Genomic DNA, 127,538 nt, shown 5'->3' on the forward strand with positions numbered 1-127,538 from the left:
GGCCGACTAGGGCTGACTTGGGCTGGAAGAAGAAGGGAGGGAGAAAAAGAGAAACAAAGCAAGAAAGAAAAGTGACTTGCGCCGAGCTGAAAAACGGGTTGCCGATGAGAGAAAAAAAAGAAATAAATTGAGAGCTAACGACGATGCAGACTTGTCCTTGAGGGTTGGATGTGGACTTTGCACTTATGGAAGAAAATAAAAGGTAAACTTAAGTTGAAAGAGACAAGAACAATTTTTAAAACCAAATGAAAAAAACTCGGTGCACGATTTTTGGAAACCCGCGAATGAAGGAGCATGTTTTAAATATTTGGTCAAGTTTATGGCAATCGCAACTTTCGATGGTATGATATCATGGTTAATAAAAAGTTTTAACAGGTTTCCAAATACATGAAATATAATAGCACATTTTAAAACTAAGAAATTTAGTATGGCATATATCTAATTAACCTTTATTCAATGTTTTTAACAACACGTACAAAGACAATTATTAGGGCACATGTAAGGAAATTAGAGTTGACTCTTAGCATTCGTGTAAGGAAATTATGTTGCATGGGATAGATAAAAAGGAAAGAAGAGTAATAAAATTATTTTATTATACCAATAAAGAGACCATATATTACTCAACATTTATACATATCCTTATAAGATGAGTTCTTATTGCTGATGTGCATGAGACAAGAGCCTATATTAGACTCTATCTTTGAACATATCCTTAGATGAGACTCTCCATCACCACACAAGCAAACATGAAGATATAAAAGAAAGTGAAAGAAATGTATTTATGCATGGCAACAGCTCAAATTTGACTCTTAACATTTACTGAAAGAATTTTTGATGCATAGAGATGGAGAAAATTAAATAAGGGTAATAGTAAATTATTTTGCTATATAAGTAAAGACATTATACCTAACTTTGTTTGTATGTATAAGACTGGTTGTCGTCGTTGATATGAACTATATATGGCTCAACTTTGAACGTACCCTAAAGCATCGATTAAACTTGACTAGGATTGACAACAGGGGAGACATGGCTAGAATGGGCAAGAATGGCCTCAGCCACGAAATAAAAAACAAGATGAAATTCGTCCCTAACCCCGACGAATCCCTGGACCTGGATGGGGCCTCGACGCCTCCGAGCAACCATGCATAGAGAGAGAAAGATGGGGGACTCACCGCCACCTAGCCACCGCGCCACGTTGACGGGCCGTCGCGTGGCTGCTCCCGCCGTCGCACCGGGTCGCCGCTGCGACGGCCCGCCCTCCTCCCCCGTCACCACTGGTTATGTGAATCGTGTGAGGAAGAGTCCAATCCACCTCTTCTATTATTAAATAGAAAGCTGACATTGTCGGCGTAAGAACAAGACGGGTTCGCTGGCTTCTAATAGATGCTGGAGCTGAGAGAGCCCTCTATTTTGAGCGTAAGGAGCGAGCGATAGCAGCGAGCCGAACAAAGCCTAATCTACATCCTCAGATCCCTGTGGGTACAAGGTCTACCCCACCCCCAACAAAAACTAAGGGCTCTGGCCGTGAATCCCCACTGGACGAAAATGTCCCCTGTCCCCGAGAAGGTAGGACCAGGGTTCTGGCGGGCCCCGCCTCAAAGGGATTGCCAACCCTAGACTTGACTCTCAGGGTCACGACACCTCAGCCCCAACACCCCATTGTCCCCACTTGTCAGCGGCACAGTTAAACAAAAAAAAAAAATCGGAGAGCGCATGGCCATCTTCCATTTCCACGTGCTCATTCACGCCCGCATCCTAAACTGATCCTCCGACCCACCAAAAGCAGCGTCCATTTAATTTTCCCATCCCCTTTATTATTACTATTTCTCCCCCACCCCCCTTGATTTCCTCTCTTTATTTTTATTATTATTAAATAATAAAACGAGGCGACTAATTCTCGCCATAGAAATCACAAAATTCCGACCTGAAACGGCGACGCCGTCGCGCGGCGCTTCCCAATCGACGACTCCTCTGCCGATTTCCTGATTATTATTTTTTTTTCTTCGTCGTCGTCGTCGTCGTCGTCGTCGCCGCCTTCGCCGCCTTCGATTCGAACGAGCTCTAGGAGAGCAATGGAATCGTAGGGTGGGAGCAGGGATTGTGTTGGCGAGTGGAGTGGTAATTTGCTGCCCCCGCCCCACGGCGGGCGGTTGGTGGGGGTGGGGAGGATTTCTAATCCCATTTCGATGGCTCGATCGGCGGCTTAATTGCGAATTTCGTGAGTTGTTAAGCGATTTCCCCTTTTTTTGTTCCATCTTTTTGTGTATTTTTTGGTTTTGGATTCTAGGGTTCTCGATTCCTTCTCGTCTGCGCGAGGGAGAAAAGGTTGCGGCAATTGTAATCTCTTTTGCTGATGTTGGTGGTGGTGTCTCTCTTTTTGGCTTTGCCCACAGAAATCGCGGTGAATTTCTCGTGGACTCCGGAGGCGGCGCCGGCGGCGGAGGAGGAGGCGGGGTGAAGGGCGTGGACCGGCCACCGTAGCGCGGATGCAGTACCACTACCGCAGCAGGCTGCCCCCGCCGCCGCCGCCGCCGTTCGGGCGAGGCGGCGGTGGCGCAGGGTACCCGCGCGGGCACAGGCAGCTGTACGCGCCTCCGCCGCCGCCGCCGCCGCAGCGCAAGTACGAGGTGCTCATGGAAGCCGGCCGCCTCGCGGCCGAGTACCTGGTGGCCAAGGGCGTGCTTCCGCCGTCGTCCTTGCAGCGCGGCGCCGGCGGCGGGGCATGGGCAGCTCCTGCTCCTCTTGCTGCGGCGGCAGCGCCACCGCAGCAGCAGCAGCAGCGAGAGGACCCTGGGTTCTATGGCCGGAGGAGGTATGACGACGAATATAGCAATAACCCTGGCAGCCGGCCTAGGCGGAACAGCAGCAGTAGTAGCAGTAGCAGCAGCAGAGATGATTACAGTAGTGCTAGCTACAATGGCAGGGGGAAGAGGAAGTATGGGGATTACAGGAGGGGGTATTCGGATTGGGGGAGGGACAGGGAGAGGGAGAAGGGGAGGGGAAGACCGAGTTCGAATGGTTGGCGCTATGAGGAGAATGACGATGAGGATGGGGCTCCTGGTTTCCGGAGGGAGCGAAGGAGCATTTGGGGCAATGATGATGCAAGGGGCAGCGCTGCCGAGGTGTATAGGGATGCGACTTCATTGATGGGGAAGGAACTAGGGGATTTGGAAATGAATGGTACCGAGTCAAAAGCTGTGAACTCTAGTGGTAATGTTAAGGAAGCTGATGTTCCACAAATGGTGCAGAGTGAGAATGAGGAGGGTGAGATGGAGGAGGATGGCATGGTGTTGAGTTCACAACCAGAGGTGGTGGAGCTAGGGATGGGCACAAATGATGATGCTAATAACTCTTCTATTGGTGTGGATATGAAAACAGAATTACAACATTTTCCTGATGAGGTTCCAAATGAGAAAGGGGAAGATAATGATAAAGTTTTGGTTGAGTCTTCTTTGGACAGTATTGCTTTGCATGATGAGGCGACAAATACTGAAAATAACTTGCATGGTGATGAGAATTTGCTTAAATACTGTGACTATGCAAAAGCTCCAACGAAGCGTAGGTCGTCACGTGCACAAAGAAATGCAATAGCTATCCAAAGAGAACCAGTGGTATCTGAAACAACCGATCAGGTTTCTGTTGGAGAAGATTCCCAGATGGTACCTGACGAAGCTGCAAATTATAGCTCTATGACCAACCTAAAATCAGAAAACAGAGAGGATGAAATCTACCAAGAAAATGCTGACTTTAGTACTTCCTGCAATGAAACATTGGAGCCGATTATTCTTGAAGAAAACAAAGAATCGGCTGTGACTGGAAATACAATAGAAGAAAAGAATGATACACAGATCCATGTGGTCAAGGAGTCAAAGGAAGACATAAGTGCATCTGCATTGGTGCCTTCTCACAAGGATAGCTTGATGCAAGAAACTGGCTTATCTCCATTGACAGCTTCTCACAAGGATAGCTTGATTCAGGACAACTTGTCCCCATTGACAGATTCTCGAAATAATAGCTTGATCGAGGAAACCAAACCTACATTGACACATTCCCACGAGGATAGCTTGGTTGAAGAAACCAACCTCTCATCCTTGACAACTTCTCACAAGGACAGCTTGATGCTGGAAACTGACTTATCTCAGACAATATCTTCTCATGAGAATAACTTAAACTTGCAATTTAAGGAAGGTTGTGACATTGATATGATGCCACAAGATGTAGACTTGATTGAGTTGTCTGATCAACGGAGAGTTGATGGTGATGAACTATTTTCAAATGTTGGGGCAGGAACTGCCTCCAAAATGGATGATGAAAATCTAGAGCAATCAAGTCCATTTAAAATATGTGACCAGAACTTGATTGGTGGTACTGAGGTTTCTGTGATACACAATAATCCTTGTTTGGCCCAATGCTCAGCAGAAGGATCTTGCACGGAGTCACAGAAAAAACATCAGCAAGATTTTGTAACCACCTCAGGCGATATTGCCGGCAGTACAAATAAAATATGCCAACTTCCATTAGACAACAAGGGTGTCCAAGTAATTGATATAGAAGATGACACGCCGATTGAAGTTGGTGGCTATGATTCTTCAAAAGCAAAGTGAGTTGTTTCTATTCCAGTTATTTTTCTTGTCTTGCATTCTGTTTGAAATTTATTATAATCTTTCATTAGTGTCTTTTTTTTTTCGAATAAGGGTTGCAGGAGATCTGTCCTTTCTATGTTTGTGTCACTATATGTGTAGGAAGTACTTGTTAGTATCCTGTCATGATCAAAGAACTGTGTTAATTGTTCATGGGGCGGACCCAGGGGGGTCCCAGTTGGGCCCTGGCATACCCCAAAAAAAGTCAAAAACTTGTTAGGATCTGCCCTGCTTCAGGAGAGTTAAAACTTGTTAGGAGAAACAAGATGTTCATGGCTTCATGCAGTGGGCCAGTAGCCTGCAGGCAAAGCACAAGCGACTACTGGAGTAGTAGCTTGGAACAGTGGCCATGTCAGCCATCTTGGCTCTAGTCCACATACCAATTGTGGTTCCCAGTGCCCTTCTACTCTCCTCTCCATCTCTCGACTAGTGCAGGAGCAACGAAAAGCACTGGGCAGTGTGGAGTCACATAGAGTCCACTGGATTTTGAACCACAACTTTTCATTAGCATAGTTTGATTTTACAGAAATTGACATTGTTTCTAGCAGTATTTCAAAGTAGTCATTGCATGATTGGATTGCACATACAATTGATACAATGATATTTAAATTATTAAAAATCAAATGAAAGAGATTTCAGCAGAGGAAATTAACCCTTTTATATTGCTTATTTGTTTAAGCACAATTTTTAAAATCCTTGATTGCATTTTAATTTACTATTTGCATAATAATTATGTTGCATGTATAATTTGATATTAGGGTCACATTTATTTAATTTCTAGTCTATTGATCTCAGTTTAGATTTTAAACTATACTTCTATCCGGTAATAGATTTTCGTGAGTGCACGCCCATTGTGATTTTTCTGGGTCCGCCACTGTTCATAGGGGTCATCTTGTTGCATCAGGACATAAATCATATGCTTGTTAATAAATTACTACATAGTGTTTGTACTTAAAGATACCGTGTGCTTTTGATCAGGAGCGACATGATATGCTCTAGCATGGATAACATGATGGGCCCTGTTGTACACGGTGGTGATCTTCCTGGTATTCAAGATGGTTACAATCTTGCAATTTCTGATTACCTTGGTGCTGATATATCATGCTACCCATCAATGCCATCAGATCTTCATGCTGGTATAGGTGGTAATGAATCTGAGGTGAGACAGTGAGATCCTGATTAGTTACCACAATGAGGCCCTTAGTAGATCCAAGGAAACTTTGTTAGAATGTAGTATTGTACTGGATTTATTTGTGTAGATGATGTGTTGATGTTTCTATTTTCCTTCTTTCAGGGTATCACTGTCATGGATGATCCAATATACGGTTCTCTCTCTGATATTGGTAATTCCAACTAAACTTCATGTTTCCTTCTTTAGGTCTCCCTTATCTCTTTTGTTTGTCTTGTTCTGTATTGCAAATTTGCCAGTCTCAGATACATAGTAAGTAGTTACCATTTTCACTTGTTTATTTTTGGGGAATGGGACACTCTGTGTATGGCTCTGGTACTAGTCTATTCTAGTGTATGGCTCTGGTACTAGTCTATTCTAGTGTATGGCTCTGGTATAAAAAGATATACAAACATGTTCTACTTTGTCACACTCTGTGTGCAGAACCCCAGATAAGCCACCATATGTATTAGACAGTGTATTCCTATCCTGGATTAGAACCAGCGGTAGCCATAGCAAGTTGGACATCAACAGTGGTAGTGTCAACTTTTCATGAAGCAGGGGTAGCAAATAAGCAGGAAGGACAGCCACATAGGCTAGTTGATTGACTTAGGAAAGGGATATAAGATTTAAATATTGGTTGAATTCCCTCATGGATATACCCCTTGAGGATAGAATTTGTTCATTGTTTGCTGGCTGCTAGGTCCTTTAAACCCTACCAAACAGCCTCTTTATAGTTCCTCCTTCAATCCATGCTTAGTTACTCTCTGTTAGGACAAAAAGAAAAATGCACCCACATCCTTTGTGTTAAGGAAATGAAATAGAATGTTCTAGACTTTCTAGCCATTCCACGTGGAACAGACTATTAACGGGTATACTGGTATACTTGTAAGGTGCAGTTCCTGCGAATTGTAAGCTACTACCTCCATCCCAAAATATAAGCATTTCTAGATTATTTAGTACAGATTAAGGTTGAAAAGAAAGGACTATGATGTCATTTAATAAATGAGGGAGGAATGGGGTTGCAAGAGTAGGCGGGAATAAAATGGAAAGAATTTTGAATGGGAAGTGATTGATGGGACAAGTACTATGAATAATATCAAAATTGCTTACATTTTGGTACAAGATTGAAATATCAGAAATGCTTGCATTTTGGAAAGGAATGAGTAAGAGAAATGATTGTCTCTAAGGGGTCCGTTTAAAAGAGATTTTAGTTAATTTGGAGATTAGTCAGACTCAGCAGACATCTATACAATATGGAGGGACCATATTTCAGTTAGGAGTAACCTGAATTCAATCGGACTAATTAGCCATTTCTGAAAAAACACATGTATACATTGTAGGTTTTTGTAGTACTTCTATGGGTTGCCATATAGACCCTATTAAGGTAGCAAGTAGGTATACCCTGGTGCTATGTGCCTATGTGCATAGCTGTGAAATTCAAGGTTTATAAATCCATTTTAGCAGTCCAAAGAAAACATGCTTAATATGTAGCTATAAATCAGCTGGACTGGGACAATAACTAGAACCTTATTATTTGTTACTTTTTGTGGAACTGGATAGCATACAGGAACTTGTGCCATTACTGGGATTCGAACCAATGATTTACAGAATTCATATGATCGTATTCCTTTTGATAATAGGGTATGTTCACCTTCTATGAGTGGTCATTTGAATCCAGGGCCTCATGTTCATGCAGCCCAACAGTCCACCGCACAGAACTCTACTCTTGTCTACCTTCACAAACCATCTGATTTATTCCCTTTTTGTTTTTTATGCTTCTCGTTCTCTGTACTGAATTAGTGCATCAAACTATGCTTCGAACCAATGATTTACAGAATTCATATGATCGTATTCCTTTTGATAATAGGTATGTTCACCCTTCTATGAGTGGTCATTTGAATCCCGGGCCTCATGTTCATGCAGCCCAACAGTCCACCGCACAGAACTCTACTCTTGTCTACCTTCACAAACCATCTGATTTATTCCCTTTTTGTTTCTTTTATGCTTCTCGTTCTCTGTACAGAAAATTAGTGCATCAAACTCTGCTTCTAATTTAACGAATAGTTTTTTGGAACATGAACAAAAACATTTGTTGATTAGACAACAGCAGTCTGTATCCACCAATCATACTAGACTAACACCCCCATCTTTTCCCTTACGCATATGCTTGTAAGCCAAAATTTGAATTTAAACCTTAAATTTAGAGTTGATTTTGAGGTTTTTTTCACCGAAGCTTATTTTTTTAGACTTGACTTTTAGGTCACTAAGAATGTGTATATAGAAGTTTATTTATAAATGTTTGCAAATATGTTGTTTGGTCTTTTCCATGAAAAAAACCAAACGATGACCCCCTAAAGAACCAATAAGAAATTTATTGGGTTGTAAGAGAATATTGTGCGCCAGTGAAATGAACGGCAAACGTCTTCAACTCCTTAACAAATACTACTAGATTACTACTTAATGGCATGTTGTTAAGTGTTTTCTGGTGGCAAATACTTGCTGCTTTTTTCTAAGCTGCAACTGAAAGTCAGTTATGTCCACCTTTTCCTGATTTCCGCCCAGAGGCTAACCTCATATGCTATCATGGTTTCAGGTTTCATGGATGTCTGGGGGCAGCCAACTCAGGACTATGGGAAGTTCTTCTAGGCCGCTGCTGAAGAAGGCTGACATTGTCCTGGAACTTCACAAATAAACCTGAGTAGTCGTAGCGTAGGCGAGAATAAGTAGATTGTGCCTCGTCTAAAAGAAAAATGCCTGTATCGGTCTCAGTTTAGCGTTGGTGTCAGGTTGGGGGGTGAATGGAAATGGTTAATCATCAAAGGTGTAGTGTGTAAAGCCAAACAGCCGGACACAGGATTGATAGATTCGCTTGTTTTTTTTTCCCCTGGTTCTGTAGAATGTGTCCATTGGATCGGTGTATGCAAGTTGCTAGAGGTAAAGCTGCGTCTGGACATAACGAGCGTACATTTTGATCCGAGATACTAGGGTGTTTGAGATAGCTTAGTTTAAAGAATTATCTGATTTTTTTCAGCTACTTGACAATCTAAACGACTGAATTACCTGTTACATAGTAAAAGCTCTTTTTAATATAGCACAGTGGGAGCCTCTTCCGTAGTTTTCATGTCGAAAAATTACTTTATAAAGCTAAATGAAAATTTAATGTACAGAAAACATCACATCTAGAGATGGCAACGGGGACCTATGACCTAAAACTCGATGTATTCTTACTTAATTATATGATCTAATTTTTATACTGGTGGGTTTATTAATGGGGCACAATCCTGGCATGTTGGGCATGTTTGTTTTGGTCTGTTCTTTAGGTAGTTGTATCCACTAATCCATAGGTAAAAAGCCTCCCATGTGTAACCTATATTCTAGTTTTATTGCATGAAATTATCTATTTTTTTCATTTTTGAATAATGGTTGCATGATTGTTTAATTTCTTTTGAATATTAATGTTAAAATTATTGTTATCTGACATGATTTTGATATAACCATCTAATTATGGTGTAAAATTACGAGTACTCTAAGTTAATGATATAGATATGGGTATCTGTTAGGTATCCATCGTCCGCATGAGTATGGATATGTGAGAATCATATACCCACTAGGAGGTATGGGTATAGAGCAATAATTCTTAGCTATCATGGGTATATGAGTATAGGGTAACAAAACCTGATAGATATATATCTATTGCCATCATGGAAAATGAGCGGGACATAGATACTATGAAACACAAATTCATTTTTCAATGAATCAACCATCTGAAGAGGAAGCGAGGAACCACAGTTGCCTTGACAAATGCATGCCGCGGTAGATTAGTCTTATCTTTTGTTTTTGTATATAAGCAAAAATTTAAGTTTTCAACCTTAAATTTAAAGATAATTTTAAGGTATTTTCATCCTAGTTTATTTTGTCGTCTTTGTTTTTTCATTTGCAGATATGAGATTTTGGGTTTTTCAATAAAAAAAGCCAAATAAAAAAAGCCAAACGATGAGACCGTCAGAAAACGAACTGCAACTTTGTCATCTTTTGCTTTTTTTAGATCAACTGTAACATTGTTTGAAGGTTCTGCAAGTTCGTGATCAAACAGCCCACGGGATAAAAAAACCAACGTATACATCCGAAACAAAACAACGACATAGCAATCCTCTATTGGCCATATGCCAAGAGCACAATTAATAGATCTTCACTACAAAAATTCGTTATTTATTCACCAAATCATCTAGCACCAATGTTCCCAACTCCCAAGCAACAAACATAGACAGGGTCCAGGAGTGCATCAAAAGTTACAGGTTGGTTCTTCTATATATCAAGAATACGCAAAAGAAAAACGTAGTCCAAACAACAGAACGAGACCACAAAGATAGCAAAAGAATATCGACATGCAGTCATATCCATGACAAATTCTAGGCACGCCTAATAATTAGTCCGCTCGGGATTGACCAGCACGAGATGACAATATGATACCAACAATGAGACCATAGAGGGCTAGGGCTTCTGCAAAGATAAGTATGAGGATCATACCCACGAACAGTTTTGGCTGTTGCGCATTTGCCCTGAGAACAAAAGAAGACCTCATTAGAACATCACAAAGCAAAGCACAAAAAGCAAGATTACTGTGGTTCCATTCCAAACTGTAAAGTTCATGAAGCAGTGTTAAATATTCATGTGATTATATAATTCATGAAAGTTTACAAAGAAACATAACTGTTGAGAATCACTTATCTAAGGTTTTTGTTTCTTAAGAACCAAGTGACAAAGATAAAAATACTATAACCATGATACAATGTCATATGATCATCCGATTAATTGCGATTAATCGGAGTAATCGTTCCCCTGACCTCAGTTAGGCTAGTCAAAACAATAAGGTCGATCAGAAACCTGATCATCTGATTAGCTGACGATTAGGTCCGATCAATCGGGCAATCAGAAGGGAGTAGCGATCAACCAATAAAACCTGTGAATTTTGGGCTAGCCAGACTTTTAGTTGGGCTGGCCCATTCTAGGTAGGGTTTACTGTTTAGTCCCCTCACCCCCTTAGACATCAAAGCTCAAGGTAAGCACCATCAAATAATTCATCTATTATTGCATTTTATGCTGCACACTACATAGTATATAAGGTTCTTATGTTCCAGTAAATTTACGATAGTACTATACCAATCAGCCTCGATTAATCGGCTTGATCGATGACATGGCGATCAGGTCCGATCAGCCCATCAGAGAACATTGCCATGATAGGAACTTAATAATAGATCATGCAACATCTAGTTCCCCAATACACCAACTGAATTTAGATTTTGTCACAAGATTAACTGTAGGCATGAATTATACAGTAATGCATGTTGACCAAATGGCATGTAAAGTATGGCTGAAGTACAAGGACACAATTTTGCATTGATCAGCAAAAAGAAAGTATATCGGCATCCAATGTTCCTAGAAGGGTCAAAAGTGTTGGTTAAATAATAATAAGGTCAAGAAAAGTCAAACTTGACTATCCAAGATTTTTTTTAAAAAAACAAAATTTAACTTATTAAGAACCTAAATTATGCGAGACATTTGATAAATTCTTCTAGGCATTAATTAAACAAATGGTCAATTGCTTCGAGCAAAGTGAAACTCTGTTTATGTAAGAAATGCCTCTAGAATTTCTCCTTTACCAACCTTGGTACTTTTTTTCCACTGACAGAAGGCAATGTCACCATGCATGTATTTTATATTACTAATATTGGTCCTACAATTTATGTAAAATTCAGTTACAGTAACTAGTGTAAAGTTACTAGTGAAATTCAATTCGCCAGCTAGTTCTAGCCAAATTAACATATGCAAATATAAATTATATTAATAACAGATCTCAAGCAAATTCAGGATGCCATAATCCAATCACAAATCACATCAGAATAATCTGAGTCTGTTAACCGATGAGCAAGAGGAAATATTTTTTTCTCACAATCCAAACAAATTACCGCAATTTTACCTCATTACACAGTATTATTAACAAATCCACATCAAAATAATTAAATAACCAACAAAGAAAATCTAATTCGTTTCGGGCGTAGGGGAATATGGGGGATCGGGATAACCTGACGCCGGCGTCACCGACGATGCCGATGGCCATCCCGGCGGCGAGCCCCGCGAGGCCACAGGCGAGGCCGGAGGAGAGGTGCGCGTAGCCGTCGAAGAGGTAGTACGGCTTGGCCTTGGGGTTGATCCCGGTGCTGATGATGACGGCGATGATGAGGCCGTAGATCCCGAGCACCCCGGCCATGACGACGGGCACGATGGACTTCATGACCAGCTCGGGGCGCATGACGCCCATGGAGGCCACCCCGACGCCGCTCTTGGCCGTGCCGTAGGCGGCGCCCATGCAGGAGAAGACCAGCGCCGCGGCGGCGCCCAGGAATCCGAAGAAGGGCGCCGTCTCGTCGCCGCTGAAGGTCGTCGCGCCGGCCATGGCTCCTCTTGGATTTCTGGCGAAACCCTAGGGCGTTTGATCCAGGAGGGGCTTGGAGTTTGGTTGGGGTGGCGTTTCTGGGGAAAAAGAGGGGGGTGGGGTGGGGAAGGAACCACGACGAGATGATTCGATCGTTTGTCAACAGAATAATCAGTATGGTAAACATGTGTCTAACAACTTTTTTAGAGTAAAATATAATTTGGATTATATTTGTTATATAAGTTTTACTCCGGATCACACTTAAATTTACACTAACATAAATGATTTTTCAAATATATAGCGATGAGACAACGACCTCAAATATACAGGGATATTATGTAAACATGAATCCATTTGGTGTGTAAAGTAGACAGGTGTACCCATATCTTTCTATTTATGTTTTTGTTTATAAGACAAAATTTAGAGTATATTTTGATGTTTTCATCAAAGTTTATTTTTTTACTTTTACTTTTAAATAACTAAAAACATGTATATCAAAGTTTTATTCACAAACTATTTTTTGTTTGTAAATATTTTGTTATTTTCATGAAAAAGATAAATGATGGCATATAGTTACAGCGGACCTATTCAATTTGACGTTGATGGCAAATAATTAGTGGTTAAAATTTAACCATACTAATTAGAAAAAAAATTTCACACAACAAGAAACACAAGGCATAAAGGCAGATGCTCATAAAACGCCCAGAGACCCATTTAAACACACAAAGGTACATCGTATCTCTATGCATATGAGTATCTCTAATCGAGCATATCTTAAAATTATAGAAGTCATTATGGAGTATTTATAATATGGAACCAAGTTAATACCTACAATTCAACCACGACAGTGGTAAAGGACGGTTACAAGATAACTGATTGAAGATAAATAATTGGAACTTAGGTTACGTTCTTCTATTACGATTATTCCCATCTTTTTTATTGAATTGTGCGCACATATTTTCTGAACTGTTAAACGATGTATTTTATAAAATATTTTATAAAATAGATCTTTCAAGTTTATAATATTTAATTTTATCACTAATAACATTAAATAGCTATAAAAAGTAATCTTTCTTTCACAAAAGAACGTAGCGTTAGGGAACGCCATAGCACCTAGCGACTGTTATAGTTTTTGTTGAATTTACTATAACGCTTAAGCATACTATTCATACAAAACTTAACAATACGTAACTTTTTTATTTTAGTTGTTTTATATTTTCTATGCTATAAAATGTGTGATTAATTGATTATATAGTCTAAACTTCTAGATTTCAGATGAAACTTAATACTGATGTTAATACTGATGTTGATATATATTTTTTTACTCTAATATAAATTTATGTTTGTGTTTTAGGTTTTTACGGTTGAATATTAACCTTCGCTATATGTAACATATTAGGGACCCACTATCTAGAGTATTATTATCTTGTATGGACATAAGCTTTTGAACTTATTAGTTTTTCCCTTTTTCTGCCTACAAAACTGCAACTACAATAGCGACATTGAATGTCGAATAAGAATGAGGTCTGACTCAATGACTATTGAGGTTTCCACAGCGCAATGAATAATTTCATCTCTTATGCATAATGTTAGTCCTACAAGCCATATGACGTAAGCAAAAGTGAAAAAACAATAATAACAACTCTATATAGTTTTATTAAAAAAGAATGATCACTTTATATTTACTGATACAATGGCATTCAGTGTTTACAAAATCATAGGATGCACTGTTTATTTGAATTTGAAATGATTACCCTAGTTTTATCATTATTGCCCGATGACCGCAAGCCCTACAGCTCAGGAACGGTAACACGATTATGCAAGCTGTAATTGCAGCCACGTATAACGGTAACGTAAGTTCTAAATGTAGCCGCGTATATTTTCTTAGGACGGAGAGATAAAAATCAAGAAAACATCGAATACTTGCTTATATCTTCGGAACATACAACTTTTTAAAGGATTTTCCCCAAATATCTCTACGAAATTTCTCCAAATCAAATATGCCTCGGTGGCTTCAGCAGTCAAGACACTCGGGAGTCACCACGGCACGAGAGAGATCGAATCAAACTGAGCCACTCCGGCGATGGGCAACCCACCGCCGCTCCACGTCGCCGTCCTCCTCCTCCTCCTCGTCGTGCTGCCGGCGACGACCTTCGGGGCGGGCGGCGGAGGGGAGCCGCAGGAGGAGGAGTACCAGATCCCCAGGGACGGGACGGTGCTGGAGCTGGACGACGGCAGCTTCGAGGCGGCGGTGCGCGCCGTCGACCTCCTCTTCGTCGACTTCTACGCGCCCTGGTGCGGCCACTGCAAGCGCCTCGCCCCTCAGGTACCCGCGCCCATCGCACCCATCCCCTGTAGCAGAGCTTGCTGGCCGCCGCCGCCCGCCGGTGTTACTGCTATCCTAGCGGCTGTACATTGCCTTGCCCGTGAGGACCCGTTCGCCTTGTTAGAAACCCTAGCATTGGTGCTAGTCACGATCAGGAAGACAAATTGGCTCGGCAGCTCGGAAAATTGCAAGCTTACTTTTGAGGATTTTTTAAACAGAGAGTGATTCAAGTTGTGCCAGGGTGACACTGCCATTTGAATTCAGATGAATTTGGGCATCGTCGCAGCCGACTCAAATAGGAGACAAATGCTTCACTCAAGTTCTTGCGTGTCATTCCATTGAGGAAGGGTCTACTTGTACAGTTATGACCTTGCTACCTAGTGGACAAGGCGCAATTCTTATGCTTTGTTCATCTGCAGTGGATCTTTCACCTCTTTATGGAATGGTGGATGGTGAGCCGTTGCTTGTGTTGCTTCTGCAGTTAGATGAAGCTGCTCCGGTGCTTGCTGGACTTGGCACGCCCATCATAATCGCTAAGGTGAATGCTGACAAGTACAAAAAGCTTGGGTCGAAATACGGAGTAGAGTAAGCCACCACCTTAAATTGATATCTGTGGTTCATCATGCACTTGAAAACATTGAAATGCCTAATGTTTCTCCCTCTTTTTTTTAATGCAGTGGGTTCCCAACTCTGATGCTCTTTGACCATGGAACCCCAACCGAGTACACTGGTTCAAGGAAGGCTGATTTGCTCGTTGAGAACCTTAAGAAGATTGTTGCACCTGATGTTTCTGTTCTCGAATCAGACTCAGCGATCAAAAGCTTTGTTGAGGCTGCTGGCATGGGCTTTCCTTTGTTTCTTGGATTTGGGGTGGATGAATCATTGATTGTTGAATATGGAGCAAAATACAAGAACAGAGCCTGGTTTTCTGTGGCAAAGGGTTTCTCCGAGGATATGATGGTTTTTTATGATTTTGACAAGGTTCCAGCATTAGTGTCTGTTAACCCAAAGTATCATGAACAAAGCATTTTCTATGGCCCTTTTGATGACGGTATGGTGTCTATATTATTTTGAGAAAATTTAAAAAACACCATTGACAAACACCCAATTTTAAGAAATGCTATCAATTTCATCGTGTAGACGACTTTGTCTTGGAAATGTTATCGTCGTTAGGGTCTATCAGCAGTCCTTCGTTAAGTGATATAAGATGAACAGTGTATTTAATGACATGAGATGAATGGAACCCTAACAGTGATGATAGTTTTTAGACAAAGTCATTTATATGATGACATTTTGCAAAACTCGCATTAATCGATAGCATTTCTTAGATTTAGACGTTTGTCAATGGCATGTCTTATATTTTCTCTTCTACTCATTTTTCATTCATGTGCTCTGAGGAAAAAAATACTATAGTGCCTCAATAGCAATCTCATTCCTCGATCCTTTTTGTTTTCCACACTGCTAGTTATGTAAACATGGAATTCACATAGAGTACACCCAAAATTTTGTATGAACTGAAAGAATGTGGACACATGAGATACATATTTTTTCAAGCTTTGATGGTACATTGCAGTGCTTGTTGATGCAGGAGCCTTCTTGGAAGATTTTATACGGAATTCCCTTGTGCCTTTAACTGTGCCCATCAACAGAGAGACTGTCAAGATGTTGGATGATGATGGGAGGAAAATTGTTCTTACAATCTTAGAGGACGTTGAATCAGACGAAAATTCCCCGCGGCTGATAAAAGTTTTGAGATCTGCAGCCAGTGCAAACCGTGATCTAGTGTTTGGTTATGTTGGAGTCAACCAGTGGGAGGAATTCACTGAGACTTTTGATGTTTCAAAGAGCTTGGAGCTACCAAAGATGATAGTTTGGGACAAAAAGGAGGAGTACGAAACAGTAAGTAGATTATTTTTGTGTTCCTCTTTGAAAACAAAAGGCTTGGATTTCTCTTTTTCCTGTGAGATACAAAAGAATTTGCCTGTCTACATTTTATATGTTTAATTCATATCTCAAATTGCCATCATTTTCTGTTCAAAGTGATCTCTTCATATTTGTCGCTTAGCTTAAAATTTCCGTCTTGTTCAGTTTTTCTGCATGACTAATTGACATGCTTCCTGTTCAAGGTTGAAGGTTCAGAAAGGCTTGAAGAAGGTGACTATGGGTCGCAGATTAGCCGTTTCCTTGAGGGATACAGAGCAGGAAGAACAATAAAGAAGAAAGTGGGCGGTCGATCCCCAACCTTGCTTGGTGTGAATGCGATGTACATTCTCATCTTTCTGGTTGCTGTTCTTCTTGTTCTGATGTATTTCTCTGGGCAAGGTGAGGAAGATCAACGGCCAAGACAACGAGCCCATGAAGATTGAAGCTGTACACTAGCTACTCCTGAATGATTTAGGTCAAGGAATTCCTGATGCAGCAGACCCCTCAGACTTGAAGGGTATTTCTGATTTTCTTGTGACATGAGTTCCCAATCCCAGTATCTATCCTTAGTTCTGATTGTTGTCAAATGTCAGCTATCAACTCATACACCTTTTTTTTGGTCTTAACGTGAAGAGAATAGCCTACAGACATTGTTTTAACACCACTTCCAACCTAGAAACAATTTCATTGATTTTGCTTAAGGTCTCTAGGCTTGGTTTATCAGTTTCATTATTCTTCTAAATTGTACTGCATTGATCTGGACATGCACCTGTGCTATGTTCATGTGTACAACAAGAACAAATTATAAGGAAATCGACAGCTTTGTGTATGGAAAATCTCCATCATAGCTACACAAGAATACAATAAATTGATCCAACTTCCAAGGGCAGGCAGGTCCATCAAGTGAAACCCATTGTTTGCTAAACCAAATTGTACATCCAAATTTCAGCGAATGCTTGAGAAAATTCAAGCGAATTCCAGAGCGGATTTTTCGGCAGAGTTACATGCGGGTGCAGGAGGGGTCGAAGTCGTCGGGGGCGACCCTGGCGATCCAGTCGGTGAGGCTCCGCTTGACGTCGGCGTGGTTGACGAAGGCGAGCTCGTACATGCTGCACAGGTTCACCACCACCGTCTCGTTGAGCGCCGCCGTCGGGTGGCTCTCCAGCGCGCCCTCCAGCACCTTGATCGCGTCGCCGAGGTCGCGCGAGTACATCAGGCAGAGCGCCTTGTTGTTCACCGCCACCGCGTCGCCGGGGTCCGCCTCGATGCACCGCTCGTACTCCCGCACCGCCGCGGCGAAGTCCTTCCCCACGATGCACTCCAGCGCGCGGTTGCGGGCGAGGAGGCTGGCGTGGGCGGGGCCGTCGCCGGCCACGGACTCCACGTGGCGGAACACGGCCGCGGCGGCGGCGAGGTTGCCGATCTGGAGGTGGGCGTACCCGAGGCGGGAGAGGAGCGCCGGGTTGCCCGGCTCACGCTCGGCGACGCCCGCGAGGAGCGCGAGCGCGACGTCGAACTCGCGGTGGGCGAGGTGGTCGGCGGCGAGGAGGGACGCGACGATGGCGTCGCGGCGGCGCCACTCCGGGTGGTCCGCGTCGGGGCGGGCCCGGACGGAGGAGAGGAGCGTGTAGAGGCGGTCGAGGGCGAGCGGGCGGTCGGGGAGGAAGAGCGGGAGGAGCGCGTGGAGGAGGCGGAGGAGGAACGGCGGCGGCGAGCAGCCCGGGTCCGGGTGGAGCGAGGCGATGAGCGCGGCGGCGTCCGGGTAGCGGCGGAGCTTGGCGAGCGAGAGCGCGGAGAGCGCCGAGAGGAGGAGGCGGTGGTGCGGGTGGGACGCGTGGGAGGCCGGCGCGAGGTGGGAAAGCAGCGCCTTCCACTGCCCGCGCGTCGCCAGATCGTAGGGCACGGACAGGTCGGGGAATCCGGGCGCGGCGGCCGGCGGCGAGGCGGGGGTGGACGCGGCCTCCGCCATGGCTGGATCGGGATCTCGGAGGAGAAGAAGTGGGCTTGGATCATACGCAGGTCAAAAGTAGTATTGGGCTTTTGGGCTATCTCAGCTCTGCTCGCCACTCGTCACAATAGCAACTTTTTTTTTTCTCCCAAAACGTAAAAAAGGAATAGCAAGGTGATCCTGGCCGTCGGATTGAGATCCGACGATCAGGCACTCTGTTTCAACCTCTAGGCTAAGGAGAAGGCACGCCCGATGGAGTGGGGAATCACCGGCGGTAGCATTTTCACAATTCTATCAGTGATCTGAAATTCGTGTATAACACATTGAATTATAGCACGGTAGTGGGGGGCAGTGGGGGGCTTGGCGGGAAGAAACTTGTAGCTGAGGTAGGGCTTATTCGTTGGAGTGGATAGGAGTCGGAGAATGTCATAGCAATTCTAAAACCTAAGGCGAGTAAGTTTACAACGAAGGAAAGAGTGTGAAAATAGAGGGAGATGTCACGAGTAACTGAGTAAGGAAGGGATCATCAACTGAGATGATAGAGACACACGTTGATATATTAAGGAGATTAAATATTACTATGCCATCATTAAAGAATTGAACACACACGTTGTCTAGAAGGGTGATAGCCCGAGCCTCACCATCGGCTTTCTCCACCTCTCTTCATCGTTGCACCATACTGTGAGCAAGGACGACAGTAGTGAGGAGTTCCATAGGTGTGTTAGCAATGTCCGCCACGGGCCATAGTCATAGATCCCCTTTTGCCTCACCCTATTCTAGCCCTCATGTGGAGGACAAGACAGTGGCTTAAAGCTGGCGAGAGGGCAGACTTGGTATGTGCAAGGGAGCTGCGCCTGAAGGCCTAGACAGCGTCCCAACACCTTGCGCTTTTCATCTCATTGTCCGACGAATGCACCATGCCCTACGAGGGTTACTCTGTCATTGTCTTCCGCTCTCTTCCACCCTTGTGTCCTCGTCGTCGATTGCAGATGCCAGCACTGGAGTCTTCATTGTTTCCCCTTGGCTGATGAAGGCTTGACAAAGCTAGTTGTTCCCCTAACCTGCACAAGCAAGATCTAGTTCTTGGGTCTCATGGCTCTTGTCGATGCCCTCATTGTTGCCCAGTGCTAGTGACATCCGCATTGTGTTTTAGGAGACAGAGACCCTATGGTGATGGTGGTAGACATGATTTGGGTAGGGGCAGAAGACCAACATGGAGGATGCTTCTTTTTCTTGGCCACCACTATTGTTGATGAAGATGGTCATGGATAAATCATTGCCACTAAGATGGGACACTGGTGATGCATATGGGTGCCACATAATCTTATTGAAGACGATGTTATGAAATCTCTTTTATCTTCGGATAAAAATCTAATGATGGTGATATTTTAAGTATCATGATTTTATTGAAGACGTCATGTTGGAGGTACTTGCAACAATTTCTCCATGAATTGGATTCAATCGTAAAGTACTGACATGATTGGTCTATACCTAAAATATTCTTCGGTATTATCTTTTACTTTAGATTGACGCTAGTTACTAGCGATGATAGAAGCAAAATTTGAGCGACGCAAGATCAACCATTGATTTCAAAAATATGTTACAAGGACTCAATATATTTTTCTTGTTTTAATCAAGTTGTTAATTTATAATTTGTAATTATTTATCTTGTAATCTCTGTAACACGTGGTTGTAGTTTTTTGAAAAATAAAGTACGGAACAAATGAATTACGTTATCGTGCGGAAAGAAAACGAGGACACAGTACTACTAATTTGACGGTTAAAAAGAAAAGAAAAAAATAGTAGTATTAAAGATATTTTGGGAAGCACATTTTAAAAATACGGCATTTGTATGAACAAATTTTTATGTTAAACTGTAATCTTTTACAGACAAGGAACGTATTTTATACTCCAATAAGTAAATCTTATAACTATTCTAGTTATCTAAAAATGGTTAAGATTTAACACGGAATCAAAGAACCGACAAATTAGCAATCCTATTTATTTTGTTTTTTTTCTAGTTTCTCTCTTTTTATCTTTTTACAGATGGTATTTTTATGGAAGCACCTACTAGAGGATTAGATACCGCACCTATTCAGATTAATTGAGTGGCTAGTATTCATAAGTGACTCTCAGTAAGGATGGCGTAAGAACAGAAAATATAATAAGCGAAGAAAAGTTTCCCGACTTTCGAAGATAAAGCCGTAGACAAAAACTCCAAATGAATTATTATCACTTGCTTGCACAAACTAGCATGTTCCAACAATGTCTCAAGAACACAAGGTACTGAGATATCCAACCAGGGGACCAGGGAAAAGCTTTTGCCATGATCTTTCCTTGAACACAAGTACAACTTCAAATTTGTAAGAGAACGAAAAGGAGGAAACACACGAGGCACACGGTTTGTATGACTTGGCCTTCCTAGGCAACAAACATGTTAACGAACTCTTTGGATAGGAGGCGCTGCAGAAAATTGAGCTTTATTATTCGTTAGAGTAGCACTTCTCTCCATCAACAGATCAGGGAAACTGGAATCAGCTTTAAGATTTACCCAAAGCAGGAATCTTCTTACAAGCAGGGATCGAAACCAAAACGCCCATTTCCGCAATTGCTTCGTTTTAGTTAATAAGAAATGGGCTGACATATTGTACAACCGGAAAATGCAGATGAAACAAACTTTTCCATTTCGGAAAGTCAAATGGAGGGATGAGCAGAGAAGAGCTACCCAAAAGAATTCTTGTTCCCGAACTGACTTTGCTTCCCTAAAAATTTTCGTCGACATCTTAGTTTGTCCATGAGGCAGACCTCTTCAAAACAGGCTTCATTGCCTTGTCCTCTTCTAGCGATATCATTCCAAGATGAGAAGGGTCCTCCAGCAACATCTTGGCAACCAAATATCCTGCGATCGACCAAGTCTGGAATTTCCTTGCCTGCTTGCCAACATACCGCCCAAGCTTCCCATCATAGTACTCTGGCCAACCATCCTTCAACAGCCTTCTCTCAGCTAGGTCAATTGCCCGCCTTGCAATTTGTGGCCGCCCAGTCTTGATACAGGCTGCTGTGAGCAGCCATAGCAGCACTGCAGTAATAATAGAAAAAATGTGTTGAATTTATAGTATGTTGAAGTTATTTGATATCTCATGTTATCAGTTCCAAGTACAAATATCATAGAAAATCAGAGCAGAAAATGATGTGCTACTCGTATGTGTAGGTTTCATGGGCATAGTACTGTGAGCAAAAATATAAGGCATCAAATTTAACAAAACAGTGTTCTTCTCAGCACATAAAAGAATCCATTAGGCTGTAGCTCATCAAGAAGAAATATTGGACATAAATGTGTGATCCTTCACTAATCACGTTGATAGTGTATGATTATCAATTGGTTTAATTCGTGTTCAAATCATACAAGGATAGAAGGAAAGCACAATGCATTTTTGCACCTAAAAACTGTAATTAGTTCAAAGAGAGATCTAAATAATAGAAAGACCTTCTAACCTGGCCAAGATCCTCCATTGTGGTAACTCCACCTAGTATTCTTTGGATCACAACCTGTCACAATCCGCCATTCATGGTTCTCAATAGCAGGATAGCATATCTTCAGAGGCATTTCACCAATAAGCTCTTCCCAGCGCTCCTCAATGAGATCCATTATGGCCATGGATTGCTCAGGTGTAGCAAGGGATGATAGTATAGCAATCATGTTTCCAAGTGCAAACCACCGGAAGTCCATCCTTGCAGGACTAACATTACCGATGAAAAAACCACCCTGACAAGGCATAAAATCAAATAACCAGTCTGGAATAGAATCCGGAATGACATTGAATTTGTTGACAGCTGTGTGGGAATATTCCTCTGTCTTATAGCGATAAATATCATTTAGCTGCTGGAAATCAAGCCAAAAGTAACTTCGCATGTGATAACTTAGAGCATGAAGACGAGTTGCAATCTTCTCTACAAACTCATTCCCTTCATTATCTTGTTTAAGCAGTAGTAGAGCACACCTTAGTGCCATAAAGAAAAGGGCTTGAATCTCAATAGGGTACCCATAAACACCCTACAACAAAGATAAAAAAAAATAGGAGTGAGCAAGAAGAAGGTTGACAGAGACCAGTTTAATTTGAGTAAGCATTACAGCCCAGGAGCCCATCAGTAGCTCACTGAAGTCAGAAAAGAGAAAAGCATATAAAAAAGATTAACAAATGTTCACATGTAGATCTTTCAGCATTTTTCATAATTCCATTCTGCACTTCTGAGTAATCAAACTAAGATCAGGAACTTCATACAAAAAAAAGGGGACAGTGATCAGTATTCAAGTAGAGTGTTGCATGTCTTCATATTAGGCCATGGTGCCCACACAAATGGTACAATAGTATAGTCCTCGGTAGAGACAGGAGTGTTAATTTTTCATGTTAAGGCATTCAACTGCAGATGTAACAGCATGATCCAGGAGTTCAAGAAGATAGAATTCTACATGCATATATACTATAATCCACTCATCAACAAAATGTAGGTTCAGGTATAATATTGGCATTTGACACTTAAATCATTCCAACAGGAACGAAGTGATAGCCTTATCCCATATATAAAATAGTTATGCCACGCTGCCATATCTCACAATAAAGTATTAAGATGAAGAACCACTCAAACACAATAAAGTAATTGAGAACCCAACAAAAAATAAGTTATTGACAAATATTAGTATCATATAGGTTGTGGTCAGAGATCACAGAAAGCAAGCAAATCGTCGCGAAATACTGAAATCTCACATTATTCAAGCAATACCGATGCAACATCAAAACTCCCTCTGGCGTCATGACTTAGGGTACAGATGGTAAATTGGCTAAAATTTTATTATTAACGTCGCTGTCAAACCAGAAATTCCCCTTATAATAGAAACTGCAATAGGCTAATTATAGTTTATGGACCGGTGAGCTAAAACATGTTAAAAAAAGATTGAGCATCACAGTTGAGCTTACCATTCTGCGATCTATCATGCAGCAACCGTCAGCACACAACAATGTCGGGAAGGTGTCAAACCCCTCAGACAAGCACAGGCTCAGTATCAGCCTCATCCCCTTCTGACATTCCGGCGTCTCCGCGAGCGAGTAGTCCCCGGTGGACTTGGTGTAGGCCCGCAGGAGTATGATCCACCAGAACCCCGAGTCCACCGGAGCGACCCTGCCAATGGCGCTCTCCCCGAAATCGGCATGCAGGGTGTCAACGCCCTTCTTGGAGTCATGAAGCACTTTGAAGCTTGCCGGCATGGCGCCCTCCCCGAGCTTGAACCGGTCGACCTTCTTCTCCCAGCCCTGCAGCAGGAGCGTCTTGAGCAGGAAGTTCCTGACGATCTCCGGCTCGCCGTTCATCAGGAACGCCAGCGCGCTCGGCACGAAATCCCTCACGAACACCTGCCAGCAAGCAAGCGAGCAAGCTCCCCGGATGAGACAAAACCATGCGACCGATCCGCAGAGCCCTGGGGGGGAAGCGCCGGCGGCGGCAGCGAACCAACCTGGTCGTAGTTGAGGACTTCCTCGGAGGCGTGGTCGAAGGCAGCGATGGTGCCGAGGGGCTGGCCGCGGAAGAAGACGAGCGAGCGGCGGAGCGCCTCCCACGCGTCGCCGACGATGGGGTGCGGCTCGAACGAGTGGAGCGCGGAGGAGGCCGGCGTGCCGACGAGGGACCGCAGGCCGCCCCCCGGCGAGTACATGCCGTCGAACCCCGCGCCCCTGGCGTGGCCGCCGGAGTAGGAGACGTCGCTGAGCGAACGGTCGTCGAACGACCGCTGCCGCTCCACGTTGATCCGCGGCTTGTTGAGCAGCCGCGTGAGGTCGAAGTCGTCCGACTCCGACAGCGACGTGTGCGACGCCGACCTCCGCATCCCGCCCCCTGCTCCCATCCCCAACTCCATCACGCTCCTCCTCCTCCTCCTCGCCGCAGATCTCCCCCCGCTCCTCCGCCGCCCCTCCCCACCCCAGATCTACGCGAATCGCCGGAGCGCCAGGGGGAGAGAGATCTGGGCGCGGGGGGCGGTGGTCGCGGCCGCGAGCACGGAACCACGCGCCCGCGCGAATCTCGAGCTCGCTCGGAGGGCGGGGGCGCAGAAAAAAAAGAGCCCGGCGGCCACCGCCTCCCCTACTTATACCACTCCCTCGCCCACGGCCGCGACGGCTCGCCGGCGCCTCTCTCCGGGCGAGCGGCGGTACCCCGCAGCCTATGACGGGTGGGCCCGAGGGGGTGGGGGCCACACGTCGGTGAGAGCGGGGTGGGCAGGATCCGGGATCCCGTGGGGTGGGGGTGGGGAGAGGCGAAGCGGGCGGGAGGTGGTGTGCTGGGTTTTGCCCTCCCTTTATTTTATCAATATCTATCTATATATATGTGCGCACGTGGGGTTGGTGGGGGTGGGGCCCACAGGAGGACGAGGCGCTGACGTGGAGGCGGAACTCAACGGCGGTTGGTTGGGGTCACCGCCGGAAGCGATGGGGTCCGACGGCGACGGGCGGCGACCGGCGGCGAGCTGCCCGGCGATTTGGGGGTGGAGGCGGGGGGGGGCAGCGGCGGCAGCCGTAGACGGCTCATCCGCTTTGGTTGGGGTCACTCTTGGTAATTCCTAATACTGGCAGGAGGTATTGTTGCGTTGACGTAGAGATGGACGGATCGTAGCTTTTGTGATAGGGAAAGGAGCGATCAGTGCGTGGTTTTCTGGCAAGACTATCGGCTGACTTCTGTGCTAAAATGCCTCTTTGTTCGTTTTCTTGCTATTTATATCGTGCGCTGAAAAATATACGGTGATTGAGACTCGCTTTGGAAGTAGACGTTTTATGGTTTGCAGTGCTGAAAATGAATGATGATTTCGGTATAGCAAAACATTGGTATAGCAATATATCAAACTGATAAGTTGTGTTGCAGACAATTCTATAGTCAACGTTTAGGGATAAGGAACCGTGCTAGGAATATAACTATTTTAATTTTACTTTCGCTAAACCATTAGTATAAAAATGGTGATACATGAGATTTTTAGTTGACCATTATTATATATCGTAACCAAATTACTCTAACCAAGCTAAATAGAAATTGTATATATTAACCCAAGATGAACATATACTATAAAACAATATTGACATACAATAGAGTATTGTACATTATACAGTTAGCTAGTTGCTTAAGGATCTTCACGTCATAAGTTGATAAGATTATGAGATTTCGGAAAGATATCTTTTGTACTCTTCCCTTATAAGTAAAGATTATTATCTTTTCCTCAAATTGGTGCATGATTTCAGCGGTTCAAAGCTCTGTACTCGATAAAGTAATAAAGCATGCGTACAACGATGCCAAGTTGTTAATAATGCATCTTAAATAACATTTGAAAACGAATGAAAGAAAAACCCAACAAGAAACGAAGGGCCTATGCTACAGTGGTAATATGCCGTCATGCATGATGCAAAACAGCACGAGTTGGAGTAATTTAGTTTCTGATTTTTTTTACTCAAGATTTTTTATTATATGATACTCCTATAACCAATAACAATAAGACACAAGGAACACGAGAAAATGGAAAAAAAATAAGGCAGATATTTAATCATCGATCAGGAGGCAGCTGCAGGCTCGACAAAAAGGACGTGTAACATTCAGGCATGGTGTTCCACGACCGTTGCTTGTTTTGTTTTTTTTTTCAAATGCTGAAACGGAGACAGCTTTTTTTTTTTGGGTTTCGTTTTTGTCATATTACCTGTGCTTATTATTTTTTTTTCTCGAGAAATGTTGGGAGTCAAAAATAAAAGATAGGCACCCGGGCCCGGTCTGATCTTGTTGCCGTTAACAGCGCTTTCATGCTCCATGCCAATGTGTCCGCCGTAGTATCTTGGAAGTACTGTACTAAATGTCCTGGGTATCTGGCGCCGAGACGCCAAGGAAGGGCACAGAATTGTTGCAAAAATAAATCATAGCGCCTGCCGTTTGTTGGATGAATTATATTGGGTCCAGTAGTCAGGCCCCTTTTAGATCATCAACATGATAAAAGTTTTATCATTTTGAGGCACTTTTGATAAAATGGATCTAAACAGTAGAATAAGAAAATGATAACTTTATATTTAGCATTTGACAGTTTGGACTAATAAATTTCGCCCAAAAGTAAACAGGACATGAACCATCTCTCACTTAAAAAAAAGGTAACTTTTGCATGTCTCTAAACATCAACTTGCAAAAATACAATACAAAAATTTTTGCCACCAAAACTTCTGTCATTTACTCCCTTCATCCCAAATTGATCATCATATAAGGGTTGGGTGCAAAGACCAAGAATCTATTTAATCAGCATTGAAAAAGCTAGAATCACACATCCCAAGCTACATGCATACATGTAAAATTGGAATTTGCAAATCACACCAAAACTGATTGGATAGTTGCATGTAAGCATTTAATCTGCATGTGAACCAAATGGGCCTTCACACTACAATTAATACACAATATACTCTCTTATCTTATATTATGATCAATTTGAGATTTCTCTTTTTCTAAAATATGATGATTAATTTGGAATGGAGGGAGTATCATTTTTCATTCGAAATACCTCTAAACATGGCCCCAATCACCTTGGGCCTCCCGCCTCTCTCTATCACACCTGTTACACACGGACACACCTCAACGCCCCCATGTCCTGCAAGAATACTGTCATCTTCGCCACTTGGCAACATGACTGAATAGTTTTATAAATATGTTTCATATTGTAAGATATATTATAAAATATTTTGATTATATTTATATATGAATCGAGGAATGTATTAATATGAGTATGGAGAGGTCAAATTATCTTATTTTATAGAATAGCTGTAATACTTCATCAGTCTCAAAATACTAGTCATTACAGTTTGTTTAATAAAAAGTTTGGGTTTGAGAAAAGATAATTATAATACTAGTTATTAAATAATGAACGGTGTAAATGGGAGGGTGGAGGGTCAGTGGTAGGATCGACGAAGAGAAATTTAAATATAAAGTAGTTGACGCGAGTAATAGTATTTTATATCAACACAAGTTTTTTAGATAACTTTTCTAAATTGACGAGCTTTTTACTATAGGTATAGGTAGATATGCCGTCCGTACTTTTTGGAACGGGGCATCTTAGTTCCTACCAAAACTTACCAAATAGTGTTGCCCGTGGTATGTTGTACAGTCACCCAAGAGCCAAGATTCATTTAATTTTTATTTTATTTTTATTTATAAATATTTTTAATAATGTATCAGCCGGTAACTGGTACAATTTTGATATTAGCTATTACCATCTTATTATCAGCTGATATCAACTAAATATCAATTGGTACCGTGCGGGTATTGGTTGGCATCGGTGCGATATCAGATATGATACCGGTGAAATATCATCATAGAAATCATCCGGTTTCAAAACGGGATACCGTACAATAGCAACCCCAAACTTTTATATATGTGTTTTTATGGTCTCATCTTTTCGTTTTTTTTATGCTTATAAGTCAAAATTTGATTTTTTTAACTAGAGTTAGTTTGTGTTTTTTCATCGTCATTTATTTTCCAATCTATGCTTTATCACTAAGAAGTAAGAACACATATATAAAAGTTTATACATATTATTTTTTGTTTGCAAATATATCATTAGACATTTTCCCTAAAAACGCAAAACGGTGATCCTCTTATTGATCCACAAGCAAATGATAAAAATAAAATACAAAGACAAACAATATAATAAATTAAATTAAAAATTAAAAAAGTTAAATTTTGATTCATAAATATAAATAAATACGAAACAACAAAGCTGACTGCGTAAACTAGTACCAGTGGATTGCAGCAGGTTTGCATGCGATGAAAGCACACTGGACCTCACGCGGTGGCCAATAGCCCAAGATATTCGACGGACGTACTACAACGCTCGGGCTGCCTAGTTTACTCAGTCCTCAAAAAAAACCAATTCTCTTTTTTTTCCGTGTCCAACGTTTAATCATCCGTCTTATCTGAAAAAATTTTAAAAAATTAGTCACACGTAAAGTACTATTTATGATTTATTATTTAATAAAAACAAAAATATCAATCACAAAAAAATTTAAATAAGACGAAGAGTAAAAAATTATATGTAAAGAGTGAAAAAATAATTTATTTTGATACGGAGGGAGTAGCCATTTGACCATAAAAAAAGAAAAAGAAGAGGCTAATAATAAATCAGCCCTCACGAGGAGACAAAAAGAAAAAAAAGGCTGGACATTATCACCGCCGTAATCAAGGCGGGTGGAGGGAACCTTATGTTTTTTTTCTCTTTTGCACGAACGGACGGTGGAGAGGATCTCCACTCCTCCGGACCCCGTGAGTGGGGCCCGCCCGGCCGTACAGGGGGCCCACCGGCAGGCGAGGCCGAGCCGGAGGCGTCGGCTGGTGGGTGGGTGGTTGGGTCGTCCGGGCGGGCCGCGGGACGGTGACCACGCGGGACACGCGACGCCGAACCCGTGTCCACACGCGGAAGCCACAAGTAGTCCAGCTGCACGTGAAGCCCCGCCACCGCCGCTGCCCTCTCGCCAGCGGCCAGCACAACGGCGACGGCGTATGGCTTTGCCTGACACCGCGGGCCCCACCTCCACAAGATATTTGTACTACTGCATCCGCTCCGCAACGTACTCCGTAACGTAAAACTTTCACTTGTTTAGATTTATTCGTTAATAAATGTATATAATTTATATATTATATATATATATATATATTTATTAGCATTCATATAAATCTAACAAACACTAGAAATTCTTATATTATAAAACGGATGGAGTAACATTTAGAATATGTTATTATTATTTCACGTTATAAGATTTTATGGTCTTATCTAGATTCATACGTGGACTAGCAATGAATCTAAGGAAACTCAGAAAATCATATTAATATGAAACGGAGCGAGTAACCATTATAAAGTTATGAGATGAACTAAGATGGTGTCATCGCTGCTGTTGTATCGGAGTCTTCGTTTGTTTGGTCCGACAACAATCGATTTGGTGCTAAAGTAACCGTCACGCCTCTTTTCAAAAAAAAAACTGTCAAGCCGTATTTTCGTCCGCATGGCTTTTAAATTGCTGAGGATTATTTATGTATTAATATATATGTTTTGTATATGTATATAGATTTATTAGTGCACATATATAAATGTAGGCAAGAGCATAAAGTTTTATAACATAGAATGGAGAGATAAAAAGTAATAAAATTTAAATGTATTTTTATTGATGTGCAGCTCAAACACACAGGGCAAGCTTATTAATTAGCGTACATGCGTATGCAAAAGTTATCGTGTAAAAATCTTAGACAAAAGTTTTGATGCTATAGTTAAAACATTTATATAATTTAAACTAAAAGCTACTACATGATTTTGAGTACAAAGTTGCCCTAAAAGAAATTAAAAGGCAACCAAAAAGCATCGGCTACTCGTAATTAGCAACCCCTTTGAACACACTTAGGTCGTTGCGTATTTCTATCATCTTTTTGAACCTTTTGTTTTTAAATTTAATACCTAAACTCTTTTAAAATCTTATTTGCACACATAAATCTCTAGCCATTCCCCCCTAATTAGCGGAGCCAAATAATCGTGTCATGCCATGTGCGCCAGTTGATGGTACACTATTTTCCGTCACGAAATGACGCTCCCATGTCAATATGTTGGTGTGGGACAAGAACGCTATCACACCATAAATTAAAAAAAAATCGCCCGTAGATCATCTCATCCAATCACCACACAACTGTGGCCAGTGGATAAAGGAGGTTGGGGCTGACCTGTCAGAGGCCATGTGCTGCCGCTGGCCGGTGGGCCACCCCACTCCTCCCCTCTGCGAGGATCATCTGCTGACACGCCGTTGCTTTCCAATCCTCTCTGGAAGGCTCAACAATTCTGGTTTAATTAAGAGTGTAGATCAAGTCTTCTAAAAGCAAGTTTAAGTTTAATAGTATATCCAAATATTGATTTTAATTTATCTATAGTCAATCTAATAGCCAATTCATACAATAGTTAGTTACAAAACATTAATACACGGTCCCATATACACCGCGTTTTGAAGTCCGTATTGCAGCTAGCTACAAATTAGTAGCTCATTGTTTTTCTCTCTCTTCTCTTATCTATTTAGAATGGCTACAAATTAATAACACATTGCTCTTCTCTCTCCTCTCTTATTTATTTAGATATGTTTATAGCTGGCTTATATCTATCATTATACCTGCTCTAAGGAGGTGTTTAGTTAGGGAAATAAAAAAAATTTGGACGTCACGTCAGACGTTTGACCGGATGTCGGAAGGAGTTTTTGGACACGAATGAAAAAACAAATTTCACAGCTCGCCTAAAAACCACGCGACGAATCTTTTGAGTCTAATTAATCTGTCATTAGCGCATATGAGTTACTGTACAACTTATAGCTACTCATGGACTAACTAGTCTCAAAAGATTCGCCTCACGATTTCTCCCATAACTGTGCAATTAGTTTTTTATTTCATCTATGTTTAATGCTCTAGCTAGATGTCCAAAAATTTAACGTGATGTTTTGAGAAAAAAATTTGAGAACTTAACAGGCCCTTAAAAAAAAGAGGTAGCTCATTCCTTTTTTTAAAAAAAATAAAATGCTGCTGGTGCTGTTGGATAGGATGAACCACAGCTACACTCCATTGCAAATTTGCAAGGTGTAAACAAAACGAGAGAAATATATTGCACATCTTTCACACCAAACAAGCACGTGGGTAGTTAGCTCCAAGTCAAGGCCAGAACAGCAGATCTAAGAAGAGGAAGCTTGATGGTGAAATAAAGCTTATTTTTTTGTCTAGAAAAATAGCGCATGCTTAGAATGTGGAGTCACAAGGCTTGAAAGCATTACAAAACGTACTCAGTTTTATGTCGCCTAGAAGGTAAGTAAGAAAGCACAATTTTTTGGGTTGCACCATTTTTTGGGTTGCTTTGCCGTCTGAGAAAACCTCCTTCAGGCGCCGTTTAGTCTGAAATTTTTTTTGAAAAAAGTGCCACGTCAAATGTTTGACCGAATGTCGGAAGAGGTTTTTGGATATAAATGAAAAAACGAATTTCACGTCTAGCCCGGAAACCGTGTGACAAATTTTTTGAGCCTAATTAATCCATCATTAGCACATGTTGGTTACTATAGCACTTATGGCTAATCATGTACTAATTAGACTCAAAAGATTCGTCTCAAGGTTTCTTCCGTAACTGTGCAATTAGTTTTTTGGTTTATCTATGTTTAATGCTTTATTTATGTGTCCAAAGATTTAATGTGATGTTTTTAGAAAAAATTTTGAGAACAAGGCCTTAGCCTCGTTACTTCAGTACTCGGGCCTGTTTGGGATGTTTGGGAAGCTTTATATTCTGAGAAACAGCTGCTTGGTAGCTAGCTTCTGAAAATCTAGAAAAGCTCGTAAACCCAGGTTCTCCAGATTCTGGATTCTTAGTTCATTTTTCAGAATCTGTAACTATAGATTCTCAGAAGCTGTGGACCGTTTGAGACAGCTTCTGATAGAAACAGCTTCTACAGCTAGGAGAAACTCCCCAAATAGGCCCCTTGTCCTTCAAGGAGAAGCTGCGAAACGTGGGCAAGTGGACAAGGCAATTTCTGGTCCAGCAACCACTTGTATGGGCTTAATTTAAAGCCCAATACAAACAAAGACATAGGCAAAATTTCCGAAGTATTAACAGACAGCAATAATAAAATGAAACAATAACCTGCAATGACTTTTGGTGGAATTTGACATGAAGATTAATTGAATGAAACCCATTTCTGGATTATGGGTGTTCTACAGCTTGTACACAAATTTTCAATGTTTGCGGCTTAGCATTTGTCACAATTAAGGCACATAAAATGACGCCATAGCCTGCAAAGACTTGTGGTAGAGTTTGACTTGAAGATTAATTGGAACCCATTTCTGGATTATGGGTGTTCTACAGATTGTACAATTTTTTTCAATGTTTGCGGCTTAGCATGCCACAAAAATGGCACACAAAACATCAGCAAAAGAAGAAACCCAACCCATGGTGCTATGGTGAAGAGATCCTTCAGTCAGGAAAGCTTAGCTAGGTGCTACAGAGATGTTCAGGCAGATCGATTGCAGCAACAATCATCACCATAACAAAGGGTATAGAAATGACAGAAGCCTTCCACGCTGATTTGAATCCCATGAAAATACCTCCGACTATCTATCATGTGCACCATCAAGAGAACAATGGAAGTTAGCCAACCATGCCCACAAACATCAAGCTATCTAACACAGCTGCAATTAGGTCAAAACAAAACAGTCAATATCACTATATTAAAAGAGGATATAATACAAAACACGAACACTAATAACTCTTACTTGACAGGCCTATATAAATTACAGGTCATCTAACTCTTGTTGTGCTGCTTTTTCTTTCTTTTATGTTTTGGCTTGACAGCATCCTTTAGACTCTTTGGTGATACAGCTTGTGTCTCATCTGACCCTCCAGCGGTCAACCTTGATTCACTTTGCACCTCAGGATTACATTCAGTTAACATTGGTTCGACATCCTCCTGCTTGTTGTCCTTAACTGTGGGTGGTGGTTCTGCATATTGTAAGGTAAACTATCAGATGTCTGCATATTGTAAGGTAAATTATCAGGAGGATGGGCATGCTTTGTGATATTTAAGAATCATTCGTGTCCTAGGTAAGAGAACAGAAGTTTTCCCAACACCTATCACAGATAAAACGGCAATCTGTAGTTTATAGAGGACACGACTGGAAGAATATTGGTGGACTGGCAGGAGAAGACGGCCTATTGTTCCATGTGTAATGCCATATAAATTATGGTTCACTCAGCCAAACCTGATTTTTCTGTATTATGTTGTTTGAAGGCAGAAACACTATAGTGATTTGAATTTATACATATGTTTAAACACTCTGTATGCTCATGCACTGGTACAATCACAATCAAAAATAGAATAAAAGGTACAAACTTAACAGTACCAGGCAATTGTGAAATTCTGAGGGAGCTTAATGAAACTCCTTTAGAGTATGGATCCCTACATTGCAAGAAAATCAGGACAGGTTGGCAAAACATGTTTCAAGCAAAACTGCATTGCATAGATTTAGTAAACAAGTATAGTGCTCCAATAACTACCAATTTGATGGACCACCAATGAATTTGGATGTTTGTTTATGTTTAGAAGTTCTGTCCACAGTCAAGGATGAATTCCTTTTTATATTTTGATGGTCCTCATCACCTTTGCTTATCTGCTGAACTTCACTGGAGGCCTTTGTACTTTGAGTTTCCAATGCACCATCGGCGCTCCCCTTCATAGCCACAACAGGAACACTATCCTTTTTCAGCACTGATGCTGGCAAACGCTTTACTTTCTGCAGTGCCTTCGCAGAGGTGTACGACGTAACCTGAACAAAGAGATGCTTAGGATGAGATGCAAACTCAAATCATCGAAATATAAGGAAGTTGACAAGACACGTAGTTTTGCAGTTCACAGAACATCAAAGCAGGCATATAAACTATAACAAAATAGGTTTTCTAACTGACCTCATTCTTTATTTTGCTGGTTATATCAGCAGCCTTTACTGAAGCAATTCTTAAACATTGCATGATAACACTTGACATGACACCCTCTCCACCTGCTTTCTGGATGGCACATACATCACCATTTGAGTTAATCGTAGCAGTCATTCGTCCTCCCATAACAGCTTCTTCCTTATATGTCGGATCAATAACCTAAACACAAAACTCAGCCAATGAATTGTGGATGAAAATAGCACAACATAATGGATGGCAATAATTGAGCCTGACATTTTAGAAATATACCATGATGTTACCCTCACCAAAATATGCAAAGGTTACAGCAATGGGGAGATGGTGAATTGTTAAAGGGATTGGATCCCTGACCTGTAATTATTAAATAGATGAAATAAAGCATAAGATAATTTATTTGTCAGTGCAAATAAAGGTACTACCATATGACAGTTGAACAACAAGGTTGTGTCTCAATCACATGCTATATGAAGCTAGAGATGCCATATAAATTAGCTAATCCTCCTTTGCACGGACGAACCAACTAGCAAATGTCATTCCTTGTTGGCGAACTTTGAAATCTGAAAAATGCATTACCAATACAATACAAAATATTACAGCTTACCTCAGGGTCATGTACCGTAACCTGTTGACCATCATCCCCTCCGACCGTACATTCAGGCCTTCGGAACGTGGACAAAGCTGCCAGCGCGGCAATGTTAGCAGTGTCAATGAGATTCCTGAGTGATAAAACCATCGTATCAGGCACAATTAGACCTCGTAGGCGGAAATGTTCGCGCACCCAGTTACACCACTAGGAAATTTTATGCATCAGCTCATACCCCCCATTATCCAAGATGTGAAGGTCGACGCGCACGGACCAGACATGCCTCCCGGCAACAACGCACAGGGACTCCATGTCCACGGCTCGGCTCTCCCTGCGAAATCGCCGGAAATGCTCAATTAGACTCCGCGCTCACGGCCATTTCAACGAGATTACCAAAACAGCAGATCATCAGGAGACCCACCTTAGGCCGCGATCGATGACGCGACCCAGCTCGATCGCGGACTCCCCAGGCCGCCCAGGCTCGAAGGCGGGGTCGGCCATCGGGGAGAACTCGGTGAAGATCGCCAGCGTCCCCTCGTTGGGCCTGTCCTTGTACGGCTGCACCAGCTGCGCCGTGACGTACCCCATGACGCGCGTCTCCCCGAGCTGCACCTCCGCCGAGCCATCCTCCCTGCACGCACGCACAACGATCAACGCTCGAGAAGCTTTCGTCGGAACGAAAACCGCGCGCCCCAACCCCCATGGCCGTCGCACACGCACACAGCGATGGTGGCGGAGGAAGAAGAGAGAGGAGGCTGAGAGGGCAACCTACCTGCCGAAGAGGATCTTGAGGCGGCGGAAGTCGAAGGGGCGGCGGCCGTCGACGCGGAGGTCGGACTGGAGGGCGCGCTCGATGAAGTCGCGCTCGTTGACCGTCGGGCGCCACCGCTGGTGCTCCATCGCATCGCCTCGCTTGCTCGCTCGCTCGCCGGCGGCGGTGGTAGCAGCTAGGGTTTTAGCGGCTGCGGCGGGAGGAGAGAGAGAGCGGGTTAACGCCCAGCCCAACGAACGGCCGGTGGGTTTGACTGAATTGAGCTGTGCTGGGCTAGGCCGCGTCGCCAGCTGGGGCCGGCCCGCGTCCGGCAGGCCCCACAAGGCCCAAAGCAAAACACCCTCCTTTTGATCCGTGAGTCTAGAATTTTTTGAATTTTAAATTTTCAATTTACAAATTTAATTTAATTTAAATTTGTAAATTATTTAATAAATAAAATTTAAAAAATGCTGTGATTCTATGTTCCTTCGGTGACTGCTTTAATTATTTAAATTTTAATTGAGATTTGATTTTAGTTTTTTTATTGTTGTTTATTTTTAACATTTACTTTTAGATAGTTTAGGATAAATGTATATAAATTTTACACATAACTTTTTATCACTGATAAGTGTTAGCGCTTATAATCGGCATAAACAAAATGATCGACATGTTTTATCACTCACTATGTGCTACCTTTAGTCCTGAAACATGTCTAATTTCACAGCTAAAGATAGCTTCTCAAGTTGCGAAAACATGCCGTCTTGTACAAGTAGATGATCTAAAAAAATATCTTACTATTGTTTTTCTATTAGGGTATATATAAATATTAATAAGTATATAAATTTATTGAAGTTTTTTTAAAATTAATCTATGCATTTGTTTTCCACGCCTCTAAAAGTTTGATATCAATCTCGTCGTTCTATAGAAGTATTTGAAAACCGGAAATAGTATATTTTGAGATGGGAGGAGCACCCAGTATGTGTGTGAAATATTAGCTATTGTAAACTTCAAAAACTGATTAATGTGATTAGCACACACAAAAAAAGAAAATTCATTAACGCATGGTTAGTTAATTATTAGCTATTGTAAACTTAAAAAATTAATTAATCTAATTTTTAAAGTAACTTTTATATAATTTATTTTTAAAAAATGTATCGTTTAATAGTTTGAGAAACGCGCAAAAAAAAGAAAAAAAAGTTAAGGTCACTCGCGAAATAGATGATGCAAGGGGAGAAAAGAGGTTCCAGCAGATCATTCATCCCATCATCTAAAAATATAACATCATCCATATTAGAAAGAGAAAATTTAAATATGGATGTTATCTCCTCTCTTCATATCTCAGCATCCAATCAGCATCCAATCACAAGAGAAGATATCAATAACAACAACAACATGAGGAGGTGGTTATAAAATATTAACAAAAAATATATATAGATGATGTGATATGAATACTCTGTTAGAGTGATAACTAATATGAATAGAGAATTTATTTTTAAATGGTCATCCAAATGACAATATATATGATAAAATTTATATTAACTCTTGGGAATGCTATTAGGCTTTAGAAAAAGAAAGCATGTTTAAGTTGGACGTCGTTTTAACCTTGGGAAGGTTTCCAAGTCGCAAGCGAAAGCACATTGGGTCAACGGAAAAGGACGAAGCGATAGATATGCAGCCTTGGGTGCACCGGTCGAAGAAGTAGGCGGACGCCGACGAAGATACGAGCATCTCCACTGACCATTCACGACTCGCGGATGCAAATATGCAATGTAAACAAGATTCTGAAACAGCCGATCTAGCCCACTTGTTCAAAACCAGGTCACCATCATCGCCTTCGAGCGTATAATATACTCCATACTTGGGATAGTTTTTTGTTTGAAAATGATAATGCCCCACTTGGTTTCTTAGAATGAAAATATATAGTTGAGGCATCATCATTATTTTTAGATTATCTGATATATTATAGGAGTAAATTAAATATTTTAAGAAATAAAGTTAGTAAATGGATTTTAAAAAGTGGTCTAAATAGTGTAGTGAAGTAGAAAAGAGTTTTTAAAGGAAAAAAATTTTCAAATCAGAGTAAGTATCATTTCAATAACCAGGTGACTAAGACAAAAATAACAGGGCCTAGCCAGTATGGGTATAAGGATTTTTTTCATGCTTCTAAAAGTACAATTTCGCAAAAAACTTTCTACATCAGCATTGCTTAGATAACTTTTCGAAGCTAGTTTAGCTTTTATTATGGATCCAAAAGGTTTTCATATTGAAACATGCCCATAAGTGCAAAACTTATGGGGGATGATTGTTTAGTATCAAACGGTATATTTATAAATAAAACTTTTGTATACGTATTCTCAGTGATATAAAAGCCAAAGCTACAAAATAAACTATAATAAAAAATATCAAAATCTACTCTAAATTTAAAGCTAAAAATTTAAATTTTGGGTTATAAACATAAGCACATGTAAAAAGATGAGGACCGATTGACATCAAGATGTCAAACTGTTGCCTTACTAGCAACAACCAGAACTTAAAAGTTGAAATTTCAGTTGATTTTGATGTTTTCTTAACATAATTTATTTTTTCAGAACCGGTCTTTAAATTGCTAAAACACATACCTCCACCCCAAAATAAGTTTATTTTTCAGTTTTTAGATACAATATTTCGACTCTTCATCTTATTTGAATTTTTTTGCAATTAATATTTTTATTGTTAATAGATGATAAAACATGAATAGTATTTTATACATGACTAATTTTTAAAGATCTTTACAATTTTTTTAAATAAAACGAATGGTTAAACGTTGACCATAAAAATAAAAAAAATAAAGTTATTATGAAACGGAGGTAGTATATAATATTTGTACCTATAAATTATTTCTTGTTTCTTTTAGTTTTACACAGTTTATCAGCCCTGGAGCAAACGATGAGAAGCTCGGATACAGCCAACCATCTACAACTCTTTAGTTCACAAAAGGTTGGTCCCAAGGAAGGAATGCATTGAGTGGACACTAGAAACTGCCCCTTCATTCCTCCAAGAACATATGATTCGTGGGGGTGTTCAGCCAGGGGAGCATGGGCATCACTTGGGAAGAGATGTAGCTCCTAGGCCTGAAGTTTTCACCCATACCAAGGATCATTACAATGTTTTAGTTTATGGATGCTTAACTGAATTTCTAGCTGATAACACTATACAGCTCACAAACAAAACAAGTCAACAGCAACCCCTTCTGTCTCGATCAGCCACTGACAGAAACAAATTTAGTATCACAGAAATTCTTAAAAAAAACAGTATCAAACAACCTCACCCCATTAGAAAAGCACCACGGATCTCCAATAGGAGAGGAACAACATGCATGCCGAACTGCTACATCTTTTTAAACTTTTCTTGAACGAATCGCTGGAGTAAGTATCAGGCATAAAATAATTCCATCTATACCTCGGAGTTGATTTGGTGATTCCTACGGTTCCTTGAAGAGGTCATGGAAAGACAGTGAAGGGAGAAGATACTTACCGGCTGCTGCAGCTGTTCTTCCTCTGTGAGATTGTGAGATGCCGTCCTTTTCGCGAGCCGTTCAAGGCTGGAAATGCGGCAAGTCTAGGTCAACCAAAGTACCTTTCTGAATGTTGCTTTCTTCTCATTGTTTTCATTTCTGTATGCTGCGTCTCCGCATGCGCCCGCCCCTGAAAGGAGAATTTTAAAAAAAAAGATATTAAGAGAAAAATACCAAGTACTGTGCTTTCTTCTCTTTGTCTTGCACTGTTGCTCATGACCTGAGGTCAGATCATATGTAGTTCCAAGTCACACATAAGGCAAAGGACACTACTAACACTAGTAGAATAGTAGTATTTAAAGCATATTTACAACTTCGAACTGAACTTGGTGTGCCGTGTCAAGGCGACTACCCCAGAGGATTTGATTACTTCATGCCTTGACAATGGTGTGAAGTAGCATGACCTTGTGGTTATCAAAACAAACAAAACATCAGTTAAGTAGTAAGATCACAGTGCACGAAGCAAAAGGCACAAATAGTATACTTCTACAAGTACAGGCTAGTTAGTATCACCAATAGGAATATATACTTGCATCATGGCCTCTCCAGACTTCAAGGTCGTTTTGAGACAGCGTACTTGTTTGTGGCCAGGGATCAAGGCATATATACACCCCAGATCAGCGAGTCAGTAGAGAAATTCTTCCCCCTTCTTCTCCTGCCAGCTCTTCCAGTGCCACAACCATGGCGGGGGCGATTTCGATGGCATACCAGAACAGTTCGTCATCGCCGGACTGGCTGAACAAGGGCGACAACGCGTGGCAGATGACATCGGCGACCCTCGTCGGTCTGCAGAGCATGCCTGGGCTGGTGATCCTGTACGGAAGCATTGTCAAGAAGAAGTGGGCCATCAACTCGGCGTTCATGGCGCTCTATGCCTTCGCTGCCGTCTGGATCTGCTGGGTAGTCTGGGCATACAACATGTCCTTCGGCGACCGCCTCCTGCCCTTCTGGGGCAAGGCGCGGCCGGCACTCGGGCAGAACTTCCTTGTGGCGCGGTCTGAGCTCACCGCCACCGCCATGCACTACCGTGACGGGTCACTTGAGGCGGACATGCTCAAGCCGTTGTACCCAGCCGCCACCATGGTGTACTTCCAGTGCATGTTTGCCAGCATCACTGTCATCATCCTCGCCGGCTCACTGCTTGGGCGCATGAACATCAAGGCCTGGATGGCCTTTGTGCCGCTCTGGATCACCTTCTCTTACACGGTCTGCGCCTTCTCGCTCTGGGGTGGAGGCTTCCTCTTCCAGTGGGGTGTCATAGACTACTCCGGCGGCTATGTCATCCACCTCTCCTCTGGCATCGCTGGCCTCACTGCAGCCTACTGGGTATGGCAAATGTCTTTCTCTGGTTAAATTCACCGTTCCAGTTCTGCATCTATGATATCTGACATCTCATACCATTCAGGTTGGACCAAGATCAGCATCAGACAGGGAGCGATTCCCACCCAATAACATATTGCTAGTTCTAGCAGGGGCAGGGCTGCTGTGGCTTGGATGGACAGGCTTCAATGGAGGAGACCCATACTCAGCTAATATTGACTCATCCATGGCAGTTCTCAACACGCATATCTGCGCATCCACCAGCCTACTCGTGTGGACGATCCTGGATGTCTTCTTCTTCGGGAAGCCGTCGGTAATTGGCGCAGTGCAGGGCATGATCACTGGCCTGGTATGCATCACCCCTGGTGCAGGTGAGAAGCATCCCCTTCCTCCATTAGCAGGTGGACTAGCTCAGCCAAGGCTAACCACTTAAAATATTGCAATTTGCATCAGTACCTTGTCACTATAGGAATCAACTGAAAAGTCTCAAACTAAAGAAAAACAAGGAATAGTACCTTCAGCCAATAAGGTCTGCATCTGATGAAGTCAATACCAAGAATCCAATAGCAGCATCTTCTATAACCTGCACAGTATTGCTTGCATTGAAATGGAAAAGAAATGCTTCGTTTTTTTATTCCACTGCTAGTGTAAACTACAGCATGATTGGCCTTAAGAAACACAGCTGATTTATTAATGCATATTGTAGTCGTGTTTTCTCTGACGCGACACTCTTGCTACTAAGCTACCAGCAAAGGGCATCAATTGACCCAGGTTATTAAAAACATGTGACAGTCAGAATCCATCCATTTAGCACCACTGATTGATTATTTTATAAGAAACGGGTTCAGCTGCTATTCAGAAGCTACTAATTTGCTTTTATAAAAGCTAAACTAACTGGATATTTTTGTAAAAAAGCCTCTGTTTTGTCCCAATTTGGACTATTTTTCGTTCAGTTCTCCATTGGCTTGAAAAAAATTGTGTCGCTTTCAATCTTACACAAGGATAATTATGAACCATGACTGACTGAACACATGATCCTGACCTTGGGCTTCCCTACCAAATTGACTTAGGAAGCTAGCAACTTTAGCGATTGGTTACACATAATGCCCTCTAGTCATTATATTAAGTTAAACTCTTATGTGCAAGTGCATTTCTTTTTCTTCTATTCCCTGGACCAGGCACAGTTTTGAAATTTTATAGGGTTCAATATGAAACCTATCAATAGCTGTGCTAGTACTCGTGCACATAGAGAAAACCAAAACACTCCATGGTCATTTTTTTTATTTCTTCCTCTGAGTATCACAGCACTAAACAAAACAGGGGAAATAAAGAGATATAAGACCAAAAAAGAAAAAATCAATGTAGTCCAACATTTTTCATGCTAGGTGTGATCAACAAAACAATATAGCAACATGCATGTGGTTATTGTATCATTTTAATTGATCAACAACAACTAACCAGATGTGTCACTCAACAGGCCTGGTACAAGGTTGGGCAGCTATAGTGATGGGAATCCTTTCTGGTAGCATTCCATGGTACACCATGATGGTACTGCACAAGAAATGGTCATTCATGCAGAGGATTGATGACACACTTGGTGTCTTCCACACCCACGCAGTGGCTGGGTTCCTTGGTGGCGCCACTACTGGACTCTTTGCTGAGCCCATCCTTTGCAGTCTCTTCCTCTCCATCCCCAACTCTAAAGGTGCATTCTATGGTGGTGTCGGTGGATCACAGTTTGGGAAGCAGATTGCTGGTGCACTCTTTGTCACTGCATGGAATATTGTTATCACTTCCGTCATATGTGTTATCATCAGCCTAATCCTTCCCCTCCGTATAGCTGATCAACAGCTGCTTATTGGAGATGACGCTGTACATGGTGAGGAGGCATATGCTATCTGGGCAGAGGGAGAGCTCAATGATATAACCCACCACAACGAGAGCACACATAGTGGTGTCTCTGTAGGAGTGACACAGAATGTTTGAACAGTACCCACTTTATTGAGGAAAAAGAAATAGAACTGTTTTTTTTTCAGTTATCGATTGATGGAACAGAAACACCAGCAAATGAGAAGAGAAATATATATATATATGGAGGGGAAAACAGATAATTAGCTTATTCCTCCCTCATATTATAGCAGTTATTCATGCAATGCTCTATGCAAGCATTATACTTCTTTGCATTAATTTAAGATGGATTTCAACAAGAAGAACTTGCAATGACTGACTTCCAATAAAGCTAGTAGGCTATCAACCACAATGCATAATCACAAATACACAGGCAGGAAACTGCTAGACATCCCAAACATTCAGATAGAAAATATGAATCTGAATTTTACCTAATTCTATTATCAAAGTATTAGGTAAAATTCAGATTTCTAAGCTGATAACTTGGCATCTTAAATCACAGGCAGATGTGCTCAAGTGCCATCCAACTGAAAACCAGCTACTAAAGAACGTACTTCTGTAGGCAAAAAAAAAAAAAAAACTAGTTGCCATCATCTCTCATAAACAGCTCTGAATAAGCAGTGTTCAAAATTCGTACTTCAACATAAACTAAACCAGCCTAAACTCGCTTATGTTCATCCTAGGCTTGAGTTATTATGGGAAATGTCAGCGATGTGCAATCTGGCCAGTTTCAACCACCAATATACTCCCCAAAACAGTACTGAACTATTCAACCACATATCAATTTGACAAGCATGGATTCATGGGTATTCACAAAGATAACTAGATGAGAGAAGCTTATAGACTTACTCAAACTTGCATCCTGTTTCAAAAGTTCATATTTTCATTTCTTAGAGTACACTTTGAGTTTGGGTCAGTAGAAACTCAGGCATATCTTCTAAGGACCACGAAGTACGCACCTTTCTCATCCTCAGAAGTCTAAGAAGGTCAATCAAAGCTTCTTTCAAGTGGCATAAGAAAGTGCATATTGGGTAACATTTTCTAGATATTTCTCCAATTCCTTTTCTCCACTCTCAAGAGTTTCCCAAAGTGATTTCCTCAATTCTTCATGCCCTTGACTCTTCGTAACAAGGTCATAAGCATAGCGCATAACATGGTTGCAGTATGCAGCTTCATCATCCATACATTCCTGATAGGATGATTCGTATTGCTTTGGATTAAAAACCCACTTCTTAGCACCCTTGGTCCACCTCTTCAGTATATATGTTTCTGGAATACTGCACACATTCTTGATGCTAAGAGCTTTCAGAGCATGTGGACAAAGTAAACCCATTGTTTCAAACTTACTACAGCTGCAATTGAGTTGCATTGTCGACATATCAAAATGAACTATGCAGACTCTTGACCCTCGCCCTTGCATTGTCATCTCAAATTGATATCTGTTGTCATCTTCGCAATGAAGCTGCTTGAATTTTGTAGCGCCACACCCATCAAGAAAATATGTCTCAAACAACTTGTAGATTCTATGTGTATAAACTTTTGCTGCATGATTCAAAATATCACTGTGCTTTATAATACAAGCAGGCGGCTTTTGGCTGCATCGCATATCTTCATCAAACTCTTTTTCACGCCAATCTTCAGTCAACTTATCCACAGCAACAACAATTGCTGACATAGAGGTCAATTTGTCAGCAATGCAATGAAATATATTACTCAGACTGTCACATTGTGGCTCATATTCGACCCCACCATCAAAAGTGTGTTTGTTGAGAGCACCAGACCACTTCTGCTTAAGTTTATAAAGTTTTTTAAGCCATTTGTTATCCCCCAGCTTAAACTCGCTAAGCATCTCAGCCCATGCCTCCTCAAACTCAGCTTCTGATTCACATCCCTGCATGCATTTGGTAAACAACTTATTAAATGCTTTGGAACCATTAAGTGCACCAAGACGAGAAGCAGCATTCTTTTGTATGTGCCAGCGAGAAATGCGATGACATGTATTTGGAAATACTTCCTCAATTGCCTTTGACATAACTTGATCTTGATTGGTAAAAATTGAACGAGGATGCCGATTGCCCATTGCTTCCAAGAAAGACTTAAATAGCCATACAAAAGATGACATAGACTCATCAGCTAACAGAGCACAGCCATACATGGTGCTCTGCCAGTGGTGGTTCACACCAACAAAAGGAGCACAAATCAAATTATGTTTGTTTAAGCGATAAGTTGAATCAAACACAACTACGTCACCAAAACAGTCAAAGTCAATCCTGCTCCTGCCATCACGCCAAAAAAAATTAGTCATCCGACCACCTCGGTCTATTTGAACATCCCAATAGAACATACCATCTTCATTTGCCCTGCTCTTAAGGTGTCTTACAAGGCTCTGCAAATCTCCATTTCCTATGGCTGGTGACCTTGCCATACTACTATAACATGGAAGTGAATCTTGCTTCGACGTATCTGTGTTGTTGGTTACATCAGTGCTTCCTAAAGTGATTCGCGAAGGTGCACCAGGTGCTTGGTACCCACCATACAACATAGCTTCCACAGAACTTGACCTCCCCGCTATAAGTGATCTTGCAGACCTTAAAAGATGTCGCTCTTCAGGTCTTGCCAGGTTGTGGTTGTGATCAGAGACCAGCCGGATAACCTTCCACTCACCCTGGTCATTCACTCTGAAGCGGACCATGGCCTTGCAATTCGTCCTAGTATGCGGGTCGTTGAAGTTTGCATCAGTAAGCTTCTCCCCTTCCTTCATGCCTTCCTTGGAGCAGAAATAATCCTTGGTCCTGATCCTTTTCGTGCCAGTAAAGTAGGACTGCTTCCCCTTTCGGATACTGAACCCCATGCGGTGCCCATAGTCACAGTACAGCTTGTACGCTTCTTCCTCGCTGTACACTACCTTCCGGAGTAGTTCCTCGGTGCCTTCCTTGCTGCCCTGAACCGTTGCTGCCTCTTCAGTCTCGGCTTCGTCACCATAGCCTCTCCTCCCCATTTCATCACCAGAGTTAGAAACCACCCCCTGTCCTTCCATGACCCTGTCATTACCAACATCATCATGCTGCGACACAACTCCTTGGTCTACACCAACGCCCATCTCCACAACAGCGTTAGCACTATCGTCAACGCACATCGGATCTCCACCCCCGCCTCCACTGCCGCCTTCACCGTCATTGTTCACCATCGCTGCAAAACCCCAAACAATTGAACAAAAGCACATAAATTTGTTTAAAACCCAGTGCAAAAATAGGTGGAGAGGGAAATCATGTGTCAAATGTCAAAGCTGTATCATAAAGCAAGTGTAATAACCACCACACCTATCATTCATACACCAACCAAATCCCATAACCCACACATAGATAGTAGAAACAAAACAAGAAATGCAGTAAATTACGTGAGTACCAAATGCGGATAGTCAAATACAACCTTCGGTAGACGGACTAAATCATAAAATTTAGTGATACGATCTTAATTTTTTTAAAAAAATCCTCATGAACATTAAGACAACGCAAACCATACTATCAAGCTCAAACTACGACGCGATTTCACCCTACGGGCCTAGGGCATGTGGGTGTCAAACTGGGCCCCAATTTTTTTTCTTCTTGAGAAAACAAACCACTACATGATACGAGAAAAGCTTCCAGATCCAGAAGGGATGACAACGTTAAGGCAAGCGAAGCGAAGGGAGGAAAAAAAGTGTGGGATAGAGAGGGATGAGAGATGCGCGCACGGGTGCTCACCGGCGACCTAGGGTGCGGCGGCGGAAGCGACGGGACTCCTGCCGGCGCCGGTGACTCGCGGGGTGGAGGTCGGGAGCTGCTGCGCGGCGCGGCGGGGCGGCGGGCGAGCTCGCGAGGGGAGACGTGGGGAGGGGAGGGCGAGGGGGACGGAGAGGAGGAGGAGAGAGGCAAAGCGAGCAACAGCTAGTGGAAATCGATCGATTTTTCTTTGGGAGCCCGGGGAGGCGATCCCACCGTCCGATCAGACGTCTACGGCTCGGATTCGTTGCTCGGAGGGAGATGGTGCCACGTGGCATCTTCTGCCCTCTGGGCTCGAATTTTTTTATCTTTCAAACTTTTTTAATAAATGATTTTATTAATACATTTCAAATATAAATATTTTCACCATATAAAATTTTTGATCATGTCACCAATACTACATGGCAAAACAACGCTATCACGCATAGTATTTGGCGTGACAGTCTTGCCACGCAGTTACACTGCATGGCAAAACAACATTGACAATCTGCCATGCTAGTATGGTTGGCGTGTCGCGTCAACCAACTTGTGTGACAGTATTTTCTTGACACTCTACCAACATTAATATGGTCAAAAGATTCGTACCGGTAAAAATACTTTTATTTGGGGGTTTAGTAATAGAATTATTTATTAAAAATGTTTTTTTAAAAAACTCTTTGGGCTCCTCCTAACTTCATTCCTCCAAACTTGAGTGTTTGCCACTTTTAATATGGTATTTGATCGATATGTTTATAATGCGTGGACTTATGACCTATATGCTATATATATACATATGATGATAAATATGTAAATGCAATACTACGTAATAACAGTGGCAAAAAATTGAATATCCCATAGTAAATCATGATACCCATGAGTGTCACGCACAGTGAATATGCCTTCCGTAGCATTTGAGTGAGGCTAGAGAATACGCCTTTGTCTATGTGTTTTTCCTATCGTGGTAATACTTTTGTTTATAACGTCCGCTTACTAACATCAAGTGGTATCATAATAAACACTTGCAAGTATTACATATTCGCTTCGTTTTATATTATAAGACTTTCTAGTCTTATCTAGATTCATATGTGTATGCTAATGAATATAGATACATATACAAAATATATACATTGATAAATAGATGAATATAGACAAACTTAAAAAGTCTTATAATATGAAACGAACGTAATACATGCATGAGATTTGATTATCGAGTTTTCATCTTTTTAAGCTGTGTTAGTAGGATCATGAAGATGTGTTGGGTGTTGTGTGCGCAATTGTCTGTACGTGTGTGCATATATGTTTTTTTATGTAAAAAGATGTCTAAAATTAGTTACACAAAATGAGCTCGTGGTCGTTCACACTCGACAATATAATACCCCCATGTATTTGAATCAAAATATTTACCCAAATATTTATCAAATAAAATTGACCACCATGTATTTGAATCAACATCTTTTCGAGGATAGCTAAATACCCCTCCAATTTTTTTATCTGATACCAGTGAATTTTGGATCCACATTTTACTATTTGTAGTATTCAAAAAAATTACATAATTATAAATTATTTTATTGTGATTCGATCTATTACTCAGACACTTTAAGAGCACGACCTATAATTTTGCGTATTGGCAAAAAAAAATTAAATAAGGCAAACAGTTAGATCTAAAAATCAACGGAGTGAAATAAAAAAACTCAGAGAGTAAATCCCAACATATGTGAATTGGGATTCGGATTGCACAGCAGTAAAACGCAAAAAGATAAATGGCAGTGCACCGTAGCAGATGGGAATCATGGTATGTATGCTACTATATCAAAACACTATAGACAAAATTATAATAAAATTACTGTGTTTCACTTAGCAAATCGCTGTCGCGGATGAATTTATAGCCCTCCATCTCGAAGCAAATGGATAAGATTGTTCCAATGTCACCGTACTGTTCATCCGGGGCTATTAACATTGAATGGAAGGTGATCCGATTCCATATGAATTGGCCTAGTAGTGCATATAAACTTCTCAGAGAATTAGTGCATTCTACTTTCAGTACACTATAGTCTCCCTCACCCAATTTGAGCGCACCATCTTAAGTATAGCAAACCCCCAAAATTACATCAAGAAACAAAAAGATTTATTCCACAAATTATATACAATCCTGCTAGCTTAACCATCCAACCATTACAATATTTGGTAATAATAATTTACAATGCTAACATATCACCAGAAAGAAAAAAACCAAAAGAGAACAAGACAGAAGAAAAATGAGGAGCCACTGCAACAACAGAAAGTTAAAGACAGGCTAAATAACGAGGGTGCAACATCTCATCACCCCCCACAGCTACAAGGTAACAAAACAAACATGCACAAAAAACATCCTTTCTTGCCGGCAAATCCTGGACCCCAAACATCTGATGATTCTGATCAGATCTTCTGCAGGTCGCAGCTGGCATGGGCTTGCTTCACCTGCTTGGTGTACTCATCGTCGTCCTCGCTCTCGCATCCCTCGCCTTCCTCCTCCCCAGGCTCATCCTCCCTGTCTCCCTCGTCCTCGGGGTTCTTGCCGTCCTCCTGCTCTTCCTCCTCGGCCCAGCCGAAACCGGCCACCGGAGTCGACGACGACGGAGGAGCTGCCTTGGCCTCTTCTACGAACGTCATGATCTCCTCGACGGTCTGGTCCGAGAAGGTAGGGGCGCTGGTGTCCTTCTTGTAGTACTTTGCTTGCACTGCTTCTGTGAGCTCTCGCGGCAAGTTCTTCAGGAACCAGGGGTGGTTCCTGATCTCCCTTATCGTTATTCTCTGCATGGTATGGGGGAAATGGAAATTATTATGTTTAAATAAGACAGTGGAACAGGGATTGAGGTTTGGAGGGCTACCTACAGCACTCCTAGTGCAGACCCAAGGATAATTTCTATCTGTATTTATTACTATGCCATATAAGCAATTTGATAATGCGACATGTTATTTATTGAAGGGGGAGACATAAAAATAAAGAAACTAGTTCTGGATTAAGACATAGTGTCTTTACGTAAAATAAGACTGCCTGTGAAAGAGACACGTGAATCATGTGATAACAAGATATAAAAGTTACATTATGGAAAATAGTTTCTTGACACGATATACTAAAATATAGAAACCAAGACAGTTTCTAGCATTGTGAGTGCCCTTAGACCGCGTTCGGCTCCCCACTACTAACCTTAGATACTCTCGTTTTTCATGCACACGCTTCCTAAACTGTTAAATGGTGTATTTCGTAACAAAGATTCGATAGGCTGAGTTGGCGAATTATTAGAGGGTACCTTTGAGGGATTTGCAACAAAGATTCGAGAGAGGAGCTGTCTGCAATCTTGGGATATATGGACATACTCCGGTATTTTGTATTGAATCGACATGATTCTCTGCAAAATAAAAAAGTCGGCGCAGTAGATTGGTACATTAGTGAGGCGTGTGAAGCAGGGATTTAGAGCATCCTAACAGATCATCTAAATTTAGTCATCCATATCTTCATTTGGATGATCATCTAAAACAGTTTCATCCTCTATATCTCTTTGTACTCCAGCAGATCATCCATATATGACATCTTCTATATTTCTTTGGAAGATGAAGAGAAAACATCTAAATATAGAGTTTCTCTCTCCAAATATGGATGACATCTAAAAATAAAGGATAAGATGGATGTTCTGCTAGAGCTCAATCATTACCTTTTATTCTCTATTTTTAGGATAGATGATGAGATAGATGAACTGTTGGGGATGCTCTTAGAGAGGCTAAGTTGGCGAATTATTACCCCAATTGTCTTTCTGAAGTTCTTGGGATCGTCAGGGTCCTCAAAAGGGTAAGCACCAACGAGCATCACGTAAAGAGTCACACCACAAGACCACACATCTGCCATCTGCAAAAATGAAATCATCAATCACACAATGCAAATAATAGTGTTACAATTTCAAGGAAGCATGTGCCTCAAACATCATAGGAAATTTGACTTGTCACCGAAAAAAAATAATTCAGAAGGCTAGTCTAGCCCATGATCATATGGGAAATAGATATAGTTTCACACCTTATGTGAAACAAGCAATAGTCAATTAGAAAATTGGTCACATGTGAACTTAGAATGCACACCACTAATAATGTCTATTTGAGTATAATATCCACTACAAAAATGTAAGAACGTCAATAACAGGTTAGTTACAACTTGGTGGCTTGAGAACACCAGGTAGACTAACTTAAAAAAATAGCGTAATCACGAATGTCATTATTTTTTAAAATCAAAACAGATAAAATATATTCAAAAGAAACATAAAATAAAGAGAAGAACACTATTTAAGGATGGTGAAGACGTGGAGTTCTGAAAGCACCCCCAAGAACATAGAACTTATGGGTTATGGTGAAGAGCTATGGACATTGGAGAATCGTAGAAACAACCATATCCTTTTTTAGAAAATGGATTAAAAACCCGGCCTTTATATCCAACAGGATGTACACAAACAACAACCATATACTCCTAACTGATTTCAATGTCACTTTAAAAAAAAAACAATCTCATTACAGATAGCCTCTATCAGCAGAGGCAACCAATTAAGGTATGAAATAAAGTGCAATAGGAATTGGTCAACTAGCATAAATATAAACCAGACAAACAGTAGATGAAGAAATGAAAACAAAGAGGATGAAGAGAAAAACAGTCCCAAGGGACAATAGCTGACCAACCAGATGTTCAGTCTAACATGGCTACATGAAAAGATCAGGTCTGAGGGCCCCTATTGTACACATCAACATGATGGAAATACGGTCCAGAAAAGGACATAAAGCATGATGAAATGGGAACACAATTCGATTCATAGATCATCACGCGCAAGGATTTCAAATCTTTTCGTGCTTTCTTTCTGTGCACCTCTGAAGAGATAACTACATTATTTTTTGGAACTCCACAAATTCTTCTAGGCAATATGAATCCCGCTTATTTGCTGGTCAAGGATTCACCACATAGCAAAGTGCACAACAATTCTGTATTAATATCACTGTCAAGTAGATCATTAAGAATGATAACAAGATCTCGACCAACAGAATCATGTGCTTTAATACATCAAATCTAACTTTCTTTTTGGATCATTACATCAATAACACCATGCAAGACAAGATTTCACCATGTAACCAGATCAAGGGAACAATTAAAGCAGGCAAACCCTATGGGGGTAAAGATCACAATCAAGCATGCTGTGATTACTAAAGAGAAAATGTCCCAGCGACACTGAGTGAATGTTGGGAACAATTTGGTAGGATCTCTCTCCCACCTCTACTTTGACAAAATTGTCAACCCAAATAATTGGAGCACTTGGAAGTTGGAACTTGGAAATTGGAATCACATACAGAGGTAAGGACAAGAAACATACTGGCGTATGGGGTCAGGCCCATTCCCTGTCTAATTGACCTCAGAACAAAATTCCAAGAATCTAAAACCATTGATTAGAGAGGTGCCCCATGAGACCATGGGCCTGGTCTAGAAGGCATATATGTCTGCCACTTTTGGGTTCACATACTAACTCCAGTGGTGCTTTCATGCACCCGGCCCTGGCATTCACATGAAAGTTCAGACTACGTTTGGGTTGGGGCCATAGAGATTGCAGCAAGCTAGCACAGGCATAGGTGACCCACACAAGGATTAAGCACACAGCCCCCACTGCCTAGGACCAAGCTGAAGTGACATATGCAAGCTTGGATGCACAAGATGACTGAGACTGACCTTGCCGTCATACTCCCGGCGAGAGAGCACCTCAGGGGCGATGTACGCCGGAGTCCCAACCGTCGACTTCGGCTTTGAGTGCAGCAATGATGACTGACGAGGAAACATCGCAAAAGAAACTGTATCAGTAAGTTGCAACCGACGATCGACCTAAATTAAGGAGCAATAAATATGCGATTTTTACTAGCTTAAATGCTCTTTTGCCATCAGTCCTATGTACGTGAAAGAATTAAGCGTTGTTGATAACATAATCCGATAAAGCTGTGAAAAAAAGGGCAAGTTTGATTCTCAATAGCGGCACGAGTTTAATAAGCACAATGAGGATAGCGACCCAAGTTTCGTGTCAAAATTTTTGTCCTCCCAGCATGCAAAGTTCAACAAGGAAGGCTTCTTTCCGTGTACCTTTCCACCGAAAACATGGTATGAAAGAACAACAACAAAAAAAATCTAATTTTTTTGGTTTTGGTTACCTTGGAGTAGCCAAAGTCGCAGATCTTGAGGCGCGGCGCCGGGTTGCCATCCAGCAGCGTGTTCTCCAGCTTCAAATCCCGGTGGCAAATTTGCTGCGAGATCAAAAAAACAAACACGTCATCATCACAGAATTTTTTTTTTGTAAAATTGCAACTGTTTATACTAGAGATTTTTTAAAAAATTAACGAAATTATTGATGCTCTCACCATGAAGTGGCAGTAGCTCACGCCGCAAATTAGTTGCTGGAAGAAATACCTCGCCTAGAACAGTACCAATCCACGTCCCAAATAAAAAAAACAATAATAATAAAGAAATTAGCAGCAAAAACCTCACGAAAATTTTTTTGGGGGAAAAGAAAGAGAAATACTCGGAACCGTCGTCTAATCCGAGGAGCGCGATAATCACCTCGTCCTCGCTGAATCTCCCGGCGCTGCAGATCCGGTCGAACAGCTCCCCGCCGGCGGCGTACTCCATCACGATCGCGAGGTGGGTAGGCGTGAGCAAGACCTATATCAATAATCGAACTGAAATTCAAAAAAATTCCCGCAGCAAGAGCCGCGAATTCGCCCCCCAAATCGACGAGAAGAAGAAGGATCACACGCCCCCAGGAAATGGCCGACGGATTCCGCCTCACCTCCTTGAACCGGATGATGTTGGGGTGGCGCAGCGAGCGGTGGTTTATGATCTCCCTCGCCACATTCTCGTCAATCTGCAGAGCACCCAACCAGCCAGACATGAAAAATCTCTTAGCAAAGGGAGCGAAACGGCGACGGCCAGGCACACACGCGCGCGCGCGCGCGAGAATCGGGGGGGCCCCGCCTCACCTTGAGCCCACGCGGGATGTACTTCATGGCGACGAGCTCCTTGGTCTCCTTGTCCCGCATCAGCCGCGCCACCCCGAAGTTGCCGGAGCCGATGTCCTTGAGCAGCTCGTACTTCTCCATGGCCCGATCGGCGGAGGAGGAGGAGGAGGAGATTGCTCTGGTGGGTTCTTGGAGGAGGTGGAGAGGAGAAGGGGGAGGGGAGGATAGCGCGAGCGAGGAGAGGAGAGGAGGGAGGGAATGGAAAGAGGATTCGAAGCTTAACAAGGAGGCTTCTTATTTATATATTTATTTATTTATTTATATTATTAGTAGTGTATTTAGCAGCTGTTTCTCTCTCTCCCTCCTGCTCTTGTGTGATTTCTTTCTCTTTCTCTTTGGGTGTGAGCGTGTGACTAGATTTTTGGGTGCGATTAATATTTTTATAAATAAAATTTCTGCGTATTATTATTGTATTATTAAATTAGTTTTTTAATTTAAATATTTATTTCATCATTTATACTGTTAAATAACTATAAAAATAATAAAAAATGACAATGTTCATCTTTCATCTTAAAAAAAGAACAAAGCCTGAGAATAAATTCTTATTTGATATAGATTTTGCATTGTTTAACTTCCTTACTAAGTATTGTCTTAGTCCTATACTATAAGAAATTTTAGCCCTGCATTAATAGTTACAATAAGAACGAGGCGGCACTAAACAATATATTTTGTTAAAAAGAATCATATAAAAGGCTCTCGTATGATCATCATAGAGCAAAATTTTAGCTGTATAGCAGTTAATTTGATCATTTATAACATAAAAATCAGATAATATCTAAAAATCTTACCAGGAAAGACAACACCTAGGCAGTGATTGGGATTTAGCTTATGGGGTTTTCTGTACTTGTTTAATCCAAGCCCTTGTGTTTAGATGTACAATTAACGAATTCCGTAGAAGTATGGGAATGGTATACTCCCTCGCGTGTAAGATGGTTGGAACCATCTTTGTCTCGATATAGATGTCGGCAATAATGATAACAGAGGGAAAAAAAAATCTCCTCTAGCACAATTTTTTTAAAAATAAACTAGCATGGGTTTGATTTGTTTGATGAATTGTGCTCAAGACATGAGCAAGCTTACAAATAACTAATTTGAATACCTCGTAACGATATTACCGCATCAACACTAAGTCACTAACTACACGTAAAAGTTACAATCATCTTTATTAATTCTGATGGGCTGTCGATAATAATACGATAACTTCTAAAATTCTAAGATGAAAACGCCATACCACTAAAAGACAGCAGTAAAAAAAATTCTCTACCTTTTCTAGTAGATAATACATAATACATAATTGAAATAAAACGGTTGATACAAAACGGGATAGCCGTTACGATTGGAAAAAACACACCGTACTGTTTTTCCCTACATATATTAGACTATTACACCTTCGATTAATCAACATGTTATAGCAATCTCTGCTCACATCTTTCTCATTACTCTACATGACTAAAAATCCCAGTCCATCCTTTTAAAAATACATTAATTTCTAGCATTCATATTTTGTTCCAAATACTTATGCCACATCATTTTGGAACAGAGCTATTCCACAGCATCTTCTATACTCCTATAAAAGTGATTTGCTTTGATAAAAAAAAGTATCTCGAGGTATACCTCGAGGTACTAAATTATTTTTGATCGTTGGATCTAACAGTGCATACAATGGTAAAAAATGATTTGGTACCTTGATGTACTGGTACCTCGAGATTTAGACCGGAGCAAAGCTTCTTATAAAAAAGAGTAGTGGTGGTGAAATCTGCCACTACCACCTACTCTCACTATAGTTTTATAATTTAATCCTCAAATTTTTTATATTAAAAACCTAATAAATATAGATTAATATGTACATATAAATTCAAATTAAGGTGACTATTTTATATAAGAAAAATTTGATAACACATTATAAAATCCGTAGCAAAGCATGGATACTTCACCAATCTCCAAAAAATTTACAGTATCACGCCATTTTTCATGCCCTCAAGCTGTTTTTCTGCAAAAATATATTTTTATCTCTTGTCCTTTCACTTCTCTTAGCCTTAGGAGAAAAATATGGATGCATTTGTATGCCTGATTATTCTAAGATTTTTTCTCAGATATTGTGCATACACATCCCAAATTACTAAATTATGTATTTTTTTATAAAAAAAATTACATAAAGGTTTATCATTTTACCTTTTTAAGTGATTTTTTAATTTTGTAGTAGTTAATTTCATCATTTATATTATTAAATAGTTAAAAAATAAAAAAACATTTTTCATCAACAAAATTAAGAAAGCAGCCTTTAGTGTTTGTCCGTACCCTAGTTACCAATTTAACATGAATATGGAAATTTCAAAGTTCCTATAAAGCAGGCCCAATAAATGGTGTGCACTAATGGGTTGATTGTTTGGCTTCTTTATAGGAAAAAAAACCAAAATGATATATTTACAAATAAAAAATAATTTATCAATAAAAATTTTATTTACATGTTTCTAGTGATCTAAGAGTCAAGACTTAAAAATAAATATGATGAAAACCCCAAAATATACTCTAAATTAAAAGTTGAAAATTTAAATTTTGACTTATAAGCATAATCAAAAGCAAAAAGATAATCAAAAGCAAAAAGATAGGGTGCAACTTTCTCATGACAGTGCTTTTGGTGAGTTCAATGGTACAAGACTCTGTCCACGGATGAATAGTTTTGTTTCACAGAATTGGAAGATAAAACTTTGAGAGAAGTGTATGTGTTAAAGCTCTCACAAGTCACAAGTAGTTAACAGTAAAGATGATTAAAGTTAGAGGTACCAAACTGTGTGGATCAGTTTCGAACACCCCGTTCGATCAAGAGGACCATGCCAATTTAAAAAATAACAATTACGAGCTATCAAATGTGTGACTTATAAATAATACTCCTTCCGTAATAATATATAATAACTTTCAGCATTCAAAAAATTCTCCATAAATTAGTGAGTTTTGCACTTACTTATTCATCTGAACATATCCCAACCATTATTTATTTTGTTTAACTTTCACCCTTAATGCTCATGTAAAACTCTAGAAGTGCTTATATTTTGGATCAGATCATCAGATAGAGCAGTTAATATTTTGTAGATCGTGTTGATTTTTTAAACACCATATTTATGTTGTCAACGAGATCAGGTCTTCTAAAAAGTTACATAAGCGATAAAAAAAGATTTCACTCCTAGACAACAGATAAGATATGACGGTTTCCAAATCGATCTAGAGTCTAATAAGATATGATTTTCCTGGCCAAATTGCACAAACCATAGAATCTTACTGAGATATATAGCTGATCAACGTGGTGTAAAAGGCACACCTAGTTTTGTACCATCTAATTACTTTGGAAATTATTATGGTATTATTACTATTGCATACTACATCCGTTTTATAATATAAGATATTTGATTTTTTAGTTACAAGGTTTAACCATTCGTCTTATTCAAAAAATTCAGTACAAATATAAAAAATAATAAATCATGCTTAAAGTTCTTTTGATAACAAAATAAGTTACAAGTAAAATAAATAATATTTCTATAATTTTTAAATAAGACGAATAGTCAAACGTTATAACTAAAAAATCAAACATCTTACGTTATAAAATAAAAAAGTCAAATGTCGCATTATAGAGACAGCATTAATAAGGCGAGTCTTAATTAAGATGCCACGTTGCATGGGGGCGCGCCATGTGGGATCGAGGGGGCGACTGGGTCATGAGCGTGTGATTATTATCATGTACGATGTGTACATGTGTCAGCCACACGTCACTTGTTTGACTTGTTTGAGGCCGGTGTTTATGGTCTCTCCCCTGTCGAGAAGAAACACACGGTAAACCGTTGTTCCGGATCCGTGGTAAGGTTTCGCTGAACTTTGTTGGGCTGTCAGTCACACCCTATAAGGTTAGATAAATTTGATGTAAAAAGTAAGGGGATTGTTCGGTGTTCCACGTAAAAAATCAAACGACATATCTACGAACAAAAAATAATTTATAAATAAAAGTTATATATATATTCTTGGTGATCAAAATGCTAAGGCTAGAAATAAATTTCGGTGAAAACAAACCTAAAATTAACTCCAGCTTTAAGAATAAAAATTTAAATTCTGGTAATTTAAAGAGCACTTGTAGCTTTAAAATTTTCTATATCACTAAGAGTTAACTTAGAGTCAATTTGTATAATAGTTATACACAAACATATATTACATCATTAATATATGATTCATCTCTCATAAATATATATATTCTTGGAGCATGTGCTATAACTGGTCGTAAATCTTTAGTCTTTTTTTCTCTCTCCTCTACGTAAACCTAAATATTATATGACAATTTTTAAAGCCCTATCACTTATTGTACTCGCTCTAAACATAAGTATATATGAAAATATTAATAGACGTGGGAAGTTTCAGTTCTAATTAATGTACTCACGTGCCAATAACATCAACAATGTGACAAGATTTTTCATCTGCTTGCTAAGTTGAGCAAGAATTTGATCAACTAACCTTAGATAATTGGTGTAACTTATGGTACGTTTGGTTAGCGGTCAAGGTGAGGATGAGATATGACCAACCATATTTTTAGAAATACGGTAATCCAGTTTTATGTTTGATTCGATAGATGGGATGATCCAATTTGTTTGGTTGGATGGATGGGTATGGATGACATGAGCATATTGAATTACTAATAAATAATAATATAAATTAATCATCATAGATCTTATTGTAATTAGTATAAATAAACAACAAAATATAGTTATGGCCACTAGTTAACACTAATTTAAACTAGGTAACTACTAAATAATAACAAAATAGTCTAATTATCACTAAATAATCGCTAATGTTCAATGCTAGTAAAGGTCGATGAGCTCATCTAGCCAAATTGGCCGGATACACTCACCTAGCAACTTCATGGAATATTTTCTTCCTAGGTCGTCTTATCCAGCTCCATCCACGAACCAAACGTATAAAAAAAACTAAATGGTCATCTCTCATCCAAGGACGTACAGTCAACCAAACACACCCTTATATTGCAGTTTTTGTCGACTATGTTACGTAGTCGATTACAAATTACTATCTCCATCCCAAAATACATGTTTCTCTAGAGTTCAAAATTCATCCCAAAGTACTTCTTATCCAAAATACTTGTCACATTAATCACCTATCATTCAAATTTCTTCTCATTATACCCCTAACGACTCACTCGCTCATAACCATACAATACTTAATAATGGATATTATAGTCTATTCTTCCAAAATATTAATATGTGCTAAATATTCTAAAAAGTTAAGAGTTATAATATGTGTAAAATAGAATTAGAGTTGGGCTCTATGGACAATCTCCTAATTCCTAAATAGTGTGGCACAACGGTTATAACCAGTGGCGAACCTACGTGCAGCTTCCCGGGGTCTGAGGACTCCGCGTAAATTATCCAATTCTTACTAATTTATATCATATTAATTAGTGTACAAGTATAAAAATTAGATAATTATTACGTATTGGACCTTCAATAATTTCTGTTCTGGGTTCGTCGCTGGTTATAACCGTATGGCAATTGTACCTTAGGTGTACATTAGTGGTGTACCCTGTCAAAGTTGTGAGTACTAGGATAAACTGTAATACGATGGATCAAGTAGGAGCACTTGTAATCAGTACTTCGAGGAGGTAGTCTTTGGCTGAATCTCATTAAGAACTATCACGTCTTTATGTCATCATCAATTTGGCTCTTTGGTCTTTTACCATCATCACCAACTTATCAAATTTAACCTAAAAGTTTTTTTTTTAAACGGAAGGAATGCTCATAAAATTTCGTACTTTTTTGGGGGGCTGGATTGACCTAAAGCTGAAAGATGTGCCAAGTGCCTTTTAGCTGAGAGGACAAGAGTTACAGTAAATTAACACTTAAGTAGTCATGCAGGAGTCGTACTCCTCTGTCCCAAAATAAATCAATTTTTTATTTTTTTTACCAAATAATGTTTGACTATTCGTCTTATTAAAAAAATTTACAATTTACAATTTTGCTTTTATTAGATGATAAATGATGAATAGTACTTTACGTGTGATTAATTTTTTTTTAATTTTTTAAATAAGACGAATGGTCAAACGTTGAACATGAAAACCAAAAGGTTACCTTATTTTGGGACTAGGTTTTATGATCACATTCGATGTATGATGACAATTATTTTACATTTCAGAGGGAGATAAACCATTATTCCATGGACACCTTATAAAATTCTCACAAAATCTTTTCCAGCACTCGTTAATGGTACCCTCTAACCATGTTAGTATATGCCCTACGGAAAGCGAATAATTTTTCTGCAAAGAATTTTGGCCAAAAAGAATCGTACAAATCAATGCGTAGGATTCTTTTTAATTGAGCCAACTGTTGCCAATTGCAAAAAGTGCTGTGCAAAAGCTTCATACGACGAACACCCAAAAGTGTAGTCATAGTGGAACAATTTTATTTGACGACCAAAAGAGTCAAACCTGCTGTGCTGCTTTACTGCTCGATTTGAGATCCTCTCTGCAGTCAAATACACCGTACAGTTGTCACTGACATACTAGCCTCGCAAATCTCTAAGCCTAGATGTCATAGTTCAGTTAACTGCAATCCTGATCCTACTAAATTCTCGATGGTCTTCGTTAAGCTGATATTGGAAAAACTTTTATGGTCATTTTATTCCTAAAATTTAGTTTGTCTCATTTCTGTCATTATAGTAATAAAGTCACCGCTAAATATAAATCCATGAACATGGAAAATTCCTCAACGTTTTCGACCATTTGCATATAAAAAGTAAAATTGGTACCACCTGCTTGTTTGCGGTTTATACAATCCAAAACAAATTTAAAGAATGACAAAATAATACTTCTCAAAATAGATTTCTAGCAAGAGTTCAAGATCAGCTTCGAATAACCAGCGTGTTTGGTCCACCGCCAACGGCAAATAAGGATCAAAGCGAGCGACCTGACAAGACACGAGTGACCACAATGTCAACTGCCGCGATACACGTGGTCACCGATGATCATCCAGGCTGCACCAAACAAAGAGGTCTCTTCCATCCACCGATCTGACTTGATTGTGCGGTAGAAGTTGACACATCAACCAAACCACGCAGTTATCATCAATCGCAGTACGTATCACAGTCCAAACCTCGTCGCATGCATGCAGCAGCATGGAAAAAATCTCGAGGCAGAAGCAATGCATTCCAGATTATTCATCCCATGCTTGTGTAAGCCATCAAGCCGATAGAGACATCTTGCATCATGGTTGTTGCCATCTTCAGAGTTTGAAAGGTGGCACAATCAGTGTCAGATGTTCCAAACAGGGGAAATATTTTTTCCCAGTTTCTGAGGGTATAGTTTCTGAAGATTTGGCCAATCAACCAAATTACTCTCAAACACAGGCAGACGCAGGAGGCTGTACAGGAAGGTGGCATGATGTAATCTCAGGCCGCCAGCATAACAAATAGCATCAGTCTAAACTGTCCACGACATCACAGAGATGGCAAAGCGATTTATCCAACCTAACCTAATGTTTCACTGGAGCTTTGGTTCAGAAAGGAATTGAACAATAATGGAAGTGATGCAAAGAATAGAAGATTTCTACGCAGCCCTATTTACATTTCAAAGTAGGCGGGCAAGAGTCCTAGCGTGCTAATAGCAACACACTTACCATGTTAGGCTGGCTTCCGGCTGGCTGGTAGATTCACCTTGCTAGCCCCGTTCACCGCTGTGTTGGCACGGTTGCTGGCTGGTGTTACGGTGCCAGGCGCCACATTCTTGGCCATTAATAAGTTGCCTTTTGAGCTCGTGCTTTGCTGCTTCTGGACAGTATTTTGGGAGCCAGGGGTAGCAGGAGCAGGTGCCTTCCCTCCTGATCTATTCAGCACACCAACATTGCCTGCGCCAACACCACCGCTAGACACCCCACCCTGTGGACTTGGAGTTCTTGTCTTCTTTGCAGCTGCTGGAGCTCCAGCAAATATAGGGTTGCTTTTGCCAGCTGCAGGCAGCACCTTCAGCTGTTTTTTCTGACTGCCAGCAACACCTTGAGCTTCTGGAGCAATTTTGACAGTCTTACCCTTATCCACTTTGTCCTTATTTAAGCATCCCTGGGCCACAAAACGATCAAATTCTATCATGTCTGCGTCCTTAGGGTCTATGGCCTCCTCAATCTTTGGATCTTCAACATCTTCCTGCTTCACATCTTCAGGGAACAAGTCCTCCATTGTGACGACAAAATAATTAGAGTTGTCATCTATTTCCATTTTGTCAGAAGATACAGACACAGGTGTGGTGTTCAATGTTTTCTTAGCTTCCAACAAATGCACTCCAGCGGATTGTCCCAGAGGATTAACCCCAGCAACTTCTGAAACACTGCGAACTTGCTCGGTTGCATGTGCAGTCAAAACTGGAGATGGGCCACCAGTACTTTGTAGTTCTAGGTGTTGATCACTGCCAAGCTGTGTCCCAGGTTCACCAGCCGCAGTAGGTGTTTTAGATCCCGTAGAATATTTTGAAGATCCTGTTCCTCGAGACCTTATGTGCACAGCTTTTGTGGACTGTGCAGCTTTTAGAAAATTGGTGGCAACACTTGGTGTGGCGATTCGCCCACCAGCAGCAAGAGCAACCTCTTGCAATGACAAAGGGCCGTTCATAGGACTTGATTGGGCAATTTGCTTCTTAGAATTATTTCGTGACTTGTTCGAAGCATTTGACACTTTTGGAGGTGGAGGTGCAGATTGTACAGGTGCTTGTTGCAACTGAGATGGTGGCAACTGCACTGGTTGAACTGGCACAGGCACCGGAACAACAGGCACTGGCACTGGCACCGGAACAGGCACCGACGATGGTAAAGGGGCTGTAACAGGTTTCACCTCAGGAGCTGCGGTAGTAACCATTGGAGTGTTAGGTTGCAGACCTCCTGCATGCACTGTGCATAAAAGCACAAAACAAAAGTCAGTAAACACCATCCTAAAGACCACATGAACAAAATTCAAGTTGTGATACCTGGTTTTGGTGTATTTGATCTTCCCATAGGCATTATAACGGCCATAGTAAATGCCTTTTGTGCTGCCTTCAGTTCCTCCGAGCTAGTTGTAATGGCTATTTTAGGGTTAGCAGGCTTGGTTGATCCCTGACGCCTGCAAGTCAATGCCCATCTCTGAAAAGAATGATATACATTATCTTACTAGACTACACGAGAAAAATGGGAAAAAATCAGTCACGGTTATCACCATGATAACACCTGCCAGATGCATGAAAGAGAGCAAAAGATAGAACAATGAATGCAATTGACAAGGTAATCTTACCTGTTGAAGTTGAAAGTGTGTTCTTGTACTATCAAATTTGTATTCATTCAGAATATCCAGCCATTTTCCTTCACCATACTTATGTACACCTGCTGCTAGTTCCGCATCCTCCTCTTTGGACCATGGTTTAGGCTTCTTTTTCTTTTTGGCGTGTCCATTCGGATCCAGCAGATCAGGAGATGACCCTGCATTGGAGGGCTGCTTTGAGCTGGAAACTGGACCTGTATCATTTGTTAGACGATGACTGGTCACAAGCTGTTTATCAGATGGAACACGCACTATCTTTTCATTTGGAGTGTTCAGTGCAGCAGCTTCTGAGTTGACACGTTGACCAGATGCTTGTTCACGCAAAGATCCAGAGATTATAGCCTGAAATTGCATGACAGGATCAGGTTCCATTGTACATAATACAGGACTCAAAATAAAGTAACACGCAAAATTCCTGAAAAAACTAGAAGATATGTGGTTTCGAGCATCACATTTCCACACAAAACAATCTTTTTCATAAACTAAAATTGACTACCCTTTTGTCTTTCTACACACTATTTAATTTTCCATGCATAACTACATGATAATTCAAGACTGAAAATTGCCAAAGGCAAGCACTCTAAGTGCACCAGTAAACACTTTTAACTTGTAGAGGGTAGGTGGTTTCGAGCATCACATTTCCACACAAAACAATCTTTTCATCAACTAAAATTGACTACCCTTTTGACTTTCCACACACTATTTAATTTCCCATGCATAACTACATGATAATTCAAGACTGAAAAACTGCCAAAGGCAAGCACTCTAAGTGCACCAGTAAACACTTTTAACTTGTAAATTATTAGATGGTAGGCAAGGGCACACACTGCAAAATAAACTTTTTTCCCATGCACTTTTGCATCCGTAAAGCAAAAGACTTTTTATTGGCCTTTTTGTAGTGAAAAACACATAGAGCTCTATCTTCCAGTTGAGATAAAGCACCAATCAAGCTAGAACATTGCCAGTATTGAGCATCAATTATTTTGACAGTTATACATATTATATCTGTCTGAAACTTCATATACACACCAGCATAACTACTCAGTTATTCAACAATATCATATATTAGCATCAAACTGTGCCTGAGGAAGCAAAGATATTAGAAATAGTATATATCTTCGATTAGATACTGAACAAGTCATAAAATAGGAGATAATGAACATAATAGAATAATGTGTGCAGCAACTACCTCGTATGAACCCAAAAAGGCAAACACAAGAACTAAGTAGAACAGGATGTGGTTTTGCAGGTCTCCCAGTTAAATTGGCAGGTCACTACATGATCACCAAAAAAAAATGCGGGGCGGGGGAAATTAACCAGTTCTAGCATCTTAGACTCAAAAGGAGCATCGACTACATGAAAGTATACCCTTCGATTGTACAAGGTACGGTCTTTCCAACAAAAGAAAAGTGATACCTTGGCGAACGCTGTAGCCTCAGCTAATGCCTCATTACCCGGAGCAGGAACAAACTCAATCTCACACTCTAGATCACTCTCATCGTCCTGCAATTTGAAAACGATTTGAAAACGAAACCCCCTTCAGGGTAACAATTCCAAACCAAAAAAGGGGGGGAGAAGATAAAAATCTGGGTGTTTGTGAGCGCGAACCAGGGGCTGGGCGCCGGGGACGAGGGTGTCGACGAGGCCGTGGCCGTAGGCGAAGTGCCGCCACAGCATCTGGTACTCGCGCGGGGAGGTGATCCCCGTGCTCGTCTTCCGCACCAGCGCCCTCCAGTCGATCGCCTTCCCCGCCTGCACGTGCTTCCCAACCTCCTGCAGCATCGTCAGGATCGTCGCCGGCTGGTACCTGGGGGGAGGGGAGAAGGCTTCAGGCAGCGTCGCCGCAAAAACCCTAGAGGGCGACCCGTCGCGAGGGGAACCGAAATAGAGAAGGGGGAGGGGGAGGGGGGGACCTGTGGATGAGGAGGTAGGTGTCGTCCTCGGAGAAACTGCGGGTCCGCTTCCCCGCCCCGCCGGCGGCGCTCGCCGGCGCTTGGCCGGGGAACTCCTTTTTCATCTCGTTTTCTGTTATTTTTTTCCCCTTCTTTTCGATTAGTTTTGTTGAGAGCGACGAGACGACGGGGTATAGTGCATCGTCACGGACTAACGGGCGAGGAAGCGGCGCTGATGGGCTTTCCATTCCACAGGGGTAATCCAGCCCAAAATCTCTAGGCCCAGATAACTTATGGTATCTTACTGTAAGCCACACCCCAGTTTTGTTCTGAAGACCTTTTTAGTAGGAAAAATACATTCTGTATCACCCCGACTTTAGACTCATTCTATGGATTGTCGCTAACTTTTGTTTAGTTTTACAACATACCATCGACTTTTGCTTAATTTCTACGAATTTATCATCGCCGTCCAGTTATCCTTCGTTAGCATTATTTTTTTTTATAATGACCGAAATACCCTTGGATCGAAAGCTTCCAAAATTTAGAGAAAAATCCGAAATATCAAATTGTAACTTTTTGACCAAAGTTTACATGTTTTACGATATAATGTTTACATTATTAAATTTCAGAATATTTGAAAATTTTTATACTAGAGGTATTTTGGTCATTTTAACATAAAAATAAACACTAGTAACGAAGCTTAACTCGACGGTGATGGTAATCTATATAGGTTAAGCAAAAGACGATGGTATATTATTGTTGATAAAACATGAAACAGGAAAAAAGTCAGTGGTAGATTCCCTCTTTCTGGTAAAACAAGACGGAAACAAAAATCAGCATTTGCATTCCTCATGGAAAGTCAATACGGGGTAATGACGAATTGACGATTAACGAAAAAGCTTGGACGCATTAAAGAAAGTAACGATGGTGGCCACCTATCTTATTTTCTTTATCAATTACCCTATATTCCTGAGTGTTTTAAAAATAATCTTTCTATACGGTTGATGTGTACTTTGCTAGTATATTATAAAAATCTAAAAAACGATTTTTGCACTATAAATGGTTCCATAGTGTAGTGGTTAGCACTCCAGACTTTGAATCTGGCGACCTGGGTTCGAATCCCGGTGGGACCTTTTTTTCCCTCTCTTTTTTGGGTTACATGCCTAACTGGTTTGTGATTACAAGTTCAGCAACTCCGGATTATTCTTTGCAAACTCCAAATTACACATTTGCAGACTACCAGTACTGCAAGTCTGCAATTGCCACTCTATGCAATGTCTAAGTTGTTATTACCACTGGTAAATGCTGTCACTGACTGACTGGCTGCTTCTTCTGTCAACAGAGGAACATCTCCAAAATAATCTCTCCTGGATCATCATTCTTCTTGCCATGTCTCATTTATTGCTCAAGACAGTTATCAGTTAACAGTCACTAAGCCATGTAATTATGAGCATGACAGGGATGCATCCACCCACATTGCAGTTTCCCCATTTTCCATTCAGGTGCGTTGACATGGACGTTCTGCTATGTTACTATTTCGCTAACATAGTAGCTACCATGATGATGTGGCTGCTCCTTTTTTTAAAAAAAAATTCTTAAGATAATGCTCAAGAAGCTTTAATTTTAGACATATTAGTTCAAGTAGAGTCTCCTCCGGTATCATTCTGTCTGAGTTCTTCACTTCTTTTTTTTAGGGAATACCCAAAAGGCTTGCGTATCATTGCATTGGTAGAAAAAAGTATGTGTTCTTCACTTTACTGACTGAACTTCTTAACCACATTGTACCTTAACTGGATTCTGTTACCAATCTCATGGCACTTAGCCACTTAACGTACTTCAGACATTAGTATTCTGAAGATATCACTAAGGCATTATATAATGTATTGTTTGCCCATGCTTGTTACTTGTCATGCTCTACATTGACTAGATATCAAACTGTGTTTAGTTTGGGATAGCTTCATCTGTAAGCAGTGGACCAACTCACTGTATCTAGTGTAATCATGTCTCCCAGAAAAAAAAAATGAATTCATGGCTACGAATCTGAAGAATTTGTTCTTTCTAGAAGGAAGGGAGTATGTTTCAATATACTTGGAAAGTATGTATCATTTCATCCAAGATAACTATTGAGGTTAAGCTGCATTAAGTTGGGCAACACATCGCTGATCACAGCGTAATCAATAGTGTCCTAGCTTCTAGTAGTAAAAAAAAGCAAGATTTTTTTCCCATTCGTTTCAGATTTTATGGCATGGTAAATGACATGTTTTCAGATTTTATGGCATGATAAATGACGTCTTCCCCTATGTTGTTAGATTATTTTTCACAATTTATTCCCTATGTTGTTAGATTATTTTTCACAATTTATTATGGGCATTTGCAAAATCATTTCGTAGATATTCATTCACTTTATTACTTCTCTCTTTCTTCCTTGGTAGACTATCCACATCCGCTTTTCTTTTTGCTGAATGTCTTCTCCAGATTCACAAACATGTACAAATGCATTCGAGCATTTGATCGAATCGAACACTGATCTCTGAAGGAGTAGCGTGTGATCAACACATGATTATATTTTCTCTAACACCTCCTGTAGCAGCTGTTCAGTCATCTGCTCCGTTATTATTATTACTAACCAAACCTGTAACACATGATTATATTGTTTGTTCCAACGTGCTTGCGTGATGAATGATAACACTATAACTCATGTGCCTTAAACTGCATCTAGTCCTGGCAAAACGTCCAAAGATAACACGAATGAATCGCTTAGAGTTGGCACCTGAAGACAATCTGATTCGTCCTATGTAAATGTGCAGTATCTCACTACCTCTTGTCATGTACCCATTGTATTTTGCATATCATCGCCTGATGTTGTCCTGCTAGCTACCTGACCTAACAACTAGTAAACAACAACGCCACAAGGAATCAATGGATTGACGCTTCTGAATTTTTCTGCTCATGCGCAATGGCCCAGTGCACTCACCTGATGACCTGCTCAAGTGCTCATTATTCCAAGGCCAGTGCAACTAGAGTACAGATGATTCGTGTCAATCTTCAGACAGCAAGTATGTTGCCTAATTGTTTAGGGTTTCTCTACCGTCCTTAAAAAGTATCTTGAGGTATTAAAAGTTTTAATATAAAATTTTGGTAACTTAAGTTACATTGTATCTGAAGTTACTAAATTTTTCACACTGAAAAATGATGGTAAAAAAGCTCTATTGTTTATACTGCATTCCTGTTTATTACATAATCGCTTAAAGACCAAAACATGTTCAGGGCATTTTTTCAGAAGATAGTATAGATATTGTCAATGAATGCTTAACATGTTCAGGGCATTACTAAGATTTCATTATGAAAGGCAGCTTTCGGAGTGCACACGCTTTATGGAGCAATATGTACACCGGTGCCCCCACAATTAGCCGGACCACTGCTTTTTTTTGCTTTGCTTAATGATACTGCATTTGGCCTGCTAATCTGACGGCGACCTGTTTTTCAGGTTCTCACAGCTGCAAGCTAGATAATAAAACTGGAAGATTTCCTTTGAATAAAATGAAACTGGAGAATCAGTAACATTTATTTATTTACCGGAGTAATTCATGATGAATTTCTGCCCCCATGTTTGCCGTTTGCGTCATATGAAAAATGTGTTTCTTTAGATAAAGAAGTGAAAATTGGTTAAACTGCAATATTCACAGGCCACCTAATTTCAACAAGATTAGGTCCACCTGATGCGTACTTTATCGTATTATTATTGTGCCTGAACATAATACGCTGTAAAGAACCGTCAGCTCATAGTTCAGGCTTCAGAGCATGGATTTCTTTTCTGAACAATTTTGTCTGATACAAGTACACTTTGTCAAGAACACTGTATTTTTACGATCCGTGATGTCAGCTAAAATCTTTATGACCCAACACTCGAAGTAAAACTTTGGATTCCAGAGAAGAAAGGAAAACAAACTGAAGAGTAGTTCATAACCAAATAACCTATGTAGGTCAGCATGTGCCACATGGCCCTTGGACAATGGCGCGATGAATTAGGGTGAAAGTGAAAGAAGAATTATTGATTTTCCACGAACTTACCGGTTTGCAAGACCATGCCAGATGCTACAAAACACAGATTATCCTGCATTCAATATTCAGAAAACTCCTCTCAGCTAGGTTAAGCATTCTGTCATCTTCCTGCTGTCTGCTTGCAAGCTGAAAACGCTGTCCTGGCTAGCTGGTACTAAATAACAATTAACACTATGAATACTGCATGACAAATCATGAGCTAAATTAACCCAGGAGAATTTTTTATGGCATATATTACCATCTATCTACGTCGCCTGAAGCCCTGAACAGAACAAATCATACTCTGCCCTAGCTATCAGTAGCCTGATAAACGATAATTAACGCCATGAAAAGGCAGCATTGTATGACAAATGAATGATGAACTAATTACTAACCATGAGAGAATTAATTAAGCTATCTATCTATCTATCTATTTACTGCCTCCGTTTCCTAATGTAAAATGTTTGACTTTTTAGGTTATAATGTTTAACCATTTGTATTATTCAAAAAAATAATATAAATATAAAATATAACAAGTCGTGCGTAAAGTTCTTTTGATAATAAAGTAAATTACAAGTAAAATAAATGATATTTTCATAACTTTTTAAATAAGACAAATGATTAAATGTTACGAGTAAAAAAATCAAACGAAACGGAGGAGTATCTATCCACATCGTCTGTTGCGCATGCAGACGCGAGCAGAGGTTGCGTACACTGGGATGCTCATGCAGATGCAGGTTGAAGAGGATGATAGCCCAAGGACAATCAATTCAGGCGCCTTGCTACTAGCTTTTGTGTCTCTGACAGATAGCAGCTCGGCTCGCTTCGCTTTTTTCTGGGTGTTTTGCTCTCCGATGCTTTTGCTTTGCTTCTCTCCTCGCCAAGTCAGTGGTGAACCTGATGGCGAAATGGGTCTCGTGTTTTCGCATTCGATGCGTTCGTCCATAGCAGTAGCTTCTTGTCTGAAGAAATCGGGAAAGAAACAGTGAGATCTTTCGGCGTATTATCTCCGTTCCATAATAACTTTATTTTTCGATTTCTATGACCAAAGTTTGATTATTCGTCTTTTTTAAAAAATTATAAAAAACTTAAAAAATTAGTCACGTATAAAATATTATTCATGTCTTATCTTCTACTAAATAAAATTATTAATCGCAAAAAAATTTTAAATAAGACGAAGAGTCAAAATATTATATCTAAAAACTGAAAAATAAAATTATTATGGGACGGAGGTAGTAAAGAAAAATCTATCATTCTTTTCTTACTTTTTTCTTTTACCGTTAACTCTTCGGTTTCTTTTTAGCGTAGTTTGTAATTTACCACCTGAGTAAGTCTGTAGAGAACCAAGATTGCATTTTTTTTTTCTGGGAAATGGATGAATCATGGGATGCATATGCTGATATGCAGAACCCAGTTGCATTATTCCAAATGGGAAGTTTCAGTCCAAAGCTACTGAAGATAACTGAAGTCTCAAGACAGAGAAAAGCACACCATGCAGTGTAAAAAAGGCAGCACCACTCATTGGATCATTCTGCCAAGATCAGTGGAGCATCACATCCAACTATACATGATGCAACCATATATGCAAGTGATCTACTACACTTGACAAATAATTTGTTAATTAAGTAGAGCAGGGAGGTAACAGTCCCTTGCATCTTCTGCAACCAATTCTTTAATCAACCCCAAGAAAAAAACAGGATGATCAACAGCCGCATTATCTCAGTAGAGATTTGCTCCGGTCTAATAAAAAATACCTCGAGGCACCGGTAACTCACGGTATCAAATTATTTATTATCGTTAGATCTAACCATGTCCATACTGCTCAGCTAGATCCAATGGTGGGAAATGATTTAGTACCGTGAGGTAATACCGTAGTGAGAAACGATTTAGTACCATGAGATACCGGTACCGGTACCACGAGGTATTTTTTGTTGGATCGGAGCAAATCTTATATAACAAAGATGGGACTAAACGGCTGCAACCGTCGCAATCTCGTGTACACGTGTGCCCAAAGATAATCCGAGAGAGAGCTTACTGTCTGTCCATGCAAAAGGCTCGAGGAAAATGCAGATGCAGGACGTATCACCAGCCAATTAACCACCCTCCAGTTGCAGCGTTGAAAGATAATTTAAGGTTCAAATTGTAGATGTACTGATGCTGCTGCTGCTAACGTACCTTGTGTTACCAGCCTCGCTTTGTGCTTTGTTCGTTCAGAGAACCTGTGTCAGTTTGACGCTTTTTTCTACTTTTGTGCGAGCGTGAAAAAAATAAGTGCAGCAAAATAGCAAATGGTAGGGCTAAAGTGTATTAATCCGGCGCTCCGGATTTCAAAATGTGGTATGAGTGCACAAGTGGACTACTAATCCTGTCGTAAAATGCACTTCTAAACCACTTGACACAAGAATTTTTGAACCACTTATCTTAAACTCTCCATTAGGACTTGGCTCTAAATTAGTGGCATGAAACAATATGTTTCATCAAATCGCTAATATAGAGCCAATACAGAATCCAGATATGATTCGTTGGAGTCACACCCTTATGGTAGATTCTCTGTGAAATCTCATTATTTTGGCTCGTGTCCATAGTGGTGCCCCAGAGCATCTCTATCTTTATTTTAATGATCATCTAAACTAGTTTCATCCTTCATATCTCTATGTAGGCCTGGACACAAAAAGACCGAGGCCGAGAGGCCGAACCGAAAAGACCGAGACCGAGACCGAGAAATTCGGTCCCGGTCTCAGGTGGAGGAGGTGAAAGACCGGTAAATTCGGTCCGATCTTCGGGTATAGGGCTCGGGTACCCCAAATACCCGAAAAGACCGAATTTATCTTGTTTTAGTGTACTGTCTCCTTGTCCTTGGTTAAACTATGGTTGAATTTGTGATTGTACTTTGGTATCTGTGACTTGAGACTCTATTATGTACTTCTATGAATTAGTTAACTATGAATTGTGTTGTGGAATATGGAACTATGCAATAAAATTTCCTATGATTTTTGAACTTCACTGAAATTTCGAGCACTTCGGTCAGGATCGAGACCGAGACCGAACAAGACCGAGACCGAATTCCTCAGTCTTGTGTTTTTTTTAAGACCGACCGGGCCCGAGTTCTGAAAGACCGAATTTTCTCTGGAGACCGAAGACCGAGACTGAGACCGAACCGAAGACCGAATGCCCAGGCCTATCTCTATGTACTCCACTAGATCATCCATATATGACATCCTCTATATCTTTTTAGAGGATGGAGAGAGATCATCTAAATATGAAGGTTCTCTCCTAATATGGATGATAACTAAAAATAGATGGTAGGATAGCCGTTCTGTTGGAGCTCAATTTGTAGTCTTCATCCTCTATTTTTAGGATAGAGGATGTGATAGATGAGCTGTTAGAGATGCTCTTGCTAAGCCAATAAATTTGGAAACTTAGCCCTTCTAAAAGTCGGAGCTGACGTTTTGGGTTTTTCATTAAAAAAATGTCAAACGGTATATTTGCAAACAAAAAATAATTTATGAATAAAGTTGTTACATGTATTCTTAGTGATGTAAAAACCAATGCTAGAAAATAAACTTTAATGAAAAAATGTAAAATCAACTCTAAATTTAAATTTTGGCTTATAAGTATAAGCGAAAAGATGGGTGTGAGATTTTTCTATGGTACTTAGACCGCGTTCGACTGTGGGTGGGTGAAGATTAATTATTCGGCATGAAAAACGTAGTAACAGATTAGTACATGATTAATTAATTATTAATTATAAAAATAATAAAATAGATTAATATGATTTTTAAAACAACTTTCCTATATAATTTTTTTGCAAAAAATACTCCGTTTAACGGTTCGTGAAATGTGCACGCCGAAAATGAGGGAATCTAGGGTTAATAAGAGCAAGTACAATAGCAGACTATAAGCCAGCTATAAACATATTTTAAAGAGATAAAAGAGGAGAGAGAGCAGAAGTGCGTTATAGATTTGTAGCCAGTTGCAGCACGGCTTTAAGACACGGTGTGCGTATGACATGTGGGACCAGATATTAATGTTTTGTAAGTAACTATTGTATAAATTGACTATAAATAATTTAGAGCCAATAGTTAGCTATACTATTGAACTTGCTCTAAGTTGTGAGCCGAACAAAGCCTTAGGGCGCGGCGTAGTTATAACATAGAATAATCTTGTCAAGAGTATTTGGCAAGATATAAGACATGTTTTTCTGTAAAAAAAAGGGACAATTAAAAATCTTTTCTTTCATTGTTGTGTTTCTAATTTTGTGCGATCTATCATCCAAATTGCTCTATATATACCTATGTCCGTTCTCACAGTATCTCACACATGTTTGGGTTTGCCTTTTACAAGTTCCTAAATATATGAGATCCTCTGCCTCTTGCTAGGAGTCGTTGCTACGTGTTGGTCGTTATGGGCACATAGAGAGAATGTGAGGTTTTGATGACAAAAAGATTCACTCTCTTTTATAGGTGATCTTGCCGGTTACTCATTGGTTATGTTCCTGAGCCATACTCTAAGAAGCTAGGACTATGATTTTCTTTTGCAGTTCTGCCAGCAATTGGAGCGTATGGTTTGGAAGTTTTTTACCCAGAGCATGGATGAAGACCCAATCTACAAATTGATAGTCCTTAACATTTTCATGTATTATCTTTATTTTAGAGAGAACTTATATATGTGTGTGAGTTTTAGCGGTGTGCGAGAGACCGGAAGTGTTCTCGATACCAGAGTATCTTCTCGATGTAATTGACTGAGATTTATAAAGCTCTTATTATCTTAAACTCTTTTGAAACATGAGGCATGGGATTTTCTATCTCTTCTTTTTTTTAAAAAAAATATTGAAAGCACCTAAAGTGTGATGGTAGAGTGATGTATGATTATTCCACAAAGTTTGAATTTTGGTAGATACAAATATTAAGATGTGTTTTAACAAAGGATGCGCTTAAAATGAATATGAAGGCTGAATATTTGCCAGCTGCTAAGTGATTACTACGATCAATTTCAAATAAATTAGAACATGTTACTCCCTCCGTCCCTAAATATTTGACGGCGTTAACTTTTTTATATACGTCTGACTATTCATCTTATTCAAAAAATTTACATAATTATTAATTATTTTATATCATTTTATTTATTGTTAGATATACTTTTATGCATATATATATAGCTTTACATATTTTACAATTTTTTTTAACAAGACGGATAATCAAACGTGTATAAAAAAAATCTAGAGCGTCAAACATTTAGAGATGGAGGGAGTATATAAGATGTTTTGGTTTATCTTAAATTGATCTATAAACTAATATATATGTTATTATTCATTATTGCTCATTAATACTGAACTAAAATGACTACAAGTACTTTCTTCAGTTTCATAACTCTTAAAGTTTAGAATATATAGTTTCAAATTACAAGATAAGTTATAAAGTGTACTTTAATAAAATTATACATTTATTTATTTATTATACATATTTTAATAAAAAAACAAATCATAATTATATTTAGAAGTCTGTGTTACTATCTAAAACGATAAGGAGAGAGTGAAAAAACCGACATGCAAGGAATGTGATGTCTGTTTGGGCAGCGCTGCTTTGTTGCTGCGGACTGAATCACGCCGCCGACTGCGGTTTCTAAACACGTTTCACTTCCCCGTGTGGCACCGTCTCAACCCTCAGCGCGCGCACCATAAAAACCCGACGGCCCCAGCCCAGCTCTCCCATCGATCAGCCCCCCACCCACCATCCCCGATGCCCTCCTCCCCCTCGCCGCCGCCTCCGGCGACCTCCGCCGTCGCATCCACTCCACGCCGCCGCCGGGGGCGCCGCCTCGTCCCCTCGTCCGCAGGCGGGGGCTCCTCCTTCTCCGCCTCCTCCTCCTCCTCCTCCTCGTCCGCCTCCTTCTCCTTCTTCCCGCCGACGTCGCCGTCGCCGTTCCACCGGTTCCTCCCCTCCCCGCTGCGGGCCTCCTCCGTGCCCTTCTCCTGGGAGCACCGCCCGGGCATCCCCAAGACGCCCGCCAGGGCGCCCCGCTCCTCCAACTCCAAGCTCCACAAGTCCGCCGCGGCGCCGCCGCTCCCGCTCCCGCCGTCGCTCCTCTCCACCAGGGCGCCCGACCCCTACGCCTCCGCCGTCGTCCCCGCCGACTATGCCGCCGCAATGCCGCCGGGCAGCGGAGGCGGCAAGCTCGGCCTGACGGCGGCGCCGAGGAAGGCCCGCCGCCTCGCCCGGCGGCGCCCGCGCCTGGCCGTCGACGCCCTCGCCGAGTGGCTCTCCGTCCTCAGCCTCTACCGCTCCTGCAAGCGCGCCGCCGCCTGCTTCGCCGCCAAGCCGCCGGCGCCGTGAGAGATAAGCGTGCCATCTCTCAAATGGGATCATCTGCAATACTGTCTACTTGAGTAGTAGTACTTAGTAGAGTATATGATTATGAATTTGGAATTTGTGTTTGGTGTAATTATTAATCGTGTGATTAATTAACTAAGATGGCACTAGTATCATACATGCAACAAGAACATGAGTTTCTGATTTGATTAATTGATTAATTGGTGTGCTTAATTGGTTCAACCTCCAATAAATCGGCACTACCATTAATTAGTTATAATCAAATTGCTGCTGTTGATGCTGATGACGTTGGTATGTGCAATAATTGTTGTTGGGCTTAGGTTTAAACTTGTGGTTGGGTTTCTCTGGGTGGCCATCGCTGATCAAATTTACCCATAAAACTTTAACACTTTTTTAACCTAAAGTTTCTCTATGTGGCCATTGCTTATCAAATATGAGAGCATGAAATTTTAATTATTTCATCGTACGTATCGGATATGGCCGGCGCGAAATGAGCGTGTTTGCAGTGCTTTATACACGTGGCGACATATTACATCCGTCCCGAAATATGATTATTTTTAGTTTTTTATATAATATTTTGACTCTTCGTCTTATTTAAAATGTTTTGTGATTAATATTTTTATCTTACTAGATGATAAAATATAAATAGTATTTTATGCATGACTAATTTTTTAAGTTTTCGTATAAATTTTTTAAATAAGACGAATGGTCAAACGTTGGACAAGAAAAAAACGAAAAATTGAGGTATTATGGGACGGGGGTAGTATTAGACTAGTCTCAATAAAAGTTTCATGGACAATAAATAATATACCATGTAGACATTTTTAATAATGTGACAAAGTATTAATGAAGAGAGATGAAATGAGTTTTATGGGGATGAAACCTTCTATGCACGGTTACCTAAACAGTTTGTATCTTGCATGTAACCTAGGAAACAACAATAGATAAAACTATGCATTGAGAGAGTTGTGTTTTATCCTAGTTTTAAACCGTTTAAATAACATGTCGCTCTAGGTAATTGTATTCATGAAACTTACATTGAGAATGAACTTAGTAAAACACAGCTCAGTGTACCCCTGCACCACCTAAGTTTGAGCGATTCGTGATTATGCGCCACTTTCTTCACTACAAAATTAAGCTGTGCCATGTTTGTTGGTTATACTCCATCCGGTTAAAAATTTCTATTGTTTATATAAAATTAGTTAAAATTTTAAAATCCCAACAACCAATTTTTATTAGAATGAATTTCTAAATTCAAATAAGTTTATTATATTGTGATAATACCTTTCGAGAAAAATCTCGCTCTCTCTACATATAATTTGTTTTGCATTTAAATTAAGCTTTTAAGAAATAATTGGTGGCCAAAATTTTAAAAATTGAACTAAATTTTATTCTATTCTAAAGGATAAATATCTTTGATCGAATGGAGTAACAAAAATTATATGGATGAACTAATGATTGGTACATTGGGGATTTGGGGTCTAAAAGACAATACTATAAAAACTGTTCCATATATTGCACATGTGTCCTTGTCATCGAGATTATGTGAGATTATCACTAGCACTACACTGTCAACTCATACGGATTCTTCTTGTCATTTCTTCTGATATATAATGACCTACTTGTTATAGTAATATTGGGGAATCTTTTTTTTCTCGGAGCTGTCATAAATCAGTAACCAAAAATCGATGTAACTGCACACCAACTGGTTGATTATATTACGACATGCATGCTGACCATAGTTGTAGGTTTCAGTGTCAAAATACTTACCATAAAAGAATGTTTTAGTTTAAATTTGAGCTAGATTGAGTATTGTCTACCAAGCAGAACATTTTAGTGTTCATTCAGCTTTTTCAAAAAAGAAAAACAAACATGTTCACTAGCTAGTGATAAACAATTATTCAGCATGTCTTTGTTAAGGAAATTAAAAAAATGTTAATCATTGGTCATCTCCAGCTCAGTTTCCTCCTGCGTCCTGACCAGGACCTAAGCTAGTTAACCCCCCATGCTATTAAAGTCTACAATAATATATAGCCCATGGATTCCTCATGCATGTCAAGGGCATCCTAATTGCCCATAATTAATTATGGATTATCTAGCAATAATCAAACCACTGCATCTGCAGCATCTTCATCCTCTAGAAGAGTACTCCAAAGGAAGAATGAAAAAGAAGATTCTTTAATCCCTGAGCGAGTGCACATGTGTGTGTTGTGTATGGCATCACAAAAACCATGAAGAAGGATGGTGTCCTTGCCGAAAAGCATGGAGCCTTCCCCCCTCTCTCTAGCAGGGGCGGGTCTAGCGGGAGGCTACGAGCTCTAGCCCTCTACACGTTGGATCGTTCATAAAAAATAGTGAAGAGAGGAGGGAGGAGAAGAGAATGAGGAAGAAGAAGATGTGTGGCTAAAGATAGGGACGGATCTCACCCAAAAATCGAGTGAGGGCACTTTATTAGAACCGTTAGTGTGGTTAAAACTTTTTTACTTAATTACTAATTAGTAATACACTAGGGCCCCACTTCACATACTGTAGATCCACCCCTGACTAAAGAAAGCCGCCCCTGACTAAAGAAAGATGAAGTTAACCAGTCCTCTAGCCTTTAGATCTGGGATCCGTCGTTGCTCTCTAGGATGGCTGATTGGCGATGGTGCTTGTATGGGTGTACATGTACATGACATGCGGCGCAAGGCAAGGCGACATGTCTGATGATGTATAAGAGCTTTGCTTGCGTCGCGTTGTATTGTTGCATTCGTTTCAAGCTGAAAAGCAAGCGGCCGGCGGGAGAAGAAGAATACAGGGGAGTTCTTGGCCGCTACTCCTACTCATCTAATAGCTAGCTAGGCGTCCCTACAGCCGGTTTTGCCGTGCTCCTCGATGGCACATGTAACCTAGCTGCATCGCAATTGCCCAGTTACGACTACTGCATTTTTTTTAAAAAAAACAATGTTTTAGAATAATTATTACATCTGTTTCATGTTTCATGTTATATGATGTTATGTTGTATATTTATATGAATACTGTGAATTTAAATACATATATAAAACATATTCATTAATACATGGATTAATCAAGGTATGATTAAAACTTTTATAATATGTAACTAAGGGAGTAACATTAATACATGGATTAATCAAAGTATGATTAAAACTTTTATAATATGTAACTAAGTGAGTAACATTTTTGCCACTCCATGATAAGTGGCAAAAAAGTGCATATGTGCAATTAATGACATTCCTAAAATATGACAAGGGGTCATTTGGATAATCTGATTTTATACGTACATGCTCTTTCGCCCATTCGCCCATACATTGTCATGTTAACCCAAGTTCATCTATCTCTTTTAATTTAGAGACTCTCTCTTGAGTTTAGAGCCTAATTGGCCTTATTGTTCGATCCTCTTCTATTGTTTATATATGCACGTACTAGCTAATACTGTGATCCATTTATAAGCCTAGTCCGCTTAGACTCCAAACCATTCCGACATCCTCATCTACGCCAAAATCCAAATTCGCTATAAAAAATGTATGATATGGTAAAAACATTGTCCGTAGAAATCTGCCCAGTTTTTGTCCCAAATCCCTGGCCTCCCATCGATCGATCGATCTCCTATCCTCGTACAAGTAACACAGTGGCGGATCTAGGATCCGAAGATTGGAGAAGCTGTTTACTTTCTTCCACCTTCAGCTCTCCTCTTCTTCCCCCTCCCCTCCCCTCTATTTTTCACAGGGAATCCAGCGCAAAGGGTGTTAGAGCCCCGCTAACCCCCCTTAAATCCGCCCCTGGTCACACACACATGTACACACCCTTCGCTTTGCCTGAAAATTACATTATTTAATTATTTCTAGAAGTAATTAAAAAATAAATTGGTTTTAAAACTTATTTAAAGAAATACACCATTTTAATACACACCCCTGATAGCGCGAAGGTCATCCATCTATATGCCAAGGCTTGACGTGAACCTCGTTGAACGTGGTAGTTGACCCATCTAGATCCAAGTGGCAGGGACCTCCGTGTCAATCCCCTAGTGCCGAGATAAAAACCTCCACTCCATCGAGCGTGACGTGGAGTAAATGGTTCAATTTTTTTGAAAAAGTTATTTAAACTGGTTCATTTTCATAATTTATTATCAAAAATGGTCGAATAGCGAAAAGTGGTGACGATGAATCATTGCGCACCAAATGCTCCATGCCTCCAGGCTCAGTCATCTCGTCAGAGATCCAGGCTTGCTGACCATGATGGATGCGGCAGCTTTCCCTTCTTCCTGCAGGTAGCTTGCGGCTGTTGCTGGAGAGTGGACTCCAGCCCAGAACTCCAGATCGAAGAGACCAAGGATGCCGACGCAATTTGCACATGTTTGCTTCTGAATTCCAAATCTTCTCCCTGTTGCTTTCCTGATTCTTCATCCTCCCTCACCCATGCAGTAGGAGGGACCAAATATGCAATGGATACATTTGGTCCATATGTACATGAGCATGAGCCCACACATGCATGGTGATGCTAGCAGATCTTGGAATGGCCCCCTCCAACAATCTCATGAACTTGAGTGCATTCATGCAGGATGCTGCAAGCCTCCAATGCCACATTGTATAACAGTACAGTGCAGTATACATGGAGTTAATGTGCAGTGCCTGCAGCCTGCACATTGCACGCAACAGAAAAAGAAACCGGTGTTCCATTGGAAATTTTCACAAGCAGTTTCAGGTCAGCGGGTGGCCTAGGCATGTTTGGGGCAGCTTCTGGCAACTGCAGGTTTAGAGAAGTTGACTTCTCATCGACTGTTTATTAGAATCTTAAGTTCTCTAAACATGCCCTTGATCTGGTGGTGACTATCTATATGCATGCGGAGTCTCTTGAAATGATAGTCTTCAGGCATTGCACGAGCTGTGATATACTCTTATATTACGGCGTTAACTTTTAGGTCCACGTCTGACCATTCGTTTTATTAAAAAAATTATATAATTATTAATTATTTTGTTATAATATGATTTATTATTATAGAAACTTTAAGTATGTATTATAATTTTATATATTTGGATATAAATTTTGAATAAGACGAATGATCAAACGTAATACTAAAAGTCAACAGTGTCATTCATAAAAATATGTCATTCATAGGAAGTATATATGCATATGATGTGATGTCTGATGGTATCTGACACTGCAATTCTTGGGCTACGTACCTATCTATCCATCTTTCTTTCTCCTACAATATACAATGGCGATCAAATTAACAAGTATAATGCAATCACACCGATCCTGGTTTCGCATCTGGCCTGATCATCTCCATTTCTTGATTTATTTTCTATCTTGATTTCATCTCTTTCACAGTTCACCGGCGTCTCTGCGTTGAGCAGTGGACGGTTTGAGCAAAATTGGCGAGGAAGACAAGACGGGTGTGACGTCACGGTCACTGCCGTTTCTGGCCATCCAGCGCCTTGATGCCGTCGATGTCGAAGTCGACGGCGGGCGACACCAAGGCCGAGGAGGGCCTCCTGGTCAGCGGGAAGAGCTTGCCTCCTCCGCCGCCGCCGCCGGCGGCGGTGGCCCGCGCTGGGGCGTCGCTGCTGCTCTTGCTCAGCCTGTCGTTCTTGCTCAGCTGCGCCGCCGACGAGCCGTCCCTGCCGCCGCCGCCGCCGCGATTCGACGACAGCTCCTGGCTCCTGCTGTGACCGGGGGCGCGCCGGCGCCGGCTGGCGTACACGTCCTGAAGCATCGCGCGGTCCTCCCTGGTGAGGCTGAGGTCGCTCGGCCTCGCCGGCGGCGGCGGTGAGGACGGCGTCATCAGCTGCTGCGGCGGCGTGAGGGGAGGGGAGCGCACCGGCGACCTGCTCGGCGACCTCGACCTGGCCCCGGTGCTTGGCCGGCTGTAGCTGATGAGGTGGTGGAGCCACACGACGAGGTCCAGGATGCATGCCTCCGTCTTCTCCTTGTCTGCATGGTAGAAGGTCTCGATCTTGAGCACGTCAGGCTGCCCAGGCGCCCTTCGCATCACATCACTCCTGTGTAAATTGGTTTGAAATAAACATCATGAGAATTCTTGCATTCAGTAAGCTGGATGCCTGTGTGCTCGCGCAGAGTTGCGCAGCTAGATAATAGCTGATTTTTTTTAATTTTTAAAATCTTTTTAATAAATAATTTTATTACTGAACCTTATTGATAAATATTTTCACCATTTTAACCTTTTGGCCACGCCATCCCACCTGGTGTGGCAACTCGGTACCACGCGGAGCGTGGCAGGCCTGTCGCACCCATGACAGCTTTTTTTTGCCACGCTAGGGGCGGCGTGACCGGTAAAAATATTTACTTTCAAGGTTTATTAATAAAATATTTATTAAAAATATTTAAAAAAATAAAAAAATCATAATAATTTCAGAATGCATCATGGGAAAAGGGACAGTAATACAGTGATGCAACTCTTGTGCTTCTCACTGAAAATGTTCTTAATCGCTTTCATAACTCGCCATGATCACAAGCGCAAATGTTTCTTGTTTTCTCCGATTAGCATGGCAATTTTTAGTCCTGTTTTCGCATATTTTAATAATAGAATAAATGAGCAGATTGGTGGATGCAGGGATGAGCATCTAACCCTGTGTTCGCCCACTCGCCAACCCATCCGAATCCATGGTGTGCTCTGATGTAGCATCCAAGCAAACATGAACAGAAGGTGTCAGTACCTGGATTAGAACCAAAAGTCTGGCTAGATCTATGCAGAATTGCAATGCTATTATACAGTCAATACCGAATTACCTGGCTGTATTGCTAGCAATCGGGATAATCCATTGCAATGTTTTCTCCATCGAAGATCTGATTTCAATGATTGGAACCTACCATAGCAAGAAAACATTAAGGAAGTGAGCCTGCAGGATATATGGTAGGGCTTGTAGCTAACGTAATTTATCAAGCAGTTGTTTTAAGCATCAAAATACCTCTTGGGATTCTGGGGAATTTAGTAGCTTTGTTCGAAGAGCAGACTTAATAGTTGGAGGCAGTCCTTGATAGAGTGCATCTCTTGTGCTTTGAGGTGGAACAGTGCTTCGGGAAACCTTCGGTTGACCAAAATCAAATCAGTAAACAGTTTCAGTGAATGTTCACGTACTTGATTATATTTCATATGAAGTATCGTTTTTATTCTGTTCATTATTATCATCATAAGGTCTTTATTCAACTCTATAATATATTTTCAGCACAAATTTGTGAGTTGTCACTCTGACATTTATAGAAGTTGACTGGCTGAACAGAAAAAACAGCTGTTCTGAAAGAAACATTTGCAGTTTAACTGTTTAAGAATGCACAACAACAACCTAACCGGGTTTTCAAATCTATCATGCTCATGCCGTTGTCCTATATGGCTATAACTTGGAGGGAATAAAGACCATACTTTCTGAGCATATAATACTATATTATGGAAAAAAATCACCAGCTATTAAATCCTGTGGAAAACATTCATAGGATACCCAATAATAGAACTTAGGATCGTCTAAAATTTATGTATTGACATGATGAGAAAAATATATGTAAATAACCTGAAGAAACTTACAATATTGTCGATCTGTGAAATGATATTAGCATAGTGCAGCGAGAGACCAGCTGATCCTAATGTCTGACGGCTCTCCGAAGATTCATTCGATTGTGCAGCTATATCTACAGGAGAAAAAAAAAGAGACCAAAGATAAGGGCAAGTCCAAAGTAATCAGTTGGCAAGCACAGTGAATTATCGAGTTGATGATCGATAAGACAGTGCAGCTAGGCATACCGTAAGACCCAAAAGACTCTTGAATCTCAACATGTAAGAAGTGGACAATATCTACAAGCTTCTCCATGACCTATAGATAGAAGGAAGATAACATGGTTCAGGACAGGGTTATCCCTCTGTCATTGTATAAATACTTCAAGTCATGGAAATTACAGTACAAATACTTACATCATCAAGCATCTTATTCCAAAGAGACTTTTTCTTCAAGTTTTGTACATGTTTCCTTTGGCTCTTCAATTCTTGCTTAATAATCTGAACAGTATCCCCTGCTCATTCATTGTACTCAATTATTCTCTAAGGAAACGATTACTGGCTTACTCAACGACAAGAATATAAGCTTTAGATCATAATAGGCGTACCTCTTTCAAATCCAACTGATTTTTTCTCTTCCTCCAATTTTCGGCGATAATCTTGCTCAAATCTATCTAATGCATGCAACTCATGGTATAGATCCTATAAGCAACACAAGAGTGAACAAAAAATGTATTAGGAAAAACTAGTGTGGAGCAAAGAGATATGGGGTAAAGATGCATAGCAAACATATTAATAATTGATGCAAACATGATCTTAAGAGAACAATAAAATATAAATATCAGTGGAATCAGTTCGCATTTCAGTATAACCACTAAAGAGTTACTGCCTCCGAAATCAAAGTGTGACAGTTTTTTTTCTTTTCAAAGTCAAGTGATAGCAACATTGACCACTAAATTGTACTATTATATATATCCAGAAAAATATGTGTTATACCATGAATCTTTCCTTGTGAGAAACATACTATTATCATTTTCATTCATATCAGACATTCTAGATAATGTTTTGTCAAAATTATCCTGGATGTCTGCACACTTTCTATGGTGGCATTCTTTTGCGACTAGGGGTAGAGGGCGGGGGCGTATTTGGGAGTAAAATGTACTCACAGCCGTGAGTCGAACCAGATTCATCAATTGTTGCATCTCTGCTTCTGCTATTTCTTTTAGATCTGGTTGAGGTGTAATTTCCGATTCTAGCCTGGAAGCAAACAAGCACAAGATCAAAGCTGAGCTCACCGTACTCTGGCATCAGTCATTAGGACATGTAGACAGTGCCAAGTTATGAACTTACTTGGAAAAATAGCGATCGAGGTTGTGCCACTGAGGATTCTTGCAACGATTGCCAAATCTGATCACCTCTCGTGAAAATAGCGTTAGCTCTTGCCTGCAAAACCAACCAGAATGTAAACACTTCATTCTCTTTCAGAGCATGGAGTTAGAGCAGCAACACCACTACATCTGCTAAACTATAACATGTAAACACTGATGATCGCAAACCTCTTGTCGGCCGCGGCGATTCTCATCAACTCGTTCATATCGCTAGAAACCAAACGCTTTACACCTTCTGATCGGAGGACAGTCCCCTTCAGGAACCTCATGCTTTCTTTGGACAGAGACTGCATGAGGCTCATGCCCTTCACAATTGTGTTTGCAACCTCAAACGCAACAATTTCTAGACTCCCCTTTGCCTTCGCGCCCGATACGAACCCACCTCCAGGGCTAAAACTTGTCATGCTGCTGCTCAGTGTGTCCAAAACCTCCACTGCCTTCCCAATTCCAGAGGTGCTGGCTCTACCAAACACTGAGCCTATGTCTGAAGCCTGCAAAGAGAGCACAAGTACACAGTGGAAGTTGGTCAGAAAATAGCTTATTCAGAACTGCAGAACTCATGCCTGAATATGCACAATCTGATATACTACAAAGGAAAGGGCGACCTGATCATTGTTTAGCTACAAATTGCAGTGTAAGAAATGTGCAAATTACGTAAACAAAATAAGACAAAGTCTACATCTTGCAGCCTCAATCTTGAAGCAAAATGCTCGTGCTACTCCATCACCTAACCCAACTGGCAATGCTACTGATGCTTGAAGAAACGGAAGGGAAAAAGAACGAGAGACTTGCCTTGCCGGAGGTGCTCGTCCTGGACTTGCCGGACTTGAGCTTCTCCGACGACGAGCGCGCCAGCTGCGGCTCCTTGGAGACCGACCGGCGAGCCTTGGCGGCGCCGGTGGACAGCCTGGGGCTCTTCACGGGAGAGAGGCGGTGTGGCTGATCGCCACCGCCCTCGGGCTCCGCCGCCTCCTCGACCGGCGCCGTCCTGTTCTTGCCCTGCACCTTGCCGGCGACGGGGAAGGCCTTCAGCTCCTGCTCCATCACCAACCCCATGGCCCGGAACGAGAGCTCCGCCGGCGACCTGTCCCCCGGGATCCCCGCCGAGCACACGCCGCCCATCTCGGCCCAATGCCAATGCGCCGCCCGAGCGAAGAACGTCACAACCGCCTCGGCCACACCAACCAAACACCTGCAAAGACGACGCGAAATTGATCGGCAATCCCCCCGCAACTCCACCACCGGAGACCGGACCCCGTCGCCGGCGACGGCAACAAGCAAAACCGAGTAAATAGACCGCCCCCGCTAAAGATCGAGCCGAACCAGAGTGCAAAGTCTCCGCGTTGACGACGACGACCCCCGAGAACGAACCACCGCGAAGCCGACCACCACCACCAACAAGAACCCCAACCCAACCAAGGGAAAAAAAACAAACAGAGGCGAGCGAGCAGAGCACCAAAACGAGGGAAGACGAAGCCGCAGTCAGGCGCGGATCGCGTGCGCGAGGAAGGAGACAAACAACTCCCACACCCCCCCCCCCTCCCCCTGCCTAGTCAACAAAGCCGGGCGGGGCGTCCCCCCGAGAGAGCACCGCAGGCTCTCCCCCTACCGCCACCGCCGAAACAGCTAGAGTGAGAGAGCGACGGCGAGGCGCGGTGGCCGTCGGGATCGGAGGAGGAGGAAGCGCTCGCGATTGTGGAATGGGGGTGGGGGTGGGGGTGGGCGGGGCGACTTTTTGTAACAAAAAAAAAAGAAAAAAAAAGAGTGGGGGGAAGGGGAGGGCGCAAAGTCCACGGTCGGGGAGGGGAGGGATTATTTTTTTTTATTTTAATGTAGGGGGCTGTCAGCCCACCGCAGCGTATGGAGCCAATGACTTTTGGTTGGGTTTGACTTTGGGGCGCTTTGTCGACTACTACTACACCACCACTTCAGTTCAGGGCCCTCTCTCTCTCTCTGCTCATTTGATTTTTTTTAAAAGGTAAAATTGTGGTCACAGTCAAAGTGCGTTTGGATTTCTTTTTTGGTTGAATCTGGAGTTCTTTTAGGGTGCATTTGGCATCGATTATTTTTTCTGACATACGTTTCTCGATATTAATAAAGTATAACATCCATGTGTTTAATCAGACGATGTTGTTGACTTTTTAATCATTTGTATGATAAAAAAACTTGTGTAATTAACAATAATTTATTATAATTGTAATTATTACCAATGTATTTCAATTATAAATTAAACTTTTAATCTATTCGTATAATTTTTTTAATAAGACAAATGGTCAAATTTTAATAAAAAGTCAACGCCGTCGTCTACTCCCTCCGTCCTAGATTATAAGGGATTTTGACTTTCTGATTGTAATGTTTGACCACTCGTCTTATTAAAAAAATTGAAAATGTTATTTATTTTGTTTATTATTTTGTTTATTATTAAAATTAGTTTAAGTATTACTTATAAATTTTTATATTTTCACTAAATTTTTGAATAAGTCGAATGATTAAAAATTATAAGGGAACAGTCAAAATCCTATATATTATGGGACAGAGACAGTATTAAAATAGGGACTGAGTGTTTTTTTAAAAAAATATCATAATTATTTTTAAATCATATTAATCTACTTTCAAGTTTTTTTACTTAATATTTAATTAATTATGTACTAATTAGTTGTCTCATTTTCCGTGCAGAGGAGTCAAGATAGGAACACTAGGAAACTAGCAATTTGGGGCTGTTTGGATCTATAAACTTTTTTAAGTACTTGTCACATCAGATGTTTGAAGGTTAATTAAGAGTATTAAATATAGACTAATAACAAAACTAATTGCATAAATAAAGGCTATTTCATTAGGCAATTTTTTAAGCCTAATTAATCCATGATTAGCAAATGTTTAATGTAGCATCACATTTACTATTCATGGACTAATTAGGCTGAATAGATTCATCTCGCGAAATAGTTCAGAGTATGGGGTGAGTTTTATTAATAGTTTATATTTAATATTTATAATTAGTATCCAAACATTGGACATTCGATATGACAAGGACTAAAAAAAGTCCCTGGAAATCAACAGGGTAGCCTTATAGTTGTTTCAATTCTCTAGGTTTTGCCTTTCTTGTCACAAGATAGTTCGTGTGTAAGAAATGGTTTTGAATGTGATGGTGTAAATTGCAACGCATGTTGCAAAAAAGGAAAAAAAAATACAAGTGTCGGTGGAGCGGTGCAAGATGACATGAAGTGAAGATACAACATGTGATATTATAAACAAGTGTAAGGTTTTTTTTGTTCAAACGTCTTCAATTTTGTCTGTGGCTAGCATCTGCATAAGGTTATATCGACTATATCTTATTTTTCATTACCACTCTTTCGTTAGACCATAGTTGAACTATTTATCTCTTCCTTCTAATATTTATCTTAATTTTAGAGGTTGGCATACCATAGCATACTTATGTTAGATGTAGATATATTGAATTTCTATTTTTTTTCATTTGTCACTTCTCTGTCACACCACAAAATGGTTTCGAATGTGATTGTGTGAAACAAACTATTACATTCATATCTTTTACCATGTACATTGCAGAAAGGAGAAAAAAACAAGCGTGGGTGGATGTCACGCCCAGAAATTTACACCAATTTCTAAATAATAGCATGTATTAAATCTCGGTCCAGGAATCAGCCCGAGTACACACTATAACAAATCAATACACACTTCCACGACTTAAAAACAAATAAAAACAATTATCTATCGAAATGCAGCGGAAAGGAAAACAAACTAAACCATCTAATCTTCAGTTTCAGCTGGCGATGACGGCTCCACACCACAGGCATTCTCGACGGCGGACTGAACCTCACTTCAACCTTGGGAACTACCTTCTTCCGACTTCTAACTCAGGCTCTGGCACTTGCTCTGGTGGGGGAAAAATTAAGCAAAGCTGAGTACAAACCACCGTATTCAACAAGTAACATCCAGGAGAGGAAGAATAATGAATGCAATAGGGTATCAAGGATTCGCTAAGGTTAAATTGAACAAAGCAGTAGTAATTTAGCAAAACAGTAAATAAAATAGACTGAAATAAAAGTAAAATAACAGTTAAAATGACCATCCATTGTTCAACTTTACACCACGTTGCAACAGGCCCAAACCACTGTCCAGCGTTACACCACACTACAACAGGGTCAACCCTCTGTCCAATGTTACACCACGTTGCGACAGACCCAAACCACTGCAAATGTTATACCACATTGCGCAGGGTCCAACCAGTTCCAAATTAATCAAGTTATTAATGGTTCAACTAATCCCAGCGAATCTATCAATTCGGCCAATAACCGCGGGCACGGCTATTCGAATAGTTTTACTCTGCAGAGATGTACAACTTTACCCACAAGACATGGCTCCCAAGTATGTTACCATGCCCCAATGTATCACTACGATACCTCAGTACAGAAACCATGATAAGATCTTTCACCTAACCCTCCCTAGACAATCGCACCACACTTCAGGTTTTGCCCCCTCCTTTACACCAAGTCGGACAATCCCCTCTTGTGCCTAGGTGAATTCGGAAGCAGCATAGGACCATCGTTACAACACGATTCCCATCCATACTCCATCACGCCCACCCTTTCCAGGGTACGTCGAATAGGGACAAGCTAGACTACAAGTCTCACTGTTGCCCATTCTGGCTTGTGGTTAGTACGTGTAAGACTTCCAGGGTTTCCTGAGAACCGGTCCTTAATTGCCATGGGCACGACTCTCAAAACCATGCACCCACAGCCCACCATAAGCAATGTTTTAGTTGAATTAATCCACATCGGAAAATTAATCATGATCACAACCATTAAAGGTCTATCAAGTCAAACAAATAATTAAATAATAATTGGTGAGCTAGTTGAACTAAACATGGCTAAGCATTGTCTAAGCCTATTTCTAGTCAAATTAACCCTGCGATAACAATAATAATAAGTAGGAATCAACGGATATAAAGGTAAATGTCCAATAAGTAAATAAAGTAAATAGATTTGCATAAAACAATGCATGTTTGAATGTAAAGCGGGGAATTTTATAAACATGGGATCAATATGATCAAAGAAGGGTGCCACTTGCCTTGCTTAGACCCACGAGGAACTTCAGCGGCGACTTCGGGAACGGACGGCGCTACGACGGGGAAAAACCTACGACAAACAAGGCAAAACAAACAAAACAGGCTATAAAACTACTGAAACAGAGAAAGAAACTATTTTTAATGGATTCTTGGTATTTTTCTTGATTTAATGAAACTTGAATGGACCTAAACGGAGACTAGATGAATTACTTATGAATTTTAGAAGATTATCTGTATTTTTAAACTAAACAGTAATGAATTATTGCGCAATTAATTGGAGGGGTTGACGTCAGCGGAGGAGAAGCTGGCGCTGACAGCTGGGCCCCACTTGACAGTGAGACAGGAGGGGAAGGAGGGGCTGACAGGGCAGGGCCCACGATGGGAGAGAGAGAGATCGATGGGCCGGGCCCGCTTGACAGAGGGAGAGAGTAGAGGAGGGAGGGGAGAGCGCAGGCGCTCGGCCGAACGGCGCGGTAGGCGGCAGCCAGCGACGACCGACGACGCTACGAGGGGCGGCGCTAAGGAGCGGCGCGGTTAGGCGGTGGCTGAGGAAGGGAGGAGGTGCATGGCCGACGGCGGCAAGGCGAACGGCACGACGGCAACGGTGCACGATGGCGAACGGCGCGTGCACGGAGGGGAGGTGGTGCGGGCGAGGGCGTCGGCGCGGAGGCGATGCGGCCGCATGGCGGCGTGCGGCCGAGCGGAGGCAGCACGAGGCGGTGGGTGGTGGCGCACGACGGCGACAGTGCCCGACAACGGGAAGCGGCCACGCGGGATGGCGGGAGTGGTGCGACGACGGCGTGATGAAGGCGGAGGCCGGCGGCGGCTCGGCCATGACGGTCGGAGGCCCACGACACCCAGCGACGGCGGGGGGAGGGGGAGGAGTGTGGGGCGGCTCACCGGGGAGGGCGATCAAGGGGCGGCGAGAAGGACCAACAGCGTCGACGCGCGAGCACGAGCCGGGAGGAAGAGAGGACGGGAAAGGAGGAAGAGGCGATGGCGTCGGCCGAAAGGCTCGGGTGATGGCACGGGCTCGGCGACGGCGAGATAGCAGCGGTGGTGCGGCCAGATGGTGACAGGGATGCACGGCGCACGCACACCCTCGGTGACGCGCGACGAAAATAGAGGAAGGGAGAGAGGAGGGAGGAGATGCTCACCGGGGTGGTGGGACGGCGAGAGCCGGTGGTGATGGTAGGAAGACGACGACGGTGTCCGACAGCGATGGGGCGGCGTGGGCATCGACGGGGACGGGATGGCGGCGGCGTCACGACGACCACGGCGCCATGACGGCTCGTGGCGGGCAGCGGCATCCGGTGGTGGAGGAGACGGCGTCTAACGGCGGTGAAGGGACCGGTTGCGGAAGTGACAGCTTGGGAGGAGGAGGAAAACAGCGGCGCAGCCATGGGGAGGGATTTTAAAGGGGAGAGGAGAGGCAGTGGCGCCGTGTAGGCCGGGGATGGTTGGTAGCGGCGGCGTGGCACGCGCATGGCGCGCGCGGTGGTTGCGCAGCGCGGGCGGGAAAAGCGGCCCGACCGTTGGGCCGGTGCGGGGAATCCGCGGCGGCGGGCATGGAGGTGGCGGCACAGCCGTTGGGCCGGCGCGAGTGGAGCGGCGGCTGGTGCGTGCTACGGTTGGGGTGGCGCGGCCGGCGCGGCGGTGGAGCAACACGGCAGCGAGGCTAGGACGCGGCGGCGCTAGCGCGGGAGAGCGGAGGACGGGGACGGCCGATGGCTCGACAGCACGATGAACGGCGAGGCGAGGCAGAGCAGCAACACAAGGGTGCCGACGCGGTGGCGAGGTGGCTCGGTGCACGCGAGGCAAGGGCGCAGCTCAGTAGCAATGATAGGGCGTAGATGCGGCGAGGCACAACGCTATCAGCGACGCAGAGCGGCGACACGCCTGCTCGAAGGATGGTTGCAGCGACCGTGGCGCGACGTGGCGAGGCGTGCGCGCGGTGAGGCATGATGGCAGCCGGCAGCGAGGGAGCGGGGCAGCGGTGGCGAGCGAACGTGGCGCGGCACGACCGACGGCGCGAGCGCGGGTGGCAGGGTGTGGCGCACGGGCGCGGCAGCGGATCGCCGGCGCGAGTCGGCGTAGCGGCGACGCGCTGGCACAACGCGGCATGGTGGCGGGATGCGCGTGTGGCTCTAGCGTGGCTCGGCCGGGAACATCGTGCAGTGGCAGCAACGGAGGGCGGTCGGAGGAAGAGGACGGGGCTGATAGGTGGGGACCACCTGTCAGTGGCCCGGAGGAGGAGAGGGAGGCAGCCCAGACTTGGCGCGAGCGAGGTGGCGTCTAGGCCGTGGCCTTCGGTCGGCCCAGTGTGGGAAGGGAGGGGAGGAGAACAGGCCGAGCGGAGGGAGCGGGCTGGATGGCTGGGCCGGCGGCCTGCTAGCCTGGAGGAGAGGGAAAAGGAGGAGAGTGCCGAGGGAGGCGATGGGGACTTCGAGCGCGTGTTGGGCCGCGGCTCGGGAAATTTGCAAACAGTACGCGTATTCGAAAAATAGAACCAAAACGTGCACGAATCAAAGATTCGTACGGCGAATCAGACCCAAAATACGAACCCATGAACTGTTAGTGGAATAACGACAGGATTGAACAACCCGTTAAATTGAGGTTTAACGACTCGCTAACTGAAACTAAACGACTTTAACGTAAAACCAATCTACGTGTACGAAATTAAAGTCTGCACTGTAGATCAATCTCACGCTAGCTAATTAGATTAGAAAATCTAAGTAATTACACGGTAGATCAAAGATAGATTGATTCGCATGAGCAAAACGTATGCGAACATGAGATTTGGTGGAGAGATTGGCGATGGACTGTTGCGTTTCCTCGCTGTTCGGCGAGGAAATCTAAACAATTAAACGGTAGATTAATTTAGATTAATTCGCAAGAATAAAACATATGCGAACCTGAAATTCAGTGGAGGAAAACCGGCGGCGACGTACTACTGCTCCGAACAGGGGCAGCCGGGGATCGATGTATTTTTGTGGGGGAATTGGTCGGTGGTTGCTTGCTGTTTGGCATGGGCAGAACACGAACAACAGTAGGGAGATGGCGCCCGGCGAAGCGGAGCGACGGCATGGGCGCATCGTGGCTGAAAAAGATGAAAAAGGTGGGGGCTTGAGGGTCTATTTATAGGAGAAAACTAGAGATAAATCTAAGAATCAATCCCCTATTAAAAAGGAAATAAATAAAATTTCAAAGAGATAAGAATTAGAGTCAGGAATTAGTTTTGCCATGAGGAGGAGGTGGGGAGATCGTATAACAGGAGAGGAAAGGGAGAGATGCACGCACCTGGAGGGGAAGGGGAGATCGCTCTCAGTCTGGAGGGCAGGGAGGGAGACGTGCGATCTGGGGCAGGGGGAGAGGGCGCAGGGAGGAGGAAGGATGTGCGATCAACAGGGGGAGAGGAGATCGATCGCACAGGAGGAGGGGGTAGAGCAGGAGGTGCGACCAGGGAGGAGGAGGAGTTCGGCCAGGGTGGAAAAAAAAGAGAAAAAGAAAAAAGAAAGAGGGAAAAAGAAAAGAAAAAGGAAGGAGTAAAAAAAAAGGAAATTGCCTCCAATTTTGCCGATTTTTATTAAGTTTATTAGAGCAAATTTTATTCTCTGAAATTTAAATTTAAATCCTGTTAATCATTTAAAATGCTTTCGGGACATTTTAGAACATTCCGAAAAGCTTCCAATTAGTTTAATTAAATTTATACACTGTTTTTCTCCTGAAATTTAATTAACAAATTATTTTTAATACATTATTTAATTAATTCTTGGCTAGGGTAAAACTCAGGGCGTGACAGTGGAGCGGTGCATGATGCCATGACACAAGGGTTTAATGCATGATATTAAATATAGGTGTTAGGTTTCCTTTATTCATACGTCTTCAATTTTGTTTTGTGGCTAGCATCTTCGTAGGAGATATGTCAGCTATTTCTTATTTATCGTTTATTGTTCCTTCTTCAAACCATAACATACCTATGTTAGATTTAGATCTACTAATTATATCTTTAGTGCTCCTTTGAAATGGAGGATTAAGAGAAATGGGGTAGGAAAAACAATGTTTTTGAAAGGATTGCAAGTGCAAAATAGAGGATAACAAAAGAGACATGAAATCATTTAAATAAATCGTAGAATAAACACAAGTGGGGAAGCACTAATTCTAAGAAGTTGGAGCTCTTACTAAATTTCCTCGAAAGTTTAAATAGATTCTCCATTGTAGGATTGGGAGATTCCAATAGTTTATTTCAAAAGACCATGTAGAAGAAATTCCTATAGGATTTGAAGCCTACATGAAATTTCTCCACAAATCCTTTTATTCATATAGGGCCTTAATCACTCCTTTGTCACATCAAGGATTGTTCACTTGTCTTGTCTTCCCATATTTCAGGTGTTTTAGATGTTGCCAAATCTTAATGCGCTTAATGTAACATCTATTTTTTAATTCATTTGCCATTCCTTTTCATGTCATGGCATAACCACATTTCTCTTATATATGGTATTTGACTTTTTATATGTATGTTTATATTAGAAATCGTTAGATCATAACATTACGACAGAATAGGACATCATCCGAACCAATTCAAAACATGACAATGATGTCATTTTTTAATCGATTATGATACTTCAAAGTATCACCACTAGGTTTTGAATTCATAGTTCAAAATTGGCAGCGATACTTCAAAGTGAAGTATCATGGTCAGTTCATGTACCTCTGATTCTCAAACAGAAATTTAATATGATTTTCGTTGATTCATAGGAATTGCATTCATATAATCATCTATACAACTTGATTCAACTAAGTCCACACTGTTTCAAGAAAAACAAATACCCCCTATGTTCTACATAGTAAGACTTTGCAACCATGTTCAAATTTTATAAATGCTAATAAATCTAGACATGTATACAAACACATATACATTGATTTACGAATGAATATAGGCAGCGCTAAAAAATCTTACTATATAGAATGGATGTAGTTAGTGTGATATTACTTTTTGTAAACGTGTTTACAAGTAGTCATATTAAATACAAGGTTTCCTAGCCATGTGTCTTGCAAAAAAAGATGTGTGTGGATGGGGGGGGAGGGGGTTGAAACTATGTAGTGTGCCATGATGCGAAGATGTTTAAAACATATACATGTGTGCATTTTCTTTATTCAAACATTGGTGTATAGCATCCACATGAGATATTAGATTACCGACTATATCTATTTATTAACTTATCTATTCCGTCACATAACCGTTAGACTGCTTGTATTGTCCTTCCAATATTTTATATTATTATTCAAGTGCTTCAGTCCATATCATACTTATCTTATATTTAGATGACTCCTACATCACCATGATTTGGTCACATTTATTTTCTTTCTATGTTTTACATACTATTAGAGGCAGTTAAAACTTTGAGCACTTATATGGGCTTAAATCACCCATTTATTTCCATTCATTTATATGTCATCACATTATAGTTGAACAACATGTCTCTTCTTGTCCGTATTGTATCTTACTCTTAGATATCTCGACCTACACACTTATGTTATATTTAGATCTACCATATATTTTTCAATCATTTAGTACTCCTCTATTGCACCATGATTTTGATCATTTTCATCTTCTTTACTTTTTTATTTACTCTTAGAGGTATTCACACCTTTGGCAACTTACGTGGGCATATGTAATCTATTTCTTTTTATTAATTTATCACTTCTTTGTCACACCATAGTTGAGCTACTCAGGGGTAGAGCTAGAAATTTGATTCACCGGTGTCATAATATGCTATTTTGCTTCTTTTTTAGTGTCATATTCATTACCTAAACTATATAACAGTGGATATCACTAGAGGTTGTCGGGATTGGCTGGCCTTGACAAGTGTACTATAGACTCCTAGAACCACTTTCCTTTTTCTCTTATCTATATTATTATTATATATAGATCATTAAACCATATCACACATGCTTTAAATTTAGATCTACGATATATTCCTTTTTCTCTTATCTATATTATTATTCTTTTGTTCATTAATTACTCTTCCATTATCTAGTTACTTGCACCAACTTTCCTTGTTAGAGGTTGTCATATGGGCACTTTATGGCCTTATATCATATACATCTTTTGATTAATTTATCACTTTTTCTTATTCTCAAAGGTCATCAAAACATATCACACTTAGGTTAGATTTATATCTACTATATATTCATTTGTCACTTTTCCGTCACACCATGATTTGATTTCTTGTCTCTTCTTTCATGTTTTTTATTTATTCGTAGAGGTTGTCAAAACTTTGAGCACTTATATGGGCTTATATCTTTTTCTTCTTCTTATCCATTTATCGCTCCTTCATCAGACCATAGTTGGCCCATTTGGGTCTTCTTTCTATGTTTAATCCTATTCTTAGTGGTTTGTAAATGATATGGCATATATGTCCTTAGTTTATTTTACAATGCATACTAAAAAACAAGTGTGGGCGAGATGGAGAGGGTGCCATGACACAGATATATACAACAAATGTTTTTAACATCTACAATGTTACCAAAGCAGAATCATAGAATGAACGAAACGATGATGACTAGTTACGTTGTTCGGTATGCTTAACACATGGAAATGGTTGAATAACATATTTTTTCCTAGGTCACACTATCCAATGTGACAATCTAGGAGAGGTATGAAGAGAAATGCATTAGTAGTTGGTGGTGGTGTAAATGTAGTGATATGCCTTTATGGCCTCAACCGCTAAGAGTGCATGTTGGGTTAGGTTTAGAGGCTTTTATTCATCCTTGGCGGCTTTGGGACTCACACATATTGAAGCTCTCCTTACCTCTCCCTCCTCTACTCATGTAACTATGGAGTGTCATGTAGTTGCCTATGTTATGTGTTAGATGCTAACTTTTGTGGTGGATCCTAGGGCATATGACAAGATGCGCACTATATGGGCATATGTTGTGATGGGTACTAGCATGCTTCAACTAACAAATATGTGATAGCTAGGTTTGGTACATTGTTTGTCGCGGAGGGATGGTGCATTGTCCTCATGCTCAACTAGATCATGTGGTTTGAACTCTAAAACAAGATACATGGGTATATATAGGTAAGTAAAGTGGACATGTTTAGTTTTAAGCACTGAAAGTGAAAAAAAGGTTATGGACTAGCTTGCTTGGGTGAAAATGTGATAGATAATAAAATTTACAATCCCAAAAAATAATTGTAATGCTTGGGCATCTTGTATACTGTTCGAAATGAAACTAGTATGGTCTAATTGTTTGAATAGAATTCTCCAACCTCATTTGATTCACACCTCTTCTGCCAACACTTGATTGTGTGATCCTCTTAAGATTGCTCCTAGAAGCACCACTATTGTATGTTCATTTGCAAAATCATCCCCCTTATTGCAAGCTATTATCGATGATGAACGTGTGGAGGAAGGATGCAAGCAATACTGATGATATCAAAAAGAGCACCTTAGATAAATTCAGGATATTGGACATGGAATAATTTGATTTTGACATAGGATAGTCCTAGCATTGTTGATCAGATCATTAGAGCTTCATTGTTGATGGGCTTGGCTGGTTATGCAAGTGAAAGATAAATGGGGATGGCAATAACATGGTTGTACAATGGGACATTCTTGTCTCCATGAGAATTGAAGACACGAGGAGTACAACATACTAAATTAACACCAAGGGAAATGGACATAGCCACTTGTTGTGAATCAACAGTGGGATGATGCTAGGAGGAGCAATTACGAGCCATGAAATCTATAGACTGTAACTGGTGGAGGAGGCAATTTTCATCTATGGTAAGACACCAATGTCACCAATCAATGCACTATCTTTGTTGGGGGTATGTTGAGGCCATACCTGAGTTGAGGGTAGAGTTTGGTACTTGTTTTTTTTTTGTCATTAGATGAATATGTTTTCTTAGGTGCATTGGGGGTCTAAAGTAGCATATTTGAACATAAAAGCTGAAATACTCAAGTAGCCTTTTTTGGGGGGCATCAAATGTAAATAATTTTATAAAGAACGCTAGATTTGGCATCAAAACAAGACTTCCACAAAAGGCCTAATGTGCGCACTAATGCTACTATCTTATAGTTGTAAAAAAAGGGAATATAGCTCATGAGCTGCTCAAGCTTTGCATATCTTGGTCTTAATTTAAGTCTAGCTTGAGCTTAAAACAACCAAGCTAAACTTGATACTCGTATATTTATATTCTGATGATTATGTTTCCTATGTTTAACATTTTTTATGCCACATTTGATTTTCTTTTCATTACATAGCTTTTGCCACATCGAGCAAGACCATGTCTACAAAGAAAGCTAAAAGGTTAAAACAAACTCGGTTTGAGCCCAGCTAAAATCTAAATCAACCCTAAACCTCAACATCCAACCTAGTATGAACTTGGTTCATTGACTACCCTACCCAGTCCCTCTTGAGTGGTGGCAAACACTAGTTCCATAGGGTTGGCTACTGTGCACGCAGGTGCCAACAACTTAAGTCATTGATGCACACACTTCCCTATTCTCTTTCCTTTATCAAGCTTGTCTTTTTCTTCTCTCATGTCCCTAGTTTCTTACCCCTAGCATGGTGGCATGTCTTCTCTATCCACCGATTAAGTCATACACTAAACCTAGGCATAAAGTAGTAGATTAGGACTTGATTTCACATGAAGTGTGATCTTGCATGTACGTGGGACCCATAAGCAACTTTTTAAGGACACTAGTAGCCTTTTAATTTTAAAATATAATTAAGTAATCAAGCATGTAAATTTATGGAACCTTGAAGATATTCGACTTGGTTTAAATCTTCGAAACCAATTTTAGTGAAACTTTCAACTCACATTTTAATACTTTCAATTGGAACTTAATAAAATTATCAACTCAAAATTTGATTATCTCAAGTAAAATTTTAAAGCTTTCAACCTCAAGTAAAATTGTAAAGCTTTCAATTGAAATTCATAAAACTTTATGTCTCAAACTTTCAGTTCAAATGTAGTAAAACTTTTAACTCAAATTTTGGAACTTCCTCTCAAATCTAACAAAACTTTCAACCCAAATTTAAAACTTTCCACTCAAAATATTTTCCAAAAGAAATTTAGATCCATTTTCCTTCAAAAAAAGGTCCATTTTACTCCCCCAAACTAATTGATTGGACCACTTAACCCCTTAGACTATTTTTGGCTCAATTTACCTCCTAAACTATTAAAAATAGTTCACTTCACTATTTAATAACATTTGTTAATACAAGTTGTAGTTTAAGCTAAATTTTTTAGACCCATAGATGACACCCTTATCAAAGTTTAAAAATATTTCTATTTTTTGTGACTATTTGCTTGAACTTTAATGTTTAGAATCAATCTAAAGTGTTTCCAATCTATGTGAACAGTTTGAGACATTCTAAAAGATTGGCGTGACCTAAGTTGTAATGCATCTATCAACCTAAAAAAATCGAGCACAAACTATGAATAATATAGATAAAATCAAAAAAAGAAGTAGCGTTAGCATGTAAAATGAACCATTTTTAATAGAGGTGTAAAATGAGACAAAAAGATAGTGTGGGGGGCTAAATGCTCTAATGGAATAGTCTGTGGGAAGTAAAATATACTTTTTTCTAAAAACAATAACAAATACTATCATTTTATCCGTACCCTCTTATAGGAAAAATATTAACTAAAGCAACTAACAACTTGTTGATTAAGTAGATAAATATATGCGGCATTAATGCATCACATTAGTGAATTTAATGAAACATAAACCGATATACTAGCTAGATTGATGACTTGTCTTTAAAGAAAGTTGCTAGTATAAAAGGAGCAGTAGGAGCAAGAGTAGTGGGACCATTCCCACACTGTGTACATCGGTGTCGTTGAGCAAAGATCTGACTATATTACTTACAAATATTGGGCTCAACTAATTCTAAGATATTTGCGAGACAGTAGCAACGAGAAATAGGAATTTTTATACATATATGTCTCTGTGATGATAGGTAATAACCCACCTCATATCAGTCATAGCTAATTTTGTCGTTATATCAATCTTACATCAATGCAACATACAAGAAGGAAACCTAGTCTAATTTAACTCTATTGGCATGGTAGCATGAGCATGATTATTGGTGGCTACACATAGTTAGGCATCTCTAATGTTGACTTGATGAGATTGTTTGGTCTTGGCTTCTAATTGCCTCATGGTCTGTTGGCCTCTTGAGGCTTATTGGATCCTAATTGCCCCTTAGGGTTTCTTCGACCATCTTCCCTCTCTCATAGGTTTTGTATTTATATTCACGATTGTCCACTTGTCCAAGTAAAACTACAAAGTCAAAAAAGAAAACTGTTTGAGCAGTCTTGATAGCAGCCAAATAAAACTATAAGAAGTTTTTTGACAAGACAACGAGTAGGCTTATCGTATTCAGATTGGACTATAAATCCTTACTCACTGGGTTCATATTTTTCCTTTACCGTCTTCTTCCCTTTGCATTATTACTACACCAATATGTATAAGACATTTTTTATAGAATTCGATTCATATGTAATACTTCTGCTGAGGTAAATGTGTTTCCGTAGGGTATATCATATCTGTAACACTGACAATCTGTATAAAGGTTCACATCATGCATGTTTCTAATCTTACATCGCCGGTAGGTCGGCGACCAAATTTAACAAAGTTTAAGTAGAACCGAAAAAAGAAAAGAAAAGAAGCGGCTATTTTGGACGGCCAGGATGTGCTCTCAAGTCCCAGCACATGAACTCCAAAACCTTTTGCTCTCCGGCTCGAGCAAACCTCTCCTCATCTCGCTAGCAGTTCGTTGTCGTCGAGACAGAACAAAGAAAACACACAGCATGTTGTCCCCACACGCGCGCCCCCGCAACCATCGTCTGTTGCGTCGCGCGAGATGGGATGGGCTTCGGAGTTGGGATGGGAGCAGGAGCAGCCACAGATTTTCCTCCTCCCCCTTAGCCACCCAGCCACCCGCCTCCGCCATGCCGTCCTCTCCTCCCAACCCTAGCCGCAACGCGACCCCTCGGCGACTCCTCCCCGCTTAGCCCTCACGCCCCCTCCGCCGCCGCCGCCCGCACATCCGGAACCGGCGGCGATGCAGGCCGCGGCACGCCGCCCGCACCGATGGGTCAAGGAGTGGTTCGTTCGTGCCTCCCCCCCCCCCCCCCCTTCTTCTCTTCTTCCTGCTCGAATTCATCTGGATCTGATCTTTCGTCGTCTTTATGCTAGGGTTCCGCAGGATCTGGTCGTCGCCGGCGGGCCGTGCGCTCTCTACAAGTGGGTGCGAGGTACTGCGTACGCCCCGCCCCCTCTCTCGCCTCGACTGGTGCGGTGCCGATTGTTTGCTGTAGTACTTTGAGCTCTCGCGGTGTGCTGCAATGTTGGTTCGCGCGCGCCCCATCCGTGGTGCTGTTGTTACTGCCGATGGGATCATCCTGTCCGCTGCTTGAATTCCATGAGAGGTTTATCGGAGAGCATCTTGTTGGTGTTGTCTGAATTAGCCCTGGCTTTACCGCGGCGCCAATGCGAACTGCTTGGCTGTGACTTGTGAGTTCTTTCACACGGTAGTTAGTTCGGTTCTGTTTTGTCCGTAGCGATTTGTTCATTACTGTATGGAGCGCATATTGCGGTTCAAGCACCCGCGAGGCACGGGTGTAATCCTTTGACTTTTGGAACATACTGATAGGTGATTTACTAAGTCTCGTCTAATGTTTCTGAATTTCAGAGCATATAAACCAATTTATGCTAGTAGATAAAGATTTTGATCTGAGATAGATAAAAAACAATTGAAATCTTGTCAAACGATTTTTTTAGTGAGGGTGCAAGCATCTCTTTTGGCCAATATCCCATGTCTGTACATTTGGCCTTGTTCAATCTGTTGCCATTTTTAACCTTCTGAAATTTGGTAACGCAACAAACTAAACTTGCAATTGCCAAATACAACCTTGCCAACTTTTGGCAGTCCTGGAACATTTACTCACACAACTTCCACTGAAATTTGGTAAGGCCTCCAACCAAACACCACCCAACCTTACCTCCCCTTTCAAAAATTTGGCATTACAAAAGTTCGGTAGGATTTTTTTGGGCAATGAAGTGAACATGCCCTACATCTGAGCTTCACTGCAACTTATTTGTGAATGGTGTAGAGCTATCTTTCAAATACCGACCAATAAGGACAGAAAACTAATTGAATTCAGTTGTTGGGCATGCCTTTTGTTCTGCAAACTACCCTTTCAGCTGGTAATATTTTGCCTTATTTCTTTACAGAGGATAGGTTGTCTGCTCTCAAATCCAGAGATAAGGAAGAAGGAGCAGAAGTTGCAAAACCTGAACCAACCACTGAGGTTCTTTTCCTGTGCAGCTATGAGGGCTGTGGGAAAACTTTTTTTGATGCAGGGGCTCTTAGGAAACATGCTCATGTTCACGGGGAGAGGCAGTATGTATGTCACTACGATGGTTGTGGCAAGGTACTGCTTGTTGTTTAGCTTTCTTGCCTTCATTGCATATGCTTTTCTGGATCACTAATCACTGCTGCTTCTGTGTTGTTAGCTAATGTCCTTTTATTGTTGAATCTGACTTCGCAGAAATTTTTAGACAGCTCTAAGCTGAAGAGGCATTTTCTTATTCATACTGGAGAGAAGAACTTTGTCTGCCCTCATGAAGGCTGTGGAAAGGTAATCAATATGATCTTGATTGTTTGGGGGTAATTATCATACTTTTCTTGAACCATCTATGAATATTTTGTATGTGTTACTCATAATTTAGCAAGTTATGACTGATGACAAAATAGTTACTCTTGGCTGAAGTCTTCAGTTGATAAGTGAACACAGGAAAGTCTTGATGACTGTTTTCCATTTGAGTTGATAAGTGCAACTGCTTCTTGCTTAGTGCTTTGATCATTTCATTATATTTCTGTTGACTAATCTTGTATTACAGACATTCATTTCTATTCCATTGACTGCATTTCTGTACAACCCACACACAGATACACACACACACATATATATTACTATCTTCGTTTCATAATGTAAGATGTTTGACTTTTTTGGTTGCAATGTTTGATCATTCGTCTTATTCAAAAATTTAGTACAAATATAAAAAATAATAAGTCATGCTTAAAGTTCTTTTGATAATAAAGTAAGTCATAAGCAAAATAAATGATATTTTCATAATTTTTTGAATAAGACAAATAATCAAACTTTGCAACCAAAAAAGTCAAACATCTTACATTATGAAATGGAGGGAGTACTTTAAAAGAAGCAAATGATGGGGGTGAGTGGTGAGTCTGCCACCACCCTACCACCAGCTCCCACATTTTTTTTGTAGAAAAAAAGGGGACAATGTGGGGGCCAAAGGTCCCATGTCAGTTGAAACGTATATGCTATTAAGAGATGATATATATAGAAAGATAGAAAAAATGGATTGACGACAATGTTCTTTTTTAAAATTCCGCTGCAATGCATGGGCAATACGCTAGTACTTCAAATACTCCCTCCATCCACAAATGATCAGTGTATATGGTTTGTGCAGCATTACCAATATACCAAAACGCTCCACATAAATCGGTATCGATTAACACAAGTGGCCGTTTCACATCCTGCACATCGCATGGCGCGTGGTCCCGCGGACCCTTCTTGCCAATTATTGATTCTTCATGCTGCTTTTGCCCCAGCCATCGTGTGGAGGCATGCATGCATGCAAACAATCAGGTGGAATGATGCATGGGAACGGCCAGATGCATGCATGCACGCACCGTAGTATTTGCTGATTAAGTGATTATTTAGTAACGTACGGAAAAACAAAAAGACACCAAGAGGGAGTGCCAGATGTGCTGATCAGTTTTGGAAAACATCAAAAGAATATACACTGATCATTTGTGGATGAAGTACATGTTAAATAGTCTATATGGAGTTAAATATCAACACTTATTCCCTTTCTCTAATAGTCCTAAGTTTTTTGGCGATGCTCTGATACACTCAAATGCTCAGTCATTCTTATCGTGGAATAAACCTTGCCCCTTTTTCATTTCTCGGTATTTAATGCTGTTAATTTTAGGTCTTGGTATGTTTTTTTGTTGTTAACATCTTTGCTCCTCATTATTGCAGGCTTTCTCATTAGATTTTAATTTAAAGGCACACATGAAAACACATTCTGCGGATAATTATCATGTGTGCAAGTACCCAGAATGTGCTCGAAGGTTTACACAGGAATCAAAACTAAGAGCTCATATCAAGCAACAGCATGAAAAGGTGGAGATTTAGTTATACCTCTAGATTGACGCTTAGCAAGGAACCAGTTCTGACCACTTTTTTTTTTTTGTAACACTGATATAGGGTGGCCTCCAGAATCCAGGTGGATCTGCAACGAACCGCAGTGCTCCAGTAGACCACTCCCATCATAACAACACATTGAAACCACCAGTAGCTCCACCAGCTCCCTCAGCTGATCGCCCTTACGTCTGCCCTTATGATGGATGTGCCAAGGCATATATTCATGAGTATAAACTTAACCTTCATCTGAAGAAAGAGCATCCCAATCACTACCAGGATGCCGGTGCGCAAACCGCCTCTTCGAAGAGCCACATGTCAAAGCGAAGAAAGAAGCCGGTCCTGACAACCAAAATGCCACTGCCCAAGATCCCTAAGAGGAGGGGTTACACAGCACCATACCAACCTGTCAGTGTCGTCGAGGAGCACCAGTGGCCAAATAATAATGTCCTGTACGAGGACGATAGTGAGGAGACTGAGGAAGAGGGAGAAAACGCCGAGGACGGGGCGAGGTACAGAGCTGCTAGCAGCGACGACGATGAGGAGACCGAAGATGAAGAATGAGCTGCTCAATCGGTCATTTTGTCATCCAGTGTTTGTGCATATGATTTACAAAATGTTAGCTTTTGGGTTATAGTGGTTGCATACATGATACATGTACAATATTCAAAATAAGGCTGAGTAGTTAGTCAGAATTGAGAATTACCCCCTCATGAACTATATGCAGGTTGTTTATGTTGGGCTGCGCCCCATTAATCAAATTGAAAAGGACAATCACAAAATACACCATTGTTTGTAGCATTTTGTGCTTGCACCTGCTTGTTTTCAAGAGGCATTGGACAATAATGTTTCGATTTGTGTCTGACGGGAGTAGAAAACGGCATGCCCGTTTCAACCCACGGCTATTTCCGTTTGGGCTGGCTTTGAGAGCCCGTATGCTATTGCTATTCGAGGCCTCGTCCTTTTTCTTTTTTTGTTTTCTGAAGCATTTTTAAGAAAAAATCCAACGATATATTTATAAATAAAAAATATTTTGTAAATATTTTTTTATGTGTTCTTAGTGTTCTAAAATACAAGGATAAAAAATAAAGCCCGACGATAAAAACTTAAAATCAACTCTAAATTTAATATTTATAATTTAAATTTTGACTAATAAATATAAGCAAAAGGCAAAGCATAACGGTGTCAGTAAGTGATGTACTTGTATCTGTCGGCAGTGGTGCGAATTCGGTGAAGTTCTTTGGTTTGCCATAGCTTAAGTTGACTCCTACCGCGTCGTGAAAGTCACTTGATCTGTGCGTGTGTTGACCAAGAATCCAAGATTTAGGGGTTGTTTAGTTGGCAAAAATTTTTGCTAAAGGGGGTCACATCGAACGTTTGACCGGATATTGGATGGGGTTTTTGAACACGAATGGAAAAACAAATTTCAGATTTCGCCTGGAAACCGCGAGATGAATCTTTTGAGTCTAATTATTCCGTCATTAGTACATGTTGGTTACTGTAGCACTTATGGCTAATCATATCCTAATTAGGCTTAAAAGATTCGTCTCACGATTTTCTTCGTAACTGTGTAATTAGTTTTAATGTTCATGTACATTTAATGCTTTATTTAGGTGTCCAAAGATTCGATGTGATGTTTTTGGAAAAAAAATTTAGGAACTACAAGGTCTTATAGCAAGTTCCCTAGTTTCGTAGAGGTGATTGTCATCTCTAATTATATCCATATCATCTATTTTAATAATTAAAAGTTAACACATACAACACACTACCTCTAATACAAGAGTCCCATTATACATATAATTATGTCATCAAATTACCCTTCAACCCTCTTTATTTTAATTCCTTGGAGTTTGGAGTTTTAACAAGTAAAATAGCAGTTTATAAGCTAACCATAACTGCATATGAAAGGGAGAATAGAATAAAAAAATGAGTGTTGGCTCTCAAGAGCTGGCTTTACGCATGTTTCAAGATAAATACATTAAACATATAAGTGAGAGATGAAAGATATTAAATAGATAAGTAATAGCTATAAACATATATTGAACTTAGTTATAGTATTGGCTATAATATTTGAGGGCTACTAGTACCAGTGGGATATACATGCTCTGGTATAGGGAGTGGGCGCTGGCATGGGCCATGGCTCCCCCCAGCAATCAAATATTTTGTAGTTTCTATTTTAGAAAAAAAAAAGTAAAAAACTTATAGCGCGGTTACATTTAGGTCCATAAACTTAGAAAATGCTTCTATAAACTTATTTTAATGTACCATCCAGATCCATGAACTTGTTTTGTTTTTAATGTACCATCCATGTTCATGAACTCGTTTTAATGTATCATCCATATCCATGATTTTAAATGTTAAAACGAGTTCATGGACCTAAACGTGTATTTTCTAAGTTTATGGATTTAAAGTGATATCGTGCCATAAGTTTAATAACCGGTCACGTACTTTACTCTTTAGAAAGATGACCACAAAACTTCTACAGTCCAGTTGATCAATAAGTGTATGAATTAAACGTAGATTTAGTGAATAAACAATAAAGATTATTAATCTTATTTTGTGCATTTATTTGAGCCAAGGATTGATTTAGTTCATTTAAAATTGACAGTGTGGATCTTCTGGTCTCAAAAATCTAACCTGTTTTCGCTAACCGTTTTGATTTCTTTGCACTTTATCGGCACTTTCTATTATATAATTATATAGGTTTACGTAAAAAAATAGTAATATACATTGTACTCGTTGTTTTTTCTGCCACTGTATACGCTAGTACTAGTGCTACTAGTACTATGAGCAGGTACAATAGCTGACTATACGTTAACTATAAGATATTTTAAAGAGATAAGAGGGGAGAAAAAAAAGGTAGATTACTAATTTATAGCCAGCTGTAACATGGACTCTAAGACACAATGTATATATGACATGTAAGACTATATATTATTGTTTTATAGGTAACTATAGTATAAATTAGCTATTATATTGACTATACATAAATTAAAGCTATACTATTGAACTTTACTAATTTATAGCCAGTTGTAACATGGACTCTAAGACACAATGTATATATGACATGTAAAACTATATATTATTGTTTTATAGGTAACTATTGTATAAATTAGTTATTATATTGATTATACATAAATTGAAGCTATACTATTGAACTTGCTCTAGTATCTCTAGTATCGGTAGTACAACCGAAGCTGGACAATGCAGGTTGAGGCATCGATCTGCACCAAGCACGAGGGTTCCCGACGACTCGTGTGATCGCATCGTTCATCGATCCCAAGGTTGCAGCAGTACGTACGTCAAGCCCACGCTCCCGCAATACCAAAATCAGTGTGATTGTGTGAACCGGCTGAGCGCTATAAAATCTGGAAATTTAACTATTTATCTTTCTTATAATCGACAACTTTCTATATGTTTATTTTAATTTTACATTTATGTTTTTACCATGGGAGAGAAAATGATTCTTTAACTTTATGCCATTTTTGCCTGTGTGACCGAACAGATCACCTTTGTAGCATGGATGGATAGTGAGAAAAATCAATTTTGTCCTTTGGTCTTCTTCTTGAGAATTGTTGATGGCGTGCAACTCTAGCGGGACCGCGGGAGCGGCTTCTCCGACTGCCTCACGCGCCGGTGCGTGCTCTCACGAATCATACTCATAGCTGGCATCGTCCCCGCTGTGGCTAGGTACTACCGGAGGATGTCCATGTAGAGCATGGGCTCGACCTGTTCGCGTGCGCGACAGCATGGTTTCTCCTCGATCAAAGGGGCAGCCGGGAAGGGGAGACGGAGGCAAGGGTTTGTGCCGGTGTGGGTTTTGGCGGCGGAGGCAGTGAAGAGAGAAAAGGAGACGAAAAAGATGCTAGCTGGTGGGGTCTAAATGGGCAAAATTGAGGCCCCCTTTGATTCAAAGGAATTTCTCCTACAAAGCCCTTTGAATCAAAAGAATGAACCCTATGAAATTACTATGAAATACTTCTTCCTATGCAAGTTTTGGAGGAAATATAACAAGAGGTAGAACCTCATAGAAAAAATCCTATGAGTCTTCATCTCTCCTCAAATTATTGTGTTTTTCCTGTGATCCAATCAAACGGTCACCGTAATTTTTCCTATGTTTTGCAGTACTTTGTTTTATATTTGTATTCCTGTCAGAATCCTATGATTTTTTCCATTTCTCTGTTTTTCCATTCCTATGATTCAAAGGGACCCTCGTTCTCGCACCATCCATCGATGATGTTAAGCTGATTTGTCCCACCTCATTGGTAAAATTGGTATAAAGTTAAGAATCATCCTCTCTCTCTCTCCCGTGGTAAAATCATAAACACAAAATTAAAAGGGGTATCTGGAGAGGTGCCACTTATAAAAATGACAAATAGTTAAATTCTCCAATTTTATTTGGTGCCATTGAATTTTTTATTTATGTTTAATTATTCGTACAGTTTAAATTTTTTTTACAAATATGCAAATTTATAATTCATGTCTAAAGTTGTATTTAGTAACAAATACAATCACAACAAAATAATTAATAATAATGCAACTTTCTAAATAAGAAAAATGATCATTGTAAACAAAAAATTAATGTTGCCAAATAAAGAAGAGAATAGAGTAATAATAATAAATTTACTACTCTATCCGTGCTAAAATAAGATCATTTTTTAGTTTTGGATACATTGTTTGACACTTCGTTTTATTTAAATTTTTTTGCTATTAATATTCTTATTTTTGGTAGATAATAAAACATAAATAATACTTTACACGCAACTAAATTTTTTTAAGATTTTTATTTTTAAAATAAAATAGATGGTCAAATATACATAGATAAAAAATATTTTTTTTAAGGACAAAGGGAGCATTAGACTCTGCACGTTTTGGCACCCACCCGGACGGCCGAGAGAGGAGCAGCGGCGCCTCCCCCCTCCCCAACTCCAAAGCTTTCTCGTCAAAACCTCCACCGTCTCCCCCTCCGTGCGGCAAAAACCACGAGACAGAACAAAACAAAACGAGCAGCGGGAGGGAGCGAGAAATAAAAAACACACACAAAAGAAGACGAAAGAGAAAAAAAAACAAACACAAGAGAAGAGCACCGCGCCGCGCGTCCGCGCCCATTTCCTTCTCCTCATCGCCGGCCGTCCCCGATGGCCTCCGCCGGCGGCGCCTTCCTCTCCGCCGCCGCCGCCGTTCTCCTCCTCGTCACCGTCTCCCTCCTCCCCCTCGCCGCCGCCTCCGACTCCGACCACAAGGTAATCGCCTGGCCGCTCCCTCCTCTCGCTCTCCGTTTGCCTCGCTGGGATCGGGACCAGGCGGGCTCACGAAGGGGTTGTTCGGCCACCGCGTGGTGGTGGGGGACGTGGCTGGCCGCCGCCTCGCTTAGATCTGCGCCTCGCTCGGGGTCAGATCTGCGTGGCGCGGGCTCCAGCGGGGCGGGATCTCTGGCTACTCCCTCGTGCTGGATCGGGTCGTCGTCGTCGTCGTCGTCGTCGTGTCGTTGCTAGAGATCTCGCGCGCGCGAGAGAGATGGGGGCTGCGCAATGCGGAGTCGTTCTATCGGGCTGTGCCCCTTCTGAAAGTTCGACTCTTTTGATGTGTGCCAGTACGCACGCATGATCCAGGAGCACTGACGATCGCGTGTAGTAACAAGTAACGACAGTGCAGCTAGTTAGTCTTGCAATGTTTGGCTTGCCGATAGTATCTTAGGATTTAGGCGATGTTTTGGCGTGTTGTGTATTTTGGAGGCATGGCTTCTTTGGAGAACAATGCTTTTGTTCCCCTGGTTTGTGCTTGAACATTTAGTCGTTTACGATGTATCATGTTCTTGCTTTGTGTAGTACCAAGTGGAGGAGAAGGTTATGCTCTGGGTCAACAAGGTTGGCCCGTACAACAACCCGCAGGAAACTTACAACTATTACAGCCTCCCGTTTTGCCATCCATCCGATAACCCCGTGCACAAATGGGGAGGGCTTGGGGAGGTCCTCGGAGGAAATGAGCTGATCGATAGCCAGATCGACATAAAATTCGGAAGTGAGCCATCCCTTTGCTTATGCATTGTTCTTTATGTCGCTTCAGTTTTGAACATTGAAATGCGAAGGTAGAATGCAGTGTTTAAAACTGATGATGGTTTGTCTCAGGGGATGTTGACAAGGACACCATTTGTTCAATGGAACTTGATCCTGACAAGGCCAAGCAATTATCTGACGCGATTGAGAGCTCATACTGGTTCGAATTCTTCATTGGTAAGCTGTTCTAGTTTCCTTCTGGACCCTGTTGGGTGTGTCTACTTTCCATTTTCAGTATGCTAAAACATTTACATGTACTGTGACTTATTGATTTACTTGTTATCCTCGACTGCACACTGCTGGGAAATTCTGTGCCACAATCAAAGATGATTTGCCTCTATGGGGTATGTATCCTCTTTTGTCATTACTGTTCTCTCTCAAAGATCTTAGAAATAGTCTAATACTTATAACTTAAACAGGTTTTGTTGGAGAGGCAGATAGAAATAATGACAACAAATATTTCCTTTTCACTCACAAGAATATTGTCATCAGATACAATGGCAATCAGGTTTGGGTTTCATCAACTTGCATTTGTTCCTTTCACATGACCTTCAAGCAACTGATTATTGCCACTTTTGCATTCCTGTAGATTATTCATGTTAATCTTACTCAAGAAAGTCCAAAGCTTATTGATGCGGGTAAGGCATTGGATATGACCTATTCTGTCAAGTGGGAACCTACCAATGTAACTTTTGCTCATCGGTTTGACGTATACCTTGACTACCCTTTCTTTGAACATCAGGTAATAACTCATCCTCTGCAATTAAAGCCCCTGGACCCTGGTTCTTGTGTATTTGGTTGCTAATCTCCCACTTTCATTCTGTCTTTAACATCATTCCCACATATCTTGCAGCATTTCATCTGACCACAGATGTTTGTTTTTTTAATTGCAGATTCATTGGTTCTCAATCTTCAATTCTTTCATGATGGTTATCTTCCTCACTGGGCTAGTGTCAATGATTTTGATGCGCACTCTAAGAAATGACTATGCAAAGTATGCCCGTGATGATGATGATCTCGAAACTCTGGTGATTGACTATCTATATTCAAATAGTATACAAATTCTGTTATGCATACAGTGATTTTCTGACTCCACTTTGCATTTCATACGTCCTATTGATGATAAATTTTCTTCAATATCAGGAAAGAGATGTTAGTGAAGAATCTGGATGGAAGCTTGTACATGGGGATGTTTTCCGACCTCCTCGCAGTTTAGCTCTTCTTTCAGCCCTTGTTGGTATTGGCACACAATTGGCCGCTCTTATTCTGCTTGTGATTTTGTTGGCAATCATTGGAATGTTGTACATTGGGTATGCACATCATTTTTCTCAGTCACTACAGCTAACACCTATCTCTATAAAGGCAGGTTCTACTAAATGTAACACTTCCATTTTAAAACACACAATTTGTTAAGCAAAGACATGACTGCATTGTTTCTTTGCAGTAAATTTTTCCACATGCAAGTATTTTTAAATTCATAATTGTTGCCGTCAAATGAAACCCAGCCCCCTTTTCTTATTTTTTGCCTGTTAATGAACTGTTTAAAAGGATCTTTGGAACACACGTTTATCTGTATTTTTGATATCTTGCCTATATTTCACAAGTAGCTGAACTACTTTATTAAGCATTATAAGTCTAATCGAACTGTGCATCTCTCACACGTTATATTCCTACTTTAGGCGAGGAGCTATTGTCACAACATTCATTGTTTGTTATGCCCTTACTTCATTCATCTCTGGATATGTCAGTGGTGCACTCTATTCGCGGCATGGGGGTATGGACTCAGTTACCTTACATCAGGAACATGCACACACTTATTTTTTTTCATAAAATGGTCACTTATTTAAATCCTTTGTTTCCTGAGCAGGGAAAAACTGGATCAAGGCAATGATTATGACAGCATCGCTATTCCCATTTATGTGCTTTGGAATTGGCCTAGTGCTTAATACAATTGCTATATTCTACCGATCATTAGCTGCCATACCATTCGGAACAATGGTGGTCGTGTTCATCCTGTGGGCCTTCATATCTTTCCCTCTTGCTCTTTTGGGAACTGTTGTTGGTAGAAACTGGAGTGGAGCTCCAAATAATCCATGCAGAGTAAAGACTATTCCTCGCCCTATCCCTGACAAGAAATGGTACCTCACACCTTCTGTCATTGCCCTCATGGGAGGACTGCTTCCTTTTGGTAGCATCTTCATTGAGATGTACTTTGTCTTCACATCATTTTGGAATTACAAGGTAAAACATGCAACACTTGTTTTCCTATAAAAGCTTCATTACTATGGAGCCCTGAGAGTTGAAACATATGCATCCTTCATTACTATTGGCAGGTGTACTATGTATATGGGTTCATGTTGCTGGTCTTTTTGATCCTCATTATTGTTACCATCTGTGTAACAATTGTTGGTACTTATTTCCTGCTAAATGCGGAGAACTACCACTGGCAATGGACTTCATTCTTCTCCGCTGCTTCCACAGCAGTGTATGTTTACCTCTACTCAGTATATTATTACCATGTGAAGACCAAGATGTCAGGGTTCTTCCAGACAAGCTTCTACTTCGGTTACACTCTTATGTTCTGCCTAGGTTTAGGAACACTTTGCGGTAAGCTCTTCTACACTGGTAGCATGCTTAAAACCCAAGAATTCGATGGTTTCAACTGATACTGGTTCGGATTTTTGTCCAGGTGCTGTTGGGTATCTTGGATCAACACTCTTTGTGAGAAGAATCTACAGGAACATAAAGTGTGACTAAAAATTGACCCCGGTTTAGACAGATGGGGCGAAACGTTGTATGTGTGGCTTGTTCCGTGAAGCGATCAGCCATGTTTTGGTGGTCAAGAAGCCAGGGCAGTTTATGCAATCTAAACATTCTTCTGCGACATGCTGGGCTGCCATGGTTTTTGTTTTCTTGTCCCTCTAGTTCTCTTTGAGACCCCCTCGATGCCACAATTTTCTTGTTCAACTAGCCATATATAGCTGCGATCATAGTTTAGATCTTAGTATATACCAGAGTCGTTATTCTTGAACCTCATATCTGTGTTGCTTCACTTAAAAACTGTAAGATCCATGACATTTGTTGATGTTTAATGATTAAAACAGTTCCAAAAGACACCATTTTTCATGCTTGTGCTTTCCTGGACGTGTAATCGGTGGAACTACAGAGAAATCGTAGCTGACAGTACATATTGAAACTAAACTATGATCATTGGCAGTGGAACTCTGGTTTAGTGCGGATTTCTTGTTCAAACGTTGGATATTTGTTCAGTGTTTTATATTCTACAGAGATTGACATCGATATCTTGCACTCTGGCAAGCAGTTAAATTGGAAAAACAGTGTGTAATTTTGAATTTTTTTAAATGGAATTCATTGTATTGATACCCTTTCTATCATGTGCCTAAGCCTAACGCTCATGATAAGCACTGGAGGTTATGGCTGGAATTCAGAAATTCTATCACGTTTTCACCGTAGTAATCATTTATTTTCCAACAAAATTATGATGAAATTCATATCTCATCAAAATGTTCTAGAAGGGATTGACGGACAACATTATAGGGTTTGTTTAGTTCGCAAAAATTTTTAGGTTGGATGTTACATCGGATGTTTGACCCTTCAGTGACTAATTAAAAAACTAATTACATAGAATGTTAGAAAACCATCAAACGGATTTTTTAAGTCTAATTAATCTGCCAGTGGCGGAGCTAGAATTTTTTCAAACATGTGAGTTGCTGTGGCCAGTGGCGGAGCTAGAATTTTTTCAAACATATGGCTCAATCAGTTGAATCTATATAATTTTGCCTTTATCTACTAGTTTTTGAAGTTTTAAAATAGAATTTCAATGCATATTTAGGATTAGGAGTAGGGCTGCAGCTACTCATGTATCCGCCCCTGTCTGTAGCAGTTATGACTAATCGTGAACTAATTAGGTTCAAAAAGTTCGCCTTGTAAATTCATTTTAAGCTGTGCAATTAATTATTTTTAACTATATTTAATACTCGTCTAAAGATTTGATGTGACGGGTGAACGATAAAATTTTGGGAACTAATCAGGGTCATAGTCGAAGGATTCGAATTCGTAGCAGTCTCTTCCTTACGCTTGGCGCGCCAAGGCCCAAACTCGTTTGGCTCTCTTCTGCAAGGTGTTCGACGCCGCCATGCCCGCGCGCCACCGCCGCCTCCGCTCCCTCCTCCCCTGGCTCCGGGCCGCGCCTTCCGCCGGCGCCGCATTCTCCACGGCGCCCTCCCGAGGCTGCCCGCTCCACGCCGCGCTCGCCCACCGGGGCGCCCCCGCGGCGGCGGCCCTGGCCCTCTACTCCCGCATCCGCGCAGCGGAGCCGCCCACCCCGTTCACCTTCTCCCTCCTCCTCGCCGCCCTCGCGTCGTCCCCCTCCGCCGGCTGCGAGCGCCTCGCCGCGCGCCTCGCCCACGCGCAGGCGTTCAAGTGCGGTGCGCTCGCGCACCCCGTCGTCACCAACTGCCTCCTCAAGCTCTACTGCTCGCTGGGCCTCCTCGGCCACGCGCGCAGGGTGTTCGACTCCGGTGCCGCGCTGGACGTCGTCTCGTGGAACACGATGGTGTCTGGGTACGGCAAAGGCGGCGACCTGGTGGCTGCGCGGGAGGTGTTTGGCAGAATGCCCGAGAGGAACCTGGTGTCTTGGAGCGCCATGGTGGATGCGTGCGTGCGCGCCGGGGAGTTTGGAGAGGCTCTAAGGGTGTTCGATCGGATGATGACGGAGAGATTCAGGCCAGATGTGGTGGTGCTGGTGAGCGCGCTCAAGGCATGCGCGCATCTTGGCGCGGTTGAGAGGGGCCGCTGGGTTCATGGTTATTTGGAAACAGAGAGTTTTGGAGGCAGGCCTGCAAATGTCCTGCTCGAAACGGCGCTTGTGGATATGTATTGCAAATGTGGGTGCCTGGAGGAGGCATGGCGAGTCTTCCATGGAGTTCAACAAGGCGATGTGGTGTTGTGGAACGCGATGATCGGTGGGCTTGCGATGAATGGATATGGTCAGCGTGCACTTGAATTGTTCCGGAAGATGGTTCATAAGGGTTTCATGCCAAATGAATCGACGTTCATTGTTGTTTTATGTGCATGCACACATACAGGGCGTGTGGATGAGGGCAAAGAGATTTTCGATTCCATGCAGAATTATGGCATTAAACCACAAAGGGAGCACTACGGATGCTTAGCTGATCTCCTTGGCCGTGCAGGATGTGTGGAAGAAGCTGAAGCTCTTTTACTGGACATGCCAATGGAGCCACAGGCTTCCCAATGGGGTGCACTCATGTCATCATGCCAAATGCACAATGACATTAATGTGGGTGAGCGTGTGGGTAAGCGGCTTATTGAGCTAGAGCCAGATGATGGTGGCCGTTATGTTGTTCTATTTAACCTGTATGCTATCAATGGTCGATGGGAAGAAGCAAGAGCCATTCGGCAGATGATGGAGGAAAGGGGAGCCAAGAAAGAAACTGGTTTGAGCTTCATAGAGTGGAACGGTTTAGTCCATGAATTTATGTCTGGGGATACAAGACATCCCCAGACAAGGAAAATCTATGCGTTATTGGAAGATATAGAGAGGAGATTGCAACTGATTGGTTATGTCAAGGATACAAGCCAAGTGATTATGGACATGGATGATGAGGAAGATAAGGGCATTACCATATCCTACCACAGTGAGAGGCTGGCATTAGCATTTGGTATCTTGAATATTCCCCAGGGCATTCCTATTCGTATTGTCAAGAACCTCCGAGTGTGCCGTGATTGTCATGTGCATTCCAAGCTTGTCTCCAAGATATACCAGCGTGAGATCATTGTGCGTGATCGCCATCGTTTCCACGTGTTCTGTGATGGAGTATGCTCCTGCAATGACTATTGGTGACAAATGTTTAATATCATTGCTCGCCAAAATATGACCCCAATATTGACCAAGGTGTTTATGGTTGATATATTAATAACCAACGTGAGTCTAGAGAGTACACACAAAACCATAATAGAATCTCTGTGCACATGCTGTTCTTCAATATCACCTTTGCCATGATATAGTGCTAATTTTGTGTGAAATAGTGATAATTGCAAATGTTTTGACATACTAATCATCTTTACAGATGGTGGATGGAGCATTGGTACTAAGATAAACTATGATGCAGATGGTGATAACTAATAAATTCTGCAGGAGTACAGGTCTTTCAATATATACAGGTTAAGTCATCTGAATTGCCGTGTTTTTAAGTGTGAAATCTTCGAAACAAAATGGCTACTTTCCATTGGCAGCATTTTCTGGTGTTGTTTGTTGTCTCGACTGTTACCCTATTCTTGTACTCACTGTCTTGTTATTAGGTGACAATGCCTCTTGAGTTGATATGTATCAAACTGCAAGAGAACGACATCATGGTACTTTCTTGATTATCTGGGCAATGCTACATTTCCTGATGATCAATGCACGTTGAGAATGACTGATCGTTTCTTGCAGAAGTCCTTAGGTCAGATACTGTGATGGCTTGTTATCCTTACCACGGAATGGTAGAAACAAGATTCACCATCCAAGGCCGGTTGCTGACGGTTCTGCATCAAGTTGAATTCCCAGTTCACACCTCCTCTTCCTCGGGTAAACTCTAATTGGATGATCAATGGTTTTCAGACGATGGAGCCGGGCGCTTTTGGAGTCATGACAATGGCGGGAAAGCGGATGAAGGGATCGGAGAGACGGAGGTGCTTCCAGACAGAGCCTCCCGCTTCCACCTGAAGCTCAGCTTTGCTTTCCTCACTAATGCGATTCCTTCCTTCCCAAAGTCCAAGTCCAACCACTCCACCTCTTCATCTCACCGTCTCGCTCTCTCTCTCTCTCTCTCTCTCTCTCTCTCTCTCTCTCATGGACTACTCGGGCGGGCGGCCGGGGCCGGCGCCGGGGAGAGCGCGGGTGCGGGCGCGGTGTTGCTACTGCCGCTGCTTCCGGCGGTGGGGCCGCTGCTTCTGCGGCTGCTACTGCTGCAACTCCTTCCCTACCCAGGACGACCTCCGCGGCCCCGCCGCCGCCACCTGAGCTCCAACGCCCTCCAGGATTTCGCCCCCACCACCACTTACCGCTACCATACCAGGTGAGTCTCGTTTGCTCGGGCGACAAGCCTCTTAGCTGGTGTAGCCGGCGTGTGGCTGGTCGCTAGTTAGTTATTCCGTGTTCTTGGCGTGGTCAGGGGCGGGTTCTATCTCTTGTCGATTGCTCCCAAACTAGCTTAGCGTGTGGGAATTCGGTAGCCCCCTGATCGGGTGCTTGGGTAATTGGATGTAGCGTGCTGTCTGAGGCTCGCGTGAGCCGGGATCATTGTGCTGGGTTGGGTTCGAGATCATGGGATGGATGAACAGTTTGGTTGTTCCGTGCACTCCGGATCTACGTTCCAGTGCAGTACACGGGGGACCATCCTCTGCATTCTTTTTTCCCCGAGATGGTGAATTGCTTGTGGTGAGCCGCAGGATGGTGAATTGAGTTGTCTGGGTTCTAATTGGGATGGTAATTTTGCTATCATGCAACTTGAGTAGTGTCTTAGTGGTGCAGATTTTGTAGGCTGGTAAAACAAAATTAGAAAGCCTTCAATTCCAAATCTGCGCTGTTTGGACTTTGTTGCGATTAATTTAAAGTTTATATGCGTCATATTTGTTGTCGAGGCATGCTTTTGATTTGGTTGCTGCCTAGACACAAGAAGGCACACAAGACGCACAGGACTTTAAAATAGTGTGTTTTAATTATGTGCCGAAGACATACCATGTGTTCTGTTGTCCCTAAATAGTTTCATCAAAGGGAATGTATTCTAATTGTGTAAAGTCATATTCCCTCTGTTTTTTTTACGCCGTTGACTTTTTAGTCTAAATTTGATCATTTATCTTATTATTAAATTATATAAGTGTTAATTATTTTGTCATGATTTGATTTACTACTACAGGAACTTTAAGAAAGATTTATAATCTTGCATATTTTCACACACGTTTTGAATAAGATGAATGATCAAACGTAAATCTAAAAGTTAACAACATTAAATTAAAAAACAGACTTGTTTCTTACAGATGAAGATAAAAATGAAAGATTTTCTGACTTTTGTGATACCTATTTAATGGTATAAATGATGGAATAAACTATTGCAAAGTTGAAAATCTATTTTAGAAATATGAGACGATCAACTTCTATATAGATTATTTTTTGTAAAAAAAGCACGGTTTAACTATTTGGAAAGTATGCGCGAAAAAACCGAGGAAAAATCTGTGTAAAAAGAATACAGTGACATTCTGCTGTGTCAGGTTATGCAGAATGTCAAGCACAGTAATTTACCCTGGTTACTTGTTAGCATTGGGTTTATTGGGATGCTGGAATTTTCGTCATACTTACATCAGTACATACTACACAATCATCTATTAATTCAAGATTACATTTTTTTTTTGCGGGGAAGACTTTGTCGGTTCTTGATTAGCTGGTATATGCTGTTAGGTATATTGGGAATTGGGATGTTGGATTTTACTTTCATGCATATATATTTGAACAAACTCATCCACTTATATGTTCCATACAATTTATCAAATATTGGTTTGACCTTAGTTTTATTCATGGCAGCAGATACATTAATCATGTAACCATATGCTCACTATGAAGACTGCACCAAGCTTTGTTGCTATATAAACTAGGCAAGACCAGTTTTCTATTCAGATGTGAGAGCATGTTAATGCTCAGGAGTTAGCTGCTGTTTAAAGTACTTCGCTTTCAAGTTTAGTGAACAATCCATGGACCTACTGCTTTATTACTATGCGTGAGGATGGAAACCAAGTGATCATTTCCATGGACACCTCAGTTTGTATGTGATGATTTGTGAAAACCAAAGCAGAGTGTTTCCTGTAACATATAACAACTACTTCTACATATACGCGAATTACCTATACATGATGTGAATTATAGTTGCTGTTTCATTCTCAAGGTATTTACTATAGCTTTCAAATCTTTATACAACCATAGTGAATATATTCTGAGGTATCGTTTCCATTTTGTAATATTAGTTATTTTATGGGCGATCCAGTGTTGCTAAATTCACTTTGGCGTGCTTGGAGCATCACCGATTACACTTGTTTTACTAGTTCTGTTACAGCGGGAAAACTTTGCTGTGTTTACCCATCAACAAACTTTCTTGTATCTACCCAGCAAGCATATCTAACGTGTACATGCTCAAACATAGTGAGCATTCTGAGATCTGAAAATACAGGGGTACAAACGTAGCATGTGCTTGGTGCTGTCTGCTGTGTGATGTGCAGTAACTGAGATTTAACATATAAACTGTTGACGCATTCTTATATAGTTATATGGAGTATGTATTATTATGTCGGTGTCCTTCTGAAACCCATTGGGTGTGGCTCTCCTGGTGTTTATTGTGCAGAACATCTTTTCCTATTTGCACTTGGGACATTTTCTGAACTGTCAGGTGCAGTTTTCCTATTACATATTCGATGCATCCTCTGATGGCCATTAAGAGGATTGTGTCAAATCTTTATCGATGCACTAAACCTTCTCTGTTTGTGCGTATGAGTCGGTTTGTCTTGCAGTGAGGGTTCATTTTCTGGCTAGTCTTTTCTGATGTTCTCTAGTGCAGTTGAAACGTCAGTAGCAGATAGCAGATCTGCTAATTGCAACATCAGCAACACACCAGCTTCGGCCTCTTCTTGCTCAACAGTAACCCTGAGGTGACATTTACACTTTTACAGCACTTTGTTCAAACTTGAATTCCTGACATTAGGGTTCGTCTGAAACTTTTTTGCATTCCCTTCGGTCTCACTGTTTACAGATTGATATTTTATTTGCAGCTCCTACACATGGACACAAGATGTTTGCATCCTGTCATGACCTCACACAAGCAAAGCACCAAACTAGCCAATATCATGGCACACGAAGGGCTGTCTGCCGTTGCACGGATCAGAGCAAGATAGAAACTAAGTGTGTGGGGGCATTGGATGCCTGCTTGCTGGCTTGCTTTGCTTGTTGCATCCCCCCTCACCTCTCCCCTCTTTTGTTGACTGTGTTGTGCACACCTTGTCTCTTGTGTAATTATGGTTTTCTAAGCCCTGCCCCCAACTACTAGTCTCCATCATTGATCACACATACTACCGTCTCATTCTTGCATCACCGTCTCTTTACATTACTCTCTTGACTGCTCAGTACCCATCTATCTTATCATGTTTTATTACAACAACAACTCCTAACATTCTTGTATGTAACTGCAGTTGTCAGTCTCCACAGCTTCTGTTTACAGCTCTGAACTTTTACAGTATCTCCGTGGTGACTGTCACACCACAGAAGAGTGTAGTAGAGGAATACCCTACCTGGTTGCCTGAACTGTGCCTGAGCTGATCTGAACTGATCATGAAAGCTGGAAACACTGGTGAAGAGACCAACCAACCCTGCACCATGCCCTCCTGCTTGCTCTGCAGCATCAAACTTCTGCCAGCCTTGCCTGAACAAAAGTAAGCTCTTGCTCAACTTTGGGCACACATTCACACATGGTCAATAAGGTACAGAAAGTTGCTGCATTTCTTGTCTACTTCTGGTTATCAAGGAGTACTGTACTACACCTGCTCTCTAGGGTCAACTTAGGGCCTGTTTAGTTCCAAAAATTTTCGCCAAAAAACATCACATCGAATCTTTAGATACCTAAATAAAGTATTAAACATAGATAAAACAAAAAAACTAATTGCATAGTTATGGAAGTAGGGATGGCAATGGGTAAATGTCCATCGGGTATTGGTACCTCAGACCTATACCCACCAGCAAAATTTTGTACCATCAAAATATCCATACTCGTCACGGGTAGAAAAATCTCCCCATACTCATACCCGCTTAGGTAAACTTTATCCGTCGGGTCACCCATATACTCACAATAGTTTAAAACAATCTAAATTGCATAGTTTTCATATAATATATTATATTAGATACTAATACTTAAGACATCACACATTCATATAGTGTGGTGGAAAATGTATGGATGGTTTAAATAACTAGGGTTTTGGTTAATTGGGCTAGACTAATTTGATATTGGACTATGACGTGTATTTAAACTTGCGTGTATTTATTACCCATGGGTAAACGGGTATGGGACCATAAAAATGTTTCCATACTCGCGTACCCATCGGGTGAAGGTATTTGCCCGATTACTTGTCCACGTATGATATATTTAGTTCATACTTATATCCTAATAGAGTAAATACCCATCAAGTATCGGGTCACAGCTCTTCATTGCCATCTCTATACGGGAGAAATAGTGAGACGAATCTTCTAAGCCGAATTAGTTCATAATTAGTCATACGTATAACAGTAACCTACATGTACTAATGACGGATTAATATTAATTAGGCTTAAAAGATCCATCTCACGGTTTACAAGCTAGCCATGAAATTCGTATTTTTATTTGTGTCAAAAACTCTTTTCGATATCCTATCAAATGGTTTGACTTAATATCGAAAAAATTTTGTTTCGTCAACTAAACACCCATTATTGAGTGAAAGAGATGGAGAGGGTGACTGTCAGTCAGTCAGGTTATGGGCCTTTGTGATGGTTGATGGCTGGCCCGTGCCTGTGGAGATCTTTCCATGGCAGCCTTGCCTGTGATCTTTGGCTGCAGGGCAGGGGGCTCAGTTCCTACCTGTACTGCTGTTCCTCCCCGGAGTCAACAAGTGTGGGTGTCAGGCAAAAGGCTCCCCCAGCAACTACTGTCCACTGCTGCACACACTTTCAGTTCTGATTCTGCCGTACTAGTGTGTGTGTTTGGGAGGAGAGGGGGTCCCTACCCTACTTTATCCCTCCACTTGTTCTATTCTTCCCCTGTTCTAGTGTCCTAGGATCAAACTGTTCCCAGACTTGGAGAGATCTCCCTCTACCTGCTCAAAAGTTTGCAGCATCTTTTTCCTTGCAAAATGTTTTAGAAAGAAGGAGAATTCTTTGCACTTTGATAGTAGTAAGTGTAGCTATGGGTACAGTAGTGAGTGCTAGCTCATAACCTGTCTGAGATTTTGACATGTGCAAAGATTTGGTTTTTGGGGTCTCTTTTGGTCCTTGTGAAAAGGATTAAGAATGGCAGTGCAGGTCAATCTCTGGTGCACGAGAGCCCTACATAGCTCCAGACATCAGTAGGATTCATTCATGAACAGCTCACAGTTAATTGATCATTTGATTAATTATATATATTTGATGGGTTGTCAAACCATGGAAGTTAACCTTAATCATCCAGAAAATGGAGAGGCTAGTAGGATAGCATCTTTGTGTTGGACACTGTTTGCAACTGTTTGGAGTCCATATCTGCTAATGCCATTTATGATCAGACATGTGCAACTAGTGTTACCAGCTCTCAAGAACCCCATGGAACAGAAGCAAAGCTGAAGAGTGAAGAAGAGGACAGCCAAGAAGCAGAGGCAGGCTGCAGGTGGTGTGCCTGCCTGCCTGCCATGGCGGCTCGCCGCCGCCACTGCCGATTGTTAGTTGCCGCCGCTGCAGAGGTCGAGGAGCTTCTTCCTCCCCTCGGCGACCTCGTCGAACAGGTCGTCGATCAGGGCGATGACGTCCTCGCACCCGGACCTCAGCGCGTCGGCGCGCAGGGCAACCTCCGCCGCCGCGTCGCCGGCCCTGTCCGTGGCGTCCCTGGCCTGCTCGACCGCCGCCCTGGCGCGCCGGAACTCGAGCATCATCGCGCCGCCCCCGGCGGCGGAGTGCGCGGCCGCCGCCGCCGCCGCCGCTCTGGCGGCCTCTGCCGCGGCGCGCTGCTGCGCGCGGGCGAGCGCCGACGCGAACGCGGCGCCGAAGTAGGCGCCGCAGTCCGTGGCGGCGGCGGCGTCGGGCCAGTAGTGGAGGACGCCCCAGGAGAGGAGGGTAAGGAGGAAGGAGGTGAGCATCCTGGTGGCGCAGAGCACGCCGCGGAAGCCGTTGAAGCCGGTGAACTTGGCGTCGGGCGGGACGGTCTCGGCGAGGCGGAGCGCCAGCGCCTCCGCGCGCGTCTCCACCAGCACCCTGTTCTCCTCCCTGATCGCCATGGCGTCCCTCCTGCACGCCGACATCGCCCTCGTCACCTGCACCCACCGGACTGGACGTCAAAATTCAAACACCTCGAGGAGCGAGCTAGCTAGGTGCAAGTGCAACCAAGACGACGACGCCCGCTGGGGTCACTGCCGATGATTCTGACCTCGAAGGAGAGGTGGGCGGCGGAGGGGGAGGGGGAGGCGGAGGCGGCGCGGAGGGCGGAGGCGAGGCGGGAGGCGGAGTCGGAGTAGCCCTCGATGCCGGCGGCGCCGACGCGGAGCGCGCGGCAGGCGTCGCAGAGGCGGGAGGTCTCGTCCATGTACTCGTCCAGCCAGGCGGCGCCGCCGGGGAGGTGGAGCGACCCGACGAGCCGCGCCAGCCCCGCATGCGCCGCCCTGATGAGCCCCAGCGCCGCCCGCAGCGACGCCAGCGACACGAACTCCGTCGACGACAGCGACCTGTCCAGCTCGTCCAGCCCCCGCGCCAGCGTCGCGTAGAACGCCGCCACCGTCGACGGCGACGGCTTCATCGCCACCAACCTCAGCACCTACCCTACCTAGCTCCTAGCCACCTGCACGAGAGAGAGAGAGAGAGAGAGGTTAGCTAGCTAAGCCTATGGAGCTACCACTAGCTTAGCATCGGTTTAGCTAGGGTGTAATAATGGCGCGACGGAGTGCAACTGTGCAACCGTGCGGATGGATGGAGTTGGATGGCGACCTTGTTCTTACTCCCAACCCAGCCAAGCCCAAGAAGCTAGCTAGCCCTCTCCTCTCCCCGTCAAGCTGAAAGAGATGGCCCTTCGCAACTCTCTACTGCCACCAATGGCTTCCCCTTCTCTCTCTCTCTCTCTCTCTCATGTGGCCATGGCTGCTGAGGAGTGGAGGAGAGAGATGGCCTCCTGGTGAGGAAGACACACAAGGTTGGTTGGTTGGATGGATGGATGGATGTGAGGAGGAAGAAGAGGATGGGATAGCTTCTTTGTGCTGTGTGTTATATAGGGCCAGCCACTGCACACTCTGAGTCTGAGCAAGGGCTACATGCCTTTAGCTGCTACTGCTCTTTCTGCCACACCTACTGCACCAATCAAGGCTGGAGAATTAAATCAATTAATTGATTTCAGTTTGGAGTGAAATATATTTCACTGTGAAAATAAATTCTTGGATAAATTGGTCAGAAATTTGGCAGGAGTTTGTTCAGATAAACTTGAAGCTCAATCAAGAAATTTCTTATCGATCCTCGGTATCATTGAAGGTGCGATGGCGATATATGGAAAGACTTGAACTTTTGAGAAATTTGGCGGGGAAAACTAACAAATTTATGATTTTTTTTCCAATTCAATTTGCCTAGTAGCTACTGCCAAATTGAAATACCTGGAATTTCGGTGATATCGATTTCAAACTCCGAATCGTGCTACCACTGGGGCAGACAGCATGTCATTTACTCCCAAAGTTGATAGTGTGAGTTATCATCATAATCATCATCTCATGAGAGGTTGGGTGGACTTAATTCCCAATGAGATTGAGTGATTGATCGATCGGATATATGTATATATGCATGGGCCACCTTTTTTATTTCTTTCCTTATAATTAGCTCGATCGCTTTTCCGAAAGATACTACTCAGTAGATTGTGTGTTTTTTTTGACACAGTGAGTGATGACGTGGAGTTGTGGATGCCCTAGCTGGAGAAAGACAGTGATGGAGATCCACTGCATTCTACCCTAGGTACAGTGCATTGGTCAGATGAACCATGCAAGCAAGCAAGCTATATATCCCTTTCTCCTTTTATTTTTTTCTTTTCTTTTATTTCTTTTGAAAAGAAAAGTTTGCATACAACCTAGTTATCGAGTCCATGATCCAGTTGTGAGAGTATTTATTCTGCTCAGGATATATGTAACCAAAGGATGAGAGATTTATATATATGCCACGTCATCCGAGTATCTATAATGATACGACTGACAAGTACAAGTACAAGAAAGAAAGGAGACAGTTTATTTATGTACTCCCTCCGTCTCAAAATAAATTAATTTTTCACTTTTTACCTATAATTTTTGATCTTTTGTTTTATTTAAATTTTTTTACGATTGATATTTTTGTTTTTATTATATGATAAATTATGAATAGTACTTTACGTTTGACTAACTTTTTTCTAATTTTCTGAAAAAAATTTAAATAAGACGGATGGTTAAACGTTGGACACGGAAACCGAAGAATTAATTTTTTTGGGACAGAGGGAGTATGCACAAATCATTTGCATGTTCTTGTCATTCTTCTACTCTTTTTTTTTACTGTGGTGTCACTCTTGACTAAGATTAGGGCATAACACAAAACAAAACTTGCTCCGAAGTCTGAAGCATGTGTGTTGCCTAATAAAACTCGACTTGTTAGGGCTTTAGATATGATGATGATGAGGAAACAAATTAATTTCATAGAGTTTTTATAATTCTTTATATGGTACCTAGAGATACCATATTTATTTTTTAGTATAGAATTTGGTAGCATGTACTTCTCAAGGACCATATAATTTCTCAATTCCTTAACATCATATATACTGCATATGTTGTACATTTTGCTATTCCCATATTAGTTGACATATTAGTTGTTAGTCATTGACTACACTAGCCTGATTGATGCAACGTGTGGGAGTTATAAATTTACTGTTCCAGTTAATTTTTTTTTCATAAGATTTCAAAGATCTTACTGAATAGCACAAATGGTTTGGGGATATTGGGTCCGAGTAGAGAAAGCAACATATAAACTAGGAATGCAAAGTTTTCTCTTTGTTTTGTGTGAGCTTTACTCGTCACAAATGCATTGGCTCTACATACTCTTGTGATTGCGCCTCCTTGCTCTATGCTAATATCCAATGACCACCATCATTTATAAGTTGCAACCAAAATTTAAAATTTACAACTTAATCCAAAGTTGATTTTGATGTTTTTCTTATCGTAGTCTATTTTTCAACATTTTAAATTGCTAAAAATCATATATGGAAGTTTTACTCATAAATTATTTTTTTTTGATAATAACTGTTATGGCTTATAATCAGTAGGTGAAACAATCACGATGATACTTCCTAATTAGTTTTTTTTTGGAAATTTATCTTTTGCTAGGGTTGGGGTATATGTCACCATGACAACCCCATCCTACAAAGGCGAGGAGACAACTGAAGAATGGTGGTGAGAGTCACAGAGAGAGAGAGTGGTGGTATGGACTAAAGGGGTATGTTTGGGTGTGATCATTAGAGGGAAGCAAGGACTTAGGAGAAGCAAGCTAGAGGTTGATGAGTAAAAGTGAGGATTTAACTAACGAATGGTGGTGAGAATTGTGGTACATATTAAAGAAGTATGTTGAAAGGGGTCACTTGAAGGAAGCAGAAAGGATTGAGGGAAGCAAGCTAGCAGTTGATAAGTAAAACCAAGAAGACCACAAGGGATTACAGCGCCTAATTGGAGCACAGAATACAAGAGATATACCTACAAGTATTAAGTCCGCGTTCGGCCGGTGGCCGTTACTTAACTTATGGTCTGACACGGAAAACGTAATAATAGATTAGTAAATAATTAATTAATTAATTAATTATTAAAAAAATACAAAATAGATTAATATGATTTTTTTAAAACAACTTTTCTATAGAAATTTTTTACAAAAAATACACCCTTTAGTAGTTCGGAAAGCGTGCGCGTGAAAAACGAGAAAAGATAAGTTAACTAGTGGGGGGCGACGAACGCGGCCTAAGTTTCTAGAGGTACCAAAAATTTTACGCTACACTTCTCGATAATTTCTCAAGATCCATAAAATTTCACTACTGAAAGGTTAGTTATCATTGGTGAGCTTTAGGCATGGCGATGCTTCGTTGAATATACATAATCATGAACTGACTAATACAAAGTATCACTATTGGTTTTACAAATGGCAGTGATGGTTGAAGCCATCGCTGCTGCTTTCGGTCTACCGGCTCGAAAATTGGCAGTGATGCTGATTAGAAAACTGTTGGGTAATGGCATAAACAAAGTATAAAGACCATGTAATCTATATAGGTGGAACCCATCACAGGTGGTATTTGTTGTGGTAAATTTTATAATGCTTATGGATATAGTAGAAAATAAAGTGAGTGCAAATAAAAAAAGAATGTGAGAACATTTATTCTTATAGGCAACCCATATTGCTATGGACTACTTTAGTCATTAATATTGTAATGACCATCTTCATAGTGTATAAAGTCAGTCCACACGAACGTATTTATTGGATAATGTCTATTTTTTAGTATACTGTGGATGCCCTAAGGATACCAGGAAGCACTTCAGTGATGATCCCTTACATCAGTGTTGTTTCTGATCTGCTACTAGTGTACTAGTTACAACACGGTAAGTATCTACTTTTCTATAATGGTGTACAACTTCATCTCTACTACCCCATCCCTAAAAAATATTCATTTTTGGTTTTTGTCTCCATTGTTTGACTATCCATCTTATTTGATTTAAAAAAACTCAAAAAATTTAGTCACACGTAAAATATTAATCATCTTTTATCATCTAATAACAATAAAAATATTAATCACAAAAATATTTCAAATAAAACAAATAATCAAACATTGTAACCAAAAACGAAAAAAGAACTTATTTTGAGATGGAGAAAGTATCATACTATCCTATCGAGAGACAGAGAGTGAATCATCCAATACCATTTCATGATTTAATATATGTAACCAAAATACTCAATGTGTAATTGTAAACCTTGTTTCCCCCGTAGGATTCACTGTTAATTTTGCAGTAGCTACCTGTTGTTAGCTCTCTATATATATGTTTTACTTCTTTAACTTTGTGCTCTGAACTGTAGTGGGTCTGATTATATTTGTGATTCCATCTGATCCTCCACTTGTGTAGGGGTGCCTAGCTAACTGCAGAAGATGCGATGCGAGCAAAGATTACAGGTGAGAGTAATCCGAATCTGAAAAATTGACTGATGACTTGACCCGGATCCACCACAGTGGGGTTTGTGTCCCCAATTGCCATGACAGTACGAAAATAATGCAATTACCAAGCTACTTTACTAGTATAGTATCAAAAACTTAATCATTACTGCTACTAGCTCTAAACTCAGAGAATGTTTGATATAATTAGTACTATAATTGATATATTTTTTTTTACAAATGTACATCCTTCCATTCCTGAATATTCTCTGTCCGAAAATAAATATATTTTTTACTCATCGCACACCTACTAATACATAATCTAAAAGACTAAAATACCATTCATTTTATCAAATATCAATACATGGACATTTGCATTAAAGTGGTTATTATATCGTTAATAGGATGTGCTAGTTATTACCCCATAAGTGGCAATGCAAGATATGGCAAGAAGAAATTGTTTTTTTCATCTACTTTTATGATGAGCTTCCATCTTGGGGGGAAACTTGGTGCCACTAGGAGTAGGAGGCTGTAACTGAGATCTCCTTGCCCTTATGAACATATGTGGTGCTAGTATTGGTACATTGAGGCTAGCTCGCTTTGCTTTCGTTTTTATGGAGGAACTGGACCAAGATTTCTTAATCTTGTGAAGTGATGGTGATGGTGGTGGCAGTAGTGGTGGTAGGCTAGAAAGGCCATTGATTGACTCATGTGCTTACAGGACCCCCATTCCATATGCAATATATGCAAATGATTACAATGTATCTATTCCCTCCTGTTTATTTTTATATAGCACGGGTTTTGCTTCGCCGTGAAATATCGAATC

At 41.3% G+C, this 127,538-nt stretch overlaps 16 protein-coding genes, 3 long non-coding RNA genes and 1 other non-coding gene across 25 annotated transcripts; 10 read left to right on the top strand and 10 right to left on the bottom strand.

Moving 5' to 3' along the window:
* The first annotated feature begins 1,898 nt into the window (after positions 1-1,898).
* On the top strand, positions 1,899-8,927 carry LOC102711592 (uncharacterized protein At4g26450-like). Its single transcript, XM_006647294.3, has 5 exons — positions 1,899-2,218; positions 2,394-4,600; positions 5,619-5,799; positions 5,935-5,983; positions 8,405-8,927. The coding sequence occupies exons 2-5, from the start codon at positions 2,487-2,489 to the stop codon at positions 8,455-8,457; spliced, it is 2,397 nt and encodes a 798-aa protein (XP_006647357.2). The 5' UTR covers positions 1,899-2,218; positions 2,394-2,486; the 3' UTR covers positions 8,458-8,927.
* A 1,070-nt stretch (positions 8,928-9,997) lies between these two features.
* LOC102711860 (V-type proton ATPase 16 kDa proteolipid subunit-like) lies at positions 9,998-12,356 on the bottom strand. Its single transcript, XM_006647295.2, has 2 exons — positions 11,895-12,356; positions 9,998-10,370 (listed from the first exon to the last, which is right to left on the bottom strand). The coding sequence occupies exons 1-2, from the start codon at positions 12,263-12,265 to the stop codon at positions 10,238-10,240; spliced, it is 504 nt and encodes a 167-aa protein (XP_006647358.1). The 5' UTR covers positions 12,266-12,356; the 3' UTR covers positions 9,998-10,237.
* Positions 12,357-14,288: 1,932 nt separating this feature from the next.
* LOC102717594 (protein disulfide isomerase-like 5-3) lies at positions 14,289-17,322 on the top strand. The gene is made up of 5 exons (XM_006648660.3): positions 14,289-14,570; positions 15,052-15,155; positions 15,248-15,621; positions 16,159-16,469; positions 16,697-17,322. Exons 1-5 carry the CDS (start codon positions 14,328-14,330, stop codon positions 16,934-16,936), a joined length of 1,272 nt encoding a protein of 423 aa, XP_006648723.3. The 5' UTR covers positions 14,289-14,327; the 3' UTR covers positions 16,937-17,322.
* A 64-nt stretch (positions 17,323-17,386) lies between these two features.
* On the bottom strand, positions 17,387-18,496 carry LOC121053618 (trafficking protein particle complex subunit 12). The gene has a single exon (XM_040521288.1). The coding sequence runs from the start codon at positions 18,460-18,462 to the stop codon at positions 17,494-17,496; it is 969 nt and encodes a 322-aa protein (XP_040377222.1). The 5' UTR covers positions 18,463-18,496; the 3' UTR covers positions 17,387-17,493.
* Positions 18,497-20,629: 2,133 nt separating this feature from the next.
* On the bottom strand, positions 20,630-24,475 carry LOC102712141 (cytosolic invertase 1). Its single transcript, XM_006647296.1, has 4 exons — positions 23,951-24,475; positions 23,418-23,849; positions 21,937-22,495; positions 20,630-21,520 (listed from the first exon to the last, which is right to left on the bottom strand). Exons 1-4 carry the CDS (start codon positions 24,347-24,349, stop codon positions 21,225-21,227), a joined length of 1,686 nt encoding a protein of 561 aa, XP_006647359.1. The 5' UTR covers positions 24,350-24,475; the 3' UTR covers positions 20,630-21,224.
* A 7,677-nt stretch (positions 24,476-32,152) lies between these two features.
* Positions 32,153-39,580, bottom strand: LOC102712419 (exosome complex component RRP45A-like). Of its 5 annotated transcripts, none has more exons than XM_015833813.2 (12): positions 39,387-39,580; positions 38,818-39,261; positions 35,326-35,515; positions 34,975-35,184; positions 34,789-34,884; positions 34,572-34,686; positions 34,241-34,321; positions 33,962-34,150; positions 33,554-33,822; positions 33,400-33,455; positions 32,773-32,998; positions 32,153-32,688 (listed from the first exon to the last, which is right to left on the bottom strand). In XM_015833813.2, exons 3-11 carry the CDS (start codon positions 35,451-35,453, stop codon positions 32,802-32,804), a joined length of 1,341 nt encoding a protein of 446 aa, XP_015689299.1. In that variant the 5' UTR covers positions 35,454-35,515; positions 38,818-39,261; positions 39,387-39,580; the 3' UTR covers positions 32,153-32,688; positions 32,773-32,801. The 5 variants fall into 5 exon arrangements, with proteins under 5 accessions (XP_015689299.1, XP_015689298.1, XP_015689297.1 ...); XM_015833812.2 differs by having other exon boundaries at positions 39,371-39,580; XM_015833811.2 differs by having other exon boundaries at positions 38,818-38,987; positions 39,184-39,580.
* Positions 39,492-42,315, top strand: LOC102713046 (ammonium transporter 3 member 3). Its single transcript, XM_006647299.2, has 3 exons — positions 39,492-40,183; positions 40,263-40,548; positions 41,655-42,315. The coding sequence occupies exons 1-3, from the start codon at positions 39,539-39,541 to the stop codon at positions 42,161-42,163; spliced, it is 1,440 nt and encodes a 479-aa protein (XP_006647362.1). The 5' UTR covers positions 39,492-39,538; the 3' UTR covers positions 42,164-42,315.
* LOC102712694 (protein FAR1-RELATED SEQUENCE 7-like) lies at positions 40,437-45,257 on the bottom strand. Of its 2 annotated transcripts, XM_015833810.2 has the most exons (3): positions 42,935-45,257; positions 40,693-40,760; positions 40,437-40,605 (listed from the first exon to the last, which is right to left on the bottom strand). In XM_015833810.2, exon 1 carries the CDS (start codon positions 45,219-45,221, stop codon positions 43,089-43,091), a length of 2,133 nt encoding a protein of 710 aa, XP_015689296.1. In that variant the 5' UTR covers positions 45,222-45,257; the 3' UTR covers positions 40,437-40,605; positions 40,693-40,760; positions 42,935-43,088. The 2 variants fall into 2 exon arrangements, with proteins under 2 accessions (XP_015689296.1, XP_006647361.2); XM_006647298.3 differs by lacking the exons at positions 40,437-40,605; positions 40,693-40,760 and adding an exon at positions 42,017-42,075.
* Positions 45,258-47,928: 2,671 nt separating this feature from the next.
* On the bottom strand, positions 47,929-53,044 carry LOC102713325 (serine/threonine-protein kinase SAPK6). The gene is made up of 9 exons (XM_006647300.2): positions 52,852-53,044; positions 52,662-52,736; positions 52,433-52,534; positions 52,234-52,287; positions 52,027-52,119; positions 51,557-51,649; positions 49,604-49,708; positions 49,116-49,214; positions 47,929-48,615 (listed from the first exon to the last, which is right to left on the bottom strand). The coding sequence occupies exons 1-9, from the start codon at positions 52,969-52,971 to the stop codon at positions 48,241-48,243; spliced, it is 1,116 nt and encodes a 371-aa protein (XP_006647363.1). The 5' UTR covers positions 52,972-53,044; the 3' UTR covers positions 47,929-48,240.
* Positions 53,045-59,644: 6,600 nt separating this feature from the next.
* Positions 59,645-64,272, bottom strand: LOC102717873 (MICAL-like protein 1). Its single transcript, XM_006648661.2, has 6 exons — positions 64,131-64,272; positions 63,826-64,024; positions 63,634-63,720; positions 62,191-62,559; positions 61,889-62,042; positions 59,645-61,811 (listed from the first exon to the last, which is right to left on the bottom strand). Exons 1-6 carry the CDS (start codon positions 64,232-64,234, stop codon positions 60,556-60,558), a joined length of 2,169 nt encoding a protein of 722 aa, XP_006648724.2. The 5' UTR covers positions 64,235-64,272; the 3' UTR covers positions 59,645-60,555.
* Positions 64,273-65,170: 898 nt separating this feature from the next.
* TRNAQ-UUG lies at positions 65,171-65,242 on the top strand. Its single transcript has one exon. It is a non-coding gene; the product is annotated as a tRNA-Gln (tRNA).
* An 8,646-nt stretch (positions 65,243-73,888) lies between these two features.
* Positions 73,889-74,845, top strand: LOC121053637 (proline-rich receptor-like protein kinase PERK2). The gene has a single exon (XM_040521360.1). The coding sequence runs from the start codon at positions 73,889-73,891 to the stop codon at positions 74,480-74,482; it is 594 nt and encodes a 197-aa protein (XP_040377294.1). The 3' UTR covers positions 74,483-74,845.
* A 4,720-nt stretch (positions 74,846-79,565) lies between these two features.
* On the bottom strand, positions 79,566-85,051 carry LOC102718151 (protein PSK SIMULATOR 1-like). The gene is made up of 13 exons (XM_040520273.1): positions 84,695-85,051; positions 84,164-84,563; positions 83,540-83,862; positions 83,334-83,426; positions 83,150-83,240; positions 82,592-82,685; positions 82,401-82,498; positions 82,233-82,302; positions 82,017-82,120; positions 81,406-81,522; positions 81,227-81,303; positions 81,066-81,110; positions 79,566-80,478 (listed from the first exon to the last, which is right to left on the bottom strand). Exons 2-13 carry the CDS (start codon positions 84,491-84,493, stop codon positions 79,887-79,889), a joined length of 2,034 nt encoding a protein of 677 aa, XP_040376207.1. The 5' UTR covers positions 84,494-84,563; positions 84,695-85,051; the 3' UTR covers positions 79,566-79,886.
* A 3,399-nt stretch (positions 85,052-88,450) lies between these two features.
* Positions 88,451-91,905, bottom strand: LOC121053664. Its single transcript, XR_005811201.1, has 3 exons — positions 91,755-91,905; positions 91,370-91,554; positions 88,451-88,524 (listed from the first exon to the last, which is right to left on the bottom strand). It is a non-coding gene; the product is annotated as an uncharacterized LOC121053664 (long non-coding RNA).
* Positions 91,906-99,286: 7,381 nt separating this feature from the next.
* Positions 99,287-103,577, top strand: LOC102718432 (zinc finger transcription factor YY1). Its single transcript, XM_040521081.1, has 6 exons — positions 99,287-99,583; positions 99,674-99,732; positions 100,712-100,911; positions 101,029-101,118; positions 102,550-102,693; positions 102,778-103,577. The coding sequence occupies exons 1-6, from the start codon at positions 99,540-99,542 to the stop codon at positions 103,273-103,275; spliced, it is 1,035 nt and encodes a 344-aa protein (XP_040377015.1). The 5' UTR covers positions 99,287-99,539; the 3' UTR covers positions 103,276-103,577.
* A 4,041-nt stretch (positions 103,578-107,618) lies between these two features.
* On the top strand, positions 107,619-111,890 carry LOC102718715 (transmembrane 9 superfamily member 1-like). Its single transcript, XM_015834046.2, has 12 exons — positions 107,619-107,954; positions 108,540-108,732; positions 108,840-108,944; positions 109,094-109,111; positions 109,187-109,275; positions 109,357-109,509; positions 109,661-109,795; positions 109,911-110,077; positions 110,447-110,541; positions 110,635-111,008; positions 111,101-111,374; positions 111,457-111,890. The coding sequence occupies exons 1-12, from the start codon at positions 107,850-107,852 to the stop codon at positions 111,522-111,524; spliced, it is 1,776 nt and encodes a 591-aa protein (XP_015689532.2). The 5' UTR covers positions 107,619-107,849; the 3' UTR covers positions 111,525-111,890.
* A 977-nt stretch (positions 111,891-112,867) lies between these two features.
* LOC121053198 (putative pentatricopeptide repeat-containing protein At5g40405) lies at positions 112,868-114,814 on the top strand. Its single transcript, XM_040520489.1, has one exon. It carries the CDS (start codon positions 112,924-112,926, stop codon positions 114,649-114,651), a length of 1,728 nt encoding a protein of 575 aa, XP_040376423.1. The 5' UTR covers positions 112,868-112,923; the 3' UTR covers positions 114,652-114,814.
* A 57-nt stretch (positions 114,815-114,871) lies between these two features.
* On the top strand, positions 114,872-117,719 carry LOC102718992. Its single transcript, XR_005811077.1, has 4 exons — positions 114,872-115,163; positions 115,243-115,331; positions 115,411-115,867; positions 117,373-117,719. It is a non-coding gene; the product is annotated as an uncharacterized LOC102718992 (long non-coding RNA).
* A 538-nt stretch (positions 117,720-118,257) lies between these two features.
* Positions 118,258-123,776, top strand: LOC107303704. Its single transcript, XR_001549704.2, has 3 exons — positions 118,258-118,484; positions 118,605-119,261; positions 123,451-123,776. It is a non-coding gene; the product is annotated as an uncharacterized LOC107303704 (long non-coding RNA).
* LOC121053493 lies at positions 120,184-122,899 on the bottom strand. Its single transcript, XM_040520490.1, has 3 exons — positions 122,521-122,899; positions 121,967-122,374; positions 120,184-121,853 (listed from the first exon to the last, which is right to left on the bottom strand). The coding sequence occupies exons 2-3, from the start codon at positions 122,330-122,332 to the stop codon at positions 121,266-121,268; spliced, it is 954 nt and encodes a 317-aa protein (XP_040376424.1). The 5' UTR covers positions 122,333-122,374; positions 122,521-122,899; the 3' UTR covers positions 120,184-121,265.
* Positions 123,777-127,538: the final 3,762 nt, after the last annotated feature.

This window comes from Oryza brachyantha, chromosome 2, assembly GCF_000231095.2.
Source record: "Oryza brachyantha chromosome 2, ObraRS2, whole genome shotgun sequence".
Classification (NCBI taxonomy): domain Eukaryota; kingdom Viridiplantae; phylum Streptophyta; class Magnoliopsida; order Poales; family Poaceae; genus Oryza; species Oryza brachyantha.

Coding starts and splice junctions, on each gene's coding strand:
- LOC102718151 (XM_040520273.1), bottom strand. CDS start 84,493: ATGGGCGGCGTGTGCTCGGCGGGGATCCCGGGGGACAGGTCGCCGGCG. Junction 83,427..83,539: donor ATCGCCGCGGCCGACAAGAG/GTTTGCGATCAT, acceptor TTGGTTTTGCAG/GCAAGAGCTAACGCTATTTT. Junction 82,686..83,149: donor ATCTGGTTCGACTCACGGCT/GTGAGTACATTT, acceptor TGTTGCTTATAG/GATCTATACCATGAGTTGCA.
- LOC102717594 (XM_006648660.3), top strand. CDS start 14,328: ATGGGCAACCCACCGCCGCTCCACGTCGCCGTCCTCCTCCTCCTCCTC. Junction 14,571..15,051: donor GCAAGCGCCTCGCCCCTCAG/GTACCCGCGCCC, acceptor TTGCTTCTGCAG/TTAGATGAAGCTGCTCCGGT. Junction 15,156..15,247: donor GGGTCGAAATACGGAGTAGA/GTAAGCCACCAC, acceptor TTTTTAATGCAG/TGGGTTCCCAACTCTGATGC.
- LOC121053618 (XM_040521288.1), bottom strand. CDS start 18,462: ATGGCGGAGGCCGCGTCCACCCCCGCCTCGCCGCCGGCCGCCGCGCCC.
- LOC102718715 (XM_015834046.2), top strand. CDS start 107,850: ATGGCCTCCGCCGGCGGCGCCTTCCTCTCCGCCGCCGCCGCCGTTCTC. Junction 108,733..108,839: donor GATCGACATAAAATTCGGAA/GTGAGCCATCCC, acceptor GGTTTGTCTCAG/GGGATGTTGACAAGGACACC. Junction 110,078..110,446: donor ATTGGAATGTTGTACATTGG/GTATGCACATCA, acceptor TTCCTACTTTAG/GCGAGGAGCTATTGTCACAA.
- LOC102713046 (XM_006647299.2), top strand. CDS start 39,539: ATGGCGGGGGCGATTTCGATGGCATACCAGAACAGTTCGTCATCGCCG. Junction 40,184..40,262: donor GCCTCACTGCAGCCTACTGG/GTATGGCAAATG, acceptor CATACCATTCAG/GTTGGACCAAGATCAGCATC. Junction 40,549..41,654: donor ATGCATCACCCCTGGTGCAG/GTGAGAAGCATC, acceptor GTCACTCAACAG/GCCTGGTACAAGGTTGGGCA.
- LOC102717873 (XM_006648661.2), bottom strand. CDS start 64,234: ATGAAAAAGGAGTTCCCCGGCCAAGCGCCGGCGAGCGCCGCCGGCGGG. Junction 62,043..62,190: donor CACACTTTCAACTTCAACAG/GTAAGATTACCT, acceptor CATTCTTTTCAG/AGATGGGCATTGACTTGCAG. Junction 61,812..61,888: donor ATCAAATACACCAAAACCAG/GTATCACAACTT, acceptor TTTTATGCACAG/TGCATGCAGGAGGTCTGCAA.
- LOC102712694 (XM_015833810.2), bottom strand. CDS start 45,221: ATGTGCGTTGACGATAGTGCTAACGCTGTTGTGGAGATGGGCGTTGGT.
- LOC102712419 (XM_015833813.2), bottom strand. CDS start 35,453: ATGGAGCACCAGCGGTGGCGCCCGACGGTCAACGAGCGCGACTTCATC. Junction 34,687..34,788: donor CACATCTTGGATAATGGGGG/GTATGAGCTGAT, acceptor TTTATCACTCAG/GAATCTCATTGACACTGCTA. Junction 34,322..34,571: donor TTACGGTACATGACCCTGAG/GTAAGCTGTAAT, acceptor TAATAATTACAG/GTCAGGGATCCAATCCCTTT.
- LOC102711592 (XM_006647294.3), top strand. CDS start 2,487: ATGCAGTACCACTACCGCAGCAGGCTGCCCCCGCCGCCGCCGCCGCCG. Junction 4,601..5,618: donor TATGATTCTTCAAAAGCAAA/GTGAGTTGTTTC, acceptor GCTTTTGATCAG/GAGCGACATGATATGCTCTA. Junction 5,800..5,934: donor TAGGTGGTAATGAATCTGAG/GTGAGACAGTGA, acceptor TCCTTCTTTCAG/GGTATCACTGTCATGGATGA.
- LOC102712141 (XM_006647296.1), bottom strand. CDS start 24,349: ATGGAGTTGGGGATGGGAGCAGGGGGCGGGATGCGGAGGTCGGCGTCG. Junction 23,850..23,950: donor AAGTCCTCAACTACGACCAG/GTTGGTTCGCTG, acceptor GCTTGCTGGCAG/GTGTTCGTGAGGGATTTCGT. Junction 21,521..21,936: donor CAATGGAGGATCTTGGCCAG/GTTAGAAGGTCT, acceptor TTATTACTGCAG/TGCTGCTATGGCTGCTCACA.
- LOC121053493 (XM_040520490.1), bottom strand. CDS start 122,332: ATGAAGCCGTCGCCGTCGACGGTGGCGGCGTTCTACGCGACGCTGGCG. Junction 121,854..121,966: donor CCGCCCACCTCTCCTTCGAG/GTCAGAATCATC, acceptor CGGTGGGTGCAG/GTGACGAGGGCGATGTCGGC.
- LOC121053198 (XM_040520489.1), top strand. CDS start 112,924: ATGCCCGCGCGCCACCGCCGCCTCCGCTCCCTCCTCCCCTGGCTCCGG.
- LOC102713325 (XM_006647300.2), bottom strand. CDS start 52,971: ATGGAGAAGTACGAGCTGCTCAAGGACATCGGCTCCGGCAACTTCGGG. Junction 51,650..52,026: donor GCGACTTTGGCTACTCCAAG/GTAACCAAAACC, acceptor TTTCCTCGTCAG/TCATCATTGCTGCACTCAAA. Junction 49,709..51,556: donor GCCGGGAGTATGACGGCAAG/GTCAGTCTCAGT, acceptor TCATTTTTGCAG/ATGGCAGATGTGTGGTCTTG.
- LOC102718432 (XM_040521081.1), top strand. CDS start 99,540: ATGCAGGCCGCGGCACGCCGCCCGCACCGATGGGTCAAGGAGTG. Junction 100,912..101,028: donor ACTACGATGGTTGTGGCAAG/GTACTGCTTGTT, acceptor CTGACTTCGCAG/AAATTTTTAGACAGCTCTAA. Junction 102,694..102,777: donor TCAAGCAACAGCATGAAAAG/GTGGAGATTTAG, acceptor ACACTGATATAG/GGTGGCCTCCAGAATCCAGG.
- LOC121053637 (XM_040521360.1), top strand. CDS start 73,889: ATGCCCTCCTCCCCCTCGCCGCCGCCTCCGGCGACCTCCGCCGTCGCA.
- LOC102711860 (XM_006647295.2), bottom strand. CDS start 12,265: ATGGCCGGCGCGACGACCTTCAGCGGCGACGAGACGGCGCCCTTCTTC. Junction 10,371..11,894: donor GTCGGTGACGCCGGCGTCAG/GTTATCCCGATC, acceptor TTTTGTTCTCAG/GGCAAATGCGCAACAGCCAA.